This window comes from Zonotrichia leucophrys, chromosome 28, assembly GCF_028769735.1.
Source record: "Zonotrichia leucophrys gambelii isolate GWCS_2022_RI chromosome 28, RI_Zleu_2.0, whole genome shotgun sequence".
Lineage (NCBI taxonomy): Eukaryota > Metazoa > Chordata > Aves > Passeriformes > Passerellidae > Zonotrichia > Zonotrichia leucophrys.
In genome coordinates this window covers 5,020,131-5,144,735 of record NC_088197.1, presented here as the reverse complement: position 1 = coordinate 5,144,735, position 124,605 = coordinate 5,020,131, and the positions used below count along the sequence as shown (strand labels likewise).

The 124,605-nt window shown below is 55.0% G+C and overlaps 2 protein-coding genes and 1 long non-coding RNA gene across 8 annotated transcripts; 2 read left to right on the top strand and 1 right to left on the bottom strand.

Annotated features, from left to right (window-relative positions):
* Window positions 1-22,140: 22,140 nt before the first annotated feature.
* FBN3 (fibrillin 3) lies at window positions 22,141-100,468 on the top strand. 6 transcript variants are annotated; one of them, XM_064734302.1, is made up of 65 exons: window positions 22,141-23,025; window positions 25,121-25,439; window positions 33,623-33,705; window positions 34,860-34,958; window positions 37,410-37,505; window positions 40,390-40,485; window positions 50,054-50,251; window positions 51,119-51,244; window positions 56,675-56,800; window positions 60,439-60,591; window positions 61,211-61,411; window positions 62,319-62,462; window positions 62,575-62,694; window positions 63,297-63,422; window positions 64,170-64,292; window positions 65,106-65,381; window positions 66,397-66,450; window positions 67,874-67,999; window positions 69,700-69,825; window positions 70,834-70,953; window positions 71,371-71,508; window positions 71,759-71,809; window positions 72,095-72,220; window positions 72,658-72,885; window positions 73,618-73,743; window positions 73,988-74,116; window positions 76,037-76,162; window positions 76,559-76,684; window positions 76,995-77,117; window positions 77,337-77,462; window positions 77,567-77,692; window positions 78,023-78,145; window positions 78,759-78,881; window positions 79,603-79,728; window positions 80,095-80,217; window positions 80,481-80,603; window positions 81,169-81,330; window positions 82,347-82,415; window positions 82,662-82,787; window positions 83,059-83,184; window positions 83,486-83,635; window positions 83,888-83,959; window positions 84,617-84,742; window positions 85,023-85,148; window positions 86,025-86,150; window positions 86,983-87,099; window positions 87,191-87,319; window positions 87,711-87,830; window positions 88,077-88,202; window positions 88,280-88,432; window positions 89,327-89,392; window positions 89,652-89,777; window positions 90,034-90,153; window positions 90,584-90,706; window positions 91,088-91,219; window positions 91,986-92,111; window positions 92,570-92,776; window positions 93,343-93,468; window positions 94,545-94,667; window positions 95,597-95,713; window positions 97,035-97,163; window positions 97,563-97,682; window positions 98,419-98,650; window positions 98,758-98,926; window positions 99,570-100,468. In XM_064734302.1, exons 2-65 carry the CDS (start codon window positions 25,285-25,287, stop codon window positions 99,942-99,944), a joined length of 8,610 nt encoding a protein of 2,869 aa, XP_064590372.1. In that variant the 5' UTR covers window positions 22,141-23,025; window positions 25,121-25,284; the 3' UTR covers window positions 99,945-100,468. The 6 variants fall into 6 exon arrangements, with proteins under 6 accessions (XP_064590372.1, XP_064590371.1, XP_064590374.1 ...); XM_064734301.1 differs by having other exon boundaries at window positions 99,567-100,468; XM_064734304.1 differs by lacking the exons at window positions 22,141-23,025; window positions 25,121-25,439; window positions 33,623-33,705 and adding an exon at window positions 34,668-34,752 and having other exon boundaries at window positions 99,567-100,468.
* Window positions 100,469-102,936: 2,468 nt separating this feature from the next.
* Window positions 102,937-121,286, bottom strand: CTXN1 (cortexin 1). The gene is made up of 3 exons (XM_064734405.1): window positions 121,146-121,286; window positions 104,835-104,919; window positions 102,937-104,246 (listed from the first exon to the last, which is right to left on the bottom strand). The coding sequence occupies exon 3, from the start codon at window positions 104,100-104,102 to the stop codon at window positions 103,848-103,850; it is 255 nt and encodes an 84-aa protein (XP_064590475.1). The 5' UTR covers window positions 104,103-104,246; window positions 104,835-104,919; window positions 121,146-121,286; the 3' UTR covers window positions 102,937-103,847.
* A 94-nt stretch (window positions 121,287-121,380) lies between these two features.
* On the top strand, window positions 121,381-123,391 carry LOC135458927 (uncharacterized). Its single transcript, XR_010442947.1, has 2 exons — window positions 121,381-121,462; window positions 122,859-123,391. It is a non-coding gene; the product is annotated as an uncharacterized LOC135458927 (long non-coding RNA).
* The last annotated feature ends 1,214 nt before the right edge of the window (window positions 123,392-124,605 follow it).

Sequence of the window (124,605 nt, the reverse complement as noted above, 5' to 3'; positions counted from 1 at the left end):
CGAGGGGCTCCTTCTCCCTGCGCGGCGTTCCCCGGGCTGAGACGGCCGCGGACCGGAGCCCCGGGGCTCACAAGCCTCACACCGGAGCCCCGGAGGGTTCCAGACCTCACATAGGAGCCCCGTGGCCGTTACAGACCTCCCCACGACCCCCCCTGATGGTCCCGCCCGTCGCTGCCTTCCCGCGCTCCGCCCGGGGAGGGGCGCGGCGTGCGCATGCGCAGCAGGGCTCGCGGGTGGTGGCGCCCCCGCCTGGTCCTGGCGCGTCCTGCCGCTCGCAGCCCCTGCGCGCGGGGCCGGGAGACCCCGGGGGTCAGTCCCTGCGGGCTGGGGCGATGGCGGGAAAGGGGGGCAGAGATGGAGGAGTTCGGGTGGGAAAGGGACCCCAAAGATCGTCCTGGGCCGCCCCTGCCATGGCAGGGACACCTTCCTCTGTGCATGGACACACTTCCCAGGCTGCTCCAAGCCCTGTTCAGCCTGGCCTGGGACACTGCCAGGGATCCAGGGGCAGCCACAGCTGCTCTGGGCACCCTGTGCCAGGGCCTGCCCACCCTCACAGGGAGGAATCCCTTCCCAGTATCACATCTCTTGGATTTGACGGCATATGCCATCAAATCTGAGAGATCTGCAACCTTCCAGAGAGCACCAAGCCCTTTCCCAAGCTTTGCCAGGCTTTGTGCCCTCCAGATTTTCCTCCCTGAGCTCTCCTGGGCTCTGGAAGCACTTTGTGTCCCCACAGGTGGTTTTGGAAAAAAGGCTGGTTCATCCCATCCTGTGAAGTTCCACCTCGCTCCAGCTGATGGCACGATTGGGAGCGTGTGGAGCCGAGGTTTTTCCCAGGCAGACAGACAGCCTGCTGGACAAGATCCCGGTTTTCCATCTCGGGTATCCGAGACAGAGCAGCCTCACACCCGGCCAGTGCTCATTCCCACAAGGAATGAGAGCAGGGAAGAGCCTGGTTCTTATAAAATGAGAAAATAAATACGAGTCACCGGGTCAGGGATGGGACCGGTTATCTGCGGGATGAGCAGCCGGCACTTGGATGCTCCAAAGGATTTCCAGCCCCAAGAATCAGCTCCCACCAGCAGGAGTTAATGGGATGTCAGTCCACGGGAGAGCTTCCTTCCATGGCACATGTGGGATGGAGGCAGCGATCCCTGCAGGCTTCCAGCTCCTCCTGTGTCTGCCTTACAGCTGTGTGACCTCCCAAACACACAGCAAAGGGAAAATCCCTGGGAAAGTGGCGGCTGCCTTCGGCCTCACGCTGGCGGTCACCTCTGCTGTGTCCATCCCGTGGTCCCAAACCAGCCTGGCCGGCGCACCTGGGCTGTCCTGGGGTGATCCTGGAACCCAAACAGCCCTGGGGGTGTCTGCAGTGAAATGGGGGGTCTGGGATCAGCCCTTTGGAGCAGCTGCTGGCTCGGGAATGCAGCTTTACAAGGCAAAAATGGATTTACGTGAGGGGACAAATTTCCCCTCCTGGTTGTCTCGGTAGTTTGTGGATTTTGCTGTGTGAGCAAGAAAAAACAATAAATTATACTGCTTATTTCAGGGAGGCAGAATTGCTTAACACTTAAAACCAGGACCAATTATTTTTTTCTTCCTGGCTCCATCTCATCACATCTGACCTTAGGAAGGACGTCAGCTCTCCTGCAAAAATTCCCATATTTTAGGGTGACAATACTCACTAAACCCTCCCAGGGAGTGGGACTGCTTAATATTAAAAAAGGTGTTTAAGCTTTTTGTTGCTTCGGATTTTCCTAAAGCCACTGCTGCAACACCAGGTTTGCACTGTAAAATCAGTTTAAAGCAGCAGAAATTCCTCATTCTTTCTAAAACATGATGGCAGATTCCTGAGAGCTTTTCCAGGATGATTCCTGTGTCATTTGTCTTTGTTTTGTCCTTTTGATTTTGGGTTGTGATTCCACAATGGCCTTGGCAGGATGGGTTTAGTTGGTGCCTGGCAGCTCTCAGATCTCACAGACGTTTCTCCATCATTTATGTTCAGATTCTGGTGCTGTCTCTGTAACCAAAAGCCAGCACTTTTGATTAATTTATTTCCTTATTAATTTGTATCTCCAGGACAGGATGGGAGCTCTCTGGGAACATGGGAACAGACACAATTACACCCCAAATCACCTCGGCCAAGGAAACCCTGGAGCAGAGTCACGAGAGCCTTTTCCAGCTGCTGTCCCTGATCCCTGGGCAGGCTGGGAGGGGAATCTCTGACAGCACAGGAGCTTTTTTTACTCCTGTAATGTGACTTCCCTGGCTTTCCTGTGCCAGCAGCGCAGGGCTGTGTAAGTCAAGCCGTGATTTGGGAAGAAAGGAGCCTGCACACCCTGACTTTGATGGGTGGAGAGCTTGGCAATCCTCACTTAGACCCTTTCCAGCCCAAGGTTTTGGCCTCAGGAGAAGGAGCTGCCCCTAGAACCTTCTCTGTGTCTTCTTGCACCTTCCCAAGGGCTTAATCTGGGGCTTGTTCTACCTCAGCACTGGTAAATTCACAATTCCAGAGCTCCTGAGTGGCCCCTCCGTGCCAGGCTCTGCTGCTTCCTGGCTCTGCCCCTTCCCTCCTTGCCTTTTACAGCCCCTCCAAGTGCAGTAAAAGTGCTGATTCCCATTTAAGGGATAATGCTGGGCACTAACAAGCTCACCTCCCTTTTAAAAGCCAGGGCTGGTCTCAGGAGATCTAATTTAGGAGCACGTGGAAGGCCAGGGTGTCCTCCAGGGCTCTGTGAGGAGCTCCAGCCAGCTTGGCTGCCAGAGCCTGGGGTATTTTTATCCATATCCGAGCTGCCAGAGGCTCCTGGCCCCACCTGAGTGTGGTGCAGGACAGACCCACCTCTGCAGCAGGCCTTTGTGGCTTTTATTCTATCCTGGCAATTCCCATTTGTCCTTTGCCATGGGCTTGAGCCCCCACCTGCTTTCCCAAAGGGTTTGGGAGAGGATGGCAGAGCTCTCCAGAGCTCATCCCGTGATGTCAGACTGGCCCAGCAGAGGCAAGGATGGATTCACGACAGCAGAGCAGAAATACAAATTTCTGTTGAAATACAAAGGGAAAAGGCCTCGTTCCCAGTGTGTGAGTTTGTGGATGTGGGAAGGTGTTTCTCGGATATAGAGAAATAAATATTGAAGAGGGACTTTGGACAAGGGCCTGGAGTGCCAGGACACAGAGGATGGTTTCACACTGCCAATGGATGGATGTTGGGATGGAATTCCTCTCTTTGAGGGTGGGCAGACCCTGGTGCAGGGTGCCCAGAGAAGCTGTTGCTGTCTCTGCATCCCTGGAAAGTGTCCCAGGCCAGGCTGGACCAGGCTTGGAGTCACCTGGGGTTGGGGAAGGTGTCCCTGCCATGGCAGAGGTGGCACCCGATGGGATTTAAGGTCCTTTCCAATCCAAACCATCCTGGGTTTCTCTTGATTCTATAAACCTGTGTTCCTAACAAGGCCAGAACCCCCCAGGGTGGTGACACCCAGCCCCAGGAATGCCACGGTGATGGGAGTGACAGGAAATGAATGGGGTCCTGGGTGTCCGGAGACGAGCAGGAGACATGAAAGCAGCCAGCTTCACCCTGGTCAATATGGTCTGCTTTAAACTCTGTTTTTACTTCAGATTTGGGCTGCCAATAACTCCTTCAAACAATGATCTAATGCCTGTGTGAATGTTTGTAAAACCTCACTGCTCTGGCAGGCTGAGCTCTTGCCAAGAAGCAATCACATGTAATTAGGGAGAAGGAGCTGGAATCTCCTGGCCTTGCAGAGCAGCACATTTTCCAGTTGTGTTTGTCCCATTTGGACCATCTCACTGCTGGGGTGTGCTCTGAGCTGGCCTTGGTGGGACAGGCTCCTGTCCCCAAGGGAATCCTGGTGGGAGAACACGAGCCACCTGTGCTGGGCAGGGTGACAAGGTGACAAGGACAGAACCTGGCAGGGCACAGCCACCAATGGGATTTTGGGTGCTCAGTTCTCTCCACTTTTCCTGCTCTGCGGGAGATTCCTGAGGAGGATTTTCAGGCACTTTGGGTCTTGAATGGGAGCTGGGAGTGTGGAGGAGCTCTGAAAGCATGGGAACAGACATGTCCCTTGTGAGGGACACCTGGAAAAACCCTTCCCTGGAGAAAGGGGACAGACAACCCCAATCTGCTGCGGGATTGGAGAAATTCAACTGTTCAAAGAGCTCTGGAATAGCTGGGATTGGCAGGAATCTTTAAAGGGCTTTAGTGCAGCCCCTGTGAAGTGGTTGCTGCTCACACAATGAGAAGTTCCCAGTGGGAAATCAGAGCCTGTCCAGGACAGTGGATCCCAGGAAAAGGAATGAGGATTCCTTTGCCCACACAGAGTCTAAACCTCAGTCCCCACTCTCTCACCTGGCTCCTGAGGCCCCAAAGGACATTTCCAAGCAAGTTGGGAGTTTTGACATGGAAAGGTTGATGAGAAAACCCTTCTTGAAATTCCTGAAGCATCCTGAAATTCCCTCCACTCCCTTTTCCAATTCTTCTCCCTTTTCCAGGCTTGTTGTGTGGTTCCTGGGGTGTTGTCCTGAAACAACAGGAGGTCAGGGACACACAGGTCAGGTCCTGTGGGACACGGAGCTGTTATTTATGGAAAGAATTTTTTCCTGAATGTGAGAGAGGAGAAGTGGATTCTGCTCTCCGCTGGAGTTTGAAATCCTTAATTCCAGCCAAGAGTCATCACATAAACTCGTGCTGAAGAACCTGACCTAGTTGGAATAATTGGAGGTAATTGTCAGCTCTTTCCAGATGACAAAAGCCTTAATCACCAGCAGATGCTCAGCCAACCTCACAGAAAAGGCTCGAATCCCGGGGTGAATGGGGAGGAATTGCTGTCCCAGAGGCACCAGCTTTCAGGAATGGGCAGGAATCTTCCTCAGGGGTTTTTCCAATACATGGGGCAGCGGTTTGTGCTCTTGGGCTGGGCATCTCTGCAGAAATCTGGAATTGTGCCACGAGCGCACAGCTGAGCGACTCTGGAATATCCGGGAACAATCGGAGATGGAGCAACTCTGAAATGAGGAGCTGCAAGGTCGGGCTGCTCCATGGCTTCCTGTCCCACATCCTTGAATCCGGACTCTCAGATCCCTGGGGTTTCCTGAAGCTTGGGATGAGCTGGATGTGAGGTGCTGCAGGAGTTGCCTTGGGTTTCACCTGGGAGCTCCCTGAAGTGAGGAGATGGGATCTGGTGGGGCTGAGGATGCTGATGGAGAGAGGGATACCTGGCACTACCCGGGATCTCCCAGTCCCAGTTGTGATCCTGGGGATGTGGAAACACTGCTCAAGTAGAAATGATCCTTCTGGAAGGGTCTGTCCCCCACCACACAATTAACCTGGATTGCTAATTAATCACGGAATTGTAGAACCGTGGAATGTCCTGAGCCGGCAGGGATCCACAAGGATCAGAGTCCTGGCCCTGCACAGACACCCCAACAATCCCACCCTGTGCCTCAGGCATTGCCCAAACGCTCCTGGAGCTCTGGCAGCCCTGGGAATGTGACCATTCCCTGGCCAGAGCACTTGCAAATTCCAGGAACCGGCCTTTGCAGAGGTGTTTTTCCTTGTACAATGAGATGGCGAAAGCACAGGAAAGCTGGGAACCCCTGGAGGTGCTCAGAGCAAGGAGCTGCCCTGGTGCCCAGGCAGAGGCTGTGACAGCTGGACTTTAATTACCCAGTGCTGTAATGAGGCTCTGGGAGGCTCTGGAGTGGCTCTCAGCACATTTGGTGTTTTACAGCCACGGGGATTCATCCCTTCCCGTACAGCCTCCTGCAGTGGGACCAATAACCAGAGATCCTGCCTGGAAACCAGCAGCTCCCCTGGGAGTGTCTGGGACAAGGCTCATTGAGGGCTCTTTGAAGTGGGCAGCAATGTGGAAACAGTGACAGCAGCACAGTTCCCATCAACCAGGGGTCTCCCATGGGGGCAGGGGCTCTGCAGCCCAAAAAGGGGGGGAAATGAACAACCACACTTTTGGGAAGAGCTCGGTGTGCCCAGGATGGGTTGGGTTGTGCTCCAGTCCTGGGATGGAGCTGCTGGTCCAGGGGATGGAGCTGCTGGTCCAAGGGAGGCTGGGATGGAGTTTGAGGCCCAGGGGAGGCCAGGATGGAGCTGCTGGTCCAAGGGAGGCTGGGATGGAGCTGCTGGTCCAAGGGAGGCTGGGATGGAGCTGCTGGTCCAGGGGAGGCTGGGATGGAGCTGCTGGTCCAAGGGAGGCTGGGATGGAGTTTGAGGTCCAAGGGAGGCTGGGATGGAGCTGCTGGTCCAAGGGAGGCTGGGATGGAGCTGCTGGTCCAAGGGAGGCTGGGATGGAGCTGCTGGTCCAAGGGAGGCTGGGATGGAGTTTGAGGTCCAAGGGAGGCTGGGATGGAGCTGCTGGCTCAGGGGATGGAACAGCTGGCCTGGGGGAGGCTGGGATGGAGTTTGAGGTGCAGGGGAAGCCAGGATGGAGCTGCTGGTCCAAGGGAGGCTGGGATGGAGTTTGAGGCCCAGGGGAGGCTGGGATGGAGCTGCTGGTCCAAGGGATGGAGCTGCTGGTCCAAGGGAGGCTGGGATGGAGTTTGAGGTCCAAGGGAGGCTGGGATGGAGCTGCTGGTCCAAGGGAGGCTGGGATGGAGTTTGAGGCCCAGGGGAGGCTGGGATGGAGCTGCTGGTCCAGGGGAGGCTGGGATGGAGTTTGAGGTCCAAGGGAGGCTGGGATGGAGCTGCTGGTCCAAGGGAGGCTGGGATGGAGTTTGAGGCCCAAGGGAAGCCAGGATGGAGCTGCTGGTCCAAGGGAGGCTGGGATGGAGTTTGAGGCCCAGGGGAGGCTGGGATGGAGCTGCTGGTCCAAGGGAGGCTGGGATGGAGTTTGAGGTCCAAGGGAAGCCAGGATGGAGCTGCTGGTCCAAGGGAAGCTGGGATGGAGCTGCTGGTTCAGGGGATGGAGCTGCTGGTCCAAGGGAAGCTGGGATGGAGCTGCTGGTCCAGGGGAGGCTGGGATGGAGCTGCTGGTCCAAGGGAGGCTGGGATGGAGCTGCTGGTCCAAGGGAGGCTGGCTGGGGGCTGTGACCTCCTGTTGGAGCACTCCAGACCGACAGAACTCAGCAGCTGCATGAACTGGTTGTGGCCTCAAGCAAAGGCCATTCCTCCGCCGCTGCCTCCTGCCAGATGGTCCCAGCCCAGGCTCAGGGCCTCACGTCCCCTCTCAGCTCTGCTTTTCATGTGTCTCTCCCCAAAAAAAGGCCTGGGCCAGTGCCAGGCTCCAGCAAACCCTTCGGAGCAGTCCCCCAGCTCTGGCAGGTCACCGGTGCTGGAACCAACCCCACGTCCTGCCTCTGCAGCCCAGACATCCTCCTCGGCTCTCCCTGCCAGCTCTGGAATGAGAAATGGCTCTGCTCTTGTGTCTGCTTCCATTTGAGTCCCTCTAGGAAAGAGCTCGTGTTCTCCAGCTCCGTGCTGCTGAAATTAGCGCTGGCATCCTGCAGGATTCCAGGCTCGCCTCGCGCCTCCAGAGTGGGAAGAGCTGCCGAGACTGCGGAGACAAGCTGGATGTGAGAGCCAAGTGTCCAAAAGAACACGTTCAGGAACAACACAGTGAGCAGGAGGTGCTCCAGCACGGCAGGGAAATCGTCTTGCTGAGGATAAAACTCCCCAAAAAAAGGGGTTCTTGGGCAACCCTTTAGGCTTAAACCATGGCAAGAAGTTTGGGACAGCTGCAGGGTGCTGGAGTGGGCACTGGCATTGGAACCAGGGTGATGGTTTTAGGTCACTCACAAAGCTTTCTAATTACACTTTTTTTTGGGGGGGGGGAAAAAAGAAAAAAATGGTGTGTTTGATTCTGTAAGTGCTGAACATTCCACAATTGCTGTGTTTAATAAATACAGCGGGGGCTCCTAGGAGACTGAATGGGGCTGAATGAATGAAGTATGTGAGACATCTGAAACCTATTAGTTGGAGCAAACTGGTGGAGAGGCAGGAATTCTTCTCTTTTTAAAAATATTTATACATTTTCCTTTCATGTCAGGCCAACATCTTATTTGGGGTTATGTTCCAGTGGAAGGAAAGGTGTGTCGGGGGGAAATGCAGGGGGAGGGGAGGTGCAGATTTGGGTCAGGCCCAAAAGGAGCAGAAGGGCTGGGTGGCTTTAGGGCCACGTTTTCCTTTTGGAATGGAAGCCAGCACATTGATCCATCAGAGGGCTTTGCCCCAGCCTCGATGGGGATGGGTGTTTTGGGATTTGGTTCATTCTGAGGTGTTTTGGGGAGTTTGTCCCACCTGGAGCCCCTCGCTCCAGGCACCAGAACTCTCCAGCCCTCTCCAAATGAGGTTTATGGAGCCATGGGTCTGGTTTAACCTGGTTTGGATATTTAGGCTGAATTAGAACATACATCCACTGTCTTCCTCACCACATGGACAGCTCCAGGAGATCCCACCAGTGTCCAGCTGCAGTGGGAATGAGAAGTTTTAGAAAACTGGGAATTTGCAAATGGCTCCCATTATCCTTCTAATCCCCCCAACCTGATTCAATCAGAGGATATCTCCCCACTCCATAGGAAACAGATGTTCCTCTTGCAGCAGGGACATGAAGGAGGCATCCTGAAATTTGTTTAATTTAGAGATGGGATTTTTTGGGGGTTTGCAACCTTCGATGTCCGAGCTTGGGTCTGGCTGAATTTGGAGTGGTGCCAGTCAGGAATTTCTGTGGAGTTTCTTTCCATCGTTAATGAAGAGAAACCCAACATCCCTGAGCCGAGAGCTTGGAAAATAACTTTGGAGTGGTTTTTGATGGCATCTCTTGCTCAGTTTAGAGGTGAAAAATCGACTGGGACATGGGATGAGGCTGGGTCTCATTTTGTGACGGAACAGTGGAACCCATTCCAAGAGTCCCTGAATGGATTTAACTCCTCCTGGAGCTGCAGGGAATGAGGCACTCGGGGAAACATCCTTTTCCATCCCTCTGACTGCACTTTCTCCGTGGCATCTGTTCCCCATCAGTGGGAGGATCTCGGTGGATTTCAGTCTCATCAGTTTTGTCCACCTGTAACTCTTGGGTTTTCACACCTCTCCTTTTTGTTTCTTTTCTTCTTTTCTGCCAGGTTCGAGCAAAACCCTGGTTTTGCTGAAGACGCAGGGGGAAGTTGCTCAGAGAAGCTGTGGCTGCCCCATCCCTGCTGGACAAGGCTTGGAACAACCTGGGAGAGTGGAAGTTGTCCCTGCCCATGGTAGGGGCTAGGATGGGATCATCTTCAAGGTCTCTCCAACCCAAACCATTCTGGGATTGTAAATGTCAGTGCTATTTCTAAAATATCTCGATTTTCCTCTGCACTGGAGGTTCTCAGTGTGTGTCCATCTGTGCATGTGTGGGTGGTGGTTGCATTTCAGAATTTCCAGGACTGTTATAGCTCTTATGTTTTTTTCCAAACAACTTCCTCCAGTGTGAGTTCTCCCTCCTGACGGATCCGGACCCCACTTGGAAGAGTTCTCCATGGATGAGGGAAGCTGGATAAAGGAGCTGCATTAAAGCCTCTCTCACTGGAGGTGATTTAAGGATTCCTCCACAGCAGAACCACGTAACAACAATGCAGATTTCTTTTAGATATTGGACGCGTTTTCCCACCCTCCACGTGTTGATGGTACCAGTGGCAAACTGTGGAAAAAACTCCTGAAGTGTGAGCCAGGAACTCCCTCCATCATCCTTTTGCTCGGGTGCACAGTTGATCCCGACTTTCCCTGATTTCTCCCAGGCTCAGCCTTGCTCAGGCTGCACATTCTCAAGGCGTGTCCCCTCCGAGCCTCTTGGGAGCACCATTTCCACGTCTGTTTGGGCTGGCTGGACACGTCACCATCCCTGCCCCTGCCCCGGGGTGCCTCAGGCCAGGAACGGCTCCTGAGGGCAGAAGGGACCCCTGGAATGTGAGGAGGAGGAGCACAGAGGGTGGATGGGGCAGCCCTGGCAGGGCTGAGCTGTTCCTGAATTAAACACAGCTCTGGTTAATTAAAGCAGCTTGGGGCAGTGCTCTGGGCTGGGAAAGGAGATGGGCTGGGAGCTTTCCCAGGGTCCTGTCTGGGGACAGGGGGACAGTGGCAGCAGCTGAAGGGGGGGCTTGGATCTCAGACAAGGTGGCTGCTGGGGGTGTTTAATAATTCCCTTCCTCCTGAGGAAGGCACTGATCTCTTCCCTGTGGGAGCAGGGGCAGGACCAGGGAACGCTGGAGCTGTGTCAGGGGTTGGGGTGGAGGTCAGGGAATGTTTCACCCTCATGGGATTTTGGGCAGGACTTTCCCAGTGCTCCTGGCCTCCAAATTCCCCCATTTCCCTGCTGTCCTCCCAGTGGGGTCTCAGTGTTTGTGTGCTCAGTACCGTCCCCAGAGCCTGATCCCAGCCTCGGTAGCTGGCATGGATAATTTGCATCAGAATAGTCCAAAAACTGGGATCAGCTTTGACCAGAAACACAGCATCCCTGGGCTGTGAAAAACTGCTGCAAAAACAGCAAGTTCAGGCTCCCTGGCTGCTGAGTTCTGTCTGAACACAGAGGCTGAATACCATCAGAATAGTTTGTTTTATTTCCAACTTGCCTGAAACCAGAGATTCCTGGGAGGCTTCCAAGCCAGTCGCTGAACCCAACTGGATTTTGATTGCTCTATTGCCTGTGAACCTGAAATCTGGAGCTGCTCTGATCCCTGCAGCACTTTGGTTGTCCCAGCTCCCTCTCCCGGCATCCCAGTGACCCTTTCACAATCTCTTTGTGTCAGGCTGTGGTTTGTATTTGTCGTGTTTTTCACATTCCTGATTTATCATGGAATGGGTTGGGATGGAAGGATCCTGGAGGATCATGCAGTGCCACGAGCAGGGACACCTTCCACTGTCCCAGGCTGCTCCAACCTGGCTTTGGGATGCAGGGGCAGCCACAGCTGCTCTGGGAATCCATCCCAGCCTGGAATTCCTTCCCAAAATCCCAACCCGTGTGAAGCCATTCCCGTGTCCTGTCCCTCCATCCCGTGTCCCCGGTCCCTCTGTGCCCCTCCTGTTGGAGGAGCAGCAGGGTTGCTGTGTTCAGGCAGAGCTGAGCCCCACTGCAGCACATCCAGAGGTGGGGAAGGAGCCAAGGCCCTGGAATCCGTGCTGGGCTGGGAGCAGAGCAGAGCCTGAGCTCAGCGCCGGCGCAGGGAACGTGACGGCTTTGGAGAGCGGCACCTCCGCGCTCCTCAGTTCCAGGAATGTTCTAGGAAGTGGGCAGGAGCCTCCTGGTGTGCTGGGAGCAGGAGCAGCCCCGATTCCCTGCTCTTTGGTCCCTCAGGATGCTGCTGTGGCACAGCAGCCCTCGGTGTCCCGGTGGTCTTTGGGGCTCGGAGCCCCCTGCCTGCCCCCCATTTCCCCCAAATGCTTCCTTCCCTTTATCCCTTCCTTCCCTTTATCCCCTTCCTTCCCTTTATCCCTTCCTTCCCTTTATCCCCTTCCCTCCCTTTATCCCCTTCCCTCCCTTTATCCCCTTCCTTTCCCTTTCCCCCCCTTCCCTTCCTTCTTATCCTTCCTTCCTTTCCTTCTCCTTTCCCTTCTTTACCCCTTCCTTCCCTTTATTTATCTCCTTTTACCCTTCCTTTTATCCCCTTCCTTCCCTTTATCCCTTTTCCTTATCCCTCCCCTTTATTCCCCTTTACCTTCCGTTATCCCCTTCCCTCCCTTTATCCCTTTCCTTCCCTTTATCCCCTTCCTTCCCTTTATCCCCTTCCTTTCCTTTATCCCCTTCCCTCTCATCCCACCAAACCTTTTCCCTGCAGCCGGCAGAAAATGGGATTTTCTGGTTAATAACAAAATAAACCCAGCAGTGTCCAGCACAGGAGGGGAGAGGGAAGGGAGATGGATGGATGAGGAGCACAGGGCTGAACATCCCAGAGAGCTGGAGGTGCTGCAGGACAGGAAAACAGGAAAATCCTGAGGGGATCAGCAGAGCTGGGGTGGGATCTGAGTCCTTTCCCAGCTCCTGCAGCCTGAGGATTGTTCCTTGTGGGATTTCTCTCCCTTTTCCCAGGCAGTGCTGAGCGTTTGGGGTTTGTTCCAGGGCTCTTTTTGTAGTGATGGGGAAAACATGAGCAGAGTCACTTCCCCACTCCTTGTAACAGGAATAAAACAGGATCAGAAAAAACAGCCTTTGGTGGGGGCCAGAGGTCTTGCAGAAGCTGCCTCTGCGGAATGGCAGCGAGCAGAAATCTCCAAGGATTTTCCAGGTTCCACCCTCCCTCTGGGGAGGATTCAGGCCCTGGGTGTGTTGATTTTGAGCCTGATTTGATTCCTTTCCCTGGGGAATGCACACCCACAAAATGAATGGTTGGAAAAGCGGATCCAGCCTTTGCTGTGAGGGAGGAACTTGTGATCCCCTCCAAAGCCCTGGCAGTCCCAAAGCCCTGGGATTGGATCTTGCTTGGATTTTCCTCCTTCCTTCCTTCACTCATTCACTTCACCAAGCAGCTGGAATCCAGCACCCGGCTGTGAACAAGGAATGGGAGGAGGGATGCTCAGGAATCTCTAGGGTGGGACTGGATAATCCTTCAGGTCCTTCCCACCCAAACCATCCTGGGATCCTCTGATTTACGACCCAAATGTGCCTTTATGCCCCACATCCCCTCCCTCTGCCCCAGCCAGGCAAACTCCTTCCCCGCACCCCAAATCCCTCCGGAAAAACACAGAGAGGGGATGGAAGAATCCGAAATGAGTTAAGGAGCAAGATTAGATCAAATATTTCCGAGCATCTGGGGCCTTCTTGACCACCCCATCCCTGGCTGTCAGAGCCTGAGCATTCCCAGAAGGAGTTAAGGGAGACCTGGGCGGGAGCCAGGAGCTTTTGCCGGAAGCTTTATCTTCCCCCCAAAAAGAATCTGATGTCTGGAGCTCTGGACGAGGCATTGTCCTCATAAAACACAACAAGAACAACAAAACAAGCCCTGCTATTCCCAGCTCTGTAACAAGCCATAAAATGGGGGGGGAAAGGCAAAAAAAAAAAAAACCCAAAAAAAAAAAAAGGCCCTGGAAATGTAAGAGTTTTATTAAACTGGAACCATGTGTTTCCCATAGCCCCGTCTCCATAAGCTGTGCACATCCCGTCCATGTTTATGTTCTCCTCGGGGGTGTGAGGGGGTTTTTTCCATGCCTGGGAATGATTAGGAGGGAGCCTGGATGAACTCATGTCTCCTGTGAGCAGCACCAGGAAACCTGCACACACCGGGAGGAGAGGAGGCACCAGCCCTGCAGGAATGGCTGAGGAGGTGTGGGACACTGGGAAAAGGGAAAAGGAAAATTCCAGAGTGGGAAACGAGGAGAAAGTTATCCCACGTGGCTCATTGTAGGAAGTGTGGATTGAGGATATTCCCTGATTATTCCTGAGGGTCTGGAGCGATGCTGCCTCACCTCAGAGAGGCCTTGCGTGGTTTAAACACCCCCCTCCTCTTCTGGGGTCTGCAGCACCCCCAGACATTCATTAAATGAGGAGATCATCCTGGAAATGAGTGTGGAGCTCCCTGGAGATGTCCCAGGAAAGAAGGGTCAGGTCTCTGGTTGGAGACATTTGGGCACAAGGAGTGGGCACAGCGTCCATGGGGAGCTGGGTGGTGACGTTTGGATTCAGCTTTGGGCAGGAATGCCCCGGGAGGAAGGCTCAGAGGAGGAGTCTCGGGGGAAATGGGTAATGGGATATTTTTAGCTGGAATTGGCAGTGCTGTGGTTGTTGTTTCCATGTGGGTGAGCAGCCCCAGGGAGGAGTGGGAAGGACTGGGAATCATCCCCCGTGCAGGGAGCAGGTGTGGTGGCACCTGCACGGTGACAGAGCTTCAGAGAAGGGACATTACATCATGGAGAGTGACCTCAGAGATCCCAGGGATTACGGAATTTCACCCATTTTTCCTGGTGCTGAGCCCATTCCCTCGCTCTGGCCGGTGCCTCTCCTCCTGCAGGACACCCAGGCGTGCCCAGGACACCCAGGACTGGCCATCCACGATTTCCCGGGCACCTGGGTGCAAATCCCAGCCTGGTTTAGCTTGGAAGTGCCTTCAAAGCTGCTCCCATTCCATGGGCAGGGACTCCTTCCACACACCAGCTGCTGGTAAAACTTCCCTCCTAATTTCTCACTTGGAATCCTTGGAGTTGGCATCCAGCTGATGATATTTTTTCCCCCCCAATGATAAAGGGTTTTTTTCCTATCCCCACATTCTCCTTCTCCAGTGATATCCATGCCAGGCAATCAAGTTTTCCCTGTAAATATTCCTTTAGTGATAAAGTGGCTCCCTCAGCTTTGCCAGCCCTGGGCCCAGGGACTTTCTCCAGGCCTTTGATCCCTTTTGGAGCAGTTTTACAGCTTCTGGGCCTCAGCTCCTTCCCTTTGATGGCCTTGTCCTTATCCCTGTGGAAACCCTCTCCAGTTTGGGCTCTGTAAATGTTCCCAGCAGCACCTCTGGACATTTTTTGCTGTGTTGCTCCAAGCCTGGCTGTGGATATTTTAGGGATGGGGCAGCCACAACTTCTCTGGAATTCCATCTCCAGGAGCAGGAGGAAAGGGGTTTGCACCTCCAGGGAAGGCAGAGCTGAACTGTTCCCTCCAATCTGTGAATTTTCACAGGAAAACTGATTTTCTGGGTTTGTTCCCTCATCACCCCGAGGTGGGAAAGGGACCCTGCAGGACAGGCTGGGGACACTGGGGGTGTCCTGGCCAAGGGTGACATCACTGAGGGGCCGACTCCAACTCTCACACGACCCCGAGAGGCAGAGCCAGAGGATTCCAAAGGAAAATCTCCTTCCCCAGACCTTGGAATATTATTAATAATGCCTGCAAGGCAACAAAATAATGATGCAACTGCCCCGGGGGACGTGGAGGGGTCTTTGCCAAGCAGCTCAGACACAAAGGCTCTGCTGTGTGCGCTTCCTGAGGGGAGCTGCACACATCTCCTGGAACGGCAGGAATTGTGGAATCCCACACTCCCAGCCTGATTTGGGCTGCAAGGAACCTTAAGGATCAAACCCAGCCCCTCCATCCTGGTGCAGGAGGCGACCAGTGGATCCCAGGTTTTGCTGCACACAAATTTCTTCCCGTCCCTTTTTGGGGGTCTGGCTGTGTTTTCCAGAATTTCCTTTCAAATGTGTCCTGAAGGTTTTGGATTTTTTCCTAGTCAGACCAGTATCCGTCCAGACCCTCGAGTTTGGGATAAACTGATAAAAACTGATGAAAACCTCTGGAAACAGGAGTCCTCCATGGCCTGCTGAGGAGAAGCGAGGCCCTGGCCCAGCTGGGGCAGGAAGGGAGTTTGGGACCTGGATGTCATCCACGAGGTGATGTTTGCAGGGCAGGACAGCTGTCCTTGGGCTCATTTGGATGAAATTTGTTCCCCTTTTTCCTTAGAGTGGCAGAGTGGGGCTCTGCTCCAGCATTTGGGACATCCCAGGGAGGCCACTGAGCCCAACCCTGAATTAAATGGCCCCTTAAACCTGGAATTCTGGGGTGGTTTGTGTTCCAGGAGACCTCAAAGCTCATCCCTGTGTGGGACATCTTCACCTCTGTGTGGCCACCGTGGCCAGAGGGATGGAGCCCCTCTGCTGTGAGGAACAGCTGGGGGAATCAGGCTGATCCAGGCCTCAGAACCCTGACAGGACACAGATTTTCACTGAATCACCCCCTGTCAGCAGCTCCTCAGCTTTGCTCACAGCTGTTCTCCCATCCTGCTGAAATCCCAGCAGATTTTCCGTGCAGGATCCAGCACCTCTTGTCTCTCTGTTCCCATCCTCCTCTTCCTGCCTCGATTCCTGAGCTGTGAACCCACCTGCTTTCCAAAGGGAGGGCTCTCCACACGCCAAACAAGGTGGATATTTTGGTGTTTTTCTCCAATATTTTCCCTTTCTTTTCCCATTTTTGCTTCACCACAGGGCCCTGCCCAGCTGAGAGACCCATGGGGAACCCTGGGGTGCCATCCCTGCCCTCTGGACCTCCCCAAACCCTCTGGATTCATTCCTTTGCTCCTCCTTGTGCCAGCTGATGCTCTGGGCATGGATTGGCACCACATTCCTGGGCATGGACGTGGCTTTTCCTCCTCTGTTGGTGCTGGGGGACAAAAGAAGGATCTTTTCCATGAGGAATGGCTCCAACCTGTGCCTTGGGTGTGCTTGGAAGGAAAATGCAGAGCTCTGCCCCATCCTCACCTTGAGGAGAATCCAGTGTGGATTCACCGTGCTGGGGTTTCTCCAAACTGAGCTGTAGGAAGGGACATCAATATTCCATCTTTCCCTGAAATCCCCCTCTTGTTTTCCCTTGAAATCAGCTCACGTGGAACTCTCACCTTCCACAGGGGCAGGGTGCTTGTGTGGCCGTTTGTCCTGGAGAAAATTCCAGCTCCTTTCTCTGAAAGTGGATTTTTTTTTTTTTTTTTTTATTTTTTTTTAGGCTCTGCCTTGGCAGATCCAGGCAGTGAGAGGCTGGAAATGCTGCCCACGGCTCCGAGCAGGAGCTCCTGGGATCTGGGGAGCTGCGCCAGGGCTCTCCATCTGCTCCAGCCCCGCTGCCAAGCCAAACTCCTGCGCTGCAGATCGCACAAAAGGGGGAGGAAAGAGCCGCGAAAAAAACCTCAGAAAAACGAGAAACTCGCAATTCAAGCGAGGGGCAGAGGGAGTGAGGTGGGGCTGGGGCAGACAGATGTGGTGGGGACAGTGACATCTGCCTGGGGACACCGCAGAGCCCAGGAACCAGGGCTGGACGTGCCTCCAGCCCACCTGAGGGCAACAAGAAAGGTGTTTGTGTCCCTGCTTGGAATTTCACAGGAAATGGAGGGATCACCTTACTCCTGGCAGCAGAAAGAGGCAATTTTCCTTCTAAATCGGGCAGCTCCCGTGTCAAAAGTTCCACAGCGAAATCCCGCCGCGCTCGGAGCGGAGGCTTTTTTTTATGAATAAAATCTTAATAAATGTCCAGGCCTTGATTTTTCGCAGCAGCCTGGCCTGGCTTTGATCTCCCCTTTGCCGGGCTCGGCCCCTGCCAAGGCAAAGGGGGAAAAAGTCCCTTTGCCCGGCTTTAAAGCAAAGGGTGTTTTTCCAAAGCTCTTGGCTGCGGAGCCGCGTGTGATACATCATCCCTCGGCCCCATCGCTGCTCTCCCGAAGCCCGAGCACACGCTGAAACAATTTCCCTGTGGTTTCCCTCCTTGGTGGAGTCGAATTCCTAGAAAACAAAAGGAATGCTGCAAGGCCGCTGGCTGGCGAGCTCGGGGGATGGAAATGATGGAAATGATGGAAATGATGGAAATGATGGAAATGTTAACGCGGGGCTGGTGGCACCTCGGCCCCGCATCCCTGGATCCCTCATTGCTCCCACGGGCGGGTGAAATTTGGGAGTTTCTGCAGCCCTGGGGATGGCAGGAGGCTCTGAGGGTTTAGGGAATCCTGGGGATGGCAGGAGGCCGTGAGGATTTAGGGAATTCTGGGGATGGCAGGAGGTTGTGAGGATTTAGGGAATTCTGCTGGATTCCCAGAGATGCTGTGGCTGTTGGGATGTTTTTTGCGTTTGGGATATTTTTTTGGGGTACATTTTAAGGGATCCCTTGGGATATTTTTTGCATTTGGGTTTTTTTTTGGGTACATTTTAAGGGATCCCTTGGGATATTTTTGCATTTGGGATTGATTTATTTTTTTGGTACATTTTAAGGGATCCCTTGGGATGTTTTTTTGCATTTTGAATTTTTTTTGGGGTACATTTTAAGGGATCCCTTGGGATATTTTTTGCATTTGGGATTTTTTTGGGGTAAATTTTAAGGGATCCCTTGGGATGTTTTTTGCATTTGGGATTTTTTTGGGGTAAATTTTAAGGGATCCCTTGGGATTTTTTTTGTGTTTGGGATTTTTTTTTTTTTTGGTATATTTTAAGGGATCCCTTGGGATGTTTTTTTTGCGTTTGGATTTTTTTTGGTACATTTTAAGGGATGCCTTGGGATGTTTTTTTGTGTTTGGGATTTTTTTTTGGGGGTGCATTTTAAGGGCATCTGGACAAGATGCAGGAGTGGATTTGTGTGGTTCATCCCAGGAGGTGCCAGGTATTCCCTGCTGCCAGGGATGGGATAATTCCCATCCTTGGGATCAGCTGGGCTCATCCTCTGAATTCCTTGGCTTGGAAAATTCTCAGGAATTTTCGTGCCCACACAGAACCTTTTAAATTGTTTCTGGCAAGCAGAGGTCACTGGACTGAGCCAAAGGTGAGGCAGGCAGGTGATTATTGATAATAATCAATGATCAATCAGGCTGATTCTTGATTTAATGTCAGGGATGAGGAGGAACCAGCCTGATTTGGGGCCAAAGCCCTGCTGGCTGTGTGTGGGAGGCCAGGGAAGGAGTTCATGCTGTGGAACAATTTCCCTGAGGAAAGCTTTGTCTGGGCTGGTTCCTGAGAGCCTCTCGGTGTGTGCTGCTCCTCGCTGCCACTTCTGAGCTCCAATTCCTCCTGAAATTCCGTGGGGAGGTTCTGGAAATCCCGAGCAGTGCAGGCCCAGCGTGTCCTCACCCCCTTTAACCCCTTGCCATGAATAAATCCCTCTGAGCAGCGTGGGCAGCTGTGTCCATCCCACATCCCCTGACCCTGCTCTCTACAAAACCTGCAGCACAAGAGCCTGGATTTGCTTTTTTCCTTTTTTCCTTTTTTTTTTTCCCTGATTTTTTTCTGAGATGACATCACGGTTCAGAGCTGTTGCTGCCCTGACAGCGTTGTGTCACCCTGGCAGGAGCAGCACGGCCTAATTTTAGCCCAGGCGGTTTTTAGGTGGCACTTTCCACAAAGGCAGGAATGGAAAAGTTCCAGGGGCTCTCAGGCAGCTTTGCTGGGGGCTCCTGACAGGCCCTGATGGGGCGGAACCAGCCCAGCTTTGATGCAGAAATGAAGGGGAAGAGCTGAAGGAATCAGGGCTGGCACCCGAATCCCCAGCTCTCGTCACACGTGGGAGATCAAAGGATCCCAGAGTGATTTGGGTTGGAAGGGAACTGAAATCTCATCCCATCGCTCCCCTTCCATGGCAGCGACACCTCCCCTGTGCCTTGGGCGTGCCAGGGATCCAGGGCAGCCACAGCTGCTCTGGGAATTCCATCCCAAAATCCCACCTGTCCATGGAAAACCATTCCCTGCGCCCTCCATCCCCCGCACAAAGTCCCTCTCCATGGTTCTTGTGGCTCCTGCAGGCGCTGAAAATCCACAGCTGGGGCACCCCAAGCTCCACTTCTCCAGCTGAATCCCAATTCCTGAATTCCCAGTTCCTGAATTCCCAATTCCTGGATTCCCAGATTCCTGAATTCCCAGTTCCTGATATTCCAGATCCTGGTGCCCCAATTCCTGATTTCTCAATTCCCAATATCCCAATTCCTGAATTCCCAGTTCCTGGTACCCCAAATCCTGATTCCCCAACTCCCAATATCCCAATTCCCAATATCCCAATTCCTGATTCCTCAATTCCCGATATCCCAATTCCTGATATCCCAGTTCCTGATTTCCCAATTCCTGATTTCCCAATTCCTGATATCCCAATTCCCAGTACCCCAATTCCTGAATCCCCAGTTCCTGGTGCCCCAATTCCTGATATCACAATTCCTGATTTCTCAATTCCCAATGTCCCAATTCCTAAATTCCCAGTTCCTGGTACCCCAAATCCTGATATCCCAATTCCCAATATCCCAATTCCTGATTTCTCAATTCCTGATATCCCAATTCCCAATATCCCAATTCCTCATATCCCAATTCCTGAATCCCCAGTTCCTGGTGTCCCAATTCCTGATATCACAATTCTTGATTTCTCAATTCCCAATGTCCCAATTCCTAAATTCCCAGTTCCTGGTACCCCAATTCCTGATACCCCAATTCCCAATATCCCAATTCCTCATATCCCAATTCCTGGTATCCTTCCCTCCCAGAGAAAGAGCCACGAGTTTGCTGAGCATTAAAATGTTGAATTTAATGACTTTTAACGCAGCTTTAAGCCCCCTCCCCTGGGCATTTCCATGATTCCAAGGACATTAATGAATGAGGATCTCATCCCATTTTCCTACAGGATTTTCCCACCTCCATGTGCTACCTGGAGCTCCCCAAAATGAGGAGATTGGATCTTTTTCTCTGCCCTCACTTGCATTATTTGTTCCTCAAAGTCCCACCTGCTTGCACAGGAGACAGGGCAAAAATTCCTGAATCCAAACTGGGAAAACTCATAAATGCATTCTGGGTTTGTTAAATGGTTTGGACAGATAATGAATCATCTGCAAATATTTGATTTCATTAATGGTAAAGTTATAGGCTGTGCTTTTTCCTTTTTCAAACAACATTTTAGAAGCTTGAATAAATACAATAATTGAAAATTAATTTAAAAGCCCTTTGAAACCGAATTTGTGTTATCTAAAATAAAATTCTGTGTTCAGGTCAAATTAAAACATTCATCAAATCACCCCTATATGACTCCTCCTTTCTCTTCATTTCTCACTCTGCTCAGGGCAGCAGAAAACTCAATTACTCTGCAGGTTCTGCTCCAAGCACGTAATTAATAACAATAATAATTAATTACAGGCATTCTTCCACTGTGCTTCACTCATTAAGGAGTGAAACCCTTCCTGGGCAGTTTGTGACGGCTCCTTGAGCTGAGCCTGAGCTGGGTTTAGGGCCTTCAGGGGGAGGAAAATGTCATTTTTGGGTCGTTTTCCCCATGGGATGTTCCAGTCCTGCCCTTCCCAGGTAAAAGCCAGGTGGATTTAAACAGGAATGGGGGCAGGACTGGGAATGGGAATGGGATGGATGGGAATGGGAATGGGGGAATGGGTGTGGAATGGGGGAATGGGGATGGGATGGATGGGAATGGGATGAATGGGATAGATGGGAATGGGAATGGGGTGGGGGATGGGATGGTGGGATGGGTGGGATGGGAATGGGAATGGGAATGGTGGAATGGGAATGGGAATGGGAATGGGAATGGGAGGATGGGAATGGGAATGGGTGGGAATGGAGGGAATGGGAATGGGATGGGAATGGGATGGATGGGAATGGAGTGGGAATGGGATGGAGGATGGAATGGGAATGGGATGGGGATGGGATGGGAATGGGAAGGGATGGGAATGGGAATGGGGATGGAAAGGGAATGGGATGGATGGGATGGGAATGGATGGGAATGGGAATGGGGATGGGAATGGGAATGGGAATGGGGATGGAATGGGAATGGGAATGGGAATGGGAATGGGAATGGGGATGGGATGGGAATGGGGATGGGATGGGAATGGGAATGGGATGGGGAATGGGAATGGGATGGATGGGGATGGGAATGGGGATGGGAATGGGAATGGGGAATGGGGGAATGGAATGGGATGGAATGGGAATGGGAATGGGAATGGGAATGGGAATGGGGGATGGGATGGGATGGGAATGGGAATGGGGTGGGGATGGCAATGGGAATGGGAATGGGAATGGGAATGGGGATGGAATGGGAATGGGAATGGGAATGGGGATGGGGAATGGGGATGGGAATGGGAATGGGGTGGGAATGGGAATGGGAATGGAATGGGAATGGGAATGGGGATGGGGATGGGAATGGGAATGGGGATGGGAATGGGGATGGGAATGGGAATGGGAATGGGATGGGATGGGATGGGGAGGTGGGAATGGGAATGGGGATGGGAATGGGATAGAATGGGAATGGGAATGGGAATGGATGGAATGGGATGAGGATGGATGGGAATGGGAATGAGGTGGGAATGGGAATGGAATGGAAGGAATGAGATGGGAATGGGAATGGAGATGGGAATGGGAATGCATGGGAATGGGAAGGATGGGGAATGTCCGTCCAGAACTGGGCTGGTGCCCAGCTCGAAGTGTGTTCCCCAGGATCCGCAAGGGCTGAATTAGGCTGGGTAATTATGGCTGAGTCCTCTCCTGCCGCTCCGGATGCAGGCTGGGAACAGGAATGCGCAAGGGGTCCCGAGGTTGGCGCGGAATTAGGCTAGCTCCCTGGGGCGGGGAATGGAGCCAGTGGAGCAGCAGAGAGGCTCCTCCGCTGCTGCATGGGCTTGCAGCTGGGCCCCCGGGCATGCCTTGGCTGCATCGAGCTCACCGACGGGCAATCTGCTGCGAGTTTGGGCTTTCCCAGCAGGATCCTGGGCTGGCACCCCGGGAACAGCCGTGGGTGTGCAGTGGCACGGAGCAGAGAGAGGATTTATGTGCATTTCGTTCTGTTGGAAGAAAAGCCATCGGTCGTGAAGCCTACAGCAAGAGGCAGAGGAAAATTCCGGGTTTTTTTTGGTTTTATTGTTTTGGTTTTTCACAGAGCCAAAGAGTGGAGTTGAACTCCCAACTGACAAAGCTCTTCCTCAGAAGGAAGGCTGAACATCTGCATCACGCTTTTCTTTTTAAAATTATTTCTTTAGACAAAATGCCTCTTAACCCCCAAGGTTTTTCCACTCTGGAGCCGAGGCAACTTTTGGGTGTGAAAATCCTGGGGCTGGGTCACCTATTCCTTCAAAAATCAGTGTTTTGGGCAAGTTTACACCTCATTGTTTCACACTCAAACCAGGAAAACCAGAAAAGCGCTTTCCCTCCAAACTTTTCCACCACTCCCCCCGTAATTACCACTGAACCCTAATTAACCCCTGGTGTCTTTGAAGCGAAGGCGTTGTCTGGAGCTGAAATCGGGGCTCGGAGCTCTCCTAAAGCAGAGCCCCCGGAGCCGAGCGCTCCCCCAGCCCCTCCTGGGAGGATTTTGGCTGCGGGATGCGGGGCTGAGCTACTCCCACCGCCCGGGCCCTCCCCCTGGCCCGGCTGGGGCTGCACCTTTTCTGCCCTGCCCAGGAGCGAGCCCTGCACTCCTCCTGTCCGTCTGTCCTGCCCGGGAGCGAGCCCCGCGCTCCTCCTGTCCGTCTGTCCTGCCCGGGAGCGAGCCCCGCGCTCCTCCTGTCCGTCTGTCCTGCCCGGGAGCGAGCCCCGCGCTCCTCCTGTCCGTCTGTCCTGCCCACACCTCCGCCGAACAAAGGAGCTCTGGGCACATCCCCAGGACCCACAGGTATTTCGCCCCTTTCCGCAGCTCAGCTCTTTTCTCTTTATCTTTTCCTTTCTCTCTCTGATTATACCTCGCACTTTTATTTTTAATTGATTTCATTTCACACTCACAGCCTCGCCTTGGAAATGTTTTCCTGCTTCCTCCCCAACCGGGTTAAAATCTGATTTTTAGGGCTCGGTTCTCTCAGTGCCTTTCTCGCAAGTGGGGTTTGCTGGAATTTCTCAGCGCTGCAAAGAACTTTTGGAGGCTTTTATTCCATTGAAGCTGCGACTCTCTGGCGGCTGTAAATGACTTTTCCATGCCTGTGTGAGCTCTCCGGGAATGTCCCGTGTATCGATCATTTGTCAGGCTCCTCATCCCCCCGCGGGGAAATGGATGCAGCTGGAATTCCTTCGCTTTAAATCGCTGCAGTGCGAAACTTTTCGTGCCTTTTTTCTTTCGTTATTTTATTTTTTAAATTTTTTTTTAATTTTTTTTTTTTTTTTGCCACTTTTCCCCCTCCATGTGCCCCTTTCCTGGGGAGCTGCGGGACGGGGAAGGAACACTCTGCCTTTTGTGTGGCTGGAGATAAGCGCAGAGCCAGGCTCGGGGGGCTGCAGGGAGGGCATTTCTTTGTCTCCTTTCCCCTTCCCACCCTCCTCACTGCCTGCGTTTGAAACCTTAGAGCCTGAAACATTCCTGCCCTCCAGAGCTGAGACATTCCCAGCTGGGACTCTGGGAGGGGAAATTGAACTTTGAATTCATTTTAATTATTTCTCCATTATTTTTAAGGTTTGGGATTTTTTTTTTTTTCTGGTGGGGTTTTTTGTTGGTTTGTTGGGGGTTTTATTTTTGGGGTTTTTTTTGTGGTTCAGCCACATTTTGTGTCCTGCCCGCGCTGATTCCCGAGGCTGGGCGAGCTGCAGTGGGAGAGCAGGGGGGACAGTCAGGGGTGGCTCGGGGGCCTCTCCTTCCCCACCCGGGGCCTCTCGCAGCTCAGATTGTTCCAGGACGGTTCCTCATCCCTGCAGCGCCGCATTTTGGGGGCGCCGAGGTGAGAGCAGCCCCCCAGGAGCAGGAGGATGAGGAAGGATGGGCTCCCCACGGGCAGAGCTGGGGGGTTTGGGTTGGGGTCCCCTTTGGAGCTTTTCCCTTGGGATTCCTCATCTCCCCTCTGATCCCAGCCTTGCCATCTCTGCCTTCTCCTGAGCCCCCCAAAATCACCCACCCCATTCCTGGGGGGTCAGTGCCATGCCAGGGTCTGTCCCCATGCCAGGACATGGATGGGCTGGCATCCCCTTTGGAGCCTTTCCCTTGGGATTTCTCATCTCCTCCCCTCTTGCCACCTCTACCTTCTCCTCAGCCCCCCAAAATCACCCACCCCATTCCTGGGGGGGTCAGTGCCATGCCAGGACAGCTGTCCCCATGCCAGGACATGGATGGGCTGGCATCCCCTTTGGAGCCTTTCCCTTGGGATTCCTCATCTCATCTCCCCCCTGATCCCAGCCTTGCCACCCCTGCCTTCTCCTGAGCCCCCCAAAATCACCCACCCCATTCCTGGGGGGTCAGTGCCATGCCAGGGCTGTCCCCATGCCAGGATTGTCCCCATGCCAGGACATGGATGGGCTGGCATCCCCTTTGGAGCTTTTCCCTTGGGATTCCTCATCTCATCTCCCCTCTGATCCCAGCCTTGCCACCTCTACCTTCTCCTCATCCCCTCCAAATCACCCACCCCATCCTTGGGGCCACCCCTGGAGGGTTCAATGCCATGCCAGGGCTGTCCCCATGCCAGGACAGCTGTCCCCATGCCAGGACATGGATGAGCTGGCATCTCCTGGGTGGTGGAATGGTGGCCCACGAGCAGCAGCTGCTCTTTCTTGACGTTCTCCTCTTGCCTTGGAGGACTTTGGCTGCTCTTTGTTTCTCCATCAGCAAAACCAGCGTGGGGCAGAGCCACAGCTCCTGGGCATCTCCTGCTTTCCAGCTCTTGGGAAAGGAAGATTTGGGGAAAGGAAGATTTGGGGAAAGGAAGATTTGGGGAAAGGCAGGGGTGGCACTGGGGACGCTGAGGTGGGCCTCAAAAACAAGAAAACCCTCCAAAAATCTCTTTTCCTTCCAGCAAGGGAGCTCCAGGACGGGTCCTTGGCGCGCGGGGGCTGCTGCCACAATCCATCTTCCTCCTCCTCCTCCTCCTCCTCCTCCTGCTGCTGCTGGTGCTGTGGGGGCAGCGGGGAGGCCGCGGCCGGACAGAGCTCCCGGGGCGCTCCTGGACGCGGGGCCGGCATGGGGGACTGGGGGCTGGCCGGGCTCCTGCTGGGCTGCGGGGCCCTGCTGGCCGCAGCACAGTACGAGGGCGACCTGCAGACGGACAGACTGACGGCCTACGAGGACAGACCCCCGAGCAGGGTGAGGAGAAGGGGCCAGGACTCGCTGCGAGGGTGAGTTGGAGCTCTTGGTGAAGCGGGGGAAGCGGGTTTTGGGTGGTTGGCACGGCTGGGCTGGCAGGGCTGCCGATTCCCTGAGCTCGGGAAGGAGGAGCTGGGTCTGGGGGATGCCATGGGAGCAGTGCTGGGCACTGAGCTCCCTTTGGGGTCTCTGAGCTCCCTTTGGGGTCTCTGAGCTCCTTTTGGGGTCTCTGAGCTCCCTTTGGGGTCTCTGAGCTCCTTTTGGGGTCTCTGAGCCCCTTTTGGGGACACTGAGCCAATTTTGGGGATACTGAGCTCCTTTTGGGGTCACTGAGCTCCTTTTGGGGTCTCTGAGCTCCCTTTGGGGACACTGAGCTACCTTTTGGGGTCACTGAGCCCCTTTTGGGGTCACTGAGCCCCTTTTGGGGTCTCTGAGCTCCCTTTGGGGTCTCTGAGCTCCCTCTGGGGTCTCTGAGCTCCTTTTGGGGTTACTGAGCCCCTTTTGGGGGCACTGAGCTCCTTTGGGGACACTGAGCTCCCTTTGGGGACACTGAGCTCCTTTTGGGACACTGAGCTCCCTTTGGGGTCTCTGAGCTCCCTTTGGGGACACTGAGCTCCCTTTGGGGTCTCTGAGCTCCCTTTGGGGTCTCTGAGCTCTCTTTGGGGTCTCTGAGCCCCTTTTGGGGGCACTGAGCCCCTTTTGGGGACACTGAGGTCCCTTTGGGGTCTCTAAGCTCCCTTTGGGGTCACTGAGCTCCCTTTGGGGTCTCTGAGCTCCTTTTGGGACACTGAGCTCCCTTTGGGGACACTGAGCTCCTTTTGGGGACACTGAGCTCCTTTTGGGGTCACTGAGCCCCTTTTGGGGTCACTGAGCTCCTTTTGGGGTCTCTGAGCTCCCTTTGGGGTCTCTGAGCTCCCTTTGGGGTCTCTGAGCTCCTTTTGGGGTCTCTGAGCTCCTTTTGGGGTCTCTGAGCTCCCTTTTGGGGGCACTGAGCTCCCTTTGGGGTCTCTGGGCTCCTTTTGGGGACACTGAGCTCCCTTTGGGGTCTCTGAGCTCCCTTTGGGGTCTCTGAGCTCCTTTTGGGGACACTGAGCTTCCTTTTGGGGGCATTGACTCCCTTTGGGGTCTCTGAGCCCCTTTTGGGGTCTCTAAGCTCCCTTTTGGGGTCTCTGAGCTCCTTTTGGGGGCACTGAGCTCCCTTTGGGGTCTGTGAGCCCCTTTTGGGGTCTCTGAGCCCCTTTTGGGGTCACTGAGCTCCTTTTGGGGTCTCTGAGCTCCCTTTTGGGGTCTCTGAGCTCCCTTTTGGGGTCACTGAGCCCCTTTTGGGGACACTGAGCCCATTTTGGGGACACTGAGCTCCTTTTTGGGTCTCTGAGGTCCCTTTGGGGTCTCTGAGCTCCTTTTGGGGTCACTGAGCTCCCTTTGGGGTCTCTGAGCTCCTTTTGGGGTCACTGATCTCCCTTTGGGGATGGAGGCATCAACTCCTGGAATTCCAGCCTGTGGGGATGGAGGAATCTCCTCCAGGAATTCCAGCCTGTCCAGACAGAGGGATCTCCTCCTGGAATTCCATACTCTGGGGATGGAGGGGTTTCTTCCTGGAATTCCAGCCTTTGGGGATGGAGGCATCTCCTCCTGGAATTCCAGCCTGCATGGAAGCGAATCCTTGAAACAATTCTGGGAAGTTTAGTTACGGATCAACGTCAGGAGGTTGGACCTGATGATCTCAGCAGTTGTTTCCCAATTTTGTCATTCTGGGATCTTCCCTGGCCTGGCTTTTGCTGCTTGGAGGCCTCGGGGTCCTTTGCTGCTGTGGGATTTCCCTTTGGGAAAAGCAGATCTGTCCCGATTCCAAGTTTGCTTCTCTCACAGTGAATGAACCAAGGGGGGAAATGTCAATAAAGGTTGGCTCAGCTGCTTAAATCTGGGTTTGCTCCACCCTGTGGGCACGTGGGTGACCTTGACAACTGCGTTTTGTGGAATTATCTCTTTAATCTTTAACGTTTAATCCCATTTATCCCTGGTGTCCATTTAGCAGCTCGGGACGCCACTGCAAATATTTGCTGTGGCTTTGCCTTCCCAGCTTTCCCTTTCAAGGAGATAAAAATCCAGCTCCAGGCTGGGCTCGGGGCTTGCAGGGAGGAATTTGGGATTCCAGAGCTGGGATTAAAGCCCAGCTTGAGCTGGAGATTCCCTGGGCACCACCCGAGGGTCCAAAATTGTGGATGTTGGGTCTGGCTGGAGGAAAATGGACAAAGGTGGAGGATTTGCTGTTGGATTTGAGGGTGGAGCAGGGCAGGGCTGTTCTCCCATGGGAAAACCTTCCCAGGGCTCCTGGGCTGGTGCAGCTCTGCTTTGTTTGCCCCCTGAAAGAATTTCGGAGTTTTCCCTTCCCACACCTTTTATTCCATCTCCCAAAGCCTTTTACCACGTTTCCCTGCCATTCCTGGAGCATTTTATCCATGTTTTCCTTCCCCAAAAACCTGGTGAGGGACGGACACATCCAAGGGCTCCAGGGACAGTCACCAACCCTGACAAAATTTGAATTTTTCCCTTCCTTTTGGGGATTTTTCCCTTCTCTTTGGGAATTTTCCCCTTCTCTTTGGGCATTTTCCCCTTCCCTGCTGGGTTAATGGTTGGGATGATCTCTGAGGTGTTTTCCAGCCCTTCTTCTCCTGGGATTTATCTTTGTCTGTGCCTCCTTTTCTCCCTCCATCTCCAAATTCTGTTGTTTCCCAAACGGGACGAGAAAACAGAACCCCACCAGAAGTCCAGAGAGGAAAATGGGACTCAGGTGATTTTTTAGGGATTTTTTTTTTGTTTTTAAACACCCAAACATTGGTTCAGTTTCTCTTAAACATCGCCCGCAAGTGGCACAAACCACTTCCTGTGGGTTTTGCAGAATCCCAGAGTGGTTTGGCTTGGAAGGGCCTCAGAGATCATCCAGAATCCATCAAATCCATGGGATGGGAGGGAGGAGCTGCTCCCAGGGGCTCCAGGTGCCCAACAGAGCTGTCCCTGCTCCAGGGCCCTTGAGAGCCTTTGGGAAGAGCCTCAGGCCAAAGAGTGGGGCTGTTTCTGCTGCAATTATATTTATTTAGAGCTCATTCCCACCCCAGCCTCCTTCAACAAAGGGAAAAGCATGAAATAAATGCAAAGAGAGGATTAAATGCAAAATAAACAAGGCTCTTATCCAGCCCTGCTTCCCCAAATAACAATTAATAAAGGCACGGGGAGCAATAAATCCCAGCCCAGGCCTGGCTTTAATCCGGCCTTAAACCCATTAAAGGAGAGACAATTTCAAATGAGCCTCTCCTGAAGGGCCCAGCCCTGATAAATCCCGTTCTGAGGCAGGCCTGGGATGGGATTATTGCTTTATTATTGGTTTATTATTGGTTTATTATTGCTTTAATGAACTCTTGGGCACTTTCCAGGGGTTTGTGTGGGACAGAGGGGAGCAGGGCTGGGCTGGCACTGCCAATTCCCACTGTCCAAGGAAGGGTAAAGGCCTGGCTTTAACCACAGCTCGTTAGCTCAAGCCCATTAATTACCGTTAATTACCAGCTGGGCCCTGCAAGTGAGAAGATGGATGGGGAGAGATGTTGGGAGAGGAGTTTGTGGCACCAAATTGATTGTGGGGAAAAGGAAGCAGCTTCCAGCTGATTGCTGACACCTCCTCATTTCCCACTGGGACATGGACAGGGAAATGCTGGAGATGCAGAACAGGAGCTCAGGGATTCTCCAAAACCTCCTTGAGTTTGGATTTTCCATTGGGGGATGGACAGGGAAATGCTGGACATGCAGAACAGGAGCTCAGAGGTTCTCTAAAACTTCCCTGAGCTTGGATTTTCCATTGGAGATGGACAGAGAAGTGCTGGAGATGAAGAACAGGAGCTCAGAGGTTCTCCAAAACCTCCTTGAGTTTGGATTTTCCATTGGAGATGGACAAGGAAATGTTAGAGCTGCAGAACAGGAGCTCAGGGATTCTCCAAAACCTCCTTGAGCTTGGATTTTCCATTGGGGAATGGACAGGGAAGTTCTGGAGATGAAGAACAGGAGCTCAGGGGTTCTCCAATTGGATTTTCCATTGGGGAATGGACAGGGAAGTTCTGGAGATGAAGAACAGGAGCTCAGGGGTTCTCCAATTGGATTTTCCATTGGGGAATGGACAGGGAAGTTCTGGAGATGAAGAACAGGAGCTCAGGGATTCTCCAATTGGATTTTCCATTGGGGACACAAACGGGCCTGGAGCTGACTCTGGGGTGATGCCAAAGGCCAAGGATGGAGCTCCAGCACCCCAGAGAGGGGCACAGGGGGTTTCCAGCAGGATTTGCACCCCAGCCCATCCCTGACCCCGCGGTTCCACCGGGATTTTAGGGATGAAAAGGTTTCAAAGCCACGTGGAGGTGGCACCTGGGGACATGGTGAGCACCTCAAAGCCTTTTCCAGCCTCAACAATTCCATGATTCTCTGAGCCAAAGTGCTCCTAAGAGTCACCAGAAACTGAAATTTCCCAATTTTTCCCTCAATCCTTGGGTTTCAGGCAGCCAGAACCCCTCATTAAGGGGTGGAAAAACAACCATTAAAACCCTTCAAAAACCCAAATTAACAAAAAGAGCCCCAGATTTCCCTGAGGAAAGGGGCAGCTGGAGCCCTGCCCCTGCGATCCAGGCAGCTCTGGAGCACATTCCTGCTCCCAGCTCCACGTCCCAGCCTCGCTGCCCGTGCCAGGGCCGGGATACTACGAACAACACCAGCAACAGCGTGAAGGCAGCGCTTGGAAACCTCTGACTCGAGGCTTTTGTTCCTCACTTCTCCTCTGGGCCCTGATTTATGTTGTGAAATGGTTGATCTTGGCCCTCCCGGCCGTGGCTGGGCTCCTCTTGTTTTTGGCAGGGAGAATATTGGAATGGCAAAGGGATATCTGGCGGGGGAGCCAGGGGTTGTGTGGGTTTTGTCTGGAGGTTTTTAAGGGCTGCATTTGAAGTTTTGATTTATTTCGGAGTTTAAGGAGGGAGAGGAAAAAAAAATAATGAAATGGAAGGGGTTGGTAGTGCTGCGTTCCAAATGAAAGTGTGAAGTAGTTCCTGGAAATCTGTTGGATTTTTAGTCTTTTTTTTTTTCAAAGGGAAAGGTGCCTTGCTGGTGTGTAGGGGTTGAATTAAATGTGCACCAAGAAGGGAGATTTTCCTGCCATCACTCAGAGGAGATGTGGGAAGAACCCAATAAAGGGGAAAAATGCTCTTGTGGACAAAGCAAAGGTGTTTAACAAGAATTTAATAACATAAAAACATAAAATAGAAAATAATCAGGATTATTGGGCTTGAACCCAGAGCAGCTGCAACCCAACCCCTGCGCAGCCTTTGCACGACTTTCCTTCTGTTTTCCTTCATCCCTTTGATGAAACCGAGTAAGAATAATTAAAAATATTAATTCCATCTCCCAGAGGAGCAGAATTCCCAGGGCAGCTGTGGCTGCTCCATCCCTGGAAGGGCCCAAGGCTGGCTTGGAGCACCCTGGGACAGTGGGAAGTGTCCCTGCCCTGGATTTGGATGGGGTTTGAGGTCCTTCCAGCCCAAACCAGTCTGGGATTTTATGATCCCGTGTTTCTACGTGCTGAGCTTGGAATATTTCTGTGCTGGCAGTGTCACACACCCAAATTTCTGCTAAACTTTGTGGCTTTTCCTCGTGGTGCAGACATTCAGCACCTCTCACCTCTGAACACCAGCTCTTGGAACCAAAAATAATTGGAATTGTTGGGGCTTGAACCCAATTCCTAAAGCCCTCAGGAGCTGCTTTGGAGAAGCAGGGATGGTTCCAGGTGGGAGGAATTTGCAGCACCTTGTCATTGTCCCCGCATTGAACTGGGGCAGGTCTGACTTTCCCACGGGGGAATTCTGGAATTTTTCCACTGCAAATTCCTCATCAAACACAACCAGGCCTGGGGGAATGAGCAGAGGACTCCCCAAAGTGAGGATTCACTGAAATAAACCCCATCAGCATTTCCTGATGGGCGCAGGAGTGGGACACAAACCCACCCAGGACCCCAAAGCTCTGTTTGGGATCTGCTCTGACACAATCCCAAATCCCTCGGCGTGGGAAATGAGCTGCATTCCCAAACCCACCCTGGCATCTGGCACCAGGGATTGTCCCCTGCGATGCCAGCAAGGCCAGGGGGGCTCCAGAGCTGTCCCCAGCCATTGTCAGAGCCGATCCCAAGGGCGCAGCAAAAAATCCGGGAACCGAAATCCTGAATTGGGGGGAAAAACGTCCGGATTGGAGAGGTGGGATCGTTCATTGTCCCTGGAAAACCGCAGAGAGAGAAGTCATCCACATCCATTCTGTCTGAGTTTCACAATGAGAAAAAGGCTGCGGGGAGGGGAGTCAGAAATAATCCCAAAAAAACTTAAAGAAGCTTTTCCATGGAAAACAGACATCCCCTTCTTTTGGCACTGAAAATCCTCGTTAACCTGGGATTAGGGAAATTGTCGCTGGTGAAGCAAATGGTGGCTCTGGAGGGTTGGGAAAACCTGGAGTCAATGGTAATTTTTTAAAAAAAGGTGAAAAAGTTGGGAATTGGCTGATGGGGTTCTCATCCAGCATTTCCCAGCCCAGGGCTCTGTTCCAGTGGGTTTTTCCTCTTTTTTCCTCCTCTTTTTTTCCTCTCTTTTTCCCTCTTTTTTCCTAATTTTTTTCCCTCTCCTTTTCCTCTTTTCTCCACTTTTTTTCTTCTTTTTTTGCCTCTCTTTTTTTCCTCTTTTTTTCTCTTTTTCTCTCCTTTTCCTCCTTTTTCCTCTTTTCTTTTTTTCCTCCTTTTTATATTTTTTCCTCTCTTTTTCCTCTTTTATTCATATATTTTCCTCTTTTCCCTTCTTTTTTCCCTCCCCTTTTTTCTGTTTTTTCCCTCTCCTTTTCCTCTCTTCTCCCCTCTTTTTTCTTCTTTTTTTTTCCTCTCTTTTTCCTCTTTTTTACTTTTTCTTTTTTCCTCTCCTTTTCCTCCTTTTTCCTCTCTTTCTCCTCTTTTTCTTTTCTTCTCTTTTTTTTATATTTTTCCTCTCTTTTTCCTCTTTTTTTTCATACATTTTCCTCTTTTTTTCCCCTGTTTTCCCTCTTTTTTGCCTCTTTTCCCCCCCATTGAAATTCCCGCTGCTCCCTCCCTGTTTTTCGCTAATCCCAGCGTTTGTTTAAGGAGCACAAAGGCGATGCCGAGCGTTTGTTTTCCCTCTGTCCTTCCTTCTTAGGGTCACATTCACCTCATTTGCATAATTCTCATTAGCTAATGAGCCCTTTTAGAGGCACGGAAGGTGAGAAAACAAAAATCGCTCCAGGGCTTTGCCAGCTCTGGGAAAAGCCCCAAGGAAGCAGAGCTGAGAGGGGAAAAAACCCTTTGGATTTCGAAATTTAGTTTTAAATTTAATTTTAATTTTTTTTTTTTTTTAATTATGTCCTCATCCCTGGAAGTGTCCAAGGCCAGGCTGGATGGGCTTGGAGCAGCCTGGGACAGTGGAAGGGCTGGAATTCCATGACTTTTCAGGTCCTTCCATCCCAAACCATTCTGTAATTCCACGATTTTAAGACATCCCTTTTATCCTGACCTTTCTGATGGAACTGAGGGATCCCAGCTCTGAGCAAGCTGCTGATAACTCTAATTTTATCCCAAATTTGCTGAAGGCGATATTTTCTTTTTCCCCCCTTCCAAACCAGCGTTGTCCTTCTGGAGTTTTTGCCTTGGGATCTCATTCCCTTCTCCCCCTGGGTCATTGCTGGGCCATCATCAATCCCAGCCCGTCCAGAGTGGGTTCTCCCCATGGTTTATTTTGAAAATAAAAATAAAAATAATTTTTAGCAGATGCTCAGCAAGGTTCACTTTGGGAGGAACAATTGGCATCTTTGGGTTTCAGCCTCCATCTCCCAGGATCCCTGCATGGAATCCTTTTGGGAAAGAGGTTGAGTCTGTCCCCTAATTAAAAATACTCCACTTTATCCATCCCATTAGATGGATCCACTTTATCCATCCCTTCTCCCTCAGTCCATGGGATTGATGCCTCATCCTCCTCCTCCTCCACTGATTTTGACCAAAACCTCCCAAAATTACAAACAGGAGGGAACGAAGGGAAACGTCCCACAGGGAGCTCTTCCCTGCTGTCCTGCAGAGCCTGGATTTATCCAAAAGCCACTGAAACAGAGGGAAAAACCCCAAACTGTGTTTGATTTTCAGCCCGAACGTCTGCGGCTCGAGGTTCCACTCCTACTGCTGTCCTGGCTGGAAAACTCTGCCTGGAGGGAACCAGTGCATTGTCCGTGAGTATCCCCCTGTCCCTGCCTCCATTTCACCCACCTGATCCAGGGATTTCCTGCTCCAGACCCTGGAGAAGGAACCCCAAACTCCTGGGAATTCCCAGCCCTGCCCGTCCCAGTTAAACCCAGTCGGTCCCAACTGGTCCCAGTTACTGAATTCAGCTTTTAATCCTCTCCCCGAGTGTCACCGTGTCCCCTGGCATGGCTGACATGTCACCATGTCCCACCTGTCCCATGGCTGTGGGACAGGAGGCTCCTGAGGAAATGATTTATGATTTATGATTAATGGAATTCATAATTCCGTTAATTGATGGGGACATTGCAAACCTGGTGTCACCAGAGGTGTTCCCCAGCGGGAATTTGCATTTTAAGGGGCCACAGGAGGGTGATTGAGGTAAATCTCATTTGGATTGGGAGTTGGGAGGGTGATTGAGATAAATCTCATTTGGATTGGGAGCTGGGAGGGTGATTGAGATAAATCTCACCTGGATTGGGAATTGGGAGGATGATTGAGGTAAATCTCATTTGGATTGGGAATTGGGAGGATGATTGAGGTAAATCTCATTTGGATTGGGAGTTGGGAGGGTGATTGAGGTAAATCTCATTTGGATTGGGAATTGGGAGGATGATTGAGATAAATCTCACCTGGATTGGGAGTTAGGAGGGTGATTGAGATAAATCTCACCTGGACTGGGAATTGGGAGGGTGATTGAGATAAATCTCATTTGGATTGGGAGTTGGGAGGGTGATTGAGATAAATCTCACCTGGATTGGGAGCTGGGAGGACGATTGAGATAAATCTCACCTGGATTGGGAGTTGGGAGGATGATTGAGATAAATCTCACCTGGATTGGGAATTGGGAGGATGATTGAGGTAAATCTCATTTGGATTGGGAATTGGGAGGATGATTGAGATAAATCTCACCTGGATTAGGAGTTTTCCTTCCTATCTGGGCTGGGGAATCCATGAATTGGTGATGTCCTGCATTTCTGTGGGATAAAGATGGGATGGGATTTCAGGGATTTCCCACTCCTGCTGTGCCCACAGAGGTGCCCCAGCCCTTCCCTGGGTGATTCCTCCCCTGAGGGACGAACCCAGGGGCAAAACCAGCTCTGGGAATTGCCGGGGTGTGATCCCTGTCCTTGTGTGCCCCCAGCAATCTGCAGGAATTCCTGTGGGGATGGATTCTGCTCCCGGCCCAACATGTGCACCTGCTCCAATGGACAGCTCTCGCCCAACTGCGGCTCAGCTGGAGGTGAGGGAATTCTCCTCCTCATCCTCATTCCCTGCTCTGCCAAAAGGGAAAAGAATCCAATCCCTGCAGCCCCACCCTGAACCGGGCAGAGCCCACCCAATATTCCACCTTTCACAATATATTCTGTGCTTTGGGGTGCTTTCCCTGCAGAAACAAATGGGATTTTGGAGTCTTTTAAGGTCTCAGATGGAGAGGGACATCCCAAGGGTTGATTTCCCATCAGTGCCCAGCTGCAGAGATAAAGAGACCCCTCAAACACAGTCAGGGGGTGTTTGGGAGAAGGAAATTTCTGGGATTTGCTCCAGATCCCCGGAGGAGCCTGCAGCCCTTGGGGAGGGGAGGCTGGGTCCATGTGGGAGCAATCAGGGAGGAATTCCAGGAATGCCTGGAGCCCTGAGAGCCCTGCATCCATCTGGGCACGGCCCTGGCATTCCCGGCACAGGGGAGGCCTCCTCCAATCTGCAATTCGCTGTTGGGGGCTGGATTTCTCTGCTAAAACAGACAAATTGTGCATTCCGTGCAAAAAACAGACAAATTGTGCATTCCAGAGGCAGGGAGAGCCACCCTGACTCCTCTGGAATAACAAAGAGCGGAGTTTCCTGCTTGGTTTCCTACTCCAGGGAGTAAGGATGGTTTAGCAGTGCTCTGAAGGGGATGTTTAGGTGGAGTAGTGAGTGAGTAGAGACAAAAACCCCACAGCTGATCCCTGGCCAATAATTTGTAGGGAAAATCCAATCCAATTCCCAATAATGGGAAAAGTTAATGAGGATGAGCTGTCATCCCTCCTTTTTTTCTGTCATCCCTCCTTTTTCTGTCATCCCTCCTTTTTCTGTCATCTCTCCTTTTTCTGTCATCTCTCCTTTTTTCTGTCATCCCTCCTTTTTTCTGCCATTCCTTTTTCCTGTCATCCCTCCTTTTTCTGTCATCCCTCCTTTTTCTGTCATCTCTCCTTTTTCTGTCATCTCTCCTTTTTTCTGTCATCCCTCCTTTTTCCTTTTTTCTGTCATCCCTCCTTTTTTCCTGTCATCCCTCCTTTTTTTCTGTCATCCCTCCTTTTTTCTGTCATCCCTCCTTTTTCTGTCATCCCTCCTTTTTCTGTCATCCCTCCTTTTTCTGTCATCCCTCCTTTTTCTGTCATCCCTCCTTTTTCTGTCATCCCTCCTTTTTCCTGTCATCCCTCCTTTTTTCCTGTCATCCCTCCTTTTTCTGTCATCCCTCCTTTTTCTGTCATCCCTCCTTTTTCCTGTCATATCTCCTTTTTCCTGTCATTCCTCCTTTTCCTACAACTTTGGCCTCTGCCACCCTGGCAAATCCTGCCAAAGCCTTGCAATTCCTGGTTGGAAGATGTTCTTCTGCATTCCAGATGCCCAGGGGCTTCCAGCAGAGGCCAAATTTGGCAGGAGCTTGGCCCCAGCTCTTCCCAGCCTGGAATTGGGGTTGGAGGAGCCTCCATGCCATAAATCCACTGGGAGCTGCCAGATTCCATCCCCTCCTCCCCCAGAGCCGTGGGGTTTTTGTGTGAAATCCACTTTTCACGTGATTTGTGGGGTTTTTTTGTGTGAAATCCATTTTTCACCCCGGGCCCTTTCACACCTCAATCCCTCTTTGGGCTGCTTAAATCCCAAATTCCTTCACCATGCAGTGAGGAAACAGTTAAAGCCAACACTCGGTGTCCACAGCAAGGATAAAACTCTTCCCAATTTATTTATTGCTATTGTTTTCCTGCAGTGCCTCAGTCACATCCAGTGGGTCATAATCCTGTGGGAAAGCTGAGCTCTCACATGGAAGAATGGAGGATTCGTGCTTTTCTTTCCAAATTCCTTTTAAAAAAAAACCCTCTCCCAGTAACTGGATCTTGTCAAGGAGGCCACGTTCTGTTTGCAAAAGCAGGAGAAATAACTAAAAGTTGATGATTTTCCTCCACCAAGGAAATTCCATCCCCCCCAAACTCCTCAGAAGGCTTTGAGAGGGAGGAATTTGGAAGATTAGACAGCCCAGAGTGTGAAAAGGATTGAAAATGGAGCAATGATGGAAAACAGTGATAAAAAAGGGTGGGGAAATATTGGCCAAGTGTAAAATCCTGACAGAAAAGATTGTGACAGGGTTGTGTCAAAACCAGGGAATCATCCACGGCCTCGTTTGCAGGAAGGACAAAGCTGGAGAGGTTTGGTTGGGGTGGATTCCTTTAGGAAGTAAAAGGATGGATGGCTTTGGTTTGTGGGGAAGCCAAAAGGTTGGGATGGAGCTCAGGGAAATGTTCTTGCCCCCGAGGGTCCCCAGGGAATGGCACATCCCCAACCCTGCCACAGCTCCAGGAGCCTTTGGAAAACCCTCTGGGATGGGATGGGATTGTTGGGGTGTCTGGAGCCAGGAGCTGGATCCCTGACCCAGGGCAGTGTCCCCTGGCCCCGAAGGGACTCTGGGGTGACCCTGTCCCTGTCCTGTCCCCAGTGCAGAGCTGCAGCGTGCGCTGCATGAACGGGGGCAGCTGCTCCGAGGAGTCCTGCCTGTGCCAGAAGGGATTCACGGGCACCTACTGCGGGCAGCGTGAGTGCGGGCATGGGATTGGGATGGGATTGGGAATGGGATTGGGATTGGGAATGGGAACGGGTCCTGCCTGTGCCAGAAGGGATTCACGGGCACCTACTGCGGGCAGCGTGAGTGCGGGCATGGGATTGGGATTGGGATTGGGAATGGGATTGGGACATGGGATTGGGAATGGGGAGGGAAGCGGGAATGGGATGGTTGCTGTGCAGAAGGGATCATGGGACTACTGGGCAGTAGTGCGGGATGGGATTGGGATCGGGAATGGAATGGTAGGATGGGATTGGGACCGGTCCTGAGGGATTCACGGGCACCTACTGCAGGCAGCATGAGTGCGGGGATGGGAATGGAATGGGATTGGGATTGGGATTGGGATTGGGATTGGGATTGGGTCCTGAGGGATTCACGGGCACCTACTGCGGGCAGCGTGAGTGTACGGGATGGGAATGGGATGGGATGGATTGGGTCCTAGGATTACAGGCACCTATGAGAGCAGCGTGAGTGGGGAATGGGATTGGGATTGGGAATGAGGATGGGATTTGGGATTGGGATTGGGATTGGGAATGGATCCTGAGGGATTCACGGGCACCTACTGCGGGCAGTGTGAGTGCGGGAATGGGACTGGGGACAGGGATGGGAATGGAATGGGAATGGGAACAGGGAAGGGCACCCAGGACACTCCAACATCAGCACCGTGTTCTCCTTCCCTCGGAATCTCAGCCCTCTCTCATGACCAGCAGAGCTCTGTATCAAAATACAGATTTTAGACAAAATTAATGGATTGATTGATTGATTGATTTCCCAGTATAATGTATAATATATTAGTATAATGTAGATTTTTCAATCCATTGTAATATATAGATAATAGATATGGATAGTATTGTATATACTATATTATCTGTATGTAATATATAGGTAATATATTATATATTATAGAGATAATATCTATTACATAGATAAGATATGTTATACCTTCTAATATATGACATATGCATAATATGGAATTTAATGTATAGTATACTCATAATATATCTCATATATTATTATATTATAATGAGATATTATTATTATATATTATATAATAGATGCATAATATATTATATATAATATACACCTATGTATTATATATAGTTATACATCTCTATAATTATATATTCTCTTACTATATTATCATTATATAATTATATTTAGTATGTTACAATTATTATTATAAAATTATGTAATTTATAAATGATATATATTTATATATTATATAGATATACATTATATAATATTATATGTATATATTCTACCATGTAATACATTTTAAGAAGCCTTTAGTTAGCAAATAAGCACCATATCTTAGAAAGAATCTCTTCTCAATTAGATCATTTAGAACCTCCCAAATTCCAAATCCCTGTATCCACGTGGGAATCACTCCCACTGAGCATTTTTAAAGACAAAATCCCCAATTCTCCCCAAACTCCCCCTCAGCTCCCTCTGATCCCTCACTGCTGAAACTTCCCCGAGAGTTCAGCCAGAGGCAGAGGCTCCAGATGGGAAATTTCATCCTGAGCAGCAAAAGCTTGGGAAAATTCTCAGGAGCAGCAGCCCAGGCCGGGCTGGGACGTGCAGCCCTCACTACGTGCAGCTCCCAGCTCCATCCTGCTCTGCTCCCCTGGCAGGACATCCCGGCAGGCTGGGGAATGCTGCACCCCTGGCCCCCTCCCAATCCAATCCTGCACCCCTGGCCCAATCCTGCACCCCTGGCCCCTACCATCCCAATCCAACTGCCCTGGCCCCAATCCAATCCTGCACCCTGGCCCCTCCCAATCCAATCCTGCACCCCTGGCCCATCCCAATCCATACCCTGCCCATACCCTGGCCCAATCCTGCCCCCTGGCCCCCTCCCAATCCAATCCTGCATCCCCTGGCCCCATCCCAATCCAATCCTGCATCCCCTGGCCCAATCCTGCACCCCCTGGGCCCATCCCAATCCAATCCTGCATCCCCCTGGCCCCATCCCAATCCAATCCTGCATCCCCTGGCCCCCTCCCAATCCAATCCTGCACCCCTGGCCCCCTCCCAATCCAATCCTGCACCCCTGGCCCCCTCCCAATCCAATCCTGCACCCCTGGCCCCCTCCCAATCCAATCCTGCATCCCCCTGGCCCAATGCTGCATCCCCAACCCCATCCCAATCCAATCCTGCACCCCCTGGGCCCATCCCAATCCAGTCCTGCATCCCCCTGACCCCATCCAGCCTAATCCTGCATCCCCCTCGTCCTTGGGGGGTCCCTTCCTGCTCTGCAGATTCCATCAATCCATTATTTCAATCAGGAAAATTCCTTTGGCTCCAGCCCTGAGTGCAGGGTTTCAGCTCAGGGTAGCAGGACTAACTTTAAGTCAGGAATATTTTGGGTCAGGAATATTTTGGGTCAAGAATATCTTGAGTCAGTCTGGAATATTTTAAGCCAGTGACTATTTTAGGTCAGGGAACACCCAAGTGCTGCTCAGACCCCAGCTCCTTGCTCTGGGCACTCTGGGATCAAATCCCTGCCCATCCATCCTCCCCTTCTCCCATTCCAGCTGGGCCATTCCTCACACCTTTCCCTGTGGGCATTTTCCTGTCTGTATCCACTCATCCCACTTCAATCCCAACGCTGAGATTCCAGAGGGCAGGAAATCCTCCCCAGTGCAAGAGGAGTTTGTGGCCTCTGCAGAAGGGGGGCTCAGGCAGCAACAGGGAACAAATTTCCCAAGGAAAAAACGCCAAAATCTCAGATTTCTCTGCATGGGACAACACGGACAAAACTCTGACACTCCAACCACCATGGAGGTGACATCCCAGCCCCACGGAGGGGCTCTCCAGGAGGAGAAGTGATGGAATTCTCTGTTTTCCCTCGCAGCTGTGTGTGAGAACGGCTGCCAGAACGGGGGCAGGTGCATCGGCCCCAACCGCTGCGCGTGCGTGTACGGCTTCACCGGGCCCCAGTGCGAGAGAGGTGAGCAGGGATGGGGAATCATGGGCTGGGATGGATGGGGAGGAGACATCTCTGAAGCCAGGGTGTGGAAATTTGGGTTTATGGCAAAGGGACAAGTGCAGGGCCATGCTGGGAGCTGCCAGACACAGCTCGGAGCAGAAAAGAGCAGTAAAAAGAAGTAAAGAGGATGAGAGAGTGAGGTTCCTGTTACAATACCTTAAATCTTCTTCTGGTCATGGAACTTGGGGTTCATTGCAAAGGACCAAGTGCAGGGCCCTGCTCAGAGCAAGCCCCAGAGAGGGAGAGAGAGGTAAAAAGAGAGAAGGCAAGAGTGTGGTAAAGAGAGGATCAGAGGGTGAGGTTCCCGTTACAATACAATAAATCTTCTTCTGGTCATGGAATTTGGGGTTTATTGCAAAGGGCCAAGTGCAGGGCCCTGCTGGGAGCTGCCAGGCACAGCTCAGAGCAGAAAGTAGAGGTAAAGAGGATGAGAGAGCCAGGTTCCTGTTACAATACCTTAAATCTTCTTCTGGTCATGGAATTTGGGGTTCATTGCAAAGGGCCAAGTGCAGGGCCCTGCTGGGAGCTGCCAGGTTCTGTGTCCCCTGCTCCAGGTGACCCTGGGTTGTTCTGGATGATGCCCAAGCCCAAATCCTGGGATTCTGTGAGCCCCATCCCTGGCAAAAAGAGCTCACCCACCCCAAACCCATCCAGCTCCAGATTTACTCAAGGGCTTCACTTGAATTTACTTTGCCACCGCCGCCGTAAGGAGAAATAATTTGAATTTTAAATTGGAATAGCTTGAGAGAAGAGAGGGGTAAAGAGAGTGGGAAAGAGTTTCAGGTTTGGAAGGGAGCCTAAAACCATCCAGGAGCACCTTCCACTATCCCAGGCTGCTCCAGCCTGGCCTTGGACGCTTCCAGGGATGGACACCCCCAATTTTCCGGACAATTCTCCTGTTCTGCAGCAGTTAGAGATTCTTTAAACCCTCTCCTTGCCTTTTCCCAACACAAAGGAATTGCTTTAGTTATGGAAAATGAGGAGGATTTCTCTCTGGAGGGCTCAACCCCTAAACCTGAGCTCCTGTGAGCTCCTCCTCATTTTTTTCTCCTGAGATTCCCAAATCCACCCAGACACTGGCTGGGTGTGAGCAGAGAGCTGGAAATTCCTGCAGGAAACTTCTGGAGAAGGCTGGAAAATCCAAGTGTAACGTGTGTGGAGAGAGGGGCTGAGCAAGGGGAGGCTCTGGGGCCGTTTTGTATAAAATTCTTTGCATAAAGGAGCATTTTCACAAAGCCTGCAGAGATTTGGCCGAGCCAGACTTGTGCGAGAGACAAAACAAATCCTGCAGCTGTGTCCACACTGCTCCTCCCTGCCAAGGCAAACAGAGCCGGGCTGGGAATGGTTCCTGGGGGGGTTTGCAGCCAGGTGAGCGCCTGGGGTTGGCCTTGCAGGGAAAATTTGGGATTCGGGGAGCAGCTTCACCCTCCTGAGGGAAAACTCCATCCCCAGGGCTGCTGAGAGCTGCAGGGTTTGGGTCATGGGGACCCTTGGGGGTCCCCAAAGGAGATTCCAGCCCCTCCTGCAGCTCCACTCCTCATTCCCAAGGGGTGAGCGATGAATTCAGAGCAGAGCCCGAAGCCCTTTGCTGACAGGGAGAAAGGATAAATCTCCTCTCAAAGCCAAGGAGTGTCCTGGGCTCTGCCAGGTGCGGAATTCTCTGTGCTGATAGCTGGAGTGATGAGTGAGGAGCATAAACACAAACAGAGCACAAGGATTTCCACCTCAGCAGGAGGGAAAACTGCTTTTCCTGGAGGTGGCAGAGCCCTGGAGGGGATTCTCCCTGTCTGGATTCTCCCTGTCTGGATTCTCCAAACCCTCCAGGTTCTGTGTCCCCTGCTCCAGGTGACCCTGGGCTGTTCTGGATGATGCCCAAGCCCAAATCCTGGGATTCTGTGAGCCCCATCCCTGCCAAAAAGGGCTCACCCACCCCAAACCCATCCAGCTCCAGATTTACTTCAGGGCTTCACTTGAATTTACTTTGCCACCGCTGCCGTAAGGAGAAATAATTTGAATTTTAAATTGGAATAGCTGAGAGCAGGCTTGAGAGAAGAGAGGGGTAAAGAGAGTGGGAAAGAGGATAAGAGAGTGAGGTTCCTGTTAAAATACAATAAATCTTCTTCTGGTCTTGGAACTTGGGGTTCATTGCAAAGGGCCAAGTGCAGGGACTTGCTGGGAGCTGCCAGGCACAGCTCAGAGCAGAAAAAGAGAGGTAAAGAGAGAGGTAAAGAGGATGAGGGAGTGATATTCCCATTACAGTACAATAAATCTTCTTCTGATCGTGAAATTTGGGGTTCATTGCAAAGGGCCAAGTGCAGGGCCCTGCTGGGAGCTGCCAGGTTCTGTGTCCCCTGCTCCAGGTGACCCTGGGCTGTTCTGGGGGATGCCCAAGCCCAAATCCTGGGATTCTGTGAGCCCCATCCCTGCCAAAAAGGGCTCACCCACCCCAAACCCATCCCGCTCCAGATTTGATTGAATTTACTTCGCTGCCACAACGAGAAATAATTTGAATTTTAAATTGGAACAAAGTGAATTTCTGAGTGCTGAGAGCAGCCCCAGTCAGAGGCTGCTTTGTGCTGGCAGCAGAACAACCCCCCTCACACCTCGTGCAGGAAATTCCCCCCTCCAGAGGGAAATACCCCGGAGCAGGCACTCACAGCATCCCAGCATCATTTCCTCCCTCGCCCTGACGTCTTTGGGGGATATTTTGTGGAACCTGAGCTCCCATTACATCAGTGTGGGAGGAAAAGCTGCAGCCCCACAAGGGCTGGGGCTGTTGGGGCCAGGGGCTGCTCGTGGATTTACAGCAAAATGAAGGATTTTGATGTCATGGCTCCGCTTCCACCCTCCCTCAAGCAGGAAAAAGTGACTGAGTTTGACTCATCAGGTGATGTTTGGGGCTCCAGGGATGAGGTTTTTCATTTGGGGTTGTTTTTCCAGCCAAAATTAAATCTTCCCTGTGGAGCCTGCCCCTGGGATCCAGGAGCTTTTCCCAGAAACTTTTTCCTGGGATCTAGGGAATTTTCCTTGGGATCCAGGAGCTTTTCCCTGGGATCCAGGAGATTTTACCTGGGATCCAGGAGCTTCTTCCAGGAACTTTTCCCTGGAATCTGGGAGCTTTTCCCAGGAGCTTTTCCATGGGATCCAGGAGCTCTTTGGAATCCAGGAGCTTTTTCCTCTGATCTGGGAGATTTTCCCAATAACTTTTCTCTGGAATCCAGGAACTTTTCCCTGGAATCTGGGAGCTTTTTCCAGGAGCTTTTCCTTGGGATCCAGGAAATTTTTTCTGGGAACTTTTCCCTGGGATCCAGGGGATTTTCCATGGGATCCAGGGAATTTTTCCTGGGATCCAGGAGATTTTCTCAGGAACTTTTCCCTGGGACCCAGGAGCTCTTTGGAATCCAGGAGCTTTTTCCTCTGATCTGGGAGATTTTCCCAATAACTTTTCTCTGGAATCCAGGAACTTTTCCCTGGAATCTGGGAGCTTTTTCCAGGAACTTTTCCCTGGAATCTGGGAGCTTTTTCCAGGAGCTTTTCCTTGGGATCCAGGAAATTTTTCTGGGAACTTTTCCCTGGGATCCAGGAGATTTTCCCAGGTGATTTTCCTTGGGATCCAGGGGATTTTCCTCGGATCCAGGAGATTTTCCCAATAACTTTTCTCTGGAATCCAGGAGCTTTTTCCAGGAGCTTTTCCCTGGGATCCCTCCAGTGACCAACCAGGAAAATTCCTGATCCCAAGGGCTCTCCCAGGTGTTCCCAAACCCTGCTCTGACTTTCCCACCCATCCCTCCTGCTCTGGACCCACCAGCTCCACGTTTCCCTGTGCTCTTTGTGCCTCCCTGAAACTCTCTCGGGTTTCATCAGGCTGAGACTTTATCAGGAAACAGTAAAAGCAGGACAGGAAAGCTCAGAACAAGTCCCCCCTCTACAATTTCCTTTGGATGTGTTTTTCCAGCACTTGGAATGTCTGGCCTTAGAGAGTGCCCCCGCCAGCTTTTTCTTCTCTGCACAAGTCCAAACAGTTAAACTGGAGGAATGTGGCTGTGTTTGGGTGAAGGGAGGAAATGACGAGCTGGAGAAAGCATTCCATGAGAAAGGAGCCCCTCAGGGGGACCTGGGGCAGCTCTGGGGCTGCAGAGACACAGCCGGGCTGGGAGACACCTGGGAACAACAGGGACAACTGGGAAACAACAGGGACAATTGGGAAATACCTGGAGAACAACAGGGAGAACTGGAGAACACCTGGAGAACAAGAGAGACAATCCATCCAGGCTGGAAAACACCTGAGAACAACAGGGACAATCAATCCAGGCTGGAAAATACCTGGAGAACAACAGAGACAACTGGAAAACACCTGGAAAACAACAGGGACAATCTATCCAGACTGGGAAACAGCTGGAGAAGAACAGGAACAATCAGAAAACACCCGGAGAACAGGAACAATTGATCCAGTCTGGAAAATACCTGGAGAACAACAGGACAACTGGGAAACACCTGGAGAAGAACAGGGAGAACTGGAAAACACCTGGAGAACAACAGGGACAATTGGAAAGTACTGGATAAGAGCAGGAACTATTGGAAAGCACTGGAGAAGAACAGGAACAATTGGAAAATACCTGGAGAACAACAGGGACAACTGGGAAACACCTGGAGAAGAGCAGGGACAATTGGAAAGCACCTGGAGAACAACAGGAACAATTGATCCAGGCTGGAAAATACCTGGAGAACAACAGGACAATTGGAAAACACCTGGAGAACAACAGGAACTATTGGAAAGCACTGGAGAAGAACAGGAACAATCCATCCAGGCTGGGAAACACTTGGAGAACAACAGGGACAATTGAAGAACAACAGGAACAATCGGAAAACACCTGGAGAGCAACAGGAACAATTGATCCAGGCTGGGAAATCACTGGAGAAGAACAGGAACAATTGGAAAACACCTGGAGAGCAACAGGAACAATTGGAAAACACTGGAAAACAACAGGAACAATCAATCCAGGCTGGAAAATACCTGGAGAACAACAGGAACAATTGGAAAACACTGGAGAAGAGCAGGAACAATCAAGCCAAGCTGGAAAACACCTGGAGAACAACAGGACAATTGGAAAGCACTGGAGAAGAACAGGGACAATTGGAAAACACTGAAGAACAACAGGGACAATCAATCCAGGCTGGAAAACACCTGGAGAAGTGTCTCTCCCTGATCCCAATCCCTGTCTTTCCCTGTTCTCTCCCAATTCCAGTCCCAGTCCCTCCCGTTGGTGGCTCTGGCTCAGTCCCAGCCGTGGCCTCCTGCCCAATCCCAGGATTTGTGTCTCCATCCCCTCCCTGGGGATGCTCCACAGGCCCCTTTTGTCCTGCAGGTCTCAAGGCAAAGCCTCCATTGTTTGTTGTGAGAGGGGATTGGAGTTCTGGCAGAGGAAAAAGCTCCTCTTCCTCAGCTCTGTTTGTTTGTTTTGGAGAGGAGGAATTCCAGAGGGTGGGAGCAGACAAAAGCTCCTCATTCCCTTCCCCTTCCCTCGTGCTGGACCTACTCCCATGGATTTGTGTGGCTGGGATTGTCCTTTAGATAGCACAGAAAATCCTGGAATTCTCCCACTTTTCCATCTCCAGGGATCTGAATTCCCACTGGAATTGACTCAGGGACGCCCTCCTGGCTCCATGGATGTTGCAGGAGTGGAGGAAACTCTTTTTTTTTTTCTTGTGAATATTCTCAGAAGTTCCTGATCAAACCCTCCCCCATGAATCCCCCCATTTTCAGGATTTCTTGCAGTAGGAATTACCATTGGAATTGCCAGGAATTCAGAGCTCCAGGGGTTCCCCAAATCCCCCCAAATTCAGGATTTCTTGCAGTGGGAATTGCCATTGGAATTGCCAGGGATTGAGTGCTCTGGGGGTTCCCCAAATCCCCCCAAATTCAGAATTTCTTGCAGTGGGAATTGCCATTGGAACTGCCAGGGATTCAGTGCTCATGGGGTTCCCCAAATCCCCCCAAATTCAGGATTTCTTGCTGTGGGAATTGCCATTGGAATTGCCAGGGATTCAGAGCTCATGGGGTTCCCTAAATCCCCCCAAATTCAGGATTTCTTGCAGTGGGAATTGCCATTGGAATTGCCAGGGATTCAGAGTTCTGGGGGTTCCCAAATCCCCCCATATTTAGGATTTCTTGCAGCCTTTCAGTGGGAATTACCAGGGATTTAGAGCTCCAGGGGTTCCCCAAATCCCCCCAAATTCAGAATTTCTTGCAGTAGGAATTGCCATTGGAATTGCCAGGGATTCAGAGCTCTGGGGGCTCCCCAAATCCCCCCAAATTCAGGATTTCCTGCAATCCCTTAATGGGATTTACCTGGAGCTGGGTCCCACTCTGGGCTCTGCTTTTGTGAGGCTGAGGGAACAGCAATCCCAGTTTTCCCTCAGCTTTTCCAAGGAAAAAAGCCCAGCTCCTGCAGGACAGCTACCTGCAGCAGGATTCCTGGAACACAGATCCCATGCAGGGACTGGGAAAGGCTTCAGACATCTCCTAAGCGTCCCTGTTTCCTTCATAAAATTTCATCGGTGCCTCATTAAAAATTTAATCATTTGCCCATTAAAATTAGCACCAGCTGGGGCTGGGAGGCAGCCAGGGCTCTCCAGACTGAGATTTCCTTGGCTTCGTTCCCTCCAGAGGAGTCATCTGCATAGGAAAAGTTATTTTGGGCAATTATGGGTTTAAAAGGGGGTGTTCTCCTCACAATCCCGCATTCATTATCCCTCTCCAGGAATTCCTGCAGTGCCTGGGGGAGATGAGGTAGGAGATGAGGTGGGAGGTGCAGGTTTGGCCACTTTTCTCTCTGGTCAGAGCACCACTTTGGGGTTTTTCGTTTATTAATCTGGGTTTTTTGGGGTCCACCCTGCACCGCGATGGGAACTTGTAAAATTTGGGTCAAAAAAAAAAAAAAAAGGATCATTACATGGTTCATGTTTCTGGTCAGATTCCCAAAAAAAGGATTTTCTGGGAGATGCCATCACCTTCACACTGATGTAACTTCCAGACAATTCCTTTTTTTTCCCTCTCAAATCCTTCTCCTCTCAACCTCCTCCCAATTTCCTCAGCTTTAATTCCCAGCACAAACTGCTCCAGGACACAAATCAGAGAGGGAGCATTAAGCTGGAAACGAGGAATTCTTTGCTAATTGATTCTTCCCCAGACAGGAGGATTTCCTGGGTGTTTTCCATGGATTTTGGATTACCTGGAGCTCCCAGTGCTCTCACCCCTCTCCAAAAAGATTTTTATTGCTTCAAACACATCAAACCCAAACCTTTCCCTGCAGGGACATCTGGGGGTTAATCCAGGAGCAGGGATTTGGGGTCAGGGCAGTTCCTAATTACTGCTTAATTCCAGCCTGGAAATTCCCTGAGCTCTGGCTGCCTGACCAGCACCTGACTGCTCAGACACTCCATGGGGAATTTTCTGCCCTGACCAGGACGTGCTCCAAGGTTTTCTTGTTGTTTTTTTTTTTCCCCAGCCACAGATCAAACATTTCTGTGCCACCACCTCAAGGGAAAATCCCACAGGAAGGATTTTGCTTCCTGCAGGATTCCTGCTGTGCCAATATCCCTCATCAAGGGTCACGGGAGCCCAGGCAGTGGCAAAGCCACATTCCTGAGGGCAGAACCCTGCAAAAAATTGGGTTAAAAATCCTTGGGGTTGAAGGGATGGGAGGATCCTAATTGGGAGTGGGAAAGCTGCAGTGTCTGGGGTTTAAAGCTGAAATTGCCGGGGGATGTTTGGGAGTTAAAAGTGAAGGAATTAATAATGGGACAGAATCCGAGAGTGAGAGAATTCCAGAATCTGGTTTGGGATGGAAGGGAACATAAAAACCATGGAATTCCACTGCCGGCTCCTTCCATTATCCCAGGGTGCTCCGAGTTCCATCCAGCCTGGCTTTGGGCACTTCCAGGGAAGAATCTCTGTAACTAAATTGAGATTTGATTGCTTTTCTCATCCCTGGAATTCCCAGAGCAGGTGGAATCACAGCCCTGGAATTGTCTCTTTGCCTGAATTTTGATTTTCAGCTCCTTTTAGGGCCACCACCACCTCCAACACCGCGCTTCAATTTGCCACCATTGCAGTTTCCCCCCCAAATCTCACACTGCTGGCAAGGCAGAAATCCTAGGATTTATCTACACACTGGATTATGGAATTCACAGGGAACCCCCAATGAGGGGAGAGAATGATTTATCTGATTCCGTCTTATCAGAAGGCTAATTAATTGCTTTATGATAGTCTATTATTCTGTACTATATTACATTACATCTAAGCTGAATCTGCCAAGAACTCAAACCACCATCACTTTGGGTAAACAATCTCCACATTGCATTCTGCTTTTGCACAACCACAGGCACAGAAAACGAGATAAGAATTGGTTTTCTTTTCTCTGAGGTTTAGAGAATGTGAAACCCAGAAATATTCTTGGGAGGAATTGTGTCTTGCTTTTCTGTGTGAACAGAAATGTGGGGCTGCACACCTGGCCCTGACAGGCCAAGGAACCAAACACCATCACTGTGGGTGAATAATCCCCCCATTACATTCTGCTTTGGCAGAAACACAGGCCCAGCAAATGATGAAAATTGTGTTTTTCCTTTCTCTGAGGTTCGGAGAACATGAAACCCAGAAATATTCTTGGGAGGAATTGTGCCTTGCTTTACTCTGTGAAGAAAAATGTAGAGCTGCACACTTGGCCCTGACAGGCCAAGGAGCCAAACACAGGCACAGCAAATGAGATGAGAATTGTTTTTTTCCTTTCTCTGCGGTTCAGAGAATGTGAAACCCAGAAATATTCTTGGGAAAGAAATATTCTTGGTAGGGACTGTGCTTTGCTTTTCTCTGTGAGGAGAAATGTGGGGCTATTTCCTGACAGGCCAAGGAACAGAACACCATCACTGTAGGTAAACAATCTCCACATTGCATTCTGCTTTGGCACAAACACAGGCACAGAAAATGGTAAGATTGTGTTTTTTTCTTTCTCTGAGGTTCAGAGAACGTGGAACCCAGAAATATTCTTGGGAAGAACTGTGCCTTGCTTTTCTCTGTGAAGAGAAATGTGGGGCTGCACACCTGGGCCTGACAGGCCAAGGAACCAAACACCATCACTGTGGGTGAACAATCTCCATATTGCATTGTGCTTTGGCACAAACACAGGCCCAGCAAATGATAAGAATTGTGGTTTTTTTTCTTTCTCTGAGATTCAGAGAATGTGAAACCCAGAAATGGGTTGAAGAATTGGGAAGATTTGTGCCTTGCTTTTCTCTGTGAAGAGGAATGTGGGGCTACACACTTGGCCCTGATAGGTCAAGGAGCCAAACACAGGCCCAGCAAATGAGATAAGAATTGTTTTTTTCCTTTCTCTGAGGTTCAGAGAATGTGAAACCCAGAAATATTCTTGGGAAATAATTATTCTTGGTAGGAACTGCGCCTTTTTCTCTCTGTGCAGAGCAGTGTGGTGACACCAGGTGTAACCTGGGTATTCTCTCCTTTCCTGCCCAGATTACCGCACGGGGCCCTGCTTCAGCCAGGTGAACAACCAGATGTGCCAGGGCCAGCTGAGTGGCATCGTGTGCACCAAGACCATGTGCTGTGCCACCATCGGCCGCGCCTGGGGCCACCCCTGCGAGATGTGCCCGGCCCAGCCGCACCCCTGCCGGCGTGGCTTCATCCCCAACATCCGCACCGGCGCCTGCCAGGGTCAGACACGGGGCGTGGGCATGGGATGGGAGGGGCAGGGAATGTGAGAGGGGTGGGTACAGGGTGGGCACAGGGTGGGCAGGGATGGGAGGGGCAGGGAATGTGAGAGGGGTGGGTACAGGGTGGGCAGGGAATGTGAGAGGGGTGGGTACAGGGTGGGCACAGGGTGGGCAGGGAATGTGAGAGGGGTGGGTACAGGGTGGGCACAGGGTGGGCAGGGATGGGTATGGCGTGGGCAGGGATAGGAGGGGCAGGGAATGTGAGAGGGATGGGCATGGGCTGGGGAGAGCAGAGTCTGGAACGGGAGATTGGAATGGAGGAAATAGAGGATGGGGAGAGCAGAGTCTGGAACAGGAGCCTAAAACAGCCCCAAAGTGCTGAGAGCAGAGCCTGAAAGAGGAGATTGAAACAGAGAAAATAGAGGATGGAGAGAGCAGAGTCCTGAATGGGAGCCTAAAACAGCCCCAAAATAGAGAATGCTAAGACCATTTCAGTCCTCTGAAACAGGAGCCTAAAGCAGCCCCAAAGCAGAGCCCCAAAGCACAGAACTCTCTGTGGAATTTTCCAAATCCCCCCAGTGTGTCAGGGAGCACCTCCATGGACCTGGAGTGTCCCCTGGGATCTCCCATTTATCCCACAGATCCGGGGCACACTGTGGCTCTCGGGTGAACTCCTCCCAAAGGGCCACAGGAAGCATTCCCAATCCTTTGATCCTTTGAGTCTCCCTCTTGTTGAGGCAGGAATTGACTCCTGGTGCAGTTTGGGAGGAAATTCCCTCTGGAAGGTGATCCAGCTCCTTGAGCACAGGGAAACCCAGGGATCCATGGCTGCTGTTCCCTCACACTCCTCCTCCTCTTCCTCCTGCAGATGTGGACGAGTGCCAGGCCATCCCTGGGCTCTGCCAAGGTGGGAATTGCATCAACACCGTGGGATCCTACGAGTGCAAGTGCCCTGCAGGGCACAAGCAGAGCGAGACCAGCCACAGGTGTGAAGGTAAGGGATGCTCCACTTCCCAAAGCTCCAGGAGCATTTCACTCCTGGCTTTTTCCAGGTGGAGCTGGGACAGAGCTCCCATTCCAGGCTGGATCCCATTGCCCAGCCCTGCCAAAGGGGGTTTTGGTCTGCTGCCCACAGGCCAAGGGCAGGAAATGAGGAATGGGCTTTGCCTGATCTCCTAATCTTGCCTCAGACCAGAAGGAAATGGTTTGGTTTGTTCACAGAGGGGGTTTTTAAAGGATATTTTAATGGGAACACAGACAGGGACCTCTGGAAGGTTTAGCCAGGCTCAGCTCAGGGCTGCCTCCAAAGCTCTGCCAGGTTCTGGGTCCGATCAAGCCTTGAAAACTCAGCAACTTTTAATTTGGAGGCTCTTCATTAGGGCTGTGAAGATTTAATCACTGTGAAATGGGACATCAGGCTGGTGCTGGGAGCTCAGGGAGGGCTCTGAAAGCCCCTCTGGAACCCCAGGATTGGAATTGGGATGGTAGGAGGGGGCATGAGCTGATCTCCCAGGTCCTTCCAGCCCTGACCATTCCAGGATTCTGTGCCCTGGGTTCAGCCCCTCAGGAAACGTTTCCAAAGAGGGCCCAGAGGAGCTGCAGAGGTCAATCCCTGCTGGGGGATGGACATTCCTGCATCCCCAGGAAACATCTGTGTCTGAGCATCTTCCTGGGCAGGGCGCCAGCAGACTTTCTCTAAAATCCTGACAGGATTCCTGCAGAGCTCCACATGCAAGGATTGAAAGCAGGACAATCCAAACCAGCCCTTTTTGTGTGTCAGAGGAAGGAGCAGCTCCCCGAATCCAGTGATATTCCAGGAATTTGCCTGGCCCAGGTGGGAGCAGGGGCAGCAGAAAGCTGCTCCTGCCTCTCCCCCAGCAGCTGGGGAGCAGAGCACATCTGAAACCGGTTGAGCTGGAATCTCCTCCATCCCCAGATTAAACCAAATCCATTGTCTGGGTCTGTCCTCCAGATGTGAGGGGCCTCCCACTGCCCCCCGAGCCTGGAGCAGCAGCCCCACGTGGGCACAAACTGCCCCCAGAAAGGGACAATTCCAGCATTCCCAGGGGCTGCTCCATCCCTGGATCACCACCAAGGGCTGGGGGCTTCCCTCTGGGTCTGGGAATGTCACAGACAGCAGGGATTTGAGGTTTGAGGGCTCCTCTCCCAGCTGTGTCACCTCCACGTCCCCGCAGGGCCACCAGAAGGGGAGGAGGATCCCAGGGAAGTGGAATCACCTTTGGGATTCCCTAAAACGATGTGGATAGGGGAATGGAGAGGGTTCCTTTATGGACACATTGAAGATTTGGGCCCCCGAGTTTCCTGCAGCCTTTGATCCCTCAGGAATTTGGTCCAGCAGATGGAGCATCAAATTCCTGAGCTGCACATTCCTGCTGAAACTGCCAAAATCTCTGCCTTGGTCCTCCCTTTGAGCCAGGGTTTGATCAAAGCACAACCAGAGCATGGATTTGTGCCCCAATCCCAGCTGGGCAGGAGCTCCCTCGTTGAGTTTTGGGTTCATTTTACACTGGGGAAAGGAGGGAATTCTCTGCTTCCCTCTCATTTTCAGCTTCCCCATCCAAACCTGGCATCCAGGGAATGTCAAACCCCGATTAAACCTCTCTGGGGGGTTCTCTCCAGTTGCCCAGAGCTGGAGTTTGGTGCTGGGGGATTCCTGGGGGGAAGTCAGGAATTAACGATGTGCCCTAATTAACGGTGTCCCCTAATTAACGCTGTCCCCTAATTAACAGTGCCGTAATCTGCTGTGAACTGCAGGGACAGAGATAACGGTGGTGCCTTCCTTATCTCCTAACCCAAACCTTATCTCCCAACACCTGGAACTGGGGAGGATAAGGACGCTTTTCCAAGGCAGATATTCCATGCTGATAATGGATGCTCTGAGCTGCAGCTGGAATATTCTCAGATCCAGCAGGAAAACGAATCCTTTGGCTCTCAGGGAAAGATCCAGGCTGGGTTTGGAGCTGAAGCTCCTCCAAGTCGGGGCTTGCTCCGTTCCAGGCTCACCCCTGGTGGATGGGGCACTTCCAGAGGGTGGCTCGAGTTTGTCCCATTGTCCATTGTATTCCGAGGAGCTCCGGGGGTGATGGGAGTTTCTGGCACTGCTCCCTTGCTGGGCAGGCTGAAAAACAGGGAAATGTTGGATTTAGGGAGGGGAAGGCTCAGGCTGCTCCCTAAAAACCGCTGGAGACCAGGTGGGCTTGGGAAGCGCCCAAAATTGTGTTTGTGCTGTGCAAGAAGATGAGCAAAGAGGGCAGGAATTGCCAGGTTAGGGATGAATTAACCCATCTCACGGCTGGATTATGGTGGAAAAAAGGGGAAAAAAGCAGGATCTGTTGAGGTTTTCAGGGAATGAGAGGCAGGTTTGGATCCAGCCGAGTTCTCAACGCGGCGGGAGGAAAATTGTTGAGGACACAGGAAAATTCCTGGTGCAAAGTGGAGAGAGGGAACATCAAAGCTGAGCTGGGACACATCCTGCTGCTCCAGAGACCTGGAGCCATAAATCACAGGGAAAAGGGGGGGCTGGGGCACTTTTAAATGATCCTGGAAGCGACTGGAAAAATGACACCGAAGGGAGCAATTCTGTGGTGTGGACCTAAGGGGGAATCACTGGCTGGACAAAGCTTTTCCTGCCATAATTCCAGGCTTTCTCTGCCAAGAATTTCACTTTTTAACAGCCCTTCCTGTGCTGCAGGACAAAGGCCAAGCTCTGCTATCAGTGAGGTAATGCCAGTGCCTCTCCAGGATGCTCCCCAAAGGAACGTGTCCTGCATCCAAAACCCATCCAGGGTGATAAGAGACCAAACAAAAATCCATGGAGAGACACCAGGAAAGGGAGTGGAAGGCTCCAGGCAACAAGCTCAGCCAGGATTTGCCCGTTTTTGGCCTCTCCAGGATATTCTGTAGGAGGGAACAAATGCAGGGATTCCAAATCTCACCTCTGTTCCTCACCCCTCTAGGTGTGAGGTTCTCCTTGTGCCCCCACAGGCCCGGAGGGCCCAAAATCCTGAATTTCCTGATGCTCCTGTGCCAGAGAAAGCTCCCCAGAGCTTTCCACGGGTGGATGGAACCCCACAACCACTTTCTTTGCATTTCCTCACAGAGCCCCTCTGAAGAGCTCATTGTTTGGCTCCACGCAGAGCTCATTTCCCTGGACCTGGGTGGTTTGGAGCTCCCATTTTCCCCTCTGTGGTTCCTTTCACGAGTCCCTGATCCCAAGGCTCGAGCCCTGGGGGTGTTTTCTCCATCAATCCCTGGGTTTTTAGCACAGGGAAAGGTTGGGGTTCCCACACCCTGAGATGAGGGATGAGCTTTGCAGCTCCAGCTCTGCAGCTTTGGCTTTTCCAGCTTTCCCAGCCTTTAAGGACGAGGCCAATTCCAATTCCAATCCCAGCCCGGCTCCAAAATCAACGTTTGCCTTGAATCCTGCCATTGTCTGAGCAGCAGAGCTCAGGATCCTGCTTTAATTCCGAACAGAAGGTTGGAAAAGCCGGGAAGGAGCCAGGCTGGGGCTGGCAGGATTCCCTCCCGGCGCTGGGCGTTAATGAGAGGGGCGTTAATTGTTAATGAACCCGTTCCCACCGGGTCAGCACGGCTCCAAACCACCACGGGACGCTCGCAGAGGGAAAACCGAGCAGGAAAATGGGCTGAAAGCACAACAAAGCCCAGGGATCAGGTTCCTGGAGCACAGGATGTGGAGTCCTGCAGGAATGGGCTCCGTTCCTGCTCTCAGAGCTGGGATTTTCAAGGGGATTTCGGATAAAAAAGGAGCTGCAGATTGATGGAAGCTCTTTGGTTCTCTGGTTTTCCATAGGAATGGGATTCTCTGCTGCCTTGGGGTGAGGGAGGGATGGCACAGGCACAGCCCCAGGTGTGGGAGCCTCCCCAGTGCCACCCCAAGTTTTGGGCTGGGATTTTTCAGTTTTGCCTTCCTAAAGCTCTTTATTTTGCAGAGCTCCGTGCAGATTCTCCCCAGTGCCACCCCAAGTTTTGGGCTGGGATTTTTAAACTTTGCCTTCCTAAAGCTCCTTTCCTTGCAGAGCTCCGTGGGCTGGAGCCCAGGGCAGGGCTGGGGTTGGGTGACAGGGCAGGGCTGGCTGATCAAATCTGATTTTGGCTGCAGGGGCCCAGGTGGGGGAGGCGTTTCTGTGCTCTGTGTTTCTGTGTTCTCTGCTGCCCTGGGAGCTCTCAGGGCTGTTCTGAGCATCAAAGAACCAGAGCAGCACTGGGGGGCTCAGGGGACCCCTCAGGGGGTGGCCAGGGGCAGAATTTGAGAGTCCTGAAGAGCCAAGCAGGGATTTGTGTTCCCCTGGAATAGAATCAGAGAATGGAATTGTGGAATATCCTGGGATTTGTGTTCCCCTCTTGACTGGGATAGAATCAGAGAATGGAATTGTGGAATATCCTGGGCTGGGAGGGTCTCAAGGGGGGCTGCAAGCCCAACCCATCACCTGGCATGGTGATGGGTTGGATTTGGTCAAGGGCTGGGCCTGCAGACCATGACCAAGGTGACCTCAGGGACCAGGATCCATCCCTCTCTGGCAGCCCTTTCCAATGTCCAATCCCTGTTTCTGGGAGGAATTTATTCCCTTCTGTCCATCCTAACCATCCCCTGGGCGAGGCTGTGGAGAGAAGCAGAAACTCCACAAATGGCAGAGTTTTGGAGACCCTTCATGGCCCCCAGCATTTCCTGAGCCCCCAAACCCAAATCCCATCCTCTGTGCCCTGGATTTGGATGGTGTCCAGGGACCAGGACTCTAAACCTGCCTGGGCAATGTCCAATCCCTGTTTCTGGGAGGAATTTACCCCTGGTGTCCATCCCAAACTTCCCCTGGGAGAGGCTGTGGAGAGAAGCAGAAACTCCACAAATGGCAGAGTTTTACAGACCCCCATCATCCCCTGAGCCCTAAAACCCAACTCCCATCCTTTCTGGATTTGGATTTGGATGGAGTTTGGGGAGCAGGACTCCAGCCCTCCCTGGCAGCCCTTTCCAGTGTCCAATCCCTCTTTCTGGGAGGAATTTATTCCCTTCTGTCCATCCTAAACTTCCCCTGGGAGAGGCTGTGGAGAGAAGCAGAAACTCCACAAATGGCAGAGTTTTGGAGACCCTTCATGGCCCAACCCAACTCCCAGCCTTTCTGGATTTGGATGGGGTTTGGGGAGCAGGACTCCATCCCTCCCTGGCAGCCCTTTCCAGTCTCCAATCCCTGTTTCTGAGAGGAATTTTCCCCTGGTGTCCATCCCAAACTTCCCCTTGGAGAGGCTGTGGAGAGAAGCAGAAACCCCACGAATGGCAGAGTTTTACAGACCCCCATCATCCCCTGACCCCCCCAAACCCACCTGCATGGCTTTGGCTGGGGAAGGGCACATTTTCCACGCTGCCCGTGGTGTTTTCTGTGCCTTGCAGACGTGGATGAGTGCGGGGCCATCCCGGGCGTGTGCGACGGAGGCGAGTGCACCAACACGGCGGGCAGCTACGTGTGCTCCTGCCCCCGAGGCTTCATCACCAGCCCCGACGGCTCCCGCTGCCTCGGTGAGGGGGAAAAGGAGGATTTTGGGGTGGGATTTGGGCCGGGAATGCCCGCACAGGACTTTGGGATGGTGCTGGGATAGCTGGGGAATTCTCCTTGCTCTCCATCCTGAGCCTGGCTGGGCTCGCTTGGTCTTTGTTCCTGTGCAGGATTTGGGGTGTGGAGGGGTCTCAGTGGTGGAATGGGGTGGGAAGGGTGTGAGGAGGAGGAGGAGGGTTGGGAGGAAGGTGTGGGGCTGGGAATGTGGGTGCAGTGAGAAAGGGATTGGGAGAGGAGCAGCGAGGAAGAGGTCGGGAGGAATGCCTTCAAAAAAATCCAAAATTCAAAAAATTCACTCCAACCTCCAGAGCCTGGAGTGAATTGTTTGGATTTTTAACAGATCAAAACTCCCTTCCTGTGAATATTTGACGGTCCATTGGTACCAAACTCCAGTTCCTGGGATAGGGGAGCAGCTCTGTGGTTACTCACACTCAGCAAATAAATCCCAGGGGTTTTTTTTCCCTGGTCTGAAAGTCCATTTGCCTTCAGGAAGATGCGGATGAGGAGATTTGGGAAGAGGAATTCCTCCAGCACAGGCAGGGATTGGTGGTGCAGGCACAGCTTTCTGTAGAAATGAATTCAGAAAAAAAAAATCAGCTCCAAATTCTTTTCTAGCCACGGATCCTGGAGCAGAATTAAATGTTTTAGTTCCAGGAGGGAAAAAAAAAAATGTTGTGAAGTGTGAGTAAAAAGTAAAGCCCAAGTGCTCTTGTTTGGGAAACTGATAGATTTTAATGGGAATGGAATTTTTCCCTGCTGTTTCCCAGCCCTGCCATGAGCCCAGAGGGGTGTGACAGCTCTGGGATGAGTCATGGGGACATTCCCCACTTTCCTTGAAACCAAGAGCTTCGAAAAACGAAAATAAATAAAATTAGGAAGCCCAGATTTAAAAATAGTGCGGAGCTGACCGAGCTGCAGTGGGCTCTGACTGCACCTGAGCTGGCTCTGGGTGCTGCAGCTCCTTTTTGGGACAGGCTGGGTTTGTTCTGGCACAACCCCCAGCTCCTGCTGGGCTGGCGCTGCCCTGGCACCCAAACCGTGCCAGCTCTGTCCCAGGAGGGTTTGTGTGGCGAGTTTGGGGTTCCAGGTTTGCATCCCGTGAAATAAAGCCAGGGAAGTGAAAATGGAGAAATAATGAACAATGTGGGCACTTTTAAAGCATCAGGAGAGGGGACATTGCCACACCCTGGAGGTGACAATGTAAAGGTGTTTAGGGGCACCAGCAGCAGGACCCTCTTCCCTTCCTGCTCTGCCAGACCCCAGACCCATTCTGGAATCATTCCTGTCCCTCAGAACGGGCAGGACCCCCTTCCCCTCCTGCTCTGCCAGACCCCAGACCCATCCTGGGATCATTCCTGTTCCCTCAGGATGGGCAGGACCCCCTTCCCGCTGCTCTGCCAGACCCCAGACCCATCCTGGAATCATTCCTGTCCCCTCAGGATGGGCAGGACCCCCTTCCCGCTGCTCTGCCAGACCCCAGACCCAGTCTGGAATTGTTCTTTTCCTCTCAGGATGAGCAGGACCCCCTTCCCTTCCTGCTCTGCCAGACCCCAGACCCATTCTGGGATCATTCCTGTCCCCTCAGGATGGGCAGGACCCATCCTGGAATCATTCCTGTCCCCTCAGGATGAGCAGGACCCCCTTCCCCCTGCCCTGCCAGACCCCAGACCCATCCTGGAATCATTCCTGTCCCTCAGGATGAGCAGGACCCCCTTCCCCTCCTGCTCTGCCAGACCCCAGACCCATTCTGGGATCATTCCTGTCCCCTCAGGATGGGCAGGACCCCCTTCCCTTCCTGCCCTGCCAGACCCCAGACCCATCCTGGGATCATTCCTGTCCCCTGAGGATGGGCAGGACCCCCTTCCCCTCCTGCCCTGCCAGACCCCAGACCCATCCTGGGATCATTCCTGTCCCCTCAGGATGAGCAGGACCCAGCCTGGGATCATTCCTGTCCCTCAGGATGAGCAGGACCCCCTTCCCTTCCTGCTCTGCCAGACCCCAGACCCATTCTGGAATCATTCCTGTCCCTCAGGATGAGCAGGACCCTCTTCCCCCTGCTCTGCCAGACCCCAGACCCATTCTGGGATCATTCCTGTCCCCTCAGGATGAGCAGGACCCTCTTCCCCCTGCTCTGCCAGACCCCAGACCCATCCTGGGATCATTCCTGTTCCCTCAGGATGGTCAGGACCCCCTTCCCTTCCCCTCCTGCCCTTCCATCCTGGCTGGACCTGGTCACCCCCAGGGCTCAGTGCCCACCTCTGAGCTCTCTCTAATCCCAGCTGGAATTTCCCCTCCCCTCTCTCCCGCAGCATTTTCTGCTTTTCTGGGGTTTTGTGCAAGCTGGTCCCAAACACCCCCGGGGCTTCTCCTCCCCTTCCTGAGGATTAGGGGCTGATCCAGCTTTGCTTCCAAATCCCCCTTCTCCAGGTCTGGCTTTGTGTCTGCTGGTGTTTTTGGTGGGTAAAGTTTCCTGAAAGGAGCAATTCCCCCAGAACCCAGCTCTGGGGAAGGAGCTGCTGCTTTGAACCGGGGTCACTGTGCCCTGGGGGTCCCCGAGCTGTGCTGGGAGCAAAATGCACCCCCAGCCCCAGATCAAACAGCCCCGGGCCATTAATCCCAATTACACTCCCGGGAAGTGGCAGCCACACCCCGGGAGACTTTCCCCCTCATTAACCGACTTGAGAAGAAGCAAGGTGGGAGAGCAGGAGGGGAAGATTCCAGGTTTTCCCGCAGGGCTTGGTGCCAGGTGGATGGAGCCTGCTGGATGTGAGAGACCCTCAGTGCCTTGGCCAGGAGCCACAAAATCCCCCCAGAAGGGGCAGGGTTGGGGTCAGGGGGGCCAGGCTGAGACAGGGGATGGCCGGGAGGGATTCCATGGGGACGGGCCCTCGGGAGCTGCCTGAGAGCGTGGTGGTGGCACATTGTGACTGTGTGTCTTCTTCCTTTCCTTGTCCCTGTCCTTGTCCCTGTCCCCATCCCCATCCTTGTCCCTCTCCCTTGTCCCTTTCCCTCTCCCTGTCCTTGTCCCTGTTCCTGTCCTTCTCCCTTTCTTTCTCCTTGTCCCTGTCCCCATCCCTGTCCCTGTCCTTGTCCCCATCCCTGTCCCTTTCCCTCTCCCTGTCCTTCTCCCTGTCCTTTTCCCTTTCTTTCTCCCTGTCCTCACCCCTGTCCCTGTCCTTGTCCTCATCCCTGTCCCTCTTCCTGTCTCTCTCCCTCTCCTCATTCCTGTCCCCATCCCTGTCCCTTTCCCTGTTCCTGTCCCTGTCCCTTTCCCTCTCCCTGTCTTTGTCCCTGTTCCTGTCCCATTCCCTTTCTTTCTCCCTGTCCCTGTCCCCATCCATCCCTATCCCCATCCCTCTCCCTGTCCCCATCCCTGTTCCATCCCTGTCCCTCTCCTCATCCCTGTCCTCATCCCTGTTCCTCTCCTTGTCCTTGTCCCCATCCCTGTCCCCGTTCCGGTCTCTCTCCCCTTTTCCCATCCCTCTCCCTTTCCCTGTCCCTGTCCCTCTTCCCATTCCTCTTCCTCTCCCCACCCGGTCCCCACCCCATCCCCACCCTGTCCCCGCTCTGTCCCCGCCCTGTCCCCGCTCTGTCCCCTCAGACCAGCGCCTGGGCACGTGTTTCTCGGCGCTGCTGGGCGGTCGCTGTGCCGGGGACGTTCCGGGCCAGGCCAGCAGGATGCAGTGCTGCTGCGACTCGGGGCGCTGCTGGGCCATCGGCCAGACCCCCGAGGTGTGCCCCGTGCGGGGCTCGGGTGAGTCACCCCAAAACCGGCACCCCAAAACCAGCACCGAAAACCCTATACCCCAAAACCGGCACCCCAAAACCAGCACCGAAAACCCTATACCCCAAAACCGGCACCCCAAAACCGGCATCACAAAACCCTGCACCCCAAACCCGGCACCCCAAAACCAGCACCGAAAACCCTGTACCCCAAAACCCTATACCCCAAAACCGACACCCCAAAACCGGCATCCCAAAATCCTGCACCCCACCTTGGTGAGCTGAACCTTGGTGAGTCCAGGGATGGAGCCACATCTCTGTGCATCCATCCCCTCCTTCAGCCCCAGCTCTGAGCAGGGCAGAGCTTCTCCATGCCCATCCTTCCCTGCCTGGAGGGACCCCTCGGTGCCAGATGTCCCAAAATTCCTCTGCCAGACCCCCTGGCCCCACCATGGGGCGAGGGGTGTTCAATCCCTCCTGGTCCTTCTGCCCTGTTCCCATCATTTCCTATTCCCATTCCCACCGTGGGCTGGGGGGGTGTTCAATCCCTCCTCATCCTTCTTCCCCATTCCCACCATTTCCTACCCCCATTCCCACCAGGACCCACCCTTTGCTGCAGGCACTGCACCCAAAGCTCTCTTTTGTTTCAGACGAGTACCGCAGGCTGTGCATCGAGGGGCTCCCGGTCATGCCAGGCTTCCCCGGGATGAACTTCCCAGGAATTCCCTCATTCGTGCCCAACGGGGTCGGGCCGGGACTCAACGGGCCCGGGGGCATCGGGCCCAACGGGGCCAACGGGCAGGGCGGGATCCCGGGGCTGCCCGGGATGAGCCAGGGGAGCTCCAGCATCGGTAATTCCGCCTTTGTCCCAGTTTGTCCTGCCTTTGTCCCGGTTTGTCCCGGCTTTATCCCACCTTTGTCCTGCCTGCCCAGCCCCAGGGCAGCCTCCCCAGGGCTGGAATGCCGCTCACACGGGGTTATCCTGGCTCGGGGGACAGCTGGGATGTGGCGCTGATGCTGAGCCCCCACTCGGATCCAGCGAGGCTGGGTCTGCTCTGGAATCACTCCTTGGTTCCCAAATAGGCTCCCAAAAGCTCCAGATGGGAGCAGAGCTTTCCCATCAGCATCTCAGTCTCATCCTCCCCACCTTGCACCACTCTGACATCCCCCCACAGAGCTCCTGGGACATCCAAGGGGTCCCCAACCCTCCCTGTGTCCCCCAGGAACTGCCATCCCATCCTGAGACATGGGGACATCCCAGGGCTCCATAACCCTTCCCAGTGCTTCACCCAAGGGCTCCCCAACCCTCCCTGTGCTTCCCAGGAACTGCCATCCCATCCTGAGACCTGGGGACATCCAAGGGGATCCCCAGCCTTGCCTGTGTCCCCCAGGAACTGCCATCCCATTCTGAGTTCTGGGGACATCCCAGGGCTCCATAACCCTTCCCAGTGCTTCACCCAAGGGTTCCCCAATCCTCCCTGTGTCCCCCAGGAACTGCCATCCCATTCTGAGTCCTGGGGACATCCCAGGGCTCCCCAACCCTCTCTGTGTCCCCCAGGAACTGCCATCCCATCCTGAGACCTGGGGACATCCCAGGGCTCCCCAATCCCTCCCAGTGCTTCCCCCAAGGGCTCCCCAACCCTCTGTGTGCCCCCCAGGAACAGCCACCTCATCCTGAGTTCTTGGGACATCCCAGGGCTCCCCAACCCCTCCCAGTGCTTCCCCCAAGGGCTCCCCAACCCTCTGTGTGCCCCCCAGGAACAGCCACCCTGAACCAGACCATCGACATCTGCAAACACTTCACCAACCTGTGCCTGAACGGGCGCTGCATCCCCACGCCGTCCAGCTACCGCTGCGAGTGCAACATGGGCTACAAGCAGGACGTCCGCGGGGAGTGCATCGGTGAGAGGGGCTCTCCCAGAGCCCCAGGGCTCCCCCAGGCTGCTCTCGCTGCTCCTGGGCTCTGCTGTGCCTCAGGGTCCCTCACACGTGGGGTTTTTTTTGCCCCTCGCAGATGTGGATGAGTGCTCGAGCAGCCCCTGCGTCCACGGTGACTGCGTCAACACGCCGGGCTCCTACCACTGCAAGTGCCACGAGGGCTTCCAGAGCACCCCCACCAAGCAGGCCTGCATTGGTAAGGGCTGTCCCCCCCCTTTCTTCTGGGTGGCAGAGGGGTCAGCAGAGCCCCTGGCCCCCAAAAAGGGTGGTAGAGGTGAAATGCAGAGAGGGATCCCCAGCAGGGCTGGGTGTGGGATGGGATCCCTCCAGAAGTTTCCTCTGCCTTGGCTTGCCTTAAAATTTTCTGGTGGCAATCAAAGGAGCTGCAGAGTCCTCCCCATGAACAGAATTCTGTTGGGAGAACTTTATTTGACAAAAAGGGGGGTTCTGGGCCATGTTGGTGTGGATGCAGCATTTCCAGCAAGGCTGCAAGCTGCCAAGAGGCTGCTGAAGGTGAGGGACTGCCAAAAAAGAGGGATGGGGAGGGACTGTTCCACATGGGAACAGTGAGAAAAGGCAGTGCCCAAGCTTTGAAATGTTCATTTTCATCCTTCCTGACAAAGTGGCTTCCAAAGCCTCCCCCACTGCCCAGAAAGGTGAAAAGATTCCAATTTCCCAAGTGGGATTTTTGAAGATGAATTCCTGTGTCTGAAGGCACTGAGAGTTTCTCACAGGGGATGTTGAGCTGGGGCCGCTCCTGTCTCTCCCAGCTGCCACTTTTTGGTGCTTTCCCTGCAGACATTGACGAGTGCATCATGAACGGGGTGATGTGCAGGAACGGGCGCTGCGTCAACACCGACGGCAGCTTCCAGTGCATCTGCAACGCCGGCTTCGAGATCACCCCCGACGGCAAGAACTGCGTGGGTGAGGCTCCCCTGGCCCCAGCAGCCCAGGGCTGGGCTGGGACCACCTCCTCCCTGGGCTGTGCCCCAGGAGAGGGCTGGGGAGGTGTTTCTGTGAGGGGGTTTGGGGTGCAGGGATCAGCAGGGCTGGGGCAGGACAGCTCTGACCAGGAAAGGTGACCCTGGGCTTGGAGCTGATGCTCTTGGAGGTTCCCCCTCAGCCTTGAGGCCCAGCACCCACAGTTTTGCCTGGACATCTCTGACCAGGAAAGGTGACCCTGGGCTTGGAGCTGATGCTCTTGGAGGTTCCCCCTCCATTTCCCCCTCAGCCTTGAGGCCCAGCACCCACAGTTTTGCCTGGAGGAGGACATCTCTGACCAGGAAAGGTGACCCTGGGCTTGGAGCTGATGCTCTTGGAGGTTTCCCCTCCATTTCCCCCTCAACTTTGAGGCCCAGCACCCACAGTTTTGCCTGGACAGCTCTGACCAGGAAAGGTGACCCTGGGCTTGGAGCTGATGCTCTTGGAGGTTCCCCCTCCATTTCCCCCTCAGTCTTGAGTCCCAGCACCCACAGTTTTGCCTGGAGCAGGACAGCTCTGACCAGGAAAGGTGACCCTGGGCTTGGAGCTGATGCTCTTGGAGGTTCCCCAACCATGTCCCTTTCTGCTTTGAGGCCCAGCACCCACAGTTTGGCCATGGGATGGGGCACAGGGGGGTTTGGGCCACAGGAGGGTCTTGCTGCAGCTCCGGGGTGCTGTGTGTGCCCCCAGACCACGACGAGTGTGCCACCACCAACATGTGCCTCAACGGGATGTGCATCAACGAGGACGGGAGCTTCAAGTGCATCTGCAAACCCGGCTTTGTCCTGGCTCCCAACGGGCGCTACTGCGTGGGTGAGTGAGCCCCAGGTGGGCTCTTCCTACCCCCAGCCCCTGCCCACATTCCTCAGGGCACCTGTGAGCTCCTCAGGGCAAGGGGAGATGAGAAATCCAAGGGTGTCTCCAGGCAGCTCCTGCTGTGCTGCCAGAAATTGGCCCTTTGTGGCAGAATGGGCAAAAAGGGGAAAGGTTCTCATGTCCTGAGCCCCTGTCTGTGTGTCCTGAGCCCCTGTCTGTGTGTCCTGAGCCTCTCTCAGTGTCTTTGACCCTCTGTTTTAGTGTCCTGAGCCTCTTTCAGTGTGACCTGAGCCTTGTCTCTGTGTCCTGATTCCCTCTCTGTGTGTCCTGAGCCTCCCTCTGCATGTTCAAACTGCTGTCCATGTGTCCTGATGCCTTGTCAGTGTGTCCCGAGCCTCTTTCTGTGTCTGTGTGACCTGACCATTGTCCTGTGTCCTGGGCCCCTCTCTGCATGTCCTGAGCTCCGGCCCACGTGTTCTGCCCCTGTTCATGTGTCCCAGCCCTCTCTCTGTGCATCCCAGCCCTCTCCTCATATCCAGCCCTCTCTCCATGTGTCCCAGTCCCCTTTCCTCATGTCCCAGCCTTCTCTCTGTGTGTCCCAACCCTCTCTCCTCATGTCCCAACCCTCTCTCTGTGTGTCCCAGTCCCCTCTCTCTCTCCATGTGTCCCAGACCTTTCCATGTGTCCCAATCCCCTTTCCTCATGTCCCAACCCTCTCTCCTCATGTCCCACCCCTCTCTCCCTGTCCCCCACCCCTCTCCCAGTGTCCCACCCCCCGATCTCACCCCTCTCCTGCCCTGCCCTGCCCAGACATCGACGAGTGCGAGACGCCGGGGATCTGCATGAACGGCTGGTGCATCAACACCGAGGGCTCGTTCCGCTGCGAGTGCCTGGGGGGCCTGGCCATCGGCGTGGACGGCCGCGTCTGCGTGGACACCCACATGCGCAGCACCTGCTACGGGGGCATCAAGAAGGGCACCTGCGCCCGCCCCTTCCCCGGCGCCGTCACCAAGTCCGAGTGCTGCTGCGCCAACCCCGACCACGGCTTCGGGGAGCCCTGCCAGCCCTGCCCGGCCAAGAACTCGGGTGAGGCCACGCCGGGCTGGGCCGTGGCGTTGGTTGGGACATCATCCATAATCTACAATCCATAATCCATAATCCACAATCTATAATCCTTAATCAATAATCAATAATCCATATCCACAATCAATATCCATAATATATCCATATCTATTATCCATATCCATAATCTATAATATATCCATATCCACAATCAATATACATAATCCATATCAATAATCCATAATATATCCATATCCATAATCCATATCCATAATCTATAATATGTCCGTATCCATAATCAATATCCATATTCCATACCAATAATCCATAATATATCCATATCCATAATCCATATCCATAATCTATAATATATCCATATCCATAATCAATATCCATAATCCATATCCATAATCAACAATGATAACCCATAATCAATATCCATAATCCATAATTATATCCATATCCATAATCCATATCCATACTCCACAATCCATAACCAATATCCATAATGCATACTATATCCATAATCCATAGTGAATATCCATAATCCATATCAATAATCCACATATATCCATATCCATAATCCATAATGAATATCCATAATCAATATCCATAATCCATAATATATCCATATCCAGATCCATAATGAATATCCATAATCCATAATCATATCCATAACCCATAATTTATGGATAAATTATAAACGGGGTGGAAGTTGGAAATGGGAATATCAGCATTAAAATGCACAAGGTCACAGCAGCAAGGCTGGGAGAGCTCAGGGGAGCTTGGACCGTGCTCCCAGGCACAGGTGGCATTGTTGGGGTGTCTGGGCTGCTCCAGGGTTTGGGCTGGACGATCCTTGGGGTCCCTCCCAGCTCAGCTCGTTCTGTGACTGTGTTGTGTGAGCATAAACAGGCCTAGAACTGCCCCTGTGACAAACACAGAATTAAACCTCGGTGGGTTGAAGCCCTCAGCTCAGTGCAGCTCCCTGAGGGGAATGTCCTGCCAGGCTGATGGCTCTGTTGTGCTCTGTCCCCAGCGGAATTCCAGGCTCTCTGCAGCAGCGGCATCGGGATCACGGCTGATGGCAGAGGTGGGTGCAGGACTCCAGAGGTGGGTGCAGGATTCCTCAGGGGCATCCAGGATTCCTCAGGAGCATGTAGGATTGCTCAGGAGCATGCAAGATTCCTCAGGGGTGTACAGGATTCCTCAGGGGCATCCAGGATTCCTCAGGAGCATGCAGGATTGCTCAGGAGCATGCAAGATTCCTCAGGGGTGTACAGGATTCCTCAGGGGCATGCAGGATTCCTCAGGAGCATCCAGGATTCCTCAGGAGCATGCAAGATTCCTCAGGGGTGTACAGGATTCCTCAGGGGCATCCAGGATTCCTCAGGAGCATGCAGGATTCCACAGGCACATCCCACAGCACCCTCAGCTGCTTTTCCTGTGGGAGCTGTGCCAGGAGATCTTGGGCTCCCATCCCTGCTGTGATGGGAATGAGCAGTGGGACCCTCCTCGTTGTTCCCCTCCTCTGCTCTCCAGCTCCTCCTCGGGGTGTCCCAGGCTGAGGGAGGTGACAAACTGTGCTGCCAAGGGGCGGCTTTGAGTTCCAAGAGGTGCCAGTGCCAGCCCTGGGCAGTGCTTGGATCAGCAGGGAGAGCACAGAGCAGCCAGGCAGCCCTGCCAAGCCTTCCAGAGGCAAAGCCCTGGTGGCTCCTTGGGCTCCCATCCAGGGCTCCTTGTCCTGGCCAGCAGCAGTCCCATGGGAATGATGAGACTCTTTCTAGCAAGGCCACGCTCTGGTCATTCCACCCCTGCCTGGAGCCAGGGCTGCACACTCAGAGCTCTCCAGGCTGGGTTTCCCTCAATGGAACTGAGCTCCAAGAGCGTGGGGACAAAGGCCAGCAGTGCCTGGGCAGCCGTGGCCATCTGGCACTGCAGGGACACTGTGGTGCCAGCACAGACTGCCTGGGCTGGGCCAGGCTGGGGCTTGCCAGGCTGAAATCTCTGCCCTGGCACCAGGCTGGGGCTTGCCAGGCTGAAATCTCTGCCCTGGCACCAGGGCTTGGCTCCAAAAGAGCAGAGGAAGGGATGCTGCTGCAAGGAAGGGGCAGTGCCCACCTGGCTGCCACCCTTCTGGGTCACCCAGTGCTGGACCCAGGGATAATTCAATTCCTGAGCTTAGAACTGGGATAAAGAACACTCTGGGATGTCACACAGGGATCTGAGAGCCCTTGGCATTAAACTGGGCTAATCCCAGCCCCTTATCCAGCTCTCTCCTCCTGAGCTCAGAGCCCCAGGCTGGCTCAGGGCATGGAGAAGCTGTGGCTGCCCCATCCTTGGACTGCCCAAGGCCAGCCTGGAATGGTGGAATTGGAACAAGATGGGCTTTGAGGTCCCTCCCAACCCAAACTACTCTGGGACTCCACAATTCCTGCAGTGAGGAGCCAGGGGTGAAATGTTTCTCTCTTTGCCTTTGCTGGGCTCCACCTCACGTGTCTCTTTTTGCCTGTCAGACATCAACGAGTGCGCCCTGAACCCCGACATCTGCCCCAACGGGATGTGTGAGAACCTGCGGGGCAGCTACCGCTGCATCTGCAACCTGGGCTACGAGTCCGACCCCACGGGCAAGAACTGCGTGGGTGAGTCAGGGCTGGGGCTCTGGGGGGCTCAGGGGGTGCCAGGCACCTCCAGGAGCTGCTGCAGCCCCTGGTCCCCTCCAGCACCATCCAAATCCTCCCCAGCAGCTGGGCTGGGGGGAGAATGGGAAGGGTGGAAGCTGGAGAGCTCATGGGTTGGGATAAGGATTTCAGTGGGGAAAGGAAAACAAGGAATCTGTTCCCTGCTCCTGTGGGCTGGGGTTCAGCAGCTCTGATTTCTGCTCTGGGAGCAGGGACAGGACCCAGGGAGTGGCTGGAGCTGTGCCAGGGAGGTGGGATGGACAGCAGAGAAATGTTCTGGAATTTGGGATGGAGATCAGGGGAAGGTTCAGGGGTTTGGGATGGAGATCAGGGGAAGGTTCAGGGATTTGGGATGGAGATCAGGGAAAGGTTCAGGGATTTGGGATGGAGATCAGGGAAAGGTTCAGGGGGTCTGGGATGGAGATGAGGGAAAGGTACAGGGATTTGGGATGGAGATCAGGGAGAGGTTCAAAGATTTGGGATGGAGATCAGGGGAAGGTTCAGGGATTTGGGATGGAGGTCAGGGGAAGGTTAAGAGGGTTTGGGATGGAGATCAGGGAGAGATTCTGGGATTTGGGAGGTGTAGGAGAGTTGAGGGAGGGAGATCAGGGAGAGATTCTGGGATTTGGGATGGAGATCAGGGAAAGGTTCAGGGGTTTGGGATGGAGATCAAGGAAAGGTTCAGGGGTTTGGGATGGAGATCAGGGAAAGGCTCAGGGTTTTGGGATGGAGATCAGGGAAAGGTTCAGGGATTTGGGATGGAGATCAGGGAAAGGTTCAGGGATTTGGGATGGAGATCAGGGAAAGGTTCAGGGATTTGGGATGGAGATCAGGGAAAGGTTCAGGGGTTTGGGATGGAGATCAGGGAAAGGTTCAGGGGTTTGGGATGGAGATCAGGGAAAGATTCTGGGATTTGGGAGGTGTAGGAGAGTTGAGGGAGGGAGATCAGGGAGAGGTTCTGGGATTTGGGATGGAGATCAGGGAAAGGTTCAGGGGTTTGGGATGGAGATCAGGGAAAGGTTCAGGGATTTGGGATGGAGATCAGGGGAAGGTTCAGGGGTTTGGGATGGAGATCAAGGAAAGGTTCAGGGATTTGGGAGGGAGATCAAGGAAAGGTTCAGGGATTTGGGATGGAGATCAAGGAAAGATTCAGGGGTTTGGGATGGAGATCAGGGGAAGGTTAAGAGGGTTTGGGATGGTGATCAGGGAAAGGTTCAGGGATTTGGGATGGAGATCAGGGAAAGGTTCAGGGATTTGGGATGGAGATCAGGGAAAGGTTCTGGGATGGACATGAGGAAAGGTTCAGGGATTTGGGATGGAGGTCAGGGAAAGGTTCAGGGGTTTGGGATGGAGATCAGGGAAAGGTTCAGGGATTTGGGATGGAGATCAGGGAAAGGTTCAGGGGTTTGGGATGGAGATCAGGGAAAGGTTCTTCCCCCTGAGGGTGGTGAGCGCTGAATTCCCCAGGGAATGGCCCCATCCCAGCCCTGCCAGAGCTCCAGGAGCCTTTGGACACCACTCTGGGACAGACTGGGATTGTTGGGGAGCCTGTGCAGGGCCAGGGATTGGATCAGATCCTGTGGGTCCCTCCCGTGACTGCGTGAGGGAAATTAACCCTTCCCAGCCCAAAGCAGCTCACGGATGCTCACATCTGTCCCCAGATGTGGACGAGTGCAGCGTCAACCGGCTGCTGTGTGACAACGGGCTGTGCAGGAACACCCCTGGCAGCTACACCTGCACCTGCCCCAAGGGCTTCGTGTTCCGCACCGAGACCGACACCTGCGAAGGTAACGGGGCCGGGCAGCCCCAGAATCTGCAAAAACACAGCCCGAGCTCCTGCCTGGGGCTGCAAATCCCTGCTTCCCTTCCCTCTGCACTGCTCTGCGCTGCAGCAGCTGCATCTTTGGGGTTCAGGGGGTTTTAACTCATTTTTAGGGTTTTTTTCCTATGGTTTTAGTGATATTTCCCACTGGGTTCAAAGCAGAATGGGCACCTGACCCCAGAACATCTGAGCCTGGAAACCAGAGCAATTTCCTCCAGGGCCACAAAATTTGAGCTTGAGGCCTGACCAAAATTGCAAGGTTTGGGGAATTTGATTGAAAGGCTGTGATTTGGAGGAGGAAAAAATGGTTTCCTGTGCGCAGAGGCCTCAAATATTTGAGAACTGGCACTTTGCACACAAGTGCTCCAACCACCCTCAATCCAAATACTTTTTGTAAATCTTGTATTTTTTTGATATTGTTATTAGGGCTCTCTATATTACATGTTTCTAGCTATAATTTATGTATTTATATGGAATTTTTAATATGATTTATAATTTATTATTTATCTATATATTATGCAGTATTTCTTACATTCTACACTATATTATTATACAATATATATATTATATATACTATAGAATAGAATATATAATATACAATATGTAATATATAATTTCGATTATATAATATATATAACATACCATATTATAAATATTTGATATACTATATATATTGGTTTATTATATAATATTTTTATGTTTTATATCATTATTATATCACAACATATTTATGTACTACACACTTTATACATTTATATTTTTATATGTATTTATATTTTATATATAAATATATATTTTAACATATTTTAAATTATATTATTATATTTAAAACAATGTAAAAACCAATTTAAACCCACCATTCTTCACTCCCTGTGCTCTCACCTCCTCCAGTTTGTGCCCCCCAGGACCGTGTCCCTGTCACTGCCCCCAGTGACCTTTGTCCCCTTGTCCCCGTGTCCCTTTGTCCCCGCAGACATCAACGAGTGCACGTCCAACCCGTGTGTGAACGGGCTGTGCAGGAACAACGCCGGCTCCTTCGCCTGCGAGTGCTCCCCGGGCAGCAAACTGGACCCCAGTGGCACCATCTGTGTGGGTGAGCAGGGCCAGCTCCTGCCAGCCCGGGTGGCACTGCCAGTGTCACCCTGCACCGTCACCCGGCCTGGCACGGGGATGGGAATCCCACAGAGCGGGGATGGATGGGATGATGGGGAGGAATTCCTGGCTGGGAGGGAGTTGGGGGCCTGGGATGGAATTCCCAGAGCAGCTGTGGGTCCCTGGCAGTGTCCAATGCCAGGATGGAGCACCTTGGGACCAGGGATGGTGTCCCCATGGCAGGGGTGGCACTGGAAGGGTTTTAAGGCTCTGGGTTGTGGGAACAGCCACATCCTCAGGGATCAGTGACTCCCAGGAGCAGTGGGGAGGGACAGCTCCTCCCAGCTGCCCCTCGGGGCTGCCAGCCCCGGGTTTGGGGGCACGGGGCAGCCCCTGAGCCCCCGGTGTGTCCCTGCAGACAGCATGAAGGGCACCTGCTGGCTCAACATCCAGGACGGGCGCTGCGAGGTCAACATCAACGGGGCCACGCTGAAATCCGAGTGCTGTGCCACGCTGGGGGCAGCCTGGGGCAGCCCCTGCGAGCGCTGCGAGATCGGTGAGGCTCTGCCAGGCCCGGGAATGCCCGGGAAATGCTGGAGTGGGGCTGGAGAGCAGGGACAGGGAGCAATGCCCACAGGGTGCTCGGGCACTGCCAGCGCTCTCAGGGACAGGTGGGGTTGGTGGGGGGCTGTGGAGGGTCGGGAGCTGGGCTGGGTGATCCTGTGGGTCCCTCCCAGCTCTGGGTGTTCCATGGTTCTGTGGGAAAGCTGGAAGGGTTTCCCTGCTGACATCCCTGTCCCTTGCAGACACCGCCTGTCCCCGGGGCTACGCCCGCATGAAGGGGGTCACCTGTGAAGGTAAAGTGCTGCAGGGAGGGAAAACTGCTTTTCTTGGGAATGTGGTCACTGTTCTGCTGCCTCTCTGAGTCTTGGGGGGGATCTCCACCCTCTGGCCCTCTGTCTGTCTGTCTGTCTGTGCCCAGATCCTGGCCCTGTTTCTGCCCAGTTTTCATGGCTAAGTTGCCACTTGGAGCCCGGTGGGCAGCTCTGGGCTCCTCCCAGCTCCTCCAGGAGCCCCTTGAGCCCCCCCTGGCCGTGTCCCCGTGCTGTCCCTCGCCATCCCTGACCCGTGCCACCCCACAGATGTGAACGAGTGCGAGGTGTTCCCGGGCGTGTGCCCCAACGGGCGCTGCGTGAACTCGGCCGGCTCCTTCCGCTGCGAGTGCCCCGAGGGGCTGACCCTGGATGGCACTGCCAGGACCTGTGTGGGTAAGGACGCCTCCTCTGCCCCGATCCTGCCCTCCCGCTTGCCAGCTCCCCACCAGCAACAGCTCCAGCAGAACTCCCTGAGCCCGTGGTTGCTGCTCCTTTGAACCCCAGGGAGAAGGGAGGGAAGGGGTAGGAGCTACCTACCAGGCACAGGAGGGGAGGGACAGAGGGACAAAGGACACCTGGATGGCCCAATGCCCCCCCTGGGGTAGAGGGCATCCTTTGAATCTGCTAACTGAATTCTGGAATTCCAGCAGTGCTGGGATTCCAGATAGTGCTGGGAGGGGTCAGAGAGGGGAAGGGAGAGGTGGCTGACGCACCTGGGAGGGAATGATCATGGGAGGGATTGGGTTTCTGAGGTAAACCCCGACATCCCAACACATCAGACAAGCCCCCGGTGGGCAGCAAACCCACGTGCGCGCGTGCTGTGTCCGCAGACGTGCGTGTGGAGCAGTGCTACATGCGCTGGGACGAGGACGAGTGCACGGAGCCGCTGCCCGGCAAGTTCCGCATGGACATGTGCTGCTGCTCCGTGGGCTCGGCCTGGGGCTCCGACTGCGAGGAGTGTCCCCGCGCTGGCTCGGCCGAGTTCAAGGCGCTGTGTCCCCGTGGGCCTGGCTTTGCCAACCGTGGTGATGTGCTCTCGGGACGGCCCTTCTACAAAGGTGAGTGCTGGAGCCACCAGAATCTCAGTCGGGATGTTCCTGAGCTTGTCTGGCCCTTGGTGCTGGACCAAATAGTGGCACTGCGGTGTTTCACCCCACAGACACTTTTGGCTGGTTGGGTGCCTCAGCTGGGCATGTGGAGATAAGTCCAGGTTTGCAGGAGCTCTGGTGGTGGTGGGATGGAGCCTCCTCCATGGAGGTTCAGCTCCTCAGGTTTCCCTCTGTGGAGAAGCTTTAGGGTGATGGTGAAGGAAAGGAGTCAGTTCTGATGGAGGGTTTGGATCCAGAGCTTTATTCTGGCCTCTGAATGCAGCACCAGCTCCACAGAACTCCCTGAGCCTGTGGTTGCTGTTCCTTTGAACCCTGGGGAGAGGGGCAGGGAAGGGGTAGGAGCCACCAAGCAGGGACAGGAGGGGAGGGACAAAGGGACAAAGGACACCTGGATGGCCCAGTGCCCCCCAGGGACAGAGAGCATCCTTTGAATCTGCCCTTCTGGAATTCCAGGACTGACAGACAGTGCTGGGAGGGGTCAGGGAGGGGAAAGGAGAGGTGACTGACAAACCTGGGAGGGAATTATCATGGGAGAGATTGGGTTTCTGAGGTAAACCCTGAAATCACACTGCGGCAGGTGAGGAAGGGTAGTCAGGGCTGATGCTTGAGCTGAGGGGGTTCTCAGCTGCAGGGAGGGGGTTCATGGAGAGCCCCCCTGGCTGGATGTCTCTGATCCCCCAGATGTGAACGAGTGCAAGGTGTTCTCCGGGCTCTGCACCCACGGCACCTGCAGGAACACCATCGGCAGCTTCAGGTGCATCTGCGGCAACGGCTTCGCTCTGGATGCTGAGGAGAGGAACTGCACAGGTGAGGGACCCCCAACCCCTAACATAGCTTCTCATGATTCTTTAAGCAATAATTATATCTAATCACATCTAACAATTATATCATTTATCATATATTGATTACAGATGTGCAGCTTCACATGATCCAACAAACACAAGGCCTAACACTTCCCAGGGCCTACCTTTAACATTTTCCCTACCAAGCCTGGCTTTCTTTCTAATTCCCTGAATTTCCTACGATTTTAAAACCTTCTCGTGTTCCCCAGACATCGACGAGTGCCGCATCTCCCCCGACCTGTGCGGCCACGGCTCGTGCGTCAACACCCCGGGCAGCTTCGAGTGCGAGTGCTTCGAGGGCTACGAGAGCGGCTTCATGATGATGAAGAACTGCATGGGTGAGCAAGGCTGAGCCCCTGAGGGCACCTCCTGGGGCAGGGCAGGGCCCTGGGGCAGGGCAGGGCACAGCCAGAGCTGCCCAGCTCCCCAAACACAGCCAGAGGTGCCCAGCTCCCCAAACACTGCATGGATCAATTCCCATTTCCATGAGGAGCTTTGGGACACCCTGTGCCCTCTTCCACCTCTGGGACACCCTGTGCCCCCTTCCACCTCTGGGACACCCTGTGCCCCCTTCCACCCCCTCATTTATAGGGGCTCTGGGACTCCTTGTGCCCCCTTCCACGTCTGGGACATCCTTTGCCCCCTTCCACCCTCTCAGTTATAGGGGCTCCCTTCACCTGCCCTTTTTATCTCCCTTTATCCTCACACACAGTTCCTCACAGCTCCTCCAGTCTGCCCAAGGCTTGTTTTTATTCTGTCAGAGTCTCATCTGTTTTCAATTGAATAATTTCTTGTTCGGAGCTTAAAAAATCCCATCAGTGACCTCAGTACCTCAGTTTGTCTCCAACAGCTCAGCCAGACTCCTGCTGTCCTCTAATTCCTGGCATTCCACGTTCCTGTCCTCTGTCCAGCCAGACTCACTTGTCTCACTGACCTGCTCTTAATATTCTGCTTTGGCTTGGGCTTTCAAACCACTTCAAGCCATGATTCAACACCATTTATTTATTTTTCATGTTTTATCCTCTCTGCTCTTTAAAATAAATCACTGTCCCTGGCAGGGGCTTTGTCTTTTCCGTACAATTTGTAGCATGGGTTTCCACAGTTTCCACTGATCATCCTCCTCCTCCTGCTCCATTTCTGGGACCCTGGGAATGTCACAGTCCTCACCCATGACCTGCTGCCTTCTTGCAGTAGTCTGATTTCTAATCTTTATAGAAGGATATAAATTTCATTGTTCTTTTTTTTTTTAATTTAATGCTCGCTCTTACTCGTCCAATTCCACTTTATCCTTTTTTTTCTGGGTGACAGGGAGCTGAGTCATCTCACCCCAAAGGGGGTGGTGACGTTTTGTTATTCCCTGTGGTCAAGGATTAACTTCTTCCCACCTGCGTTTGGCCAAAGAATTTGGCTTCAGCCTCCTGAGGGAGGAATTCTGTGCAGCCTGGGGCAGGGGACAGCACCAGCAGTGAAAATGCAGCCTGGGATTCACCAGGAACAGGCTCCCACTGATCTGGGGCTGTTTGGTAGGGACCTGTCACCCCCATTTTCGGGCGTATCCCAGCCCTCTTTACCTGAAAATCTCATCAGTGTTTTTGCCGAGTCAAGAAAAATAACCCGTTCTTAACTTCAGTGCTGGAGTCAGGAAAATAAACAGAGAGGAAAATGAATTTTTTTTAAATATATCCAACCTCAGTTCCTTTCTCTGCTCTCACTGAGGGGCTCTTGGGTTCTGCTGAGGTCAAGGCACAAGGTGGGATTTCCCAAATTCAGAATCCAACCAAGAGACCACTGGAGCCAAGCCCAGCTTTCCCTACCCTGTTAACCTCTTGATATTCCGTTTTGGGATCAAGCCCAGCTTTCCCTGCCCTGTTACCTGCGAGATATTACCTGTTTTGGGATCAAGCCCAGCTTTCCCTGCCCTGTTACCTCTTGATATTCCGTTTTGGGATCAAGCCCAGCTTTCCCTGCCCTATTACCTGTGAGATATTACCTGTTCTGAGATCAAGCCCAGCTTTCCCTGCCCTATTACCTGTGTGATATTCTGTGTTTTGGGATCAAGCCCAGCTTTCTCTGCCCTGTTACCTGTGTGATATTCCCTGTTTTGGGAGCCAAGCCCAGCTTTCTCTGCCCTGTTACCTGTGTGATATTCCCTGTTCTGGGGTCCAAGCCCTGCACTCCCTGCCCTGTTAACCCTGTGATATTCTCCATTCTGGGGTGCAGAAGCCTCTGGAAGGGACCAATCCCATTTTCCCCTGCAGACATCAACGAGTGCGAGCGGGACCCGCTGCTGTGCCGGGGCGGGATCTGCATGAACACCGACGGCAGCTTCGAGTGCATCTGCCCCCCTGGGCACGAGCTGACAGCCGAGGGCAACACCTGCATTGGTGAGGGCTCAGCAGGGAAACCCCACAGGCAGAGCTCCTGCAGGGCTCTGGGTGTCTCCTTCCCATCCCGTGCATCCCATCCCTGGATGTGACCAAGAGTTTGGAGCAGCCTGGGCTGGGGAAAGGTGTCCCTGCCCGTGTCCCTGCCCATGGATGATCCTTAAGGTCCCTCCCACCCAAATCCTTCTGTGCTTCCATGATAAGTGTGTCCAGCTCATCCCAGAGGAGCTCATTCCAAGGCCAAGAGCTCACCCAGACCAAGCTCATTCCCAGCGTTTTGTTGCATTGGTGTTGTTCATTTTGCTGCTCCCTTTGACCAGTGGGAAAAAATCCAGTTTGGGCACCAGCTGATGGCCTGAGCAGGGCTGGCTGCTCCAAGTGCTCTTGTCCCCTCAGACATCAACGAGTGCTCCCTCAGTGACAACCTCTGTCGCAACGGGCGCTGCGTCAACGTCATCGGCACCTACCAGTGCTCCTGCGACTCTGGATTCCAGGCCACGCCGGACAGGCAGGGCTGTGTGGGTGAGTGCTCCTCCAAAGGGTCCTTCCAGAGCCTGGCATGAGCCCAGAACCCTCCCGGGCTCGTGGGTGTTGTGTTCAGAGGGTAAAGCTAACGGGGAATGTCGTGGATGGGCGACAGCCAAATCTGTGCTGCTGGCACAGGGCTCTGAGGGCACTGCCAGGGGCCGGGCAGAAGGAATGAGGTGTTCTCTTGTGGCTGGGGGAGATTTGTGTCCTCTTCTCCCACCCAAACTGCTGCCTGGGCCCTTGTCTGTGCAGGGCTGGGTCCCTGTGGGTCCCTGCCAGCTCAGGGTGCTGTGGTTGTCCCCAGACATCGACGAGTGCACCATCACCAACGGGGGCTGTGACACCCACTGCTCCAACTCCGAGGGCAGCTACGAGTGCAGCTGCAGCGAAGGCTACGCTCTGATGCCAGACAAGAGGTCCTGTGCAGGTCAGTGCCCACCTTGGCTCTTGCAGGTGCTGCCCCAGGGACCTCTGTGTCCCCACAGCTGGCTCCAGGATGAGGGGGTCTCATTTTTAAGACCCTCCCAGAGATGGATGATTTTGCTTTGCACTGCCACACCCAGCCGCTCACAATTTGGGATTTCCTCCTTCCCCCTGGTGCTCCAGCTTTCCCTGTGTTCACCTTGGCATGGTCTCCTCTCTGCAGATATTGATGAGTGTGAGGATAACCCCGAGATCTGTGACGGGGGGCAGTGCACCAACATCCCCGGCGAGTACCGCTGCCTCTGCTTCGACGGCTTCATGGCATCCCTGGACATGAAGACCTGCATTGGTGAGGCCCTGGCTGTGCCCTGGGCGTGCCCCAGCTCTGCCTCCTGTCCCCAGAGCCACACTGGGGGGTCCTCGGGGTGTCCCATGGGTGCTTTTGTCCTGCAGATGTGAACGAGTGCGACCTCAACCCCAACATCTGCCTGCACGGCGAGTGTGAGAACACCAAGGGCTCCTTCATCTGCCACTGCCAGCTGGGCTACTTCGTCAAGAAGGGAACCACGGGGTGCACAGGTGGGAGCTCAGAGCTGGGGCTGCCACTGAGGAAAAATGGGAAACTGCCCTGGAGGCAGCCCCAGCCCGCGGTGCTGTGTGGGGGATGCTGTGGGATGTGCTGGGCAGGCACACGGGGCCAGGACCCACCTGTTCGCAGGTGATGGCCAAGCTAGGAGCCTGCCCTTCCTCCTGCACGTTTGCCAGGGCTGAGCTCCTCAGCTCCAGCATCCAAGCCCAGGCAGCCTCTCCCCCAAATCCCTGGGAGCTGAGGGAGTGGGATCAGCCCAGCTCAGCCCTGCTGTGCTGGGGGAGCTGAGCTGGGCCAGCCCTGGTGTCCTTCCTCTGCAGACATCGACGAGTGTGAGATTGGGGCCCACAACTGTGACATGCACGCCTCCTGCATCAACGTCCCCGGCAGCTTCAAGTGCAAGTGTCGCTCGGGCTGGCTCGGGGACGGGCTCAAGTGCAACGGTGAGTGCTCACCAGGGCAGGGCAGCCCTCTCCAGGGGCTCTGGGGAGCCTGGGCTGAGATGGAGGGGTTCAACCTGGAGAAAAGGAGGCTCAGAGGGGACCTGCACAGCTCCCTGACAGGAGGGGACAGCTGGGGGGTCAGGCTGTGCTCACAGGGGACAACAGGACAAGAGGGAACAGCCTCAGGCTGGGCCAGGGAGGGTTTAGGTGGGATATTGGGAAAATGTCTTTGTGGAAGTGTCCAGCCCTGGCGCAGTCTCCATCCCTGAAGGATTTAAAGCCATGCAGATGTGGTAGTTGGTGACATGGTCAGGGCTTGGCAGTGTCCTGGTGATGGCCATAGAGGCTCTCAGGGATGTGCTGAAGCCTCCAGACAGTCTCCTGGGCCATTTGTGTGCCCCTGTAGCTGCTCAGGCTCAGGGCAAAGCCACAGAAATGCCAGGCTGGACAGGGCTTGCTGGAAGGTGTCCCTGGGGGTGGAACTGGATGATCCTTAAGGTCCTTCCCACCCAAACCACTCCGTGCTTCCATGAGTGAGTCCAGCTCACCCAGGAGCCCAAGCTCATTCCAGATTAGCCAGGCCAGGCACTGACAGGCTGTTATCCATGCCCAGACCTGGATGAGTGTGCAACTGAGGAGCACAAGTGCAACCTGAACGCCAACTGTGTGAACACGCCCGGCTCGTACCGCTGCGCCTGCCGCGACGGCTTCAACGGCGACGGCTTCTCCTGCTCAGGTGAGCCTGGGGCTGGCCAGAACAGGGCTGGGACAGACCCCAGCCCCTGCCCGGGTTTGAACGGACAGATTCTGTCTGCTGAGGAAGGTGGAGCCTCCCCTGAAATGGGAAATGTAAACCCTCTCCCTCTGAATTATTGTAATTTTGAAATTAAGGGGATCTCAGGGAAAGATGTGGGAATAGGAATAACAGTTCTGTACTAGGAAAATGCAGTGGGAAAACGCTGCTCTGGTATCCCAAAACCTCAGATTATATCCAGGTAGGAATGCTTGGCTCCTCCCCCTGGGCGGGGCATCTCCCAATGGGATGATGGGATTTTATCAGCCATGCAGTGACACTCAATGGCTCATTAACAGAAGATAATTAATAATTGATGGCCCATTAACAGAAGATCGCTCCTGGAGGGAGGATTGGTTGTGGAAGAGATAAAGAAAACTGCCCAATGAGCAGAAGATAACTGCCCCACCTCTGCCAAATCTGGAAATAGAATACACACATTATCTTCCAATCCAGGACAGCCCCTCTGAACCACCAGCCTTGGCTGGGTGGTGCCCAGAGCACATCTGGTCTGTGCCACAGGGCTCCGGCACCTCCTCACAGGTGTCAGGGGAGGCTCAGGGCCATGGCAGGAGCTGCAGCCTCCCAGCCGTGGGTGGGCACCCTCCTGGGCTCCCCTGGGCTGGCAGAGGGCAGCCCCCAGCCCCGTGTCCCCTCCCTGCAGATGTGGATGAGTGTGCAGACAACGTGAACCTGTGTGAGAACGGGCAGTGCCTCAACGCCCCCGGCGGGTACCGCTGCGAGTGCGAGATGGGCTTCAACCCCACCGAGGACAGCAAGGCCTGCCAGGGTGAGTGCCCAGGCCCTGAGCCCCTCCTGGGCCTCTCTGGCCTCTGCTGGCACCTCCTGCTCCATGAGCCAGCCCCCAGCACCTGCTGGTGCCAGGCTCCTGAGGTGCCACCTCTGCCACTGGTGGTGGTTGGTGCCGAGCCTTCAGAGAGCTTGGGCTGAGCCTGGATTCCTGCAAAATGGAAAAGCAGGAGAGCAGGGGTGAGGGGAAAGAGGGGGAGAGGGTTGGGGGGCCCAGCTTCCCCAGGAGATTGTCTGAAATGGCACCAGGACCATCCTGGGGTGGGATGGTCACAGCTGGGCAGGAGGTGGGAGCAGGAGCAGCCTGTCCTGCCCCAGCCTGTCCCCAGCTGTCCCTGTTTTGCAGACATTGATGAATGCACCTTCCAGAACATCTGTGTCTTTGGCACCTGCCAGAACCTGCCCGGGATGTTCCGCTGTGCCTGCGACGATGGATATGAGCTGGACAGGAGTGGGGGCAACTGCACAGGTCAGGGCTCCTGGCTGCCTGCTCTGGGCTCTGCTGGGCCCATCCATGGCAGCCTGAAAGCAGCCCACGGTCCCTGTGGTGTCCTTGCTGCTGGGGTGGCCAGGGGGCACAGCTGAGTGTGGCTCTGCTCCTCCTCTGGGCAGGGAGCTGAGGGTGGCACAGGGCAAGGGTGGGGATACACCTGGGCACAGAGCTGGGGCTGGGCTGGGCTTTCCTGGCAGCGCTCACCTTGATCTTCACTGTCCATCTGTCCGTCCTTTCAGACATCAACGAGTGTGCAGACCCTGTGAACTGCATCAACGGGCTCTGTGTCAACACCCCGGGCAGCTACCTGTGCAACTGCCCCCAGGACTTCGAGCTGAACCCCACGGGGGTGGGCTGTGTGGGTGAGTGGGACCCCACCCAGACCCACCTGGGGGTCCTTCTGGGTGCTCCTGTGTGGCTGGAACTGGGCATGGCGAGGGTGGCTGTCCCTCTGTGGCTGTCCCTGCCTGCCTGTCCCCCTGGGTTTAACCCTGCAGCAGCAGCAGAACCCACGTCCTGCTGAGTGTGTCCCCCCTGGTGTCACTGTCACAGCTCTCTCGTTGCTCCAGGGCAGCTCTGGAGCTGTTTTATTCCCTGCCAGTGCCCAAGGCCAGGTTGGACAGGGCTTGGAGCAGCCTGGCACAGTGGAAGTTGTCCCTGCCCATGGCCAGGATGATCCTTCAGGTCCCTTCAGCCCAAACCATTTGGGATTCCACGATTCCACACAGCTCCCAGCACAGGGCCCCAGTAACCCCCAGTTTTCCCTTATTCGTGGAAAATTTCCCATTCCTTTGCAGGGCGTGGAGCGGGGTCACCTTTAAGGTCCCCTCCATCCCAAACCATTCCACAATTCCACGATCCCATCCCTCCTGCACCCCCAAGCTCTCCGGGAGAGGTTTCTTTGCTCAGAGCCCTGTGTCTGTGCAGATACCCGCGTTGGGAATTGCTTCCTGGACACGCAGGACCGAGGGGACGGGGGCATCTCCTGCAGCGCCGAGATCGGCGTGGGGGTCACCAGGGCCTCCTGCTGCTGCTCCCTGGGCCGTGCCTGGGGCAACCCCTGCGAGCTCTGCCCCCCAGCCAACACCAGTGAGTGGGGAACAGCTCGGGATGGGCACGGGGGAAGGAGGGGAAGAGGGGCAGAGTCGCTCTCCATGGATCTTCAACCCAAACTGGAGATGCTGAGTTTGGGATGGACATGGAGGGAAGAAGGGAAGAGGGGCAGGGTCACTCCCTGATGGATTCTCAACCCAAACTGGAAGTGCTGAGTTTAGGATGGACACAAGGGGGAAGGAGGGAAGAGGGGCAGGGTCGCTCTCCATGGATCTTCAACCCAAACTGGAGATGCTGAGTTTGGGATGGACATGGAGGGAAGAGGGGCAGGGTCGTTCCCTGATGGATTCTCAACCCAGACTGGAGGTGCTGAGTTTGGGATTTGCTGCTCCATCTGGGGCAGGGTCACTCCCTGATGGATCCTCAACCTGAACTAGAGGTGCTGAGTTTGGGATGGACATGGGGGAAAGAGGGAAGAGGGGCAGGGTCACTCCCTGATGGATTCTCAACCCAAACTGGAGGTTCTGAGTTTGGGATTTGCTGCTCCACCTGGGGCAGGGTCACTCCCCATGGATCTTCAGCCCAAACTGGAGATGCTGAGTTTGGGATGGACATGGGGGAAAGAGGGAAGAGGGACAGGGTTACTCCTCAATCCATACTGGAGGTTCTGAGTTTGGGATTTGCTGCTCCACCTGGGGCAGGGTCACTCCCCATGGATCCTCAGCCCAAACTGGAGGTGCTGAGTTTGGGGTTTGCTGCTCCACCCAGGGCAGGGCAGAGGTGAAGTGGGGTGGGGGAGGCCAGGCTGTTGTGTTTAGGGGGTGCAGGTTGGGATCCTTCATTCCCAGTGGGCTTGGGAGGGAATGTGGGATCACGTCTAGAAGGGAGGGCAGGCTGTGGGGTGGCTCAGCAGGTGATGGGGATGGAGCTGCTCCATCCCAGCCCTTCCACAGCCCCAGGGCTGTTTCTGCTGGGTTTTTCCTGGCTCTCCCCACCTTCCTGCTTCAGGGGAGCCCCTCAGCCCCCTCAGCTCCCCCTGCCTTTCTCCACAGCCGAGTACAAGACCTTGTGCCCTGGGGGAGAAGGGTTCCGGCCCAACCCCATCACTGTCATCCTGGAGGGTGAGTTATCCCTGTTCCCATGGCCCTTCCTGAGGGATGGGGTGCTGGGGGACCCCAGGGCTGTGGGGACACTCTGTGCCATGGCACTGGGTGCTGGGGGACCCCAGGGCTGTGGGGACACTCTGTGCCATGGCACTGGGTGCCCGCTGACCCCTGAGTGATGGACACAAAATGTGGTGGGCTGAGCTCTCTGCAGCTGGGGGGTGACACAGGCACTGAAAATGTCCCACTGCTGTCCCTCCTCAGACATTGACGAGTGCCAGGAGCTGCCAGGGCTGTGCCAGGGCGGGAATTGCGTCAACACCTTCGGCAGCTTCCAGTGCGAGTGTCCCCTGGGCTACTACCTCAACGAGGACACCCGGATCTGCGAGGGTACCGGGGCTGGGGACACGGGTGGCACCTCCTCCAGGGGTTGGGGACACAGGGGTGGCAACTGTGTGTGTGCCTAGGTGGTGACCATGTGTGCCAGCTGCCCCAGCAATGGTTGGGACCATCCCTTCCCCTTTCCAGATTCCCTCATCACCAACCTGTCCCCAGCCTGCTCCCTGTGCCAAACCCACCCAACCCTCGTGCCAAGCCTACCCCCACCCCACCTGTGCCCTTCTCCAGCCCTGCCCACTGCTCTGACTCCTTCCTCCCACAGATATTGATGAGTGCTCTGCCCACATCGGGATCTGTGGCCCTGGCACCTGCTACAACACCCTGGGCAACTACACCTGCGTGTGCCCACCTGAGTACATGCAGGTCAACGGGGGAAACAACTGCATGGGTACGGCTCTGGGTGCTCTGCATTCCTGGGGAGGGCTCAAATCCATGGGGAATGCTCCAGATCTCTGGGGAGGGGGCTGGCACTGCCATCCCAGAGGGGGCTGTGCCAAGGGGATGGAGCAGAAGTGCTGGAGACAGGAGCTGGGATTCAGAGATGGATGTGGCACTTGGTGCTCTGCTCGGGGTGGTGGCTTGGGCTCCATTTGGAGGCCTTTCTTGCCCTTCCCGGGGCTGGCAGTGCCATTCCCAGGGCTGGCAGTGCCACTCCCAGGGCTGTCCCAAGCCTGGCACTGCCCTTGCAGACATGAGGAAGAGCGTTTGCTACCGCAACTACAACGACACCTGCGAGAACGAGCTGTCCTTCAACATGACCAAGAAGATGTGCTGCTGCTCCTACAACATTGGCAAGGCCTGGAACAAACCCTGCGAGCCCTGTCCCACCCCTGCCAGCCGTAAGTGTCCCCACAGGGTCCCTGTCCCACCCCTACTCACCATAGGCCTTCCCATGTGATCCCTGTCCCATCAATTTTCCCATTTCCCCATGAAATTTGGGGCATGGGCACCAACAAGTGAATGGGGAGGAAGGAGAGCGCTGTGGGGGTGACTCCCAGCACAGTGGGGAGCCCCTGGTGCCTCTCAGAGCCCAATTCCAGCACTCGTGGCCCTCGCTGGGCACTGCCATGAGCTCGGTGTTCCCTTTCCAGCCGAGTACCAGATCCTGTGTGGGAACCAAGCCCCTGGATTCATCATTGACATCCACACAGGGAAACCCATTGGTGAGTGAATCCTGCATTCCACAGGGCCAGGGCTGCCCCTGTCATCCCATGGGAGCTTCTTTCTTAGGGAATGAAAGGTTGGGGCAAGGAGAAGTGGCTTGGCAGTGCCAGGGACTGAAGAGGTGGAGATGAGTTAATCTCTTCCTGGGAAGGAAGTGCAGCAGAAGGAGATGGTGGTGGGACTCCAGAGCCACCCCAATATTCCAGTGACCCCCTGGGCTCCCCATTTCCATCCCCAGAGCTGAGCTGTTACTGCAGGGACACACTCGGGGCAAGCAGGGGCCGTGTCCTGGGTGGAGCCTTCCCAAAATGCTGATGCTGTGGAGCATTCCTGGGATGCAGGGGTGGGATGCTGATGTTGAGGAGCATTCTTGGGACACAGAAGGGGAAATGCTGATGTTGAGGAGCATTCCTGGGATTCAGAGGGTGGGATGCTGATGCTGTAGAGCATTCCTGGGGTGCCGAGGTGGGATGCTGATGATGTGGATCATTCCTGGGATGCAGGAATGGGATGCTGATGTTGAGGAGCATTCCCAGGATGCAGAGAGAGGGATGTTGATGATGAGGGGCATTCCTGGGATGCAGAGGGTGGGATGCTGATGCTGAGGAGCATTCCTGGGATGCAGAGGGTGGGATGCTGATGCTGCACTGATGCAGATATCGATGAGTGCAGCGAGATCCCGGCCATCTGCACCAACGGCGTCTGCATCAACCAGATCGGGAGCTTCCGCTGCGAGTGCCCCATCGGCTTCAGCTACAACAACATCCTGCTCATCTGCGAAGGTACCTCGGGAATTCCAGGGAATTCCAGCTCCTCTTGGCCTGGGACACCGCCACAGGGCTGTGGCAGCTCCACGGAGGGGATTTTTGGGGTGTCCTGTTCCACAGAGGGGATTTTTGGGATGGCCTGCCCAGCACTGGGAGTTGCACTCCCTGTTCCCCGTGCTCCTTCCCAAGCTGTCCCACTGGGATCAGTGATCCCAGCCCTGCTCAGCCATTCCCGGGATCCCCCTGGGATGTTCCCAGTGCCACCCCAGTGTCCCCGTGCCCTCTGTCCCTGCAGACATCGACGAGTGCAGCAGCGGGGAGACGCTGTGCCAGCGGCACGCCGAGTGCGTCAACATCCCCGGCAGCTTCCGCTGCGAGTGCGCCACGGGGTACCGGCTGTCCCCGGGGGGAGCCTGCGTGGGTAAGGACACAGCTGGGACACACACCTGGGCAACACACCTGGGCACACCTGGGTGAAACACCTGGGCATACCTGGGGCACACCTGGGCAAAACACCTGGGCATACCTGGGACACACCTGGGCAAAACACCTGGGCATACCTGGGAAATGCACCTGGGCAAAACACCTGGGCATACCTGGGAAACATCTGGGATACATCTGGGATACACCTGGGACACACCTGGGTGAAACACCTGGGCATACCTGGGAAACACACCTGGGTGAAACACCTGGGCACACCTGGGAAACATCTGGGATACACCTGGGACACACCTGGGCGAAACACCTGGGAAATACCTGGGACACACACCTGGGAAATACTTGGGAAATGCACCTGGGACACACCTGGGTGCACCTGGGATACACACCTGGGAAACACCTGGTCATAAGTGAGCCACTCACATCTGAAAAACACACCTGAGACACACCTGGGAAACACACCTGGGCGTACCTGGACACACCTGGGACACACCTTGTCATACGTGAGCCACTTACATCTGTAAAATATACCTCAGACGGACACACCTGGTCTACACTTGGTCATACTTGATCACAGCTGGGACACACTTGGGCACACCTGGGAAACACACTTGGGACACACCTGGTCATACCTGAGCCACTCACACCTGAGAAACACACTGGAACACACCTGGGACACACCTGGGACACACCTGGAACACACCTAAACACACACCTGATCACACCCCCCTTTTTCGTGGATGACAGCACATAAATCTCATTGTCTGTCAAGTCACCTGTCCAGAACCGTGGGCGGGGCTCTGCTCTCCCCACCTGTCCCCTCCCTGCCCCTCACCTGCACCCCCTGGGCCCGTTCCAGGTCGCAACGAGTGCCAGGAGATCCCCAACGTGTGCAGCCACGGCGACTGCGTGGACACCGAGGGCAGCTACGTCTGCATCTGCCACAACGGCTTCAAGGCCACCGGGGAGCAGACCATGTGCATGGGTCAGTGTCACATCCCCTGGGTCAGTGTCACATCCCTGGGTCAGTGTCACATCCCCCGGGTCAGTGTCACATCCCCTGGGTCAGTGTCACCCACCCTGGGTCAGTGTCACATCCCCCGGGTCAGTGTCACCCACCTGGGTCAGTGTCACCTATCCTGGGTCAGTGTCACTCCACTGGTCAGTGCCACCCCAGGGCGACACAAGTCCCTGACACTCCAGGGTTCTGCCAGGGACAGCTGAGTGTCCTGCCAGGCTGTCCCTGTGCCCTTCAGTCTGTCCCCAAGCTGTCCCTGTGCCCTGCAGCTTGTCCCCAGGCTGTCCCTGTCCCCTGCAGCCTGTCCCTGTGCCCTTCAGCCTGTCTCCAGCCTGTCCCCAGCCTGTCCCTGTCCCCTGCAGCCTGTTCCCAAGCTGTCCCTGTGCCCTGTAGCCTGTCCCTGTGTTCTTCAGCCTGTCCCCAGGGTGTCCCTGTCCCCTGCAGCCTGTCCCCAGCCTGTCCCTGTCCCCTGCAGCTTGTCCCCAGGCTGTCCCTAGGCTGTTCCTGTGTCCTGCAGCCTGTCCCCAGCCTGTCCCCAGGCTATCCCTGTGCCCTGGAGCCCTGTAGCCTGTTCCCAAGCTGTCCCTGTGCCCTACAGCTTGTCCCCAGCCTGTCCCCAGCCTGTCCCTGTGTCCTGCAGCCTGTCCCCAGCCTGTGCCCTGCAGCCCTGTAGCCTGTTCCCAGCCTGTCCCTGTCCCCAGGCTGTTCCTGTGTCCTGCAGCCTGTCCCCAGCCTGTCCCCAGGCTATCCCTGTGCCCTGGAGCCCCCTGCCCTCTCAGGTGTGTCCCTGTCCCCGCAGACATCGACGAGTGTGACCGCCAGCCCTGCGGCAATGGGACCTGCAAGAACACCGTGGGCTCCTACAACTGCCTGTGCTTCCCTGGCTTCGAGCTCACCCACAACAACGACTGCATGGGTGAGTCCCCCACCCTGGGGACACCCCTGGGGCCGGCCCTGCTGGCTGTCACCCACGGGTGACACCTGGCACTGTTGCTGTGGCTCTGCAGACGTGGACGAGTGCTCGTCGCTGGTGGGGCAGGTGTGCAGGAACGGGCAGTGCATCAACAGCGTGGGCTCCTTCCAGTGCCTGTGCCAGGAGGGCTACGACCGCACCCCCGACGGCAAGAACTGTGTGGGTGAGTGTCCACCCTAATGTCCACTCCATGGCCAGGGTCCTCTGGCCTGCCTGGTGCTGTCCATGTGGTCCCCAAGCTGCTCCCAGCAGTTCCATTCTCCAGAAGCACCCACAAAGTTCCCTGGAAGCAAAGCCAGCTCATTGAGATGCCCATGGAGAGCTGGGCTGGCCCCTCCCTGCCTCCATCTCCCTCCAGGCCTGTCCCTCCGTGTGCAGGCAGTGGGAGGAACATCCTGTCCATGCCCCAAAGTCCTACCAGGGATACCCTGAGAACCATCTTGGAAATATCTCCCCCATTCTGTGTCACCTTTGGGGCAAGGCGGGGCCTGGTGCACCCTGAGGTGCTCTGAGCAGAGCCCAGACCCCACCCCTGGCTGTTTTCCCCTCTCCAGACATCAACGAGTGCGTGAGCCTGCCCGGGACCTGCTCCCCTGGCACCTGCCAGAACCTGGAGGGCTCCTTCCGCTGCATCTGCCCCCCTGGCTACGAGGTGCAGAACGACAACTGCATTGGTAAGGCCAGCCCTGTGCCCCCATCACGGCCCCTGCACACCCCAATCTATGGTCAGGGCACCCCAGGGGGGTCAGCACCCCCAAATCCCTGCAGCGAGCCAGGCAAGCCCAGCCCTGATGGCACAGGAGGCTTTGGGGCGTTGCTGTGCCCATTCTCCATCAGGAGGGCTGTGGGGTGGGGCAGGGGTGGTGCCCACCGCCCTCACCTGCTCCAATGACCCCTGGCTGTGTCCCTGCTGCCCCCAGACATCAACGAGTGCGAGGAGGAGCCCAACATCTGCCTCTTTGGGACGTGCACCAACACCCCCGGCAGCTTCCAGTGCGTGTGCCCGCCCGGCTTCGTGCTGTCCGACAACGGCCGCCGCTGCTTCGGTCAGTGCCCGATTCCTGGGATTCCTGCAGAATTCCCGGAATCTCCCTGACCTTGGCACGTCCCCATCCTCCCTCAGACACCCGCCAGAGCTTCTGCTTCACTCGCTTCGACAACGGGAAGTGCTCGGTGCCCAAGGCCTTCAACACCACCAAGGCTCGGTGCTGCTGCAGCAAAATGCCCGGGGAGGGCTGGGGAGACCCCTGCGAGCTGTGCCCGCAGGAGGGCAACGGTAGGGAGGGGACAGGGACAGGGGTGTCCCCATGGGAGCAGTGGTGGGTGTGTCCCCATGGAGAAATGGGTGTGTCCCTGTGGAGAGATGGGTGTGTCCCCAGGGGAGCAGGGATGGGTGTGTCCCCATGGAGAGGGGTGGGTGTGTCCCCATGGAGATGGTGGGTGTGTCCCCATGGGAGGGGTGGGTGTGTCCCTATGGAGAGGGGTGGGTGTGTCCCCAGGGGAGCAGGGATGGGTGTGTCCCCATGGAGAAATGGGTGTGTCCCCATGGGAGCAGTGGTGGGTGTGTCCCCATGGGAGCAGTGGTGGGTGTGCCCCCATGGGAGTGGTGGGTGTGTCCTCATGGAAGCAGTGGTGGGTGTGTCCCTATGGGAGGAATGGGTATGTCCCCGTGGGAGTGGTGGGTGTGTCCCCATGGGAGTAGTGGGTGTGTCCCCGTGGGAGGAATGGGTGTGTCCCCATGGAGAAATGGGTGTGTCCCCAGGGGAGCAGGGATGGGTGTGTCCCCATGGAAGCAGTGGTGGGTGTGTCCCCATGGGAGTGGTGGGTGTGTCCTCATGGAAGCAGTGGTGGGTGTGTCCTCATGGGAGTGGTGGGTGTGTCCCCGTGGGAGGAATGGGTGTGTCCCCGTGGGAGTGGTGGGTGTGTCCCTGTGGGAGGAATGGGTGTGTCCCCTGGGAGTGGTGGGTGTGTCCCCATGGGAGTGGTGGGTGTGTCCCCGTGGGAGGAATGGGTGTGTCCCCATAGGAGCAGTGGCTGTGTCCCCACAGGAGAGTCCTTGGTGCGTCCCCATTACTTCCAGAAGCCTTCAAAGCCCGTTTCAGAGCAGAATCCCTCCAGCACATCCCACATTTCTTTCTCATTTCATTCCCACTTTTCCTTTCTCTCCCAGTTGCCTTCCAGGAGCTGTGTCCCTATGGCCACGGGGCCATCCCAGGCCCAGGTGACACCCGGGAAGGTGAGGCTGCGTGGAGGGACGAGCAGAAATTTGTGCTTGGGGTTGTTGCCTGGAATTGGTCAGATCTGGGCTGCTGGAGAGCAGGGTGGGATCCTGGGGGGGCACACAGGACTGGGCACCCCCAAACTCCCCAAGCTGCTCACCAGGGCTTCATCCCTCAGCTCTGCAGAGGAAATGAGACTCCCTGAGCACCTCCTGACAGTGCTGAGGGGGCAGGGCTGTTTGTGGCCGTGTGAAGCTGCAAATTTTCCATTTCCAGATGTGAACGAGTGCTCGGAGAACCTGGGGGTGTGCATCAACGGCGCCTGCATCAACACCGACGGCTCCTTCCGCTGCGAGTGCCCCTTTGGCTACAACCTGGACTACACCGGGGTCAACTGCGTGGGTGAGGCTCTGGGGGGGCCTAGGGGGTCTGGGGGGGTGCCCTGCTCCCTCCTGTTCCTTCCCACTCCCTCCTGCTCCATCCCCATCACTCCAGATGGTATGGATCGTTGTGTGCATGTTCAGGGAGGGAATTGCTGCTCCCTCGCCCCTTCCCTTCCATTCCTGCTCTGCTGGGACACTTGGAGTGCTCTGGGCCTGCAAGAGCCCAGCCCTTCCCCATCCTCCTCCTCCTCCTCTTCACATTCTGTGCTCCCCAGACACGGACGAGTGCTCCATTGGCAATCCCTGTGGGAATGGCACCTGCACCAACGTGGTGGGAGGCTTCGAGTGCGCCTGCGACGAGGGCTTTGAGCCGGGGCCCATGATGACCTGTGAAGGTAATGACCTGGGGGCCAGCCCCTTCATTCCCACCTCTCTGGGCTTTGTGGGACCCCCTGGCCCCTGCCTGGGCCAGCCCCTTCATTCCCACCACCCTGGGCTTTGTGGGACCCCCTGGGCCAGCCCCCCATGGATGGTGTGGAAAGCTGGATGAGGCTCCTCTCCACACTGGGCTCCTTCAGCTCCTTCTGGAGCCCAGGAGGAGGCCTGGAGCCCTGGATGAGCACAGCAGCTGCCTCCCCAAGGACCAGCAGCCATTCCCCCCAAAGCTGCTGGGACACCAGGGGTCTGTCCCTCTGCAAGGGCAGAGCACAGCAAGAGGCTTTGGTGGAGCAAAGCTCTGGTGTGGGATGGATTCCCAGGAAGGTGGATGTGCCCTGGGGAGCTCCTGAGGGCACCCAGGTGAGTGCTGTGCTCTCCTCCCTGCAGACATCAACGAGTGCTCCCTGAACCCCCTGCTCTGCGCCTTCCGCTGCATCAACACCTTCGGCTCCTACGAGTGCACCTGCCCCTCTGGCTACGCCCTGCGCGAGGACAGGAGGATGTGCAGAGGTAAAACCCCTTGTGCAGCCCCCAGGGCACGGCCCCAGCTGCCCCCAGCCCCTGCACCTGGCCAGGTGGGAATTCTGCGCTGGCTTTTCTCACCATCACCCACCTCGGTGTTGTGGTAGGAAGGAATTCTTCTCTGGGAGGGTGGGGAGGTTTCCCAGAGAAGCTGCCCCTGGATCCTTGGAAGTGTCCAAGGCTTGGAGCAGTCTGGGACAGTGGAGGGTGTCCCTGCCATGGCACTGGATGAGTTTCAAAGTCCCAGCTCATTCCATGACATTTTTTAACCTGAGTGCCAGCCAGGCTGGCTGAGGCTGCAGGGATGGATGGGGCAGGGCAGGGGTGGCAGAGCAGGGCTGGCAGGAGCTCTGATGGGTCTCGTTGCAGATCTGGACGAGTGTGCAGAGGGGCTGCACGACTGTGAGTCCCGGGGGATGCTCTGCAAGAACCTCATCGGCACCTTCATGTGCATCTGCCCTCCTGGCATGCAGCGCAGGCCCGACGGCGAGGGCTGCACAGGTACCAGGGGCACTCCTGGGGCACTCCTGGGGCACAGACAGCAATGTTCCTCTCTGAGGGATCATCCACAGACTTGTGCCTTACATCCTTCTTTGCTTTACATCCTCAGGCTCCTCCCTGGGCTTTCCCACATGTCACAACTTCCTGAGTGTCCCAATAGGACACACAAAACCTTTGTCCATCCCTGGAGCCGTGTGTCACCTCTAGGGTGACACAGCCCTGGGCCATGTGTCCTTGCCTTTGAGTTTTTCTGAGTGTTCCAAGCTGCTTTTGGGATGGGGAGGAATGAATGGCCCGGAGCTGCACGGGACAGAGACAGCTCCAATCCAGTCCAGTCCAATCCAATCCAGTCCAACCCAACCCAATCCAGTCCAACCCAATCTAATCCAGTCCAACCCAATCCAACCCAATCCAGTCCAACCCAATCCAATCCAGTGCAGTCCAACCCAATCCAGTCCAACCCAATCCAACCCAACCCAACTCAACCCAATCCAGTCCAATCCAATCCAACCCAATCCAATCCCAGCAGCAGCTGGAGCATGGCCAAGCCAGGGAAGCTGAGTTCTGGCCACCCTGCCCTGGGAGAGCTCTGGGATGGGTGGATGTTTTCTCCATGGAGGAACCCCAGGTGGAGGTGCCTCCCAGCTGCCCAAAGACACCAAAAGGACCCTCAGGGGCTCAGTGAGGTCTCTCCACGGGCAGTGGGGAGCAGGGCAGGTCTGTGCCTGCCCTCAGCAGGGCTCTGAGTGTGTGCTCCTCCCTGCAGATGAGAACGAGTGCCGCAGCAAGCCGGGGATCTGCCCCAACGGGCGCTGCGTGAACACGGCCGGCAGTTACCGCTGCGACTGCAACGAGGGCTTTGAAGTCAGTGCCTCGGGCACCGAGTGCATCGGTAATGCCCTGCTGGGCTGCTGCAGCGCCCCCCGGCAGCACAGGCAGATTTTGGGGTGTTCAGAGGGGCTCAGAGAGCGGGAAGGGACTGGGGACAGGGATACAGGGCATGGCTCCCTGCTGGTAGGTGGGACACTGGGCAGGAATTGTTCCCTGGAGGGTGAGGAGGGCCTGGCACAGCTGTGGCTGCCCCTGGAACTGTTCAAGGCCAGGTTGGACGGGGTTTGGGGCACCCTGGGACAGTGGGAGGTGTCCCTGCCCATGGCAAGGGTGGCACTGGGTGGGTTTAAGGTCCCTCCAACCCAAACCTTTCTGGGATTCTTTGCTCCTGAGCAGGAAAGCTGTTGGAGCATCCCCTTTATCCAAACCCCCCCACCCTCCCTGGCACTGCCTGCTCCATTCCCCCTGGTGCTGGCGCTGCCTCAGAGCCTGGATTTGTGTCCCCCTTTCTGTGCCCAGACACCCGGCAGGGCTTCTGCTTCACGGAGGTGCTGCAGACCATGTGCCAGATGTCCTCCACCAACCGCAACCTGGTCACCAAGTCCGAGTGCTGCTGCAACAGCGGGCGCAGCTGGGGCCCCCAGTGCGAGCTCTGCCCCCTGCCTGGCACTGCCCACTACAAGAAGATGTGTCCCCACGGCCCTGGCTACTCCACGGATGGCAGAGGTCAGTGGGGCACTGGGGTGTTTGCTGGGTCCCCGGGATGGAGGAGGAAATGATGAATCTGACTCCATGTTCTTAGAAGGATATGCTATAATATGATTAATATAATATAATATAATATAATATAATATAATATAATACAATATAATAATTATAATATATTATATAATATTTAATAATTATCATTAATGTAATTACATATATTTAATATGCTAATGACTATTAATGTATCAATATTAATTATATTAATATAGTATAGATTTAGCAATATACAATATATATTATATTATATTATATTATATTATATTATATTATATTATATTATATTATATTATATACTATATTATATTTGCAGAAGATTTCTGCTTTGTGACAGCTCAGCCACAAATCCAGTTCATCTTCCCAGCTCCCACTTCAGCAGGGGGATGTTTACTGTCACTTGGGAGCTGCCAGAATAACCCCGAGACACTTGTGCTGTGTGAATTATCTGATAACAAACACCAGATAAGCTTTTTGTGGGGAGTGAGCTGCCCTGGCACTGACAGCTCCTCCTGTCCCTCTCTTCACAGATATTGATGAGTGCAAGGTGCTGCCCAACCTGTGCAGGAACGGGCAGTGCATCAACAGCATCGGCTCCTTCCGCTGCCACTGCCGCCTGGGCTACACCCCGGACATCACGGGCACTGCGTGCCAGGGTGAGCCGGGCACTGGGCACGGCCCCACCAACCCCGGGTGATACAACCCACATCTTTGCCTTATCCCCGAGCAATGCAGGATAGTCCAGATACCTCAGTCCCTCTTGGAGACAGAGTGCCCAAATACCCACTCAGCTGGCTACGCTTAGCGAGCTCAGTGATTTGAGCTCTTTAGTGATTTCAGCTCTTTAGTGATCCTCAGCTCTCTCTCAGGATTTCAGCTCTTTGCTTGCTAGGGCACCTTTGGCTCTTTGGCTGGGCCAGAAGCAGATGAGAGAGAGGAGAAGGAGAGGTCCTGGTGGTTATACAGCGATGGTTTATTGAGGGATGTGTGAAGGGTTCCAGTGATGGCTCTTCTTCTGTCAGATCGGCTAAAACAGCTCCTTTTTTTAGGGTATAGGGGGATCCAAATTTGTTCAATAGTAAGGGTTAAGGAAAAGTGGCCTGTGGGGTTACAGAGTTAAGCTATGGGGTGAGACAGAAGACAAGAGCTTATTTTGCTGTCTCATCCTTACTCAGCAGTTCCTGCTGTTAAATCTCAATCTCCCATGGAGTCTGCTACACCTGGGCTGCCCTCCCTGATCCTTAACCCCACCTGGGACCCACCCTTCCCTCGACTCCCCAGAGCTGTGGGTCCAGATCTCCACCCTGCTCACCTCTGAGTCCTCCTTTAACTCCCTAAAAATTAGTTCAGTCTTCCCCAAGCCCAGGACTGGGATCTGAGCTGAAATCTGGGAGCTGCCAGCCCCTCCCAGGCAGCACAGCTGGTTCCAGGCAGGCTGAGCGCCCTGCTGGGATCCAGATGTTGGCATAAACATCTGGAATCACAGCGCTCTCTCTGCAGGATTTATCACTTGTTTGTTGTGCTGGCTCAAACTGAGCTGCTCCCCCAAAGCCCTCAGCTGCTTCCTGCAGAGTGAGAATGGGGTGTTTATCCAGGAATGCCACAATCCACGGGCATATCTCAGCCCTGAGCACAAAACCTGGCATCACCTTGAGTTCAGGAGCCCTGAGTGGGCTGGGAGGGCACCCTGCCCAGCAGCACAAGCTGATGTGTTTTGTCCCTTGGGGTGCAGATCTGGACGAGTGTAACCAGTCCCCAAAGCCCTGCAACTTCATCTGCAAGAACACCGAGGGCAGCTACCAGTGCTCCTGCCCCCGGGGCTACATCCTGCAGGAGGATGGCAAAATCTGCAAAGGTACAGGAGCAGGGAGCTGGGGGACAGGGGACAGGGCAGCCAGATGGGGGAAAACATCAGCAGGAAAGTGTGGGGAAAGGTGCCACGCATGAGGGTTTGACCCTTCCACACTCCAGGTGTGGCTCATCAGGGAAAAAAATGCTCTTGGTTCTGTCCTGGAGACTGCACAGCACATCCTGAGCTCCAGGGAGCTCAGAGGGATGTCCCCTGCACGTGGCATTGTCACCAGCCAGGCTGGGGCTGTGCCCACCCCACAGTGTGGGAGCCTGGCCTCGGGATCTGGGAGAACCTGGGATCTGCGACCTGCAGGAGAGGCAGGGGAACACCCCTGCATCTTGCTGATGGGTGGGAAAATAATGGGGAAATTGGGGGAAATTAATCAGGAAAAATTTGGAGAAATAATGGGGGAAAATGGGGAAAATAATTGGGGAAAATGGGGGGAAATAATTGGGAAAATGGGGGAAAATAATTGGGAAAAATGGGGGAAATAACTGGGAAAATGATGGAAAATGAATGGGGAAAAATGGGGGGAAACATGGGGGGGAAATAATTGGGGAAAATGGGGGAAAATAATTGGGAAAAATGGGGGGAAATAATTGGGGAAAATGGGGGAAAATAATTGGGAAAAACAATTGGGAAAAATGGGGGAAAATAATAGGGAAAATTGTGGAAAATAATAGGGGAAAAATAGGGGGGAAATGGGAAAAATAATGGGGAAAATTGGGAGAAAATAATGGGCAAAACTGGGGGAAATAATTGGGAAGAACAAGGAAAATAATGGATATGAGGTCTCCACCTCATCAGGTTTGTCCTTCCCCTGGGAGAACTTCAGGGGAGCTGTTCCTGGGGCTGCTGCTGTGCATCCACAGGGACACTGAGGTGTCACAGCCTCAGGGGGACAAACTGAGACCCTCCCCTTGTCCCTGCAGACCTGGATGAGTGCTCCACCAAGCAGCACAACTGCCAGTTCCTCTGTGTCAACGTCATCGGGAGCTTCAACTGCAAGTGCCCCCCTGGCTTCACCCAGCACCACTCGTCCTGCATTGGTGAGTGCGAAATGCAATTCCTGAGTGCCCAGTTCCTGAGGAGTGGCTGAGTGCACATTCCTGATGAGTGACCAATTCCTGAGTGACCAATTCAATTCCTGAGTGCCCAATTCAATTCCTGAGTGCCCAATTCCTGCCCTGCATTGGTGAGTGCACAATTCAATTCCTGAATGCCCAATTCCTGAGTGCACAATTCAATTCCTGCCCTGCATTGGTGAGTGCCCAATTCCTGAGTGCCCAATTCCTGAGTGCCCAATTCCTGCCCTGCATTGGTGAGTGCCCAATTCAATTCCTGAGTGCCCAATTCCTGAGTGCACAATTCCTGCCCTGCACTGGTGAGTGCCCAATTCCTGCCCTGCATTGGTCAATGCCCAATTCCTGAGTGCACAATTAGTTCCTGCCCTGCATTGGTGAGTGCCCAGTTCAATTCCTGAGTGCCCAATTCCTGAGTGCCCAATTCCTGCTCTTCCCGTTCCCACCGAGCTGCTGTGGCTCAGCAGAGAATGTGAGAGAATTCCCAGCCCCCAAACTGAGCCCTGTCCCTCTGCATCACCCTGGCAGTGGCTGCTTTGTCCCTCTGCTGCTCTGCCTCTCCCTCTGAGGTGGCCACAGGGCCAGGGATGGACGTCCAGGTAGCCAGGGGTGGGTTTCCAGGTGGATTTCCAGGTGGATTTTCAGGTGGATTTTCAGGTGGCCAGTGATGGACTTTCAGGTCACCAGGGATGAACTTTCAGATGGTCAGGAATGGATTTCCAGGTGGATTTCCAGGTAGAATCCAGGGTGCATTTCCAGGTGGAATTCTGGGTGGATTTCCAGGTGGCCAGAGATGGATTTTCAAGTGGCCAGGGATGGATTTCCAGGTGGTTTTCAGGTGGATTTCCAGGTCACCAGGGATGAACTTTCAGGGCACCAGGGATGAACTTTCAGATGGTCAAGAATGGATTTCCAGGTGGACTTCCAGGTGGATTTCCAGGTGGCCACAGATGGATTTCCAGGTGGAATTCAGGTGCATTTCCAGTGGAATTCCGGTGTGGATTTCCAGGTGGCAGAGATGGATTTCAGGTGGCCAGTGATGGACTTTCAGGTCACCAGGGATGGACTTTCAGATGGTCAGGAATGGATTTTCAGGTGGATTTTCAGGTGGATTTCCAGGTGGTCAGGGGTGGATTTCCAGGTGGATTTCCAGGTGGCCAGAGATGGATTTCCAGGTGGATTTCCAGGTGGCCAGAGATGGATTTCCAGGTGGATTTCCAGGTGGAATTCCGGGTGGATTTCCAGGTGGATTTCGTGGCCACAAAGCCCTGCTGGTGGTGTTTTGCAGACAACAACGAGTGCACAGCCCAGCCCTCGCTGTGTGGAGCCAAGGGGCAGTGCCTGAACACCCCGGGCAGCTACAACTGCGAGTGCCAGAAAGGATTTTCCCTGGACAGCACCGGGGTCAACTGCGAAGGTGGGGCTGGGCCTCCAGGGAGCTCCCATGGGGAGGAACCCTGAGGTTCCCTGAGGAGCCTCAGCCCTGATGGGAACTTCAGGAGTGTTTGGGAAATGCTCTCAGGGATGGGGTGGGGTTGCTGGGGGGTCTGGGCAGGGCTGGGGGTTGGACTGGATGATCTCTGGGGAAGGGAATGGTGCCACATTCCAGCAGGAGAGATCTCAGAGCAGAGCTGGGGACAGCCCAGGGCTCAGCTGGGATCAGGGACCGTCCCAGCAGGGCTGTGTGGGAGCTGGGGGTGTCACTGCAGGGCCAGAGTGGGGCACAGGAGCAGCCTGGAGGGTGCCAGGCGGGTCCCTCAGCCCTCCCAGGCCCAGGGGACAGCGTGTGAGGTCCCTGTGTGTCCCTTGGGTGCAGATGTGGACGAGTGTGACGGGAACCACCGGTGCCAGCACGGCTGCCAGAACGTGCTGGGCGGGTACCGCTGCGGCTGCCCCCAGGGCTACGTGCAGCACTACCAGTGGAACCAGTGCGTGGGTGAGTGGGGGCACTGGGAGGGGTGTTATACTTGGGGAGGGGTGTCATACCTGGGGAAGGTGTCCCATACCTGTGGGGTGCATTCTGTACCTGTGGGATGCATCCTAAGGAGTGTATCCTGTACCTGGGGGAAGTGTCCCATACCTGTGGGGTGTATCCTGTACGTGTAGGATGCACCCCACGCTTGTGGGGTGTATCCTGTACCCATGGGATGCACCCTGTACCCGTGTACTGTATCCTGTACCCTTGGGAGTTACCCTTTACCCATGGGAGTTACCCTTTACCTGGGATGACTGTACCGATGTGTATCCTGTACCCTGGGTTACTTACCATGGAGTTCCTTTACCTGTGGGGTGTCTTATCTGTACCCTGGGTGTATCCTGTACCCATAGGAGTTACCCTTTACCTGTGGGGTGCATCCTGTACCCTTGGGGTTTATCCTGTACCCCTGGGATGTATCCCTTACCTGTGGGGTGTATTCTGTACCCATGGGATGTATTCTGTACCTGTGGGGTGCATTCTTTATACATGGGGTGTGTCCTGTACCCATGGGAGTTACCCTTTACCTGTGGGATGCACCCTGTACCCATGGGGTGCACCCTTTACCTGTGGGGTGTATCCTATACCCATGGGATGCACCCTGTACCCATGGGCTGCACCCTGCACCCATGGGTGACACCCCACAGCTCTGTGACTCCCTGACTCCCCCATTCCACCCCTCTGTGTCTCCCTGCAGATGAGAACGAGTGCTCCAGCCCCTCTGCCTGCGGCTCTGCCTCCTGCTACAACACCCTGGGCAGCTTCAAGTGCGTCTGTCCCTCGGGCTTCGACTTCGACCAGGCCTTCGGGGGCTGCCAGGACGTGGACGAGTGCTCGGCCGGGGGCAGCCCCTGCAGCTACGGCTGCTCCAACACGGACGGGGGGTACCTGTGTGGCTGCCCCGGGGGGTACTTCAGAGCAGGACAGGGGTAAGGCACATCCACGTGTGACCCTCTGGGTGTTTCCCACACGGAGAACCTGGGAGTGCTGACGTTTCTGTTGGATTCATGGATTCCCTCTGCTCTTCTGCCGCCAGGCACTGCATTTCTGGCTTGGGGTTTGGGAAGGGTCCCTACCTGCCTGCGCCCCAGGAGGAGGATGAGGACAACCTGCTGTCCCCCGAGACGTGCTACGAGTGCAAGATCAACGGGTACCCCAAGAGGGGCCGGCAGCGGCGCAGCGTCAACGGCACCGAGAGGCACCAGGTGAGGAGCCCAGAGCATCCTGGAGGGGCTGGAGCAAGGCAGGGGCTGGATCCCTTCAGGAACAGGGCCTGGAGTGGATCCCGTTAGCCCAGGGACTCCTCTGTCTCGTTTTTGGACACAAACCTCTGCTGTTTGTGGGTTAATTTTGCTGTTCCTGGGTAGGATCACATGGTGAACTGGCCAGCATGATTCTCCCTTTATTCAAATAGAGTGAGGACTCCTCTGTCTTGTTTTTGGGCACAAACCTGTGCTGTTGGGGGGTTAATTTTGCTATTCCCAGGAGGATCATGCGGTGAACCTGGCCAGCATGGTTCTCCGTTTATTCAAATAAAGTCAGAAGGACTCCTCTGTCTTGTTTTTGGGCACAAACCTCTGCTGTTAGTGGGTTAATTTTCCTGACACACCATGAACCTGGCCAGCATGGTTCTCCCTTTATTCAAATAAAGTCAGAAGGACTCCTCTGTCTCCTTTTTGGGCACAAACCTCTGCTGTTTGTTTGTTAATTTTCCTGTTCCCAGCAGGATCACATCGTGAACTGGCCAGCATGGTTCTCCCTTTATTCAAATAAATGAGAAGCACTCCTGTATCTCCTCTTTGGGTAAAACCTGTGCTGTTGGTGTGTTAATTTTGCTGTTCCCAGCAGGATCACGAGGTGAACCTGGCCAGCATGGACGTGGAGGCGCCGCTGTCGATGGCGCTGAACCTGTCGGAGCTGGCGCACAAGGAGCACATCCTGGAGCTGCTGCCAGCGCTGGAGCCGCTGGAGAACCGCGTGCGCTACGCCATCGCCCAGGGCAACGAGGAGGGGCTGTTCCGCATCCACCACAGGGACGGGCTCAGCTTCCTGCACCTGGGCCGCAAGAAAATCCTGCCGGGCACCTACGTGCTGGAGATCGTCAGCGTGGGCCTGCCCCGCCGGCGGGAACTGCACAAACTCGAGGCCGACAACCACCTCGACTACTTGGCGGGGGAGCTGGGCCAGGCACTGAGGATGAAGCTGCAGCTCCAGCTCTACTAAAGCCACCAGAGACCCCCCCCCCAGTCCCACCCGACAGCGCAGCCCTGCCCCTCGCCACCCACCCCGGCAACAACGACGGGATCCTCTCCTGCCACCGCCGCCACCGCGACAGCATGGGGATGTCCTACTAGGATCAGCCATGGGAAACGTCCCTGTGGGATAGCACCTGATGGGACAGCCATGGAGGATGTCCTACTAGGATCAGCCACCACAGGAACTGTCCTTGTAGGATCAGCCACCACCAGGACCTGTCCTTGTAGGATCAGCCACCACCAGGACAGCCATGGGGATGTCCCTGAGGGATCAGCCATGGGGAATGTCCATATGGGATCAGCCACCAAGGACCTGTCCTTGTAGGATCAGCCACCACCAGGACAGCCATGGGAACTGTCCTTGTAGGATCAGCCACCGCCAGGACATCCAAGGGGAATGTCCTGCTAGGATCAGCCATGGAAAACGTCCCTGTGGGATCAGCACCTGATGGGACAGCCATGGAGGATGTCTTGCTAAGCTCTGCCACCACCAGGACATCCATGGGGATGTCCTACTAGGATCAGCCATGGGAAACGTCCCTGTGGGATCAGCCACCACAGGAACTGTCCTTGTAGGATCAGCGCCTGCTGGGACAGCCATGGGGAATGTCCCTGTAGGATCAGCCACCACAGGAACTGTCCTTGTAGGATCAACCACCACCAGGATAGCCGTGGGGATGTCCCTGTAGAATCAGCCACCACCAGGACATCCATGGAGAATGTCCCTGTGGGATCAGCACTTGCTGGGACAGCCGTGGGGAATGTCCTGCTAGGATCAGACCTGTCAGGACAACCATGGGGAATGTCCCTGTGGGATCAGCCATGGAAAATGTCCCTGTGGGATCAGCACCTCTGGGAATGCTCTGCTCTGAGGACCAAGCCCGAGCCACAGCTCACAAAGCTCCCAAAAGCCAAAGAGCAGGGACTCCCCTCCCTCAGCTCCCACCTCTCCCCCTCATCCAGGACACTCCCAGCTGAGGATCTGCTCATTCCCGGGATAAAAGTGCTGATTCCTGTGATTAAGATGCTCATTCCCAGGATAAAGGTGCTCATTCCTGGGATAAAGGTGCTGATTCCCAAGACAGAAGGTGCTGATTCCTGTAATTAAGGTGCTCATTCCCAGGATAAAATGTGATAATTCCCAGGATAAAAGAGGCTCCTTCCCGGGATAAAAGGTGCTGATTCCCAGGATAAAAGGTGCTCATTCCCAGGATAAAAGGTGCTGATTCCCAGGATAAAAGGTGCTGATTCCCAGGATAAAGATGCTCATTCTTGGGCTAAAAGGTGCTCATTCCCATGATTAAGATGCTCATTCCCGGGATAAAGGTGCTGATTCCCATGATTAAGATGCTCATTCCCGGGATAAAGGTGCTCATTCCCAGGAGCTGCCTCATCCCCAAGGTGCTCACAGCTCCTGGGTGCTGGTTCCTGGCCAGCGTTCTGCACTGTGTCCATCCATCCACCCTCCCATATTTATGGAAAACCACCAAAGCAATGCTGGCTCGGTGCTGTCAGGAGTGCATTTTCCTGTAGCTTTACGTTTTTTTGGAGGGGTGGGAATTTCTCTGGGGTGGGGGATGTGTGTGTTTACTGTATCGGGGCTCCAGGCAAACTTGAAAACTCTTCAAAGCAGCTCCAGACTCTGGATTTTACAAGAGTCCCAGAGCTTGTGACAGGATGGGTGGCCTGATGTTTGGGATTGTTTTTTTTGGTTTTTTTTTTTTAATTATTATTTTTGGTTTGTTTTTTCCAACAGGTGCTTTTTTTTTAAAAAAAAAGAAAAACCAAAATCCAAAAAGTATTAATAATAATAATAATAATAAATTAGCAGAGCTGGGTTTGTGTGCGTGTGTTGAGCCAAAGTCTCAAAGCTCAAGGTTTCCTCTCCTCCTCTCTGGTGTGGTGTTTTGGTTTGTTTTTTGGTTTTTTTTGGTTTTTTTTAATTTGTTTTATATTGACATTTCTTGCTGGTTGGTTTTTTTTGGGGGGAAGTGTTGAAACCCCAAACCTGTGCCCCTTGTCCCGCACAGAGAGGTGGCTCTTTGTGGAATTCCTTTTTTGTATCAGAAGCAACGGCAACAATAAAATTATTTTGGGTTAATTGGAGCTGTGTCTTTGTGTGGGCACAGATTGGGAGCTCCCAACCTGGAGCTTCCTTGGAGATGGAATTGGGATTGTCCAGCCTGGAGAAGGCTCTGGGGAAGAGCTCAGAGCCTAAAGGGGCTCCAGGAGAGGGGCTGGGGACAAGGATGGAGGGACAGCACACAGGGAATGGCTTCAAACTGGACCAGACTGGGGAATTTGGGTGGGTATTGGGAAGGAATCCCTGACTGGGATGGAATTCCCAGAGCAGCTGTGGATCCCTGGCAGTGCCAAGGCCAGGCTGGAGCTGTGTTAGATGTCCCTGTCCTGGCCCTGGGTGGCTTGGCCGGGGTCGGGCCGATGTGGTCCAGCCCAGACGCTCCTTCCAGGCCGATATTCCCGGTTTTTGGGAGCTCTTCCCGGCTGCCAGCGCAGACGGAGCGCGGTGCCAGCAGAGGGCGGGCGGGACTGCGGCACCCGGGGCCGGCAGGGAGCGGGGACAGCACCGGGCAGAGGGGACAGCACCGGGCAGAGGGGACAGAACCGGACAGAGGGGACAGAACCGGGCAGAGGGGACAGAACCGGACAGAGGGGACAACACCCGGCAGGGGCAAACAGGGGCTCGGACAGCCGCAAAATGTCCTGGAACAGCTCCGTGTGTGAGAGGGGATTTGTGCCGGACCGTGCTGGGACAGGAGGTGGCCGGGCTGGGTCCCCATGTCCTGGGGACAGAGTGACCTGGTGGTCACTCCTGCAGCACCCACAATGCCCCCTCGCTCTTCCTCCTCCTCCTTTTCCTCCTCCTCCTCCTGCCCCCAGGGTTTTGGAGGGTCCCGTTCCCCTCCCGGGACGCAGCACAGAGCGGAGCAGGAGCCGGCTGGGGTCGGCACGGTGCTGCTTTATTTCCAAATCCCTTCATTTCCAAATCCCTTCATTTCCATAGAGGGGGGCGAGGTTCTCCCTCCCCACCGGGCCCAAATCCCTTGGCAGGACCCTCCCGCTGCCCACCACGGCCCTTGGCAGCCCCTCGGCCACTTGCAGAGCCCTGGAGAGCCCGGGGAGGGCCGGACACCCCGGCAGGGATGGCCCAGGAGCCTCTCCCGGGTGTTTTGGGGACCCCTGACCCGTCCTGGTGTCCCCAAGCCAGGAGTGCCCCTGGCTCCATTGTCACCAGCTGGGCACGGACAGGACTGGAGCCCAAGGGGGGCTGCACAGAGGGGTCTCCAGCCTCCCCTCCCTTTTGGGGGGGCTCGGGAGTGGCACAGAGGAGGAACAAAGCCAGCACTGGGGGCCGGTGCCGAGAAACCCCTGACGGACACAGCTCAGCTACAGGACACACGGACACGCACTGGACCACGGGGGCACTGCCGGGGGGCACTCACGGGGGGCAGCGGGGGTCAAAGCTCAGGCCTGGCACCGGGCAGAGCCCAGCCCAGCCCAGGGGCCCCGCGGGCCGAGGGCAGGTCCCGCCATGCCCCGTCCGCGGTGCCCGGGGGCACGGGGGGCACCGGGGTCCCCATCCAGCCCCCCTGTCCCACCCCCAGCGTCCCGCGGGCTGCCGAGAGAAATGAAAAGTGCTTAGAAAAGAGAGAAACGCCTAGAAAACCTCCCTGGGGCCGGACCCCCTGCTCGCCCCCCGGCCCGGAGCATCCCTGCGGAGGGTGGGAGGGAGGGAGGGATGGATGGATGGATGGATGGATGGATGGATGGATGGATGATGGATGGATGGATGGATGGATGGATGGATGGATGGAGGGGCAGCGGGGCTGGAGCTCGGCCCGGGCTCCCCTCACACCAGGGCGTAGTCGAACTGGCCCCGCTCCAAGCCCTCCTTGTGGTCCGTCCAGGAGGAGGCGGGCATGCGGCTGTAGGGGTCCAGCAGGATGCGGAAGCAGCGCACCATCAGCATCACCAGGAACACCAGGAGGAAGATGACGAAGGCAAAGACAGTTTTCTGCTCGGCATCCATGCCCGCGGCGCCGGCGGGGTGCTCCACCAGGGACGGGGAGAGCAGTTCATAATCCATGGTGGATGCATCATTCATGGCAGAGGCCGGGGGCTCCAGGGCACGGCGGGTTCGGGTGCCCCGGGGCGACCAACTTCAGCTTCTCGTGTGCCCAGGCACCTGGAAAAGCTCCTATTCCATGGGGAAACCCTCGGGATCGGCTCCTGGGTGAGCCCAGAGTTCCTGCAGGGAAAAACAGAGCTGGTGAGGGAGCAGGGAATGGGTACGGGCATGGAGAGATGGGGAGGGAGGGGGAATTGGCCACGAGGAAAGCAGAGATGGTGAGGGAGGAGGAATTGGCCACGAGGAAAGCAGAGATGGTGAGGGAGGAGGAATTGAGTGTGGGGGAAGCAGGGATGGTGAGGGAGGAGGGATTGGATGTGGAAAAACAGATGGTGAAGGAGAAGGAATGGGATGTGGGGAAAGCAGGGATGGCTGGGGAGGAGGAACCAGCCACGGGATGCAGCAACAGGGCCAGGAGGGGCTCAGGGAGTTCTGGGTTTCCTGGCAAGCCACTGGTGAGGGCACAAGGCACAGGTGGGCAGCTCCAGGCGCTGGTGCAGGGGCTGCCCCTCTGACCATGAATGCCCAGCAATCCCTGGAGAGACCCAGGCTGGCGCTGAGGGACCCTTTGGGACCCCAAATCCCGTGGCATCCCCACCAAAAAGGACCTGTGGGGACACAGGGGCTGCTCAGGGAGGCCTGGAGCTGCCCCAGGATGGACCCAGCAAGGACAGGGGGAGCTGATTCCCGAGGAACAGGGGCACCCACCTGGCTGCAGCTGCGTGGGGACAGGAGCAGGGCCAGGCTGTGCCCGCAGGGCCCCGTCACCGAGCTGGGCTCCGGCTCTCCGGGGCTTTGGGACAGAGAGAACAGGGACAGGGTTAAAAACAGGGGCTGTGGCCACTGCAGGGAGCGCAGCAGCACATCCCGGGACACCTCTGGAATTCCCAGCACTGGGGGAGCTCACACAGGAGGAATCCACACCAAAGTCCCTGGAATATCCACACCAATATCTATGGAATATCCACACCGATATCCCTGGAATATCCACACCAATATCCATGGAATATCCACACCAACCTCCCTGGAATATCCACACCAATATCCATGGAATATCCACACCAATGTCCCTGCAATATCCACACCAATATCCATGGAATATCCACACCAACCTCCCTGGAATATCCACACCAATATCCCTGGAATATCCACACCAATATCTATGGAATATTCACAGCAACCTCCCTGGAATATCCACACCAATATCCATGGAATATCCACACCAATATCCCTGGAATATCCACACCAACCTCCCTGGAATATCCACACCAATATCCCTGGAATATCCACACCAATATCCATGGAATATTCACAGCAACCTCCCTGGAATATCCACATCAATATCCCTGGAATATGCGCATCAACCTCCCTGCAATATCCACATCAATATTCCTGCAATATCCACACCAACATTCCTGGGAGAACATCCATGACAACCTCCCTGGGAAAACATCCACGTCATCCTCCCTGGGAGAACATTGACACCACCCCCTCAGGAGAACATCCACACCATCCCCCCTGCAACATCTTCACCAAAGTCTCTGGAGCATCCACATCAATATCCCTGGAATATCCACACCAAAGTCTCTGGAGCATCCACATCAATATCCCTGGAATATCCACACCAAAGTCTCTGGAGCATCCACATCAATATCCCTGGAATATCCACACCAAAGTCTCTGGAACATCCACATCAATATCCCTGGAATATCCACACCATCCACCCTGCAACATCCACACCATCATCTCTGGAATATCCACACCATAAACTCTAGAATATCTACATCAATATCCCTGCAACATCCTCACCATCCACCCTCGAACATCCACACCATAATCTCTAGAATATCCCTGGAATATCCACACCATAAACTCTAGAATATTTACATCAATATCCCTGGAACATCCACACCATCATCTCTGGAATATCCACACCATAAACTCTAGAATATTTACATCAATATCCCTGGAACATCCACACCATCATCTCTGGAATATCCACATCAATATCCCTGCAACATCCACACCATCATTTCTGGAATATCCACATGGATATCCCTGGAACATCCACACCATTCCCTCTGGAATATCCACCCCAATATCCCCTTGCAGCATGGGGGAAAAAAAAAAAAAGCCCAAAATCTCCCTAGGAGGGCTCAGGAACATCCCCTGCCCTCCCTGGCAGCGATATCCAATATCCAAAATCCAATATTCAATATCCCATATCCAATATCCAGCACCCAATATTTAATATCCAATATTTAATACCCAATATTCAATATCCAACATCCAATATCCAATATTTAATATCCAATATCTAATATTTAATATCCAATATCCAAGGGCAAGGCAGAGCAATCCCAAGGCCACCACTGACCCTGTCCCCAAGTGCCACATCCACAAGATTTTAAATCCCCTCAGGAATGGGGATTCCACCCCTTTCCATGGAGGAATTCCTCCAATATCCTAAACCAAGCCTAAACCTCTCTCCGTGCTTCCCATGGACATATTTGGTTTAAAAATTCCCCTCTGTGGTGCTCAGGACAGCAATAAATCCTGGATTTGGTGATGCCCAGCTGGCTCAGGGCCCAAATCCAGGGAGGATCAGGCACAGTCAGGACAAAAGAGAAAAATTCCTGCTAATTGCTAACCCTGGCATTATTTATATAATATTAATATATTAATATTAATATATTTATTTATATTTAATATTTTTATTTTATTATATATATTTATATATTACTAATACAAAATATATATTTCTGCAATTTATATATTATTTATATTTGATATTATTTATCCTGAAAATAAAGGATTTATTCCCTTTTGGGATTTGTTGCCTTTTCATCAGCGGGGGCTCCCAGAGCAGCTGTGGCTGGAGCACCCTGGGGTGGTGGAATTGGGTGGAATTGGGTGGAATTGGGTGGAATTGGGTGAGCTTTGAGCCCTCCAGCCCACCCCAGTCCTGACTGTGCTCTGGATTTCCTGGGAATTTGGAGCAGAGCCCCATCCCTTGCTCAGGCCCCTCCAAGGAGCTGCTGTTATTTCAGGAACGGTTGATGGAGTTTTATTAAGATTTTATTCCTGTTCCCTTAGTAACTCAAAAGACACAGGCGAGGAAATTGCTTAATAGGGACAGAGCTCACAAAGGAACAGGATCACTGTCAACAATTCCAGGAGGCTGTGCCCAGGTTTTTTTTCTGGAAACGAGGCACGAATTAAATGTTAATTTGGGAACGGGGAATATCTAATGAGATGCTTATTGCGAACAAAGGATGGAGTCAGCACGGAGCCAGGCAGGATCTGGGTGTGATCCAGGTGGGATGGAGGGCACGATCCAGGTTTGGGCTGGAAGGACCTTGAAGCCCATCCAGAGCCAGCCCTGGCACCTTCCAGTGCCCAAAGCTGCTCCAAACCCCGGCCTGGGGCACCTCCAGGGATGGGAATTCCATCCCACCCCTCCCCATCCTCATCCTCACAAATTCCTGCCTCATTCCACCCTGAATCTCCCCTCTTTTCTCTTAAAATCATTACACCAAATCTCCCCTTTTCCCTTAAACCATTACCCCAAATCTCCCCTCTTTTCCCTTAAAACCATTACCCCAAATCTCTCTTCTTCTCCCTTGAAACCATTACTCCAAATCTCCCCTTTTCCCTTAAAATCATTACCCCAAATCTCCTCTTTTCCCTTAAAACCATTACCCCGAATCTCCCTTCTTTTCCCTTAAAACCATTACCCCAAATCTCCCCTCTTTTCCCTTAAACCATTACCCCAAATCCCCTCTTTTCCCTTAAAACCATTACCCCAAATCTCCCTCTTTTCCCTTAAAACCATTACCCCAAATCTCCCCTTTTCCCTTAAAACCATTACCCCGAATCTCCCCTCTTTTCCCTTAAAACCATTACCCCGAATCTCCCCTCTTTTCCCTTAAAATCATTACCCCAAATCCCTTCTTTTCCCTTAAAACCATTACCCCGAATCTCCCCTCTTTTCCCTTAAAACCATTACCCCGAATCTCCCTTCTTTTCCCTTAAAACCATTACCCCAAATCTCCCCTCTTTTCCCTTAAAACCATTACCCCAAATCTCCCCTCTTTTCCCTTAAAATCATTACCCCAAATCTCCCCTCTTTTCCCTTAAAACCATTACCCCAAATCCCCTCTTTTCCCTTAAAACCATTACCCCAAATCTCCCCTCTTTTCCCTTGAACCATTACCCCAAATCTCCCCTCTTTTCCCTTAAAACCATTACCCCAAATCTCCCCTTTTCCCTTAAACCATTACCCCGAATCTCCCCTCTTTTCCCTTAAACCACTTCCCCACCCTCATCTTGCTCATGAGAGAAGCCCTGGAAAATCTCCCTGGAATGTTTTTTCCAAGATTTTTGGCGCCTGAACTCCTCAAAAATGGGAAAAGCTTCAGTGGCAGGGCCGTGGGGTCCCTCCCTCCTTCCCTTCACCTCCTCAGCAGCGGGTCCTGGTGTCTGTCCCAGCCGTGTGCAGCAGGACAGACGGACAGAGGCGGCTCCGTGCCCCTCTCTGGACACGCTGGTGCCCGCCCTGGAGCAGCTGCAATCCCTGCATTGCCTTTTTCAGTAAATGCAGCTGCTGGGACGGGGCCTGGCAGCCTCTGGAGCACATCCAGGGGCTGTGCCAGGGAATCCTGAGCTCCCAGCAGGATCCGAGCCCTGGGCACGGAGCTGGTCCCCATCAAAGCAGGGTGTGAGGCTCCTGCAGGGCACAGGGCTGTTCCCCTGGTTTACAGGGCTGGGATAATCCTGATTTTCCTGTCTCCCCTTGCTGTGGATCCCCAAGCTGGGTTACCCCTGCGATCTGCTCCTGCCCCAGCTCAGGGCTGCTCCTCTGCCCTGTGCCAGGCCCAGGAGGAGTAAAAGTGTTCCCCATGGCAGGAATCCCATCCACTGGGACACGCTGGGGTCCACTGGGACCCACTGGGATCCACTGGGACACACTGGGATCCACTGGGACACACTGGGATCCACTGGGGTCCACTGGGACACACTGGGATCCACTGGGATCCACTGGGACACACTGGGGTCCACTGGGACCCACTGGGATCCACTGGGACACACTGGGATCCACTGGGACACACTGGGATCCACTGGGACACACTGGGACACACTGGGACACACTGGGGTCCACTGGGATCCACTGGGACACACTGGGACACACTGGGACCACTGGGACACACTGGGATCCACTGGGACCACTGGGACACACTGGGGTCCACTGGGATCCACTGGGACACACTGGGGTCCACTGGGATCCCATCCACTGGGACACACTGGGACCATGGGATCCACTGGGATCCACCTCCTTGCCTCTGTGGGTCAGACCCTCTCCACCTGTCCATGGGGAGCTGACCACCTGCACTCCAGCCTGGCTGTTCCTACCTCCGCATCCATCCTCCCTGTGAGGGTCAGCAAACCACCCCACGCGTGCCATTCCCAGGGATCTGAGCCACGCTGCCCTCCCAGCCCTGTCCATCTCCAGCAAGGGGATCCCATCCCTGCTCTGGGCGGCAAGCCGTGACCAGGAGGTCCGAGCCCGTCAGGATCCTTGGGGTCTCCCCTCCACCCACTCTCCATCCCATGCACCAGTGGATGCAGGAGGGTCCAGCCCTCTGGGCTGGACCTGGGGCCCAGCAGGATGGGCGATGAGCCTGGTCAGGATCCACGGTGGGTGTCCTGGTGTCCCCCCTCAAGCAGCTCAGACTAGCCACCCAGGACCTCTTCAGAAATCCCTGCTGGACCGACAGCCAAGGGGATGCCCTGGAGCCCAAACCCCCAACCCAGGCTGTAACCTCCTGAACCCAGACAGCCAGATACCCTACTCCAGAATCCCATGAGAGTCAGCCCCAAACGGAGTGCCGCAGGATGTTCCCAATCCACCCAGGACAGCCGGGTGCACAAAAAGCCCCACCCCACAGGCCACTCCCAGGATGGTAAATTTCCACAAATCCCAATCTCTGAGACCCCCGAACCAGCCAAGGACCCTTCACCCAAACCAAACCCCATGAAAAGCTGTTCCCACCCCAAACCCCAATCCCTGAAACCCCCGACCCCACCAAGGACCCTTCTCCCACACCGACGCAACCCTAGTAAAAACTGTTCCCACCCCAAATCCCAATCTCTGAGTACCCCAACCCAGCCAAGGACCCTTCACCCAAACCAAACCCCATGAAAAGCTGTTCCCACCCCAAACCCCAATCCCTGCCCTCTCCCCCCACCCTCCTGGAGCATTCCCCGGGGCTGGGGGTCCCGGTGCCCCCGGGTCGGTACCTGGCGGCTGCCCCGGGCTCCCGCATCCATCCCCGGCCGTGCCCGGCCCCGGGAGCGGCGGCGCTCGCTGCCGCCCGGGCGGGCTCGGGTTCCTATGGCGATGCGGAGCCCATTAGAATAAAAGGTGGAGCGCAGCGAGCGGAGCCGGGGAAGTTTCCTGAGGCGCCTGCCCGGGAGAGCCAGACCGTGGGAGTGCTCGGGCTGCGGGGCTGAGCTGCGCCCCCGCCCCGGCTCCGCATCCCTGCCATCCCAAAAACCTCCCTGTGATCCCCAAAAATTCCCTGCGATCCCCAAAAATTCCCTCTGATCACACGGGGAGCGCCAGCATCCCAAAAAAACCCTCTGATCCTTGGGAAGCTCCTGCATCCCTGTGATCCCAAAAAAATAAAATGCCTCTGGTTCCCCGGGAAGCACCTGCATCCTCAAAAATCCCCTCTGATCTCACAGGGAGCTCCTGCATCCCAAAAAACCTGCTGGGACGCCTGGGAAGCTCCTGCATCCCAAAAACCTCCCTGTGATCCCATGGGGAGCTTCTACATCCCAAAAAATTCCCTCTGATCCCACGGAGAGCACCTGCATCCCAAAAATTCTGCTCTGACCCCTGGGAAGCTCCTGCATCCCTGTGATCCCAAAAAAAAAAAATGCCTCTGGTTCCCCGGGAAGCACCTGCATCCCCAAAAATCCCCTCTGATCTCACAGGGAGCTCCTGCATCCCAAAAAACCTGCTGGGACCCCTGGGAAACTCCTGCATCCCAAAAATCAAAACACCTGGGCACATTCCCCCTCCCCAGGATCCGCAGGGATGCAGCTTTTTGGGATGGAAATTGCTGCAGCTCCACTGTCCCCTTCTCACAGGGAAAATTCCATGGAAATGGTTGGAATTGAGTTTTCCTGCTCTGCCAGGCTCGGTCTGATGGAGTTTGGGTTCCTGGGAGGTGCCCACGGGGAGTTTTCCACACTCCAGCAGCGCAGGGAACGCTCGGTGCCCGGGGCACAGGGCAGCTCAGCAGGGGCAAATTAAAATTGCTCTGCTTGTATGGACGGACAATTCCTGAAGGTCTCCTCCCCACCTGCTCCTGGAAGAGCCACAGGGGCCTGGTGTGGCTGCTCTGGCAGTTCCCAGAGTTCCTCTGGAGAAATCCATCCTCTGTCCCTGTCCCCAAAGCCAAAATGTGGACATGGTGCGCAGAGATTCCCTCTCCATCCATCCATCCATCCATCCATCCATCCATCCATCCCCCATCATCCATCCATCATCCATCCATCATCCATCCATCATCCATCCATCCATCCATCCATCCATCCATCCATCATCCATCCATCCATCCATCCATCCATCCATCCATCCATCCATCCCCATCCATCCATCCATCCATCCCCATCCATCCATGGATCCATCCATCCATCCATCCATCATCAATCCATCCATGCATCCATTCATCCATCATCCATCAACCATCCATCCATCATCCATCCATCCATCCATCCATCATCCATCCATCCATCCATCCATCCATCCATCCATCCATCCATGACCATGCTGGACATGTTGGAGCACCCTGGGACAGGGATGGGACTGGAAAACCTTCAAGGTCCCTCCCAGCTGAAGCCATTCTGGCATTTGTGGCTTTAATTCAAGTTTAATTTCAAGACTTTCGTCCCAAAATTCCTCTGCCTCTCCCGAAGTCCTTGATAAGGAGCTCTGGCTGTGGGAATTGCTGTGTGGAGCTTCCCCCTCTGCCCTCTCTCCTTGGAAAGCTCTCAGACCTGCAAGGGATCCTCGTGCTGAGGAATTGTTCATCCTACAGCACAAAAAGCTGGATGGTCTCAGGGGGGAGCTGGGGACAGAAGTGCCCTGAGGCACAGGGATTCAGGAATATTCAGAAATTCTGGCACTCAGGAATATTCAGACATTCTGGCACTCAGGAATATCAACCCCAGCCCTGCCTCAGAGCCAGCTTTGGAGCTGCAGCCTCAGGGGGATCTGGGCTTTGGGGGATGCTGAAGAAACTCCAGGTGGAGGCAGGAAGGAGCAGGTTCCTGCTGGATAACGAAACGAGATTCAACCTTTGCCCTGTCCCGCGTTCAGCCCTGCACTTTGGGGAGAGGAAAATCCGAGTGCTCCTCTAATCTGAGCTCCCCTATGAAAATGCCAGAAGGCTCCAGCAGGATCTGAGCCCTTTTTAGTGCTGACAAAGGGATCTGTGGAACCTGCAGTGGCTGCTCTGGGTACAGCCCTGTGGCACCGAGTGACTGTTCCTGCTTGGAGGACAATCCCACACTTGGCTGCTCCAGTTCCAGGTGGAAAAAAAAAAAAAAAAAAAAAAAAACATTGCCCGTGGCTGGGGGAAAACCATTTGTGCTTCCTGCAGCTCCCAGCCATGGCAGGCTGGATTTCACTGCCAACGGAAATGAAAGAAAATCACCATTTTTGTTTCCTGCAGCTCCCAGCCATGGCAGGCTGGATTTCACTGCCAATGGAAATGAAAGAAAATCACTTTGGGCTTATTGGGAGCCTGGGTGGCTGCAGGAGGAGAAAATCCTCCATGGAAAGGGTGAACAGGCTGGATCCCCATTCCTGCAGGGGTTGAAATCAGTGGGGATGTCACAATTGGGGACAGAGGTGGCCTTGGCAGGGCTGGGGATGGTTTGGCTCGATGGCCTTGGAGGTTTTATCCAATCCCAGAATTATTCTGGGTGACACCAAAGCCCTCCCAAAACTCCCCTCCTGGGCAGCCCTGAGGGCACCCAAAGCCCCTTCCCAAGGGCTGAGGCCTCATTCCCAACATTCCTGGTGACACTGAGGGATTGTCCTGCCCTGTCCTGTCCTGTCCTGTCCTCTCCAGGCTCCCCTGCTCAAGCAGAGAATTCCAGCTCGCTGCCCCTTGCCGAGCCCTCCTGGACAGGTGAGGGATGTGTCACACCTGAGCTGCTCCCACAGGACAATCCTGCTCCTCCGGATGCTCCAAAGGGGAAAAGAGGAGAAGAAAAAATTGCTGGAGCAGGAATTTCCAGGGAGGGAACCCCAATTCCCAGGGAGCCCTGAGACAGGAACTGGGGGCTGCAGCCAGGGCAATCCACGGCTGTGGACAATCCCAACTAAATTCCTACAGTTTTCCATCAAAACCAGATTTTCCTGGTTAACTTAGAGAGGTTTGTGACACCGAAAATGGGATAACAGGGGACAGGGAGCTCTGGGTGACACCAGAGGGGTCCAGGTCCCTGCAGCCACCCCAGGAGAGGCTCCAGCAGCTCCAGAGCCCCCCAAATTCCCTGATCCCTCTTTCCTGGCCATGCACCAACAACAGGAAATTCCCAATCCCTGTCCCCTCCACCAACAACAGGAAATTCCCATCCCTGTCCCCTCCTGCTCTGCTCCTGCCACCCCAGCCCCAGGGAGGAGCATCCCAGCCTCCCAAAATGGATTTTGACGCCAGCCCAGGTGCTCCAGAAGCCACAAATTGTGTTGTCACTCCCAGTGGGACACGTCAATAACTCCACAACTCCTCAGAGAATCTCTGGATAACCAGGAGCATCCCATGGGATCTTTTCTTCCTGAAAGAAATTTGTCACCATCTATAAATTGCCCGGAGATTTATTCCTGCCAGCCCTAAAACTGCACACAAAGTAATGGGATTTGTCCAAAGCCTTTAACAGGCTGTTCCCCTTGATTTAAAGGCTGTTGAAGTGTCTTTATTTTCTTAGCACATTATTAATTCACATTCTGGCTCCGAGGTGCCTCCAGAGCTGGTGATTTGGGAATCAGAGCAGGAAAGGGCAGCTGGAAGGGCTTAGGCAGCAAAAACCCAGCCCAGGGTAACTCCAGGCTGGGAATAAGCAAAGGTTATCCGTATCCATGGAACATGCTCAGCTCCACAGCTCTGCACAAAAATTGAAATTATTCCCTGTCCCAAATTTGGGAATTGCAATCCCGGTCTGAGGATGGGGCAGCGCTCCCTGAGGCTCTGGGAAATGTCAGCTCCAGCCCTGAGAGGGGTCCCCAGCTCCCCCCAGGGCCCTGCACAGCTCAGGGGATGTTTCCATCGGGGTTGGGGTCTCTGAGCCCCAGGGGGAGGAAATTCAGGATTTTGTCAATGCCACAAATGTGGGGACAACTGAAAACTCCAGGATCTGTCCCTGGGGATCAAAACCTGAGGAAAGCTCCTGGAGTGTCCTAAAAACCACTCCCAGCTCATCCCAGTACCCGTTCCTGACCCTTCCCAGTGCCACTCCAGCTCATCCCAGTGCCATTCCCATCCCAGTGCCATTCCCAGTCCATCCCAGTGCCATTCCCATCCCAGTGCCATTCCCAGTCCATCCCAGTGCCACTCCCAACTCAGTGCCACTCTCAGCCCATCCCAGTGCCATTCCCATCCCAGTGCCATTCCCAGTCCATCCCAGTACCATTCTCAGCCCATCCCAGTGCCATTCCCATTCCAGTGCCACTCCCAGTCCATCCCAGTGTCACTCCAGCTCATTCCATCCCATCCCAGTGCCATTCCTAACCCAGTGCCATTCCCATCCCAATGCCACTCCCATCTCATCCCATCCCAGTGCCATTCCCATTCCAGTGCCACTCCCATCCCATCCCATCCCACCCCATCCCCCTGACAATCCTTTTTCCACGAAGGAATTTTCCCAATATCCAATTTAAACCTCCCCTGGCACAGCTCGAGGCCGTTCCCCCTTGTCCTGCTGCTCCCTGGGAGCAGATCCCCATTTGCTCCTGTCAGGAATTGTGGATTATTTATAAATAACCCCACATTCCCTTATCCAAAGGCCCAAACCCAGCCCCAAAAGCACCTGGGCATTCCCAAATCCCCCCAAACCCACCCATCCAAGGCCATGGGCAATGGGAGAGCCTGGAATGGGATCAAACCCAGGAGTTTCCCACGGGCAGCCCGCGCTGCCTCATTTTGTGTTAATTCGCATTTTTCCTGGTTTTTATGAGCCATTGAAAGGGGATGGGGCAGCACGAGGCTCCCCCCAGCACCAGCCCAGGGATAAATTCACAGGAATTCAGCCTGGAAAACAGGGAGGGCGTTTCTGCTGTGTGCAAACAACCCCAGAAATGCTGAGTAATTCCTGGAGCATGGGAAGCAATCATTACTTTTAATTACCAATTAAATGACTCGGTAATTTCTTGCATTCAAGCAGCAATGGAACTGCAAACAATGCCAGGCAAATCGGGTCTTTAGCATTTAATTACCGGGCTCTGCCATGAATTATTGAGCAAATGGGCAAAGACACAGCTCCCAAGAACTCCGGCGCTGCAATTAAAGGATTTTTAATCACTCCTGGGTCGGAGGCGCTGTTTGGAGCCGCCCTCCACGTGCAGCAACACCCGGAGCAGCATCCGAGGCTCTGTGAGCATCACGGAGTGAAATCCCCCAAAATAATCCGGGGAACACACAGAGAGTGGCATCGTCAATGCCAGCCTGGCCAGCTCTGCTGCTGGCACAGAATTCCACACTGGGATGGGATGGAGAGACCTTGAGCCCACCCAGTGCCACCCCTGGGCACCCAGGGTGCTCCAAACCCCTAAAAACCAGCTTGGGAAGGCAGCAGAGGCTGAACAGGGAGAACACTCCCAAATCCACAGCTTGATCCTGTGTCCAGCATCCGCACACTGGACTGTAAATCCAAGGAAAAATGGAATTTCCCAGGGCCAGCCCGGGCTGATGGGAGAGGGTTTTGACCTGGAGAATGTCCCTGTATCCCTCATTTCATCCCTGATTCCTTCCTTCCTTCCATCCATCCATCCATCCATCCATCCATCCATCCATCCATCCATCCATCCATCCATCCCAGCAGCCCCTCCAGGGCAGAGCTGCTCCTCCTCTTCCTCCTCTTCTTCCTCCTCCTCCTCCTCTCTCCCTCCTCCTCCTCCCCGCAGTGCCAGAGCCTCTCAGTCACCGAGATGAGCTGATAAAAATGCAGATCGATGGCAGGGCCAGGGCTCAGCTCCGGGAAATCGATGCCGTTCCCATGCTGAGAACTCCCCGGGATTTTATCCAGGCTCCGGGGCTGCAGGGAGCCAGGGGATCCCATTCCTGCCTCCCTCGGGGAAGGTCCTGATCAAACCTGGCCGCGGTTCCCAGAATTTGGGGCAAACAGGGCAGGGAAAGGATCTGGGAGCTGCTGGGGGATCAGAGGGGCTGCCCTGAGCTGCTTGAGACCCCACATCCAGACTCTGCTCCAGGGGTGTGCCGTGGGATGGACGGGATTAGGGAAACCAGGGAACCAAAAAATCCCCGCAAAAATCCCAAAATATTCACGAAATCACCAAAAATCTCCATCAAAACCAGGGGGATCCAGCAGGGTCCAGATCCCAGCAGGGTCCTGGATCCCAGCAGGTCCCCCTGGCCCATCCCCATCTCCCACCTCCTCCATGGCTCCCCCAGGGATGTCTGGCCTGGCTTGGGGTGAGTGACACAAACGGGACAGAGCAGGAGGGAAGGAGCATCCCCAGCACCCCAAATCCTCTCATCCCACTGGAACATTTCCCCCCCTGTGCCAGGCAGGGACAGACAGAGGGACAGCTCTGTCCATCCACAGCTGGGACCCCCATCCTGCCCAGGGTGTCCCCCCCTGCTCTGGGCTGCAGTTCCGTGGCTCCAGCCCTGTTCCAGCATCCCAGGCTGCTCCCGCCTGTGCCAGGACACTCTGTGCCAGGCCAGTGCCAAGCTCTCTCCATCCCCGCCTGCCTTGTGTCCCTGCCATGCCCCAGGCATTCCTGGAAGCACCTTGGCAGCCGGGCTGGGCTGGGACGCTGCTCCAGGGCTGCGTCTGCCCCGAGCCTGGCGGGACACCAGGTCCCCTGGGGACACGGCTCCCTCCCTGCTGCTCCCAGGGAACGTTCCCGATGGCCCTGTCCTGCACAGCCCTGCACAATCCGTGGGTTTGCTCCATCCCCTCCTCTGGCAGCAGCTCGGGTTCCAGCCCCTTCCTTTCCTTGGGGGCATCCCTGACCTGGAGAAGAGAGGATCCCAAGGATGGAGCAGCTGAGGATCCCATGGATGGAGCAGCTGAGGATCCCAAGGATGGAGCAGCTGAGGATCCCATGGATGGAGCAGCTCCATGGATCCAGCAGGGAGCAGGAGACAGAGCATCCCCAGCTCTGCCCTGCCCTGAGCCCATCCCCATCCCTCTGGAACATTCCCAGGTGCCCAGGGGGGGATCCAGAGAGTGCCCAGCTCCATCCAGGGAGTGCCCAGCTCCATCCAGGAGGGCCCAGGGATCCAGAGAGTGCCCAGCTCAATCCAGGAGTGCCCAGCTCCACCCAGAGAGTGCCCAGCTCCATCCAGGCAGTGCCCAGGGATCCAGGGAATGCCCAGCTCCATCCAGGCAGTGCCCAGCTCCATCCAGGCAGTGCCCAGGGATCCAGGAATACCCAGCTCCATCCAGAAATCCCCAGCTCCATCCAGAAATCCCCAGCTCCATCCAGAAGTCCCCAGCTCCATCCAGGAGTCCCCAGCTCCATCCAGGAGTCCCCAGCTCCATCCAGAAATCCCCAGCCCCATCCAGGATTTCCCTCATCCCTCAATCCTTGGGAAGCCTCAGCAGTGCTGGGGACTCATGGCCCAGCCCCAGCAGCTGCTCAGATCTGGATCCCAGCGCGGGATGCTCCAGGCAGGGATGAAGGAATGAAAGGAGAGCGTTACAAAACAGCCCTTGGAGCAGGGAGGGGAATCTGGACGGGAATTTGGCCGGCACCGCTCGCCCTCCCAGGCCTTAATCCCTTCGTTAGCACAGCCCGGCACAATTAAAGACAAACTCGCAGCCCTGCAATGCAGAGGGGCTGCGGGAGATCCCGGGAATTCAGGGATTCAGGTGCTGGAATCTCCGGCCCGAGGAGCCCTGAGGAGCCCGGGCAGATCCATGGGGCTGATCCAGGGATTTCCCAGCTGAATTCCCAAACCCTGGGCCAGCCCCGGGGCAGTGGGAACATGGGGACAGCCAGGCTGGGATGGCAAAGCCACCTCTGCTCACATGGGGACACCTCCAAAGGAGATGTGGGATCATGGAATGGGCTCAGGGACACCTCCCAGTGCCCCAGGCTGCTCCAAACCCCACCAGCCCGGCCTCCGGAGCCATTCCAGGCTGGAAGAGCAACCAGGAGCTCCTGCTTGGCCTCCAGAGCCATTCCAGGCTGGAAGAACATCCAGCAGCTCCTGCCCTGCCTCTCAGGAGTTTGCTCCTCTCCATGACCCCAAAGCTGTGGCTCTCCTGTGGGCTCAGGGGTCTCTGCTCCAAACCATTCCATGGACCGGGGAATCCCAGCAGAAGCTTCCAAAGAAAGGTTTGGATTCCAAAAATCCTCCGTGAAGGAGGTTCTGCCTGGCTGGTTGGGATGTAGAGACCTGGTGGGAACCAAGCCCTGCCGGGCCAGGAGGGGAAAGCCACACAAGGGCTTGGGGGGATGTTGGAGATGTTAAAATCCATGGATTGAGCTGTGCTGCCCAATGCTGGGAGCTTCCAGCTCTGCACCTCAGGCACATCCCAGCTCCACAGAGCATCCTGCCCTTCCCACAGCGCAGAATCCTTCAGCAGGTGCCTGTGGAATGGCCTCGGGTGGTTTCCAGACAGACCCAACCCCAGGCACGGCTGGAATGGGAATGGGGATGGGAATTAGAATGGGAATGGGCAGGTCCTGTCCCACCAGCCAGGCACCACTGGGATCCACAATCCCAGACCCACTCCAGGTCCCTCTTGTGGGTCCCCACCGCTCTTCCCTGCACGTTCCAGCTGGGAACAGCCCCCAGCTCCCCTTTAATCCCAGTTTTCCATCCCTGCCCCTCGCCCTGGAGCGCTCCCATCCCGCAATCCCCTCTCCATCCTTGGTCACTCCTTTAATCCCGGGTTTATTGCCCCGCCCCGGGCTGCAGCTCAGCCTCACGGCCCTGGGGTCCCTCAGGGAGCTCCGATCCATCCATTTGACTTTGTGGGGAGCGTTGGGATGCAGCTCCAGCCGGGATCAGCGGCTCCCTCAGCTCGGCTCGGGATTTACCGGCGCTCGGCACCGCCAGCCCGAGGTGTCACCGCTGCTGTCACCGCTGCTGTCACCGTGGCAGGCGCCGGGGGAGGCGCGGAGCTCACGAACCGCGGCTGCCGCTCCCAGCTCGGCTTTTCCGGCATCCACCCACGGCCCTGCTGCTGCTCCAGCCCCGGCCCGGCCTGCCCGGGCTGCCCACGGCCCGCGGAGCCCCGCGGAGCCCCGGGAACGCTGCCCCGGCCCCCGAGCACCGAGCAGATGCCGCCGGCAGCGGGAGGAGCCGCGGGGGCAGCGGGAGCGCCCGGCCGGGGCCGGCGGCAACAGGTGGATGGAGATTTGGGGACAGCAGGCGCTGCTGATGGCCCTGGAGCCGGCCCAGGGGATGGAGCCAGGGAATTGTTTACGTTGGAAAAGCCCCCCGAGATCGCCGAGCTCATTCGAGGCCACCACAGACCCCTGTCCCCAAGTGTCACATCCACAGGGATGGGGACGCCCCCAGTGCCAAAGTGCCAGCGCTTGAGCGGCTTTTCTGCGCAGAAATCCCCCCAATCTCCAACCTAAACCCTGCCTGGCACAGCCTGAGGCCCTGTCCTCCTCCTTTCCGGGGGAATTCAGCCCGGGGCTTCCACCCGCGCGGTTTTCAGGGCTGATCCCACCTCCCTCCCTTCCCCTCCCGGCACAGGGACCGTGGGGACAGACCCCGAACGGATCCCAGGCATCCTCCCAGGGCTGCTCAGGGAAAACCGGAGCCTCACCCAAGGACCTGGGCACGGCCAGCAGCGCTGCCACAGCAAGCGGGCACATCCTGCTGCCACCCCTCCCTGGGCCAGCAGAACCATCCCCGCTCCTGTCCCACGCTCAGCCCAGCCCGGGCACCGCCGGAGCCACCCGAGCATCGCCCTGTCCCCTCCCGGGCTCCGGGACGCCGAGCTGGGAGCGGGCAGAGCCCCGGGAACGGCACAAGGAGGGGACGGCAGCGGGGTCCGGGCAGCCCCAAAGCGCCTCAATCCCACAGCCGGCCCTGCTGGAGCTCCAGCTCGTGTCCGACACCGGGCTCTGCACCAAACGCTGCCTCCCCAATTCCCGGTGCCGCTCCCGGGGAGCTCCCGGGGCTCTTCCCGAGGGGCTGAGAGCGGAACGGCCCCGGTTCCTCCGGGGCTCAGCCCTTTGTGCCGGGCTCTGCGGGATCCCCCCGGCTCCCGCACAGACCCCCGGCTCCAGCACGGACCCAGCGGCTCCGCTTCATCCCAAAGTTTCCCCAAGCCGCCCTCCCCCGTCTCCCAGAGCCCCCAAATCCCCACAGCCCTCGGGGGCTTCGGCAGCCGCCCCTTGGCTCCCCCACAGCCGAACCCCAAAATCAGCGGCTTTGCAGCAGCTGCGGGAATCCCTTGTTTTCCACTTCTTCTTCCCCAAAACGCCCATCTCAGATTTTATCTAACAGCGATATTCATTCCAAAATTCCCATTTTTTCCCGCTCCCCCGCCCACCGCGGACTGTCACAGACCCCCGACCCGGCGATATCGCAGCTCTCGGGACCCCCCATTCCCGCAGGGAGCCCACCCGGGTACCGGGAGCGGCACCGGCAGCGGCACCGGGAGCGGATCCCCGCGCATCCCGCACCGCCCCTGCGGAGCCGCGGCCGGGCGGTGCCCGGTGCAGCCCCGCGGCTCCACCACCAAACTTTCCCGGTTCCCCCCGGTTCCCCCCGGTTCCCCCGCGCTCACCTGCGCTCCGGGCGGCGGGCGGGGGCCGCGCCCGCCCCGCCGCTCCCCGCGCCCATCCGGACCGGCCCCGCCGCCGCTGCACGGCGCAGCCTGCCCGGCCCGGGAGCGGAGCGGAGCCGCCGCCGGCGCTTGCGGGGCCGGGGTTTGAATTGCTCGGAGCGGCCCTGATTGGGCTGCGGAACGCGGGGGGAGCTGCGATCGGGGGGGCGGGGTGAGGATATGGGTGGGGAGGGAGGGATGCGTGGGGTGCGGGGATGCGGAGGGCGGGGAGGGATGCGGGGGATGCGAGGAGGATGCGGGAGATGGAGGATGCGGGGGTGTGGTACCCGGCGTGGGGGGGAGGCAGCGGCTGCCAGGAGGCGGGAGGGGGTGCGGGGGGATGGGATAACACGGGGGGATGCGGAAAGGTGTGCGGGGTGTGGGGCCGGGGGGGTGCGGGGGGAGCTTTGGGGGACGTGGTGAGCCGGGGGTACAGGTGGAGTGGGGGGGATGCAGGGATGTGACACCTTGGGAGGGATTTCAGGGATGTGGTTCCTTGGGGGGGATGAGGATGTGGTCCCTGGGGGGATTTCAGGGATGTGGTTCCTGGGGGGATTTGGGGATGTGATACCTTGGAGGGATTTCAGGGATGTGGTTCCTTGGAGGGATTTGAGAGATGTGGTACCTTGGGGGGATTTTAGGGATGCAGGGATGTGGTCCTTGGGGGGGATTTTAAGGATGTGGTTCCTGGGGGGTTTTAAGGATGTGATACCTTGGGGATTCAGGGATGTTTCTTGAGGGATTGAGGATTGTCCTGGGGTTAGGATGGTTCTGGGGATTGGATTGATACCTTGGGGTTCAGGATGTGGTCTTGGGAGATTGGATGTGTCCTTGGGGAATTTAGGATGTGGTTCCTGGGGGATTAGGATGTGTTGGGTTTTAAGGATGTGATCCTGGAGGGATTTGGGATTTACCTTGGGATTTGGGGATGTGGTCCTTGGGGGATTTAGGATGTGTTCTGGGGGATTGGGATTGATACCTTGGAGGGATTTTAGGGATGTGGTTCCTGGAGTATTTAGAGATGTGGTCCTTGGGGGAATTTTAAGGATGTGGTCTGGGGGATTTCAGGAATTTGTGATTATCCTTGGAGGATTTCAGCGATAGTTCCTGGGATTAGGGTGGGTCCTGGGAATTTAAGGTTGTTCCTGGGGGGATTTCAGGGATGTGATACCTTGGAGGGATTTCAGGGCTGTGATACCTTGGGGGGATTTCAGGGCTGTGATACCTTGGGGGGATTTCAGGTGTGCTGGGAGGTTTCCTTTCCGGGGGGATTTCAGGGCTGCGGTTTCTGGGGGGGTTTCAGGGATGTCCCTGGGGGTGCAGGGGCTGTGCTGTGTGGGGGCAATGCCAAGGAATGTGCTGGACACGCCCGGGGAGGTGCCAGCAGCGGCCCTGGCAGCAGGGACAGGGGGCTGCAGTGGGTGTGGTCCTGCAGGAGGACCCTGGGGATGCAGGGAGGAGCAGAGCCATGGGGATGCTGTGAAAATACGGGACTGGGGGGTCCAGGTGGCTGCAGGGGCATCCATGGGAGCGGCCCTGGGGGTGTGGGGGACAGGAGGGCATGGGGGAGGCAGGAAACCTTGGAGCAGCCCCGTGCTGGGACAGGCAGGAAGGATCCAGGCCCCACGGGGGTTTTTGGCCAAGATCCCTTTGAAATGCCAGCTTGGATTCCAGGATTGCTGCCCTTTGTGCCCATCCCGTCCTGCCGAGGATCCCGGCCATGCTCCCATGGCCAGCACGGGCTGGCGGCAGGGACAGGACCGAGGGGATGGAGCTGCTGCTCCTCTCCAGCCTGGAGCTCCCAGCACCCTCAGAGCATCCCTGCAGCCGAGCCCATCCCTGCTGCTGCACCATTCCCGGCTGGATCCGTCCCTCTGGAGCGCTGCCTTCCACACCCCCGGGCCACAGCAGGGGCTGGCTCTGTTTTCCCTCCATCCCTTGTCCCCAGTCCCTCCCCAGCTCTCCTGGAGCCCCTTCAGGCCCTGCCAGGGGCTCTGAGCTCTCCCAGCCCCATCCCACATGGAATCCTTTGGGTTGGAGATGGGAAGGTGCCCGCTGGGGTGGCACAGACCTTGGGAGCAGCAGGGAGCAAGGCTAAGCTGTGCCAGGGCTCCCACCTGGCATTCCACAGAAAATTCCACCATTCCCTTCAAATTACCAGCCCTTGCTGTGGGCACAGCAGAGTCACACAGATCCGAGGAGGGTGACAGGAGGGGGGAAAAAAATTAAAATAAAAAAGAAAAAAAAAAAAAAAAAGGGAAAAAAACGCCTGGAAAAGTGTTTCTGTGCACGGCTTCGGTGTCTCCATGGCTACGGAGATCGTGGCAGACGTTCCCGGGGAACTCGGACGTGCCGGTGCCAATGGAGACCGCGGGGCTCATCCCCGCCAGGGCAGGTCCCGCTCCCAGCCCGGGATCAAAACAAGCGCCGGGAGGGGAGAGGGAGGGATGGAGGGAGCCGCGGGTGCAGAGCCCGGCACCTTCCCAAAGAAATCTGAGCCTGTGATCCCAAGGAAAGCAGCCTGTGTTTCCCGGAAAACTGAGCCTGTATTCCCGGGAAATCTGAGGTTATGTTCCTGGGAAAACTGAGGCTGCGATCCCGGGAATGTGGAGCCTGTATTCCCGGGAAAAATGAGACTCTATTCCCGGGAAATCTGAGGCTATGTTCCTGGGAAAACTGAGGATGCGATCCCGGGAATGTGGAGCCTGTATTCCCGGGCAAAATGAGATTCTATTCCCGGGAAAGCTGAGCCTGTGATCCTGGGGAAGCCGAGCCTGTGTTCCCGGGAATGCCGAGCCTGTAATCCCGGGAAATCTGAGCCTGTGATCCCGGGAATGCCGAGCCTGTATTCCCGGGAAAAATGAGGCTGTGATCTCGGGAAATCTGACCCTCAGTTCCCAGGGAAAGCTGAACCTTTCTCAATTCCCAGGGAATGCTGAGCCTCAGTCCCAGGGAATTCTGAGCCTCTCTCAGTTAATGCTGAACCTCTCAATTCCCAGTTAATGCTGAGCCTCTCAATCCTGAGAATTCTGAGCCTCTCTCAATTCCCCGGGAATTCTGAGCCTCTCCCAGGGAATGCTGAGTCTCTCTCAGCTCTCAGGGAATTCTGAGCCTCTCCCAGTTAATTCCGAGCCTCTCTCAGTGCCAGGGAAGCCCCGGGCAGCGCCCACAGACCCCGCTGCCATCAAACCCTCCCCGGGTGTTTGGATCCCTCCTTTCCCAGAGCAAACCTCGCTGGCACAGAGGATCCATCAGAATCACGGCGGATTTTCAGGGTATTTTAAGAGAACGGTTTCGTGAAGTTTCTGCTGCCTTTGCGTTTAAAAAGGGAGGTATTTTTGGAAGTTTCTCCCTTCCCGTTTCAAAATCTATGTAAATCCTGTCAGATAGTCCCAGTTCCCAATTAGCAGCACTGCAGCAG

What these genes read in the sequence shown, in the direction of transcription:
- CTXN1 (XM_064734405.1), bottom strand. Translation starts at nt 104,102, where the DNA reads ATGAATGATGCATCCACCATGGATTATGAACTGCTCTCCCCGTCCCTG.
- FBN3 (XM_064734301.1), top strand. Translation starts at nt 25,285, where the DNA reads ATGGGGGACTGGGGGCTGGCCGGGCTCCTGCTGGGCTGCGGGGCCCTG. An exon ending in GGCCAGGACTCGCTGCGAGG is followed by an intron (nt 25,440 to 33,622) that starts GTGAGTTGGAGC and finishes TTTGATTTTCAG; the next exon opens with CCCGAACGTCTGCGGCTCGA. An exon ending in CTGCCCCCCAGCCAACACCA is followed by an intron (nt 81,331 to 82,346) that starts GTGAGTGGGGAA and finishes CTTTCTCCACAG; the next exon opens with CCGAGTACAAGACCTTGTGC.